General features: G+C 36.4%; 8 protein-coding genes and 1 long non-coding RNA gene across 15 annotated transcripts; 5 read left to right on the top strand and 4 right to left on the bottom strand.

The window, feature by feature from the left end:
* Nucleotides 1-12189: 12189 nt before the first annotated feature.
* On the bottom strand, nucleotides 12190-43779 carry LOC109113421 (protein FAM110B-like). 2 transcript variants are annotated; one of them, XM_042772520.1, is made up of 3 exons: nucleotides 43627-43779; nucleotides 21522-21616; nucleotides 12190-13858 (listed from the first exon to the last, which is right to left on the bottom strand). In XM_042772520.1, the coding sequence occupies exon 3, from the start codon at nucleotides 13530-13532 to the stop codon at nucleotides 12339-12341; it is 1194 nt and encodes a 397-aa protein (XP_042628454.1). In that variant the 5' UTR covers nucleotides 13533-13858; nucleotides 21522-21616; nucleotides 43627-43779; the 3' UTR covers nucleotides 12190-12338. The 2 variants fall into 2 exon arrangements, with proteins under 2 accessions (XP_042628454.1, XP_042628444.1); XM_042772510.1 differs by having other exon boundaries at nucleotides 21526-21616.
* Nucleotides 43780-52494: 8715 nt separating this feature from the next.
* Nucleotides 52495-55806, bottom strand: LOC109081104 (selenoprotein F-like). 2 transcript variants are annotated; one of them, XM_042772499.1, is made up of 6 exons: nucleotides 55659-55806; nucleotides 54107-54274; nucleotides 53724-53787; nucleotides 53445-53494; nucleotides 52640-52816; nucleotides 52495-52564 (listed from the first exon to the last, which is right to left on the bottom strand). In XM_042772499.1, the coding sequence occupies exons 1-5, from the start codon at nucleotides 55704-55706 to the stop codon at nucleotides 52685-52687; spliced, it is 462 nt and encodes a 153-aa protein (XP_042628433.1). In that variant the 5' UTR covers nucleotides 55707-55806; the 3' UTR covers nucleotides 52495-52564; nucleotides 52640-52684. The 2 variants fall into 2 exon arrangements, with proteins under 2 accessions (XP_042628433.1, XP_042628423.1); XM_042772489.1 differs by lacking the exon at nucleotides 52495-52564 and having other exon boundaries at nucleotides 52571-52816.
* Nucleotides 55807-56271: 465 nt separating this feature from the next.
* On the top strand, nucleotides 56272-71431 carry LOC109051817 (heparan sulfate 2-O-sulfotransferase 1-like). The gene is made up of 7 exons (XM_042772481.1): nucleotides 56272-56683; nucleotides 67815-68047; nucleotides 68369-68454; nucleotides 68911-69049; nucleotides 69776-69873; nucleotides 69958-70115; nucleotides 70196-71431. The coding sequence occupies exons 1-7, from the start codon at nucleotides 56560-56562 to the stop codon at nucleotides 70420-70422; spliced, it is 1065 nt and encodes a 354-aa protein (XP_042628415.1). The 5' UTR covers nucleotides 56272-56559; the 3' UTR covers nucleotides 70423-71431.
* Nucleotides 71432-75855: 4424 nt separating this feature from the next.
* On the top strand, nucleotides 75856-78140 carry LOC109051813 (LIM domain transcription factor LMO4-like). Of its 2 annotated transcripts, XM_019069297.2 has the most exons (4): nucleotides 75856-76131; nucleotides 76333-76585; nucleotides 77108-77204; nucleotides 77347-78140. In XM_019069297.2, the coding sequence occupies exons 2-4, from the start codon at nucleotides 76350-76352 to the stop codon at nucleotides 77509-77511; spliced, it is 498 nt and encodes a 165-aa protein (XP_018924842.1). In that variant the 5' UTR covers nucleotides 75856-76131; nucleotides 76333-76349; the 3' UTR covers nucleotides 77512-78140. The 2 variants fall into 2 exon arrangements, with proteins under 2 accessions (XP_018924842.1, XP_018924841.1); XM_019069296.2 differs by lacking the exon at nucleotides 75856-76131 and having other exon boundaries at nucleotides 76317-76585.
* A 1520-nt stretch (nucleotides 78141-79660) lies between these two features.
* Nucleotides 79661-97646, top strand: LOC109079298 (serine/threonine-protein kinase N2-like). Its single transcript, XM_042772449.1, has 22 exons — nucleotides 79661-80067; nucleotides 82233-82524; nucleotides 85820-85974; nucleotides 87376-87505; nucleotides 87593-87738; nucleotides 89070-89298; nucleotides 89558-89740; nucleotides 89847-89956; nucleotides 90094-90237; nucleotides 90472-90547; nucleotides 92626-92785; nucleotides 92894-93011; nucleotides 93260-93396; nucleotides 93479-93563; nucleotides 94579-94670; nucleotides 94755-94931; nucleotides 95025-95087; nucleotides 95176-95252; nucleotides 95328-95470; nucleotides 96101-96208; nucleotides 96288-96368; nucleotides 96480-97646. Exons 1-22 carry the CDS (start codon nucleotides 80047-80049, stop codon nucleotides 96681-96683), a joined length of 2931 nt encoding a protein of 976 aa, XP_042628383.1. The 5' UTR covers nucleotides 79661-80046; the 3' UTR covers nucleotides 96684-97646.
* Nucleotides 97647-98340: 694 nt separating this feature from the next.
* On the bottom strand, nucleotides 98341-103908 carry LOC109051811 (transcription initiation factor IIB). Its single transcript, XM_042772458.1, has 7 exons — nucleotides 103815-103908; nucleotides 102849-102955; nucleotides 101940-102073; nucleotides 101676-101822; nucleotides 100999-101128; nucleotides 99253-99534; nucleotides 98341-99005 (listed from the first exon to the last, which is right to left on the bottom strand). Exons 1-7 carry the CDS (start codon nucleotides 103829-103831, stop codon nucleotides 98872-98874), a joined length of 951 nt encoding a protein of 316 aa, XP_042628392.1. The 5' UTR covers nucleotides 103832-103908; the 3' UTR covers nucleotides 98341-98871.
* Nucleotides 103909-105234: 1326 nt separating this feature from the next.
* Nucleotides 105235-109840, top strand: LOC109051810 (volume-regulated anion channel subunit LRRC8D-like). Its single transcript, XM_042772443.1, has 2 exons — nucleotides 105235-105699; nucleotides 106912-109840. The coding sequence occupies exon 2, from the start codon at nucleotides 106914-106916 to the stop codon at nucleotides 109386-109388; it is 2475 nt and encodes an 824-aa protein (XP_042628377.1). The 5' UTR covers nucleotides 105235-105699; nucleotides 106912-106913; the 3' UTR covers nucleotides 109389-109840.
* A 2654-nt stretch (nucleotides 109841-112494) lies between these two features.
* Nucleotides 112495-127550, bottom strand: LOC109051808 (zinc finger protein 644-like). 2 transcript variants are annotated; one of them, XM_042772426.1, is made up of 6 exons: nucleotides 127395-127550; nucleotides 120551-123203; nucleotides 118120-118653; nucleotides 114894-115019; nucleotides 114129-114231; nucleotides 112495-113478 (listed from the first exon to the last, which is right to left on the bottom strand). In XM_042772426.1, exons 2-6 carry the CDS (start codon nucleotides 123177-123179, stop codon nucleotides 113283-113285), a joined length of 3588 nt encoding a protein of 1195 aa, XP_042628360.1. In that variant the 5' UTR covers nucleotides 123180-123203; nucleotides 127395-127550; the 3' UTR covers nucleotides 112495-113282. The 2 variants fall into 2 exon arrangements, with proteins under 2 accessions (XP_042628360.1, XP_042628368.1); XM_042772434.1 differs by having other exon boundaries at nucleotides 118120-118650.
* A 3164-nt stretch (nucleotides 127551-130714) lies between these two features.
* LOC109056371 lies at nucleotides 130715-133547 on the top strand. Of its 3 annotated transcripts, none has more exons than XR_006161303.1 (3): nucleotides 130715-130875; nucleotides 131004-131121; nucleotides 133489-133547. It is a non-coding gene; the product is annotated as an uncharacterized LOC109056371 (long non-coding RNA). The 3 variants fall into 3 exon arrangements; XR_006161301.1 differs by lacking the exon at nucleotides 133489-133547 and adding an exon at nucleotides 131545-133443; XR_006161302.1 differs by lacking the exon at nucleotides 133489-133547 and adding an exon at nucleotides 131515-133443.
* Nucleotides 133548-137883: the final 4336 nt, after the last annotated feature.

The following is a 137883-nucleotide window of genomic DNA, read 5'->3' as shown; positions in this document are numbered from 1 at the left end:
GTGTTTGAATCTCTGAAATGAGTTAACTCCTTTGATAAGGTCCAGATGAAGGCCATGTTCATCAACTTTAATAATTAACACCGTGGCCAGGCATTCATTTGACCTTGAAACTACAGATAAAACAAACAAATCTGCAGCAATCAAATCATTCTATGCTATAACCTCAAAAGCCTCTTTCTACTTAGTTTATTCACCTCACAAACAGTTACAAAATGTTTGAAAAGTGAAATGTAGCATTATATGGACATACCAATAAAAAGTGTGAGGGGATTCACATATAGCATAAAGGTATTCATAAAGTTTTATGGCTGCTGTAACTTTTCATGTGCATTCAAAGAATAATTTTAACTTAAAACAACTTTGTATAGTCTTTTTTAAACAGTTGCTTTTACTCCAAATCTGAAGAATTGGAAATACCATATTTGATTAAGTTTGTGTTGCTGAAATAGTAAAAGTACTCTAACTCTTGGTTGGGAAACTGAGCAGAGACTCCAGACCTCAACTAGTTGTGTTGTATAAGGGAGTGTTAAAAAGCCCCTTGTTTAACCAATTAGGTGACTATTTCTGTCACCTGATGGAGTTTGGGTTCCTTGCCACTGTTGGCTCGCTTAGTTGGGATTTAAATGGCACTTAATAATAAGTAATATTATCAATTTGACTGCACTGACACTATCAGATTAGAACAAAACTTGCACTGAATTGAGATGAATAAGACTCTACTGCTTTATAGCCAAATTGAGTTTTTTTTTCTCACAACATTATGAATTTTGCAACATCAACACTGTTACTGAACTGAACTGAATCAACATCGAACTCCTTAATTGATTCTGTGCTGAAACGATCTGCTTGTAATGAACTATAAAAATAAACACTTGAAGTGAATGTGAATGTTACAAGTGAATGAAGTCTACTGTACGTCTATCCACATCCACAACTGACTTAAAACTAGCACTGGAATCACATTGATGAAAATAATACATCAGAGACATATTTTGAATTTGTGTAGAAAATCACATTCCACTGGTTTAAACTTAAGTTGGTGCAAGCTGGTACAGGTCTTTGCTACTGCACATGTACTGTCAGCTTTCTCAAGTAATTATCCATATACTTGAAGTTACATGCAGAGTATGATCTGTAATTGTTCTGTATAGAACTATGGAATGTATAGGGCAATAATGTAAAATATATTTCTAAAGAGCAAAATATTTTTAGTATCATGCATAAACATAAGCATCACACATCTTTGCCACAATTAGCTACCATTGGTTGTCCTATAAAATGGTTGTGAGAATGTACCTATTGTTTGATGACCAATGGCCAGACTAATTCTGCATTGCATTCTACAGTCACTTTGAATGGATGACTTCCAGGGAAGGTTGTGAAATAAAAGGGAGCCTGGTTTTGAAGAATGGATAATGAGCTGCCAATCTGATATTGTAATATCATTAAAAAGTTTAAATGATTAGCATTTCTTGCACCTCCAAAAATAAACTAATTTATTATTTAGAATTGATCAAACATTTACAAAATGAAACTTATATGCTGTGCATTGTTGTCTCTGCATGTACAATTATGCATTTAGCAGATCCTTTTATCCGAAGTGACTTAAATTGCATTCAAGCAGTACATTTTTTCTCAATTTGTGCAATTCTAGGGAATCAAACCTATGAGCTTGCTATTGCTAGCATAATTTTCTACTGTTTGAGCTATACAGGAAGGCTATGCTCTACTGCAAGCATTTAACTAGTCCTTCAACTTTACTTGAATATCAATATTAATTTTGATAATAGCATATGTTGGATAATTATACATAAAAGTACTAAGGCATTTTTGTCTGTCAGCATCCACAAATGCACTATGACCCTAACAGTGCCATAAAAGGAAAACATCATGAGATTAAAGCAAAACTATAACTAACCTTGCAGGTGGACTGGTAGTGTAGAGATAAAAGAACAACTGTTTACTGCAGCCTATTAAAATACTCCCCCGAAATCAGCCAAAAGATACTTCCAACATCAACACTCTTAGAGTCCTTCATGCTAACATGTCAGCAAACCAGACATTTTTTGGCAGCCCAGGGAGTTGGAGGCCTGTACATTTTGCAAAGTCCATTTTTAACCCCAAAACCATAGCCACATTAATTTAGGGCTGCACTATTATGGCAAAAATCATTGTCACTATTACTTTGGTCAGTATTGAAATTACTATTATTTAACACAATTCGGGGCAAAGTTATTTAACACAATTCGGAGCAAAGTGTTTTTGACTGCATATAAAAAAACCTTAAGCCTTTTTGACTGTATAGCCACACACCGGAAGCCCATCAAAACTTTGCTTGTCCGTATTTCACTCCGTCTCATAGTCTGTGGCCACGTGCACAGAAAGACTGCTAATGCAAACTTAACCTCAAAAACAATTATCCTTACCAGTATGGACCACGTGATGTGTAGCTGTTTAAGATCAGTTTGCATTTTAGTGCACTCTGTGAAATGCTAGTCTACATCAGTGACATTGAAGCATTGGTTTTTCCTGGCCAGTGTTGGACAGTATGTTGAATTCATGATCCAGTAAACACGCCAGGCTACTGTTATCTGTTTGAACTACGAAATGAGGCAAATACCCCGACGTCTTCAAAAAATACTCAACTTCAAAGCTCAAAATGTAGAGGTTCCTTGTCCTTCTGATTTCTTGTCCTATTCTGACAATATACAAACATGCCAAGAATTTTGGTGTTTTACATGCCAGCAATTATGGAATGTATTTTTCTTTTGAAAGTTTTCTTGACTCATCTGTGGGTTGAATCAAGCTTAAACATGAGAGATAATAACTCAAATGACTGACATTTGCAATCAGTGCAGCAGTTGCTTAGACTCAGTCATTCAGATCCAGCAGTCTAACTTTCAAGTTATATTATCCTTTATTAATTTACTCCTGATGACACAATTTACTATAATCTTGAGCTGAAATCTAACTCCAGTCAGTGTGCAGATCAGAGGTAAATTGCATCTGTCAAGGTGCAGTTTTCTGATTTATTAAGCAGCAGCAGACGCTTCTAAGTGTACCATCATTTTCTCAGACATTCATGATAGAAATGTTTCTGATTTTACAATCCAACCATTGACAAGAAGATCATAAATGTATTTCTTGAGCTCTGAATAGAAGAGAATTAGAATAAAATTTTATTAAAAAAAAAAAAAAAAAAACATCATTTTATGCAATCAGCTTTATCAGCTTTGTTTTGCATTATTTTTATTGCTACCTATAGCAACAGTATTATCAGTCAACAGACTTAAGTGCATCTGTCACTTTAGGTCGAGGCTAGGCCCTAATAAACTGTGCATTCAGTATACATATTATGGATGTTACATGGTTTATACTGCATAGTTTCATGCTAACATCTTGCAGGACAACATTCAGCAGGACCGTCACTATAATGGTGGGAAGGATAGAAATTATTCTAAGAGATTTCGCAATAACTCTATTAGGTGTGCTGTAGAATCCAGTAGAATTCATTCAGTGTTTATGTAACTTCACTCATAACTAATCCACAGTTGTATGATGCAAAAGAAGGTGAAGAAAGCCAGAATCAGTTGAATTTGTTATACTTGTGGCACAGTGGGTAGCATGCTGCTCCTGAAGACCTAGGTTTGAGTTTTGTCTGTCTTGTTTCTCCTCTCTCCTTGTACTTGCATGTTTATTTATTTGACCTCTGCCTTATCTCAAAAAGGAAAGAAAGATAAGTTTATAAAACAAGCCATATTAATATAAAACAATGCAATTTATGACACAAGTCAGAAAAAAAATGAATTGAAGATGATCAAAGACTTATTTATGACTGAGTTTAGCTAACTTTAAAGGATAAATACTTTGCAAAAAAACTCAAAATAAAGCCAACATGCTGAATGAATTAACAATTTACTTATGAATTAAACGGTTCAAATTAATTTACTGTAATCATATATGTTATGTAATTAATCTAAAACAAATTAATATTATAAAACTAATAACACTGAATAACAAAATAAACCAATTATTCAAAGAAAACACACACAAAAAGAACAGTTTGCCATTACAGTAAACATCCATGAGTAACTTAAAAGCTACATGACATTTCTCACTAGCGAGGTAATAAGGGCACTGTTGTTGAAGCAGATGAACTTACAGTTTCGCTATTATTAGAGATGCTGCTGCAGAACACTGTTGAGAGACACACAGACTCAGAAAATTCACACATGCTTAATTATTCTCTCTCTCTCTCTAATAACTTAATAATTAGTCTGCTATCAACAGCTCAAGCCTCCGTTACTAGGTCTAAAATGACATTTTGGAATTAGCTACGGAGGTGTGGGATGAGATGCTAAGAAATGAATCCTACACACAAGAGCGTTTTAAGGATCAAAATCTGATGAATGTCTTAAAATACAACATCTGAACAATGTGGTAACCTTGAGGTGTGGTAACCTTAGTGTGAGCAGAATATTTGACGAGGGGCCATTGAATTATTAGAAGATAATGCACACCTGAATAATGCACTTCTGCGTTTTCATATATAAGAAAAAAAAAACAGTTTTGCTATATTGGCCATGTTGAAAACGGCTCTCAGGTCACTCACAAACTCAAACTAGAGCATGAACTATATGAACTTCACATAAAAAAGTGACCAGTCCTTTTACAGCCCTATATCAGTCCTGTTGACCTTTATAAATTAATTATTAAGGTGTCTGATGCATACTGCATTTTCCTTATTCTAATGTGACTCTGTGACAGTTTTCTACGCTCAAGTACTGTCGTATCATCATTACTGACGAGTCTTGTCCTATACTCACTTGGTTTTATGATATAGGAGTCTCTGAATTACTTCCTTTTCAGGGTAATTAGTTCTCAGACTCTCCTTAATCTGTCCACACAGTTTGCTGACTGTCATCCACCTATCCTTGTTGTATTTTCAAATACCCTGCCTTTCAAGAAAGCCAAGTCCCTCAGGAGAACACAAAGTCTGCTCTAGCACTCGATGAGCCCTCCAAGCTAAATGGATGAGATGTGTCAGTGTGTGCTGTTGTTGGAGCCTGATTTGCCTAATTTGGGAACAGTGTGCCATTTTATCAGCTCCTAGCAGAAAATTTTGAAGATAAACAAGAAAAAAATGTCTGTCAGCTAACTTTGAATGTTGGCTTGACAAAGCCTTAAAAAGAAAGGTTATTTAGACTGTGTGTACTACTAATACTTTGGAACTTTGCAAAGAGAGTTAAAGTTTGAAGGTTATAAGCATTGTGTATTGTGAATACCTCGGCCATATGAAGACATAAGCAAAGTTTGACAACATTTAGACATTGCTAGGAGGTTGCTAAGGTGATCTGAGTGGTTGCAAGGCAGTTGTTTAGGTGTTTGGATTGGTAGACAGACTCGTAGAATGAGTAGTTTGAAAGCTCTAGGAAATATTAGTACAATTTGATCCATAAGTCAGAGCTGTCTGTAGTCTGTGCTAACTTTGGTGGATGCAAAAATCTCTACGAGTCCGAAAATGGTCAGGGACTTTAAAAAAAAGACTAACACCAGTTTTTCATGTCAACATAATGATTACTGTATGATAAATGTCTTTGTCCCTGTAAGTCAGTGCAGGGGCGTTGCACAAGATACCGGGCCCTATGCATAGGCAGTCCTGATGGGCCCCCATGAAAATATCCAGGTAAAATAAAATAGGTTCCAGACTTTTCAAGGGCCCTCTCTTCCTTTGGGGCCCTGGTAATCAGTACTGGTTTTACCCCCAGTCCGACGCCCCTAGTCAGTGTGTGGCTAAACTACTTTTTTCAGTCATGAAATTGAGTCTAAACATACAACACTGGGGAGAAAAAAGTATGTCGGATTTACATGATCATGTACATCTGTTCCACGTTAATTAAATTCATAGAATTTGAATGAATGAAATGTACACAACATTGAACTAAACTGACTGGCTGGAGCTGGATACGTGACACTATTGTCTTTTTTTTTTTTTTTTTTTTTTTTTTTTTTAGTTTGCATCGATTATGCTATTTTACTATTAAATAGTTTGAGTAATACTTATTTGAAACAATCTGTATTGCATAAAGCACTATGAAAATAAAGGCGACTTAAATTTATTTGATTATACGGTTCCCTGACAGGATTAATTATTTCATCGTCATATATTTTTGTGACACATTACTAAATTATTTTCCTAGCTAACAAACTGTTAGCAAGCAATAGCATTTAAATATGAAATTAGCATGGTAAATATTAAAAGCTACTTGGGTAAAACAACAAAACATGTTTCCACCCTCAGCCTAAGAAAAAGCTCAGGTTTAATTGAAATGGTTCCAAATTCCAAACGATCATTGAACACCATCCCTCTTCTCTAATCTTGCTCAAAAACACATCAAATAATACTCAATTTCAACATGTTTAGTCTTCCTATTAAGTCCCCCTGCTGGGAACGAGTAGTGCTGTTTTAGTAGTGTCAGTAGCAAAAATACATTTTGAGTACATTACTGATTCACATTCATGGTCCTAATTTAATCCTGTAGATTGCAAGTTTTCAAAAGAATGCATAAACTGAAAGCAAAGAAATTAAGTTCAGAAGAGAAATGCAATTTTGTTGCACAGATCACAAATATTATCTAAATCTATGATTGAGTATTCCATGTTTTTTTTTTCCAATGTAGTTTAAAAACTCAAGTTGACAATATCAAAAATTGCAAATGTGAAAACCTTTGTCCTCTAACTTAAGACTTTATTGAAAGGCAGATAAAAGCAATACCACTTTCACTGTCATTAGTATATCTGGGCGATGCTGTTTATCTGCAGTATTATTAAGGCTAAAAGGCAGTGCTGTTATAGATATAGATATATTTTCGAAGTATTCAGTATTCTGTACACTGGAAGAAAAAAACTCACAAAACAATTACAGCAAGTAACGCATTTAACTGAACGTGAAATTTCAAAATAGTTTTTTTAGTAAAACATATACAGTGCATAGAATTCTTAACTAGCTTACTGCAGCATATTTGTCAAAACATGCCATATACAATAGAGCACACTAAGTATGCTGTATCCCACAATCCAATGCACTTCCATTTCCAACATGATAAATTAACCAGAATATCACATTTTCTTGAATTAAAAGTTCTAGCAGTCACACCACTTCCTGTATTAAAAAAATACTCTGATGAAGTCATGTGACTGCATTTATTATTGTATAATTCACTCTATTTTACATAGTAAGCAATGAACATATGCTGTATGTTTCCAGTAAACTAGTATTCCTTTTTGAACAGCCAAAACATCTACAGCATGTCTTTACATTAGGATCATCTCTGTGTGTGTGTGTGTGTGTGTGTGTGTGTGTGTGTGTGTGTGTGTCATAGTGTGTGTGTGTGTGTGTGTGTGTGTGTGTGTGTGTGTGTGTGTGTGTGTGTGTGTGTGTGTGTGTGCTGCCCTCTTGAGGCTCTGTGCATAGCTATAGATTTGAATGGACTGTTCACACTGTTGAACTGGTTTGGTATTTTATTCTAGTTTCAGAAGTGCACACATTTTAAAATATTAAGCACAGTATATAAATGTTGTTTAGAAATGTAAAATTAGATTATAAAAGTTTTTTCTCTCTCTCTCTGTCTATTCTTTGTAGGAAGCAGAAATCTCCACCAGGGGACAGTCTCTGTTTATCAATGTAGTTATTGTTCATGCTGATCTGGAATGAATTCTGCCATCTGACATTAAGCACCTAGAATTAACCACTACAGATTGTTTTTGAAATAATGTATTGAGTAACTTAAATTTCTTTGCACCACACATGCACTGTTTATAGTAAAATTAATCTGAATGTGAGGAACATATTTGAATATCACCATGGCTTACCGTCACTGGATAAGGAAACAGGGTTTCTGCTCCTCCTCTGGGGGCCAAAAGTTTGATACAGAACTGGGAACTGAAATGAAAGCTTTCTAGGTCAATTATAGTCCTGCGTGACTGACCATTCATCTTCAGTGCTGTGACCACAAACCTGCGTGTGCATTGTGTCCTTGAGATGGCAAATGCATGTGTATGTGAAACTGTTCAGCTTATACACATAAATTACTAGTAGATTTTATGAAATGTTTCTGTTCCACTGAAGGTAACTTAAAAAAAAAAAAAAAAAAAAAAAAATCAAAGGCTTTCTGATGGAACAAAGGCTTATACCAGCATACAGCTAGATATAACCAAGAAAAAAATTTAAATGTAATTTATTCCTGTGATGACAATGTGAAATTTTCAGCAGCCATCACTCCAGTCTTCAGTTTCACATGATCTTTCAGAATTCAGGGAACATTTATCATTATTATTAATGTTGTAAACAAATTGTGCTGCTTAACACTGAACAAACTGAACAAATAAAGTCACCCCAGATGAGATGGGTTACACATACTGTCCTTAACACACGGCCCAAGTAAAAGCTTTCTTTAATCTCAATTTCATATGCAGGCCCTACATGCATCAAACTAATACTGTAACAACATCTGTGTCATCTCAGTATAAAATACCCATTAAAGATATCCAGAAATGGAAAACACTTCAGATGATGGTTGTTGAACATATTTGAGAAGACAGTATTAGACCAATCTCCAATATATGTTAAAAAACATGCTTCTGTAAATCAAATTAATAAAATATACTTATTATACACTGACTTAAAAAGATATGAGAACCTACAATCAACCTACAACAATCAATCATTTAAAACTGATTAAAGCAACACTATGTAACTTTTTCTGTGTTCAGAATTTTCAAAATGTATATAATGAGCAAGTACATCATAAATTCATCTACCAAACCGCCTTTTTTGTCTTATCCCAAATCACTACGGTATATTTATAAGTGATTATTTTTAGACTATTGTAGCCTGTTCGGGTCGTCACCGCTGCGGAGTAACACAAACCTGCGTGAATCGCCATAGACTTAAACTTGCAGAAGTAGCTCCGGTTAGAATGTTCTTCCGCGGGATGCGTGCAGTTCTGTTTTACCAAAATGTACACGCCAAAATTTAGAAAGTGTTGCTTTAAGGCTCGTTTAAAGAAATCTGAATAAACATACAAAAATTATGGTAATAAATAGGAGTAGTAATTTTACATTTGGCACTAAAGATATTAGGAAAACATTCTAATGTCTTACAGTATCACATTCATTTCCAGCGTTCCTACCTAATAGTTGGGTTTTGGTCCTGCTATTTCTATGATCTTTGTGAAAATGTACTCATAAGACTGCATAAAGATCAATCAAATTATCATAACTACAATACCAAAACTATAATATATTATATTATATTATACAAAATAACATTAATATATAATATAATATAACATTATACAATAATATATTATATTATATTATATTATATTATATGCTTCAATAAAAAAAAAAAAAAAAACTAAACAAAAAAAAAAAACAACAAAAGAACTTAACACATGAGCATGCATTTTCATTTTTTAACCTACAATAATCAAGTAACTTCAAAAAAAAAATAATTTATATTAAAAATAACTTTTTTTAATTTTTGAAAGCTACATTCCAAATTCACGTGGTTTATAATTCCGAGGGGCATGTGCTTTTCATTACAATATTGATATAAGATGTAGAGTTAAAGGAATCTCTGGTTATTAATGCTGCAGCGTCACAGATGAAACACTAGCAATACAAACAGGGACAAAAAGGCCACATTCAGCCTATGACACCACATGATCACTGTGAGTCTCTGGCCTGAGAGAGCCGCTGAGTGGGAATCTGTGGTAAATGTCATGTTAGCTCACAGCTGTAAGCGCTGGGCTTAAACTGCTGCATTAGAAAAGCATGAGTCAAAGAGATGGAGAAACTTGCAGCCTTTGTGTTGCTGAGAGAGGCATGCAGGGGAAATGATGACAGCCAGTGAACCCCAACAACCATGTCGCAGCATCCCTCCAGTGGAGAGAGAGACGGCTCAAACATGGCTTGCTTTCATTGCCTAATCTTCTGCTCCGCTCCTGCCAGGGAAAGTGAGAAGCAGAGACAGAGAGAGAGAGAGAGAGAGAGAGAGAGAGAGAGAGAGAGAGAGAGAGAGAAAGGGTATTCATCAATGCCTCTTTTGTCAGGCATGCTGAATGGAAATTAATGAAGGTGTTCATAAGGGGGTCTGATGTTATTAGTGTAACTTCAGGAAACAAAATGGAAAATTCAATTTACCTCCTTATTTTTATAGTCTTGGTTTTGCCCGGGGTGCCATTTTGTTTCAATCCAGGTCCTGACAGGGAAAGTAAGGCATTTTTTGCCATCACAGATCAACAGTCTTATGTTTTCCTCACATGAACAGAAATTATTTTCATGTAATGCAAAGCCGGAGGGAGGATTTGCTAATCCAACATTACACGCTTTTTCTGGGGGGAAGGGGGGTAGCGAAGAGGGCGTGCATTGTGTAAATATTGTTTAACAGGCACTCAAATGCTATTACAAATCATTTTTAATTTCCCTATGTGGTTCCTAGGGTGGTCTTGGGCAAGAGATATCAAGAGAGTCCACAATATTCTGGTCACTAGATAAGCCACATGATTTGAGGTATCATTCATGTCCGTAGCACAAACAATTGACTAGTTAAGCAAAGTTTAATAAGCATGTAGTTACACTGAGGCTTGCCTTAGCAAGCACCACAAAGCCCAATTTAGTGTTTTCTATAGCATCAAGTTGAAGGTCTTTTTTCTAAAATGCAGAGAAAAGTGGGTGAAAACATAAGGTTTCACGTAAGTGTTCCAGATTTTGACCCGTAGATCCCTTGAACTCGTTGATGGGAGTGAGTTAGGTGCTCTAGGGAGTGAGGGGGCCTCTAGTGCAGTGGTCTGGCATTTCTAAACATTTGTGATGAATTAGATCATTTCCTCTTGCCCTGAGAAAGCAGGCAGCGCAAATGACTAAATTAAAGATACCTATCCTCCTGCGGACAGCCATGCTCTGCAAAGAGACAAGGGCTGCAATGAGAGAGCGAAATAGGGTTTCAAAACAGGGGACATCTTGCCTATGCGCAAATCGTGAGGAAATAAGACTTGACAGCTGTTTTCTCAGCGTCAGCAATGGAAGAATCACATGACTGGCCTTTGTGATTTTTCCACCACTATCTACCCACTGTGTGAGCTGGTTTAAAAATTACTCTATGACTGCTTAAAGGGAAAGTTTGTGGGAAAAAAAAAATTGTTTACTCATTGTTTACTCACCCTGATGTCGTTCCAAACCTGTTTGACTTCCTTTTTTCAGAGGAACACACAAAAAAAAATATTCTGATGTTTTTCCTTAAGAAAAAAAAACATCATATGTATGCATCAAATAAATATAATATACATTCAAACATTTGAAGTTGATGGCAAAAGTTGGCAAAATCAGCCATTTATTGAAATTAAAAAGAACTAAAAGTGAACAAACGTCTTGATGACATTTTTAAGTAACAGCTCAAACTTCTATATACCGAACATATACGTCATTGCAACAACAGTGTCATACAGAATCCCACATAGACAAAAAACAAAAAAGCCTTTAGCTCTGGGAACAAACAGACAAGGAGCTATGGAGAAACATGGCATACTCGTCATCACACAATGCTTTTCCGACAACTCTGAAAATTATATACATATTCTTACAGCATTTACACCTTTCGAAACAATAGTACCACAAAAATAATCAACCCGCCAAACAGGAACATTATGGATGACAGACAAAGTGAAAACAAACCACATGAAGCTGAATGGTGTCATGATACTGCTGGAACAATATGACCAGTGCAAGGCTGACCGAGAGAAGTCAGGCGGGTGAGATCTCGAGAACAGACTAAAACATGCTTCTGCTGCGTCTATTCACAGAGGTTTATGTACATACATATCGTATCCATCATAAGAACCAGTAAAAAAACTGACAGAAAGAGAGGATCAAAAGAAGTCTAAACACACTGCAGCTCTGCATTCATACCGATATGGCTTCCTGGCTCAGTGCGCCCAAGTGAAATAAGAAGCACCTGAAAGGTGCTGGCATCAAAACATCTGACAGACAGAGGCAGAAAGAACAAAAGAAAAAAGGAAATATGAGTTGTTCTCTGCACAGAGATGGCATTGACGCAACCATCTTTAAAGAGGCTTCTACATAAGCTGCTTTACCTTGAGGCCACAAAGAGGCCGAGTTTCTAAGGAATTCTGCAGATTCAGAAGACAGCAAACACTGAATGCAAAAAGTGACTAAAAAGCGCCGTCAACTCAAAATGCTTTCCCATGTAATCTTTCGAGATTTCAAAGACAAAAAAAAGCAGGTATCAAGTCCACACCAAGCTGGGGTTCCCTCTTTTAGACATGGGAGACTTTCTGAGAGTCCCGTGCCTGCTTGATGCTGTAGAGCCACTTAATGACCCGGGCATTCCGTTCAACGGCAGAAATTCCATAGGGAACACGCTCCCCAGCATCGTCTTCTTCATCGGTCAGGTCATCGTTGCTATGCCGTGACTGCTCACAGTCTGAGCTGATCATGCTGGCACTACGGAAGTTGAGCGACACAATGTCAGAGTTCGCTCGGGTGAAGCTTTCCACACCTACGCTCTCCAGCTCCTCTGGATCTAGCCCACAATAGTTGAAGAAGCGCTCCACGTCTGCACCAGCCCGAGCATAGCGGTCACTCAGGTCTGACTTGGAGCGATGAAGAGAGGGCCTGCGGGCCACAGAACTGCCCAACTCCAGCTCTGTAGCAGTGCTAGATAGTGTCTCTCTTTCAGAGGAGCAGGGAGCATTGTCACATGCAGCCAAGGCCTTGGCGCTAGGCTTGGGCGGCAGTGGTGGTGCGGAAGAGCTGCTGCTGCGGGCCGCTCTCAGTGGCTTCCCATTGCACATGCGCCGAATGTCTGAGGAGCTGAGGGAGGCGTGCAGTGGCGAACGCTCGCCATCAGCCTCGCACGACCTCTCCTCCAGCAGCCTGCGACTCAGGTTCAAGTTGCCTCCCTGTGGACTGTGTCGACCTTGCGTGGTAGGTGGTACCTTGAGCGAGTCAGCAAAGGAACGACATCCAGGTTCCAACAGCTCAGATGAGCGATGCGGCGCCCAGCTACGTGCCCCAACTTTGTGCGACGTCCCCTTGATGGGCCCCTCGGATGAGGAGGAGCTGTTCAAGATGTTCTTCAGGATCTCCAGGTTGAGATTCTCCCGTTTGGTGGTGGTTGCGCAGGTGTCCGACTTGGCATTATTGTTGGAGGCTTTCAAGCCACATCCCACACCGCCACTTCTCTTGACGGGAAGTGGGCAGACAGGGGGCTTGGCCAGTACCTGTGGCTTTATGGGTTCCTGCTTAGCGTTGATGACCTCCTGGCTCTTCACGTACTTAGCCTTGTCGGCCTCGAGCCGCTCCACGGCGCTCAACCTCTTTGGGTTGGGCTCGGTCTGCCGGCGGAAATAGTCAGGCCCCTTGTTGAGGATGCGGAGTGGGACAGCGGAGGCAAAGGCCCCACCCTGACCGGCGGGCTTGCTATCTGCCTGTAGAGTCTCGGTGGGCATCTCTGCTGGTCTCTCGGCGGCCGCCGTGGTGGATTCCGCAGTGGACTCTCGTCAAGGGGCAGCCTGGAGGCACGCACATCAAGCCAGATGACCGGACTATTAATCCTGTCTCCACTGGCTGTCAGCAGTGAGGCCTCATACTCACAGCTCATTAATTAGCCCCCACTTCCTCCACACAGCCAGACCCTGCACGGTGGAAAAAGAGAGCACTCAGATCCAGTTAGTGTCAGCACACCCGTCAGGCTCGGCCAGCTGGGAGGGAGCACTAGAGGATTGTGGGGAAAAGCCTTGTTGCTGCTCCTTTGTTCCTGGCCAAGGCTGAGAATCTGAAACACACAAGGACCAACCCTGTTAAGGGAGCAGGTGACATCACATTCCTAGCAACAACAGGAAGAGCTATGACTCTGGCGTGCTGTTGGCCGATGAAGCACTAAAAAACAACTAATAGAAACACATGCACACCTCAGTATCAGTGGAATTAATATAATTTAGGTGGTGGTGGTGGTGAGTGTAGGTGAGACAAACTTGTACTTTAATCTAGGAATATTTATGTAGGCTAGATCCTCATATTAAAATACTTATAACTAAAATTAAACTATCAGTTATACACATAAGAAAATACTTTATAAAAGAGAATTTGACTGTCATTCATCTGTATAAACATCCAATAAAAAAAAAAGAGAATTTGATTAGCTATCTTTCTTATTTATTTCTTATAATCATTTCATATCAAAATTATATTGATATATTCTCATATAAGTGAAAATAGGCTTATTATTCTCATGCAAATGCAAAGAAACATTGATTCAGCAAATTTTGTGTGAGTGTGCAAGTTTTCTTTTTGCAGCCAGAGAAATACAGACGTATGATCAGGGCTCATGTTCCTGCCAAAACCCAGAGGTTGTTTGCAGAGGGACAAAAAAAAACATTGAGGAGAGGAGGAAACACAAAATGGTGGAAAACTCTTCTGGTCTCATAAATAAAAGTAACTACAGAGGTTCTTGGACAAGAGTGTTGGTGCTGGCCACAATAGTTCTGGAAATTGCTATGACAAAGCATTTTATGGCACAACAGTCAGTTTGGGACAAACCTCTGATTCTATCTAAGGGCTGCAGAGATGAGAAAAAGAAATAAACATCAGCACAGCCTTTACTGAGGCAGCAAATATGAGGTCTCTCCTTTGTGCTCAGGCCCATCAGAAGCCTAAGGTATTTAGATCAAAAAGTTTACCCTTTCTTGCTTATATAGCTCGACTGTAAATGGTCTATTATTTAAAAAATCCAGTCATATTTTTTGTCAGGCCGTACAGAATGTTATAATGATGACAAGGTATAGCTAACGTCAAACCTGTGTGAAACATCATCTTACAATGAGACCAATATCTGAGGTATTACACTCAGTTCTTCCTCATTTTTGTACATCCCAACCTCAAGCCATTCAAATCCAGTGATTACAAGCTCACTAGGGATTTTATTGTTGTATAGCAATCAGCTCTGAAGAAAATTTAAATCACAAAAACCCCCATTAGCAAGTGAACCTCACTGGACCTGAAAGCATTCATTTTTTCCGCCCAAGCACTTAAAACATCCCGAGAGTCTCTTTTGGGATAGACAGAAGCTTTTCAAAGACTTAGAAATGTCAAAGGAGGAAGTATTAGACAAAATATTAGTATTAAAAAAATATTAAAAATAATAAAAGTATTAGGCTTTAAAAAGGACAATTCTGCTTAAGTTAAACTTCACAAATCACACTGAAGGTTACATGATTATAATGGAAGTCTAAGAGCAAAAATACAATATGTATATACTGTACATTCTGTATGCATTTTTGGAAAAATTAAGGCACATTTATATTTAGTGGCAATTGACAGCATGCCACAGATTAATAAAACTTAACTCGCGTTTAAGACAGAATATTGCAGGTGAACAAACACAAACACAGAAAAACACATACAAAAATAAAAATTCTACTAGAATATGCATGTGAATTATATGTGACAGTCAGAGAGTGATATCATAAACACACTGTAATCTAGTAATCTTAAGAAATTCTACTCTAAACTAACCCATTTTCCCATTTGCAGAACATTGGCAGGGCAAAAACAAGGATATACAGCAAATAATATACTTGGGATTTCACCTGGGACATAATATGAAAAGACTGTAATGAAAACTCTGTTTTCAGTTCTTTAATAACGCTTTCAACAATGACTGTTTATACATTTCAGCAAGGGGTCAGTGATTATGAGCCTAAACAGCATAATGGCAATGGGCCTTTCTCTTTAAACATAATTACAGAACACAGAGGAGTCTAAAACGCGGGTCATGCAGAGAGTAATAATTGTAACGATCTCCCTAAACGCCCCCACAGAGAAAAAAAAAAAAAACCCTGTCTCCTTTAATCCCCTGTGCTGAATGCTGTAGCCCCTTCCCCCAAAACAGAGTAAGTCCATCTGTGGGACTCCAGCCAACAGCCATCTCACATCATTTCATCTCCCTCCAAAGCCCTTCTGAATTATCAGAGCCAAAGACAATCCCCACAGCTTTCTCAACGCACCCGCTCACCCTTATCGTCCATGTAAGAATAACACTTTACCTCATCGCACCAAACCTGCGAGTTGGCCTGCTGAAATTAAACAGCGATTTGTAAAATGGATATTAGAATGACTTGCTCCAGGATCAGTAACTCATGCAGGCCTTCTTACATATGGAGACCTCTGTATGTGATCCTGTGCTTATGAGAAACATACCCCTCATGCGTATACTCCAGTGTGTACAAAGACCACAATGAGTTCTGTGGCTTTAAGTGATAAAGGCTTGACAATAAGGTTCAATTTGTTAACACTAGTTAAATGCATTAACTACACACATGAACATTTCATTACCATATATATATGTCAGAAAATTGCTTGTCATTTCATGAGGTTTTCACAATTTCCTATGTACAGCTAGCATACCATAAAGCACATAAACAAGTGCATTTCCCGTCTTAGGAATGTGCTCTCAGCTGTATTAGTGTTATACTGTATGATGACCATTTAAGCCATATTCCAGTGTGCCTCGGGTCATAAAATCACAGAAACACACACAGAAAATATGCCACATCAGCTGAGTCATTTGGCGATGTAGCAATACCGCCATTAAATCCAGCTTGTTGTCTGAGAGGCCAAACTTCTTTTCTTTTCTTTTTTTTCCTCCAAACACATGATGATCACGCGAACAGTTCTTAGGCAGTTTAAACAGAAACTGACAAAAAAAAAAAATGCTGCTTTGATGCCACATGACTTACAACAATATAAATGTCCACATTACTGTACGTTACTTCTAGATTCACACAGGTCTGTTGCGTTTATCAAGTCTGAGATGATATTAAGCACTAATGTCCCATTGGGTGTATCGTGTTACAAAGTCGTGTATAAAACAAAGAGAAGAGATTAGGTTTCAGCTAAAATCCTTTTATCACATTTGCCTAAAGGCTCGTCCTCTAGTAACATTTCTCTTGAGAGGAGAGCTACAGTATGATCCTGCTTCACAGCAAAACTGGTTTTTATTAAACCTGCTTTGCCTGTGGTGTCAAAACAAATGCATTTTTAATTAAAAATATATAATAAAAACACTACTGTGTAAAAGTCTTAGGCCACTAGTATTTTCACCAAAAAAATTTTTTTAAAGTTTTAAATTTAGTTATCTCTATCTTTCTAAATATCCCTTTTGCCATTCATTGTAATAATATTATATATATATATATATATATATATATATATATATATATATATATATATATTATAATATATATATATATATATATATATATATTATTTTTTTTTTTTTTTTTAATCCAGTGAGACATTTGTGTGCACAAGGAGTCTGACAGCAGCTGGTGCTCCTCACACATCTGATCTCACCATCATTTAGTCTGTATGGGATTACATGAAAACAGAAAAAAACTGAGACAGATTAAATCCAGAAGAACTGTGGCAAGGTCTTCAAGACGCTTCAAGAAACCTGCCTGTAAAGCTACCTGAAAAACTACATGCAAATGTACCTAGCTGTTGTAAACGCAAAGGGTGGTCACAACAAATGTTGATTTAATTTAGTTAATAAAAGTAAATTGATAAATAAAATATTACATTTATAAGATTATTTTTGAAAACATTCCAAATTTACAGCATTTGTACACAAATGCCTAAAACTTTTCACAGTACTGCAGATTTGCAGGTAGGTTTCTTCAAGCATCTTGGAGGCTTTGCAACAGTTCTTCTGGATTTAGCCTGTCTCCGTTTTTTTCTGAACCGATTGACCGGCCAGGGACCAGTTGTTTAAGTGAGAGAACATCTGTAATTTAGTCCAGATTAGGGGAATTGTAATGTTTAAAAAAAAGTAGATTTTTGTTTGTGTTTGCCTTCAAAATCGGCAAAAATCGGTATCGGCAGGTCACGCTTACAAAGAAAATCTGAAACTTGAATTGGCCAAGAAAATTGCTATCAGTGCAACTCTAGTTTTTTTTTTTTCCTCACGTCATCCCAGACATGATGAAGGGGATGACGGGGAGATCAGATCTCTGTGTGGAGCAATGGCTGTTGTCAGACTCCTTGTGCATACAAAAGTTTCACTGTATTATTACAATCAATGGTAAATGGGATGTTTGGAAAAATAAATTGATATTTCTGACTGACACACTACAGCAAAAGATAGAAATAACTGACGTAAAACCTTTTTTGGTGAAAATACTAATGGCCTAAGCCTTTTGCACAGTAGTGTATCTCAATTCTAAAAACAAACATGTACAAAATTATTTGTTAACATTATTTGTAAATAATACATATTATTGTTTAATTAATATTTTTACATGTAAAATAATATTGTATATAAAATAAAAACTTTTTTTTATAAATAATTATTGTTTATAAAAATATCTTAAGTATCCTTTTAAATATCCTTCTAAAAAATCTTAATCATTGTCATAAAAGCACATATGCAAAGGAAGTTGATTTGAGATTATCTGGAGAGCATCTTGACTGTAATGGAAGCAAGACATTTGGACCTGACTGTATATTTATGTGTTCGCAATAGTTTCATAAGATTACATCACAGCTAGCCATGATGGCACAGAGCTAGAAAGAACGAGCAGTAATATTGAGAGTGTCAGTGTGCTGATAAACTGCTATATAAGCAACAGATTCTAGTGTCCATCTGTTATCTGCTCACACCAGCAGCAGCAGCAGCAGCAGCAGCAGCAGCACGAGGCTGTGACATTAGAGCTGGTTGTGTGCTGTGTGCAGCGGGCTGGACTAGTGACTCATGGAGCCAGCAGATGAGCTCCGTCCCTCAGGGCAGAGCAGCTCATTGGCTCTTTCCTCCTGTCACTCATCCAGACATGGGACTAACCTCACAGCAGGTGTGTGCGTGAATGTGCCTGAGCCCTTGTTACATAATAATAAATAATATGATGTATAGAAGCTAAAGACCAGCACGGCACAACAGCTTGACTATAAGGACACATTATAGAGAAACAATCCAAATCCAATTGGACTTCTTTGTTCTCCGTGACAAGCAGGTGTCAGAAACTGACAGTTACACAATGCTTTGTGTACCAGGGAAACCGTGGTTAAGGGGAATTTCTGGTTTTCCATTCCATTTTTTACACATTGGTCTGAAGAGGCAAATCACACGAAAGAATTGGACTGAATTTTTGTGCCAAACATTCAATTTTGTCAGGCCTTTAGAGTCTACCATTCTGCAAAAACAAATATAAGCTTAAAGTGATACTCCACCCCAAAATGAACATTTTGTCATTAATCACTTTACCCCCATGTCGTTCCAAACCCATAAAAAGCTTTGTTCGTCTTCGGAACACAATTTAAGATATTTTGAATGAAAACCGGGAGGCTTGTGACTGTCATATAGACTGTCAAGTAAGTTACAGTGTCAAGTTCCAGAAAAGTATGAAAAGTATCATCAGAATAGTCCATCTGCCATCAGTGATTCAACCGTAACGTTATGAAGCGATGAGAATACTTTTTGTACGAGAGTAAAACAAAAATACTTTTCTGGACCTTGACCTTGAAAATTGTAATTTTGGGGTGGAGTATCCCTTTAAATTGAAAGGCCAGCGTTTAAAGAGCACAAGAAAAATACCAGACATCCCAAAAAACCCTAAAACTCAAAGACTGATGTTCGGAAGAAATGTCAATATGCATCACACATCAAGAGCCACAAATCAGTCTCTGGCATCACTTCCAGTTCACCATCACCATCAGACATTGCCTGTGCCAAAACATCCTGACTTGAAGACATATTTTTCTTAAACACTTTAATTTTATATGTGATGCTGGCACTGAAGGGCCCACAGCGTTTTCAAGGATATTTGTGCTCTGTGATAGAGGAAAGGCTCTGAAAATAAAGCCTAAGGTAAATAGCGAACCTATTAAAAGGCATCATTCTGACATCCAGACCACACACAGGATGTACTGTGCCTTGTCGGGGGACACCTGGCAGGCACAGGTAGAAACAGTGCATCTATTCTGAGGAGGTGCAGAATTTGGCCTTCTATGGCCCAAGTAAGACTGCAGGTGAGCTTTTCAAAGCACAAGCACGTTTGTCTGTATTCTTCAGAGAGCAACTTCGGTTTTTAGCACATTTAAATGTGCTCTCTTCCCTATGGGACACCCTCTAGGAATGCCCTTTAAACCACTTTCAAAGGTCATGCTAACAAAAAAAGCATTTGATGATTGGAAAGTGTTCATTTTGGACCCTGGCTACATGAATTCACATTAAGAAGAATAAAAGTTAAGTGGAATCTCTTTAGATTCAGTAACATGATTAAAATCATATAGTTGATATTTTTCTGATTAGAAACAAGCATCAACAAATATTCTGATTAGAAACAAACAGCAAGTTTTTAAAAAGCAGTGTACATACAAAAGCAGGGGTGTAAAAACAATCCGAAACATCCTGAGAGAATATAAATGTTCTAGCAAAGCTTAGTTGTTCAATACCTAACTGTGAGTTCATGAGAACAATGTTAATCTAGTTGGTGTAAACGGATCTTAGGGACATTAACCCAGACCGAGGTTCCTTTAGTGCCAAGCCATGACCCAGATTATCCTGTACTAAAGCTCATGGAACAAATCTCATCACTCATGACCTTACTCTTGCGCTCATCACTCCCAAAGCTTAGGGGCTTTGATCACTCTTAGAATAGTGAATAAATAATGACAATCACCATACACTTTGAGGAACCAACAGTAGACTCATCAATTAAAAAATGGATGGTGTCCTCAATGAACAAAACCTGAGCTCTCGTGAAGTTAATGCTTTATCCATCCTGGATACGGGTGATATAATCCCATTAGTGCTACTCGAGGAGCAATGAGAGGACAGCAGTGACGAAGAACTGAGGATGGCTTTAGTTGGCTAGTGATCCTGAAGCTGTGGATTGGATCACTTTACCGTCTCAGTCAGCATATATATTAACATGATTCAGGTCCTGAAACTAAGGTAGTGTGATTAAATGAGGAATGCATCCCAATCATAATGCGATTACATTTTAATGGCTTGTTACTGAGTCTGGAACACCTTGACTTCATCATTGCCTTTACCCAGATGACCGTACTGAGATCTGCACTTCTGAAGGGTTGGGAATGATCAAAGGGAATGTGTCGGCTTGTACACCCCATAAGCTTAAGCGGAAATGACATGGGAAAAACTTATTCTGCACTATAAGCTGCTCCCTCAAGTAACTCGTGTTTTTCTGTGAAGGAACATCTGCTAATGCACACAATAACAAACACAACACACTAAAAGGACTTAGGAAAGGAAAAAAGACTCTCTGCCCCCAGTACTGCGGATTCATATGAAATGTTCGTTGGTTTATAAACAGAGGGTTTGCTGTTGTTTTAAGTATTGTCTTTGCAGCTAGTACTCTGTAAGTTATAATGGATAAAAACAAAGTTAGTCAATTTTTTAGTAAAACAAAAAAAATACATACAAACCTGTGTGTGGCTCAGGTTTTAACAGGCTCCGAGCTGCTGTCTGAGCTGACCTTGTCCTCCAGCTGCTGCAGGTTATCAGTGGGGGTGATGCCTGGGCAAGACAAAACAGCAGGTAAGATGCTGCCATCACAAATCAAGGTAAACAGTGAATGTTTTTTTTAATTGTTTTATTACCATGATAAGAAAAAATGTTAGTTCATGCAAATAATAATGGTTTTTAAAGCTTTAAAGCTAAAGCTTTTATGCAAATAGGAATTCTAAGACATGAGGACTAGGAGTTTTCATTTTTTGATAGATATCAATAAACCCCACCCTCAAGACTGATTGACAGCTGACTGTGATTGGCATTGGAAATTCAAGTGCAAAGGGGATTGCGATTTCATTTGAATTTTGTGAGGGTTGGAGCAGGACGCGGAGAAAGTGAAATAGCAAATGAGTGATTTTCTATTGCTTTCCGAAATGACAGAATCATAACTTGTAAGACATTGGAAATGCAATTGAAAATGGACTTTGCGTTTCCATTGAAAATATGTCAGACATGTTACATAAACGGAAAAGAAAATGGAAACAATTTGCAATTGCAAATACAATGTGTAGTTCCTTTTGAATACAGTTCTATATTCACTGTGTTCATCAAGCTCAACTATTACCCAAATTATAAAAAAAGAACAAACTATTTTTTTTAATTATCATTTTAAAATTATTTTGTATTACATTTTAAATTGTTAATAGAAAATATTTAATTACCATTCAATATATTTCTAAATAATAATAAATAATTTTTAAATAATATAAAAATCTTACATATATTCACCTATACATAAAAAAATATACATATATAAAAAAAAATATCATTATATATATAATATTCATTAAATTTTAAATAGAAGTCATAGGTCATCAATTATTACAATATTTTCAAACTTATTGCCAGCATATTTTGGGATACAATGTTTTTTTACCTTAATTTTAAAGTTACACAAATCAAGCATCACATGTCCCTAAATTCTATAAACATTTGCAAAAATGCCAAACTACATACAGTAAAAACAACTGTGTGACCTCTTGAGGTTTTCAAATCAACAGTTTGTTGAAAATGAAAAAAGAGAAAGACAGAAAGATGCCCTTTTTTAACCTTATTCATTATTAATGTCTAGCATCTGTGGCATCATTTTTCAAAGATGACCAAAGTAGTGTATGTGGGGTTAAAGGGCATTTTAAATCTGGTAATGCTGAGCAGTGCAGCCTGCTGCTAGTATTAGCAGTGGAGAGTGAGTGAGGAGTGTTTGTGTGTTCCTTCCCTTATACTGTGCTAATGAATCATCATGACACTACAGAAAGCAGCAGATGTTGGAACTTCACAGGCTCACAGGGCTACAGTTTGTCATTTTATAGGGAAGTTCCTCCCGACAACACGGACATTTGTGTAATGAGAAAACCCCGGTTCAAACTCGCTGCTCAGGGCTCAGCAGCACTTTCATGAAGCATTAACCATATTATTACCTCATTCAGCATTGTGACCTAACAGCAAAACTCAAGATTTACAAATTCAGAATCACTTTATTAATGCTCCATTTTGTTTAGTTTTTCCACAAAATATTTTTTTTTCTCAGACTTATCAAGACACACAGGCATATTTATCATCATCCCTCCCTACAACATTCATCATAGGGCACAGTTCGTGTGATTAAAAAACTCACATTTACAGTCAGCTTATTCCTCCATACATTGCACGCACTTTGAGATATGACTATGAGACTTACAGATCCATCAACAGAATGCAAGGCATCTACTTTGAGAAGCTTACAGAAACAATTAAGTGGATGACCAATGGCTCTCTATATTTCCTGGGTGTGAGATGGAGGATTTGCCTCACTGGCACAGGTGCAGATGCATGATAGGGGTAGGTTTCTCACAGGATGTACTAGAATGCAAGATCTCTACTGGCAGTGTGCGAGAAGGTGCACCTGGTTTTGGTATGAGAAGACTCCTTGGTGATAAGCAAATATTTAGCAACCTTTATGTACTTTCTTACAACAAATATATAGGCCTACCTACTTATTTAAAATATTTATCTAAATAAATGTACTTTATTATTACGCAAACTGCAAATACTTGTTTATATATGCATTTACATTTAGTCATTTAGCAGACGCTTTTATCCAAAGTGACTTACAAATGAGGACAACAGAAGCAATCAAACCAACAAAAGAGCAATAATATATATAAATTAAATTAAATAAAATATATAAATAAAAACATATTTTAAACATGTTTTTATTATTTAAATGAGCAAATAAGTAAAATATTTATTTATATAAATTATTTAATACTTAAATTACATAATTATTATATTTAAATAATAATAATAATAATAATAATAATATAATAAAGTATTATTATTGCATGATATTAAAAATAATTCATATTACATGATTATTTTATATTGTAAAAAATAATGTATATGATTTATTATTCAATTAAATAATAACTATTATTTTTATTAAATTATTGTTATTAATTATTAAATAAAACAGAAAATAAATAAATATTTTTAAATATAATAATTTAGTTTATGTAAATATATACATTAGTAAAAGAGTAAATAAAGTAAATAAATAACAAGAAGAAAACAACTAAATCCAACAGTAGTCCTTTTGACACCATTAATGCATTCATGTAGGTTCTTTTTCAGTCAAGCATTCTAGGTTTAAGGGTGACCATGTTCAGAAACTTCTAATATAGCAGAACATAAATCCCGCTGAAAGCTGGTTGAGATACTACTCAAGCACAGAGACAGCCCTCGCTTTTCACGTGGACATTTGGCATTCCGTTCAGACAGCACTCCTAACAGAGCCAACCGCCGACTTTCACAGCTTCATTTATCTGTGAGCAAACACCAAAGCCTGCATTATCATTCCAAACGAGTCCTGAGCCATGAATCACAACAGCATGTGAGTCAGTTCCCAAATCTACAGCCAACAGTGTCAACTTCACTTACCACAACACACTTATTCCACTTCAGCATGATACTAAAGAACAACACAGAACGAAATGGTGTGAAATAAGAACACAGATCTAACAAACGATCATAGTAACATCCCTGAAACAGTCTGTAGACATCAGTGAAGCCAAAACTCTAGACATCAAACATCAGCCAGATGCGAGAATACCATTATACTGCTGAATGCAAGTGCTATTTATGTTCAGTGTGTCTCTTTCATGCACACACATAAACTCAAACTCTTCACCTTGGATGTTATTTATCTTTGATGGCACTCCCATCATGCCGTTCTGCCACCAGCAGCAGAACCAGCACGCATCTCTCAAAGCTCCAGTTTTAATGAGTGAACAAGCTACAGCAGGGAGAATTTACATCAGTGGCTGTTAACTGTTTTGTTTTTTGGTGTTAGATGATTTTATTTTGGACATCATATGGCAACCCAAAACAGTGTTGTTTAACAAATATGTAGACCCAACGGTACAAAATTATTAATATCATGAGCTTCAGTAAAGAAAACAACAGCAACAACAACAATAATAACAATCATTTTTGTTTTGAAATCTTACATTTTAGTGGTTTCTTGCTCTCGGGAGTCAATCATTCATGGTTTGAGGGTAATGGCATGTCGCATTTATGCTGACCAAGGAATATGCTGAAAAATACATTAGTTTGTTTGAATGCACAGCTTTTTTCATCTACAACATAATATATGGTGAACAGTTTCTCCATCCTTTATAAGCCAATAAACCCATTTAATTTGCTATCAGATAATTATGAATGGTTATATGGTTAGTTGTAATAAAAAAAAACAAAAAACAAATATATATATATATAATATATATATATATATATATATATATATATATATATATATATATATATATATTAATATTATAATTACATTTAAAAAAAATTCTCTGCATATTGTCCTCTTAAAAATATATGGTCATCTTAATAAAAACATTTTTTTTAAATAAAATACAAAAATTAACATTTATTAATATTTGATCGCTGTTGTCCATATCTGGGCTTGCCACAGAGGAGATGCATGGCTGGATTTTCACGTGTTTAAGGTAAATTTGCCTTTATGTTTTAGATTTCTAATACATTGGTCCGTATGCATTTCGATAGTTTGATTCTTGTTTACTTGACTCATTATACATTAACGTTCACCTTAATCACATAACCTCTTTAAAGTTAACTTGTGTGCAGTCACAGTGAGTGATATTTCAGCGAAAATGTTTTCAATAGTTTAGAGATTCACAAAGCACTGTTTTTCATGTAAAAACCTGAGCACGACTGGAAATGACTGGAAATTATTATGATATGTTTTAACTGCTAGCTAGCTAATGTTACTAACATAAAACAATTGCATGTAGAATAAGGTTAGTTTCTGTTATTTCAAAGACTTGACTGACGTAATACAGTGAATTCAGAGTAACAACATTGTAGTAATATCATCTTTTCTTTTGCTCAAACGTTCTGTAATTTGTTGTTTATAAAGCAAAGTCTTATGAACATTTGTTTCTACCAACAGGAAAGCTTTGGATACACTGCAGAATAGGCCAGAATGTAAGTTGAGGACTATACAGAACAGGGGTCAGCAAACTCGGTCCCTGGGGGCCAGTGTCCTGCAGAGTTTAGCTCCAATCCAAATCAAACACCTGAACCAGCTAATCAAGGTCTTACTATGTGTACTTGAAACTTCCAGGCAGGTGTGTTGAGGCACACTGGAGGTCGAGTACTGGGGTCGAAACTGTGTATGGTGCAACAAATGCAGTTCATGTAATGGAGATTGAATTGTATTAAAGAACAGTAGCCACTTGAAGTTGCATTCAGTCATACTTTATTTTTTATAGTTTCAGTAAACTAAATATTACCATTCTATACCTGTGGAGGTATGCATGTTATGTTGATTAATGTCACTGTTAACATTTTTTTTTACTGAATGCACCTTGAAAAACTTGTGTCCATACTTTAGCAGGTCATGTGAATGTGACTGATTCACTTTCATTTCTGTTGGGAAAAAAAAAAACTGTTTAATTGTATTTTAGTGGTTTGATTTGTGATAAAGGTATAGACATGAGGTTCTCAACTCTGGCGCTCTAGATCCATGTTCCTGCAGAGTTTACAGCATAATGTTAGAGCTAAACTCTGCAGGAAAGTGGGAACCCCTGGTATAGACACAATTAATATAGTTTATCTGGTTATATTAATCAAAAAGAAATTAGCAATGTTTACATAATCATAGGGAGTAATAGCTATTCATAAAACTAAGTAAATGGAAATCTCGAACAAAGAATATATAATAAAATCTACTTATTTACTTCATTAAATAGTAAGTTAATTTATAGTTAGTAATTTTAATAGTAAGATTTGCTTATTATTTTGATAAATGCAAGATAAATGCAAAGCATTATTATAAATTAATAAACTTTATTAATTACTTTAAATAAACAACTTCTAAATTAATTAAATATAATTAAGTAATATTTACTTAAGAGTTCAATTAAATTTACTTTTTATGAATGTTAAGTTCAGTAGATTTTACTTGATAATAGCAAGTTTAAGCAAATTTACTTTAAATATATTAGTGCAAATTGTTACAAGGATTTTTTCAAATAAATCTTAAAAGTTATTTTTTCAGTGTATAGCGAAACATAAAAGGAACCACTTCAACAGTCCATAAGGAAACCATCCCTGCTTCTCTTGGGACATCTGACGGTTGGGGAAACAAACTTTAAGAGGCTCTCTTTAACTCAAGTTCTCCTACAGGAAAGCAGGACAGTCCCAAACCACTAAAGGAACATTCCCCATCGCCACACACCAAGGTTTATTTTGAGGAAACAGGCCCCAGTGGGGCCAAACAGGTTGGAGGTGTGGTGGCTTTTGCACAGGCCCTTTTGTTTACCAACAAGTGTGGGAGAGGCTGGCCTCCTTTAAGGGGGAGATGAATAGGTTTGTTAGTATGTTAAAAGCGTTAAAGAGCGTCTCTTCACTAAAACATCCTTACACAGCAGTTCTGCTTTGAGAAAGAGCCCAAGCTAGGGGCCGGCACCCACCAACAGCTTAATGAGAGCTCGTAAAGAGAGGGAGGCAACACATATACGTACACACACTTCTGGCACACAAAGCCAGAATCCCGCTTTCTGCCATAAATAACAGTGTCAAGGTCCAGAAAAGGTATGAAAGTCATCGTCAGAGTACTCCATCTGCCAAAGAAATTGTTGAACCGTTTTCTTCGCTTACAAAAAGTATTTTACTTTTCAAATTAAAAGTTGACTTTTAAAATTTATTTTGGTTATTATTGTGAAAACTCAGGAATGCACAAAATATTCGGAATTAATAATAAGGAAGGTAAAAAGTTGAAAATAATTACTAAGATGTATACACTCCTTTTACATGTATTCACTGTGTATGGAAAATATATTAACGTTACTATATGCACTAGTGTTAAAAGTTTGTGGTCATGACATTTTTTTTAGAGGAATTAATACTTTATTTAGCAAGGGTGCAGTAAATTGATCAAAAGTGACAGTAGACATTTACATTTGTTACAAAAGTTTTCTATTTCAAATAAATGCTGTTCTTTTGAACTTTCCTAAACTTTACTAAAGAATCCTGAAAAAAATCATACACTGGTTATACACTGAAGACTGGAGTAATGATGCTGAAAATTCAGCTTTATCATCACAGGAATAAATTACATTATAAATTATATTACAATAGAAAACAGCTATTTGAAGTTATTTTTGTAATAAAATTTCACAGTATAACTATATTTACTGTATTTTTGATCAAGTAAATGCAGCCTAAGAGACTTAGGAAAACAAGATAAAAGATCATAATGACCCCAAAACCACAATCATATTTTGCGCAGCTTGTCAGTGAACAACGGCTCTGTGTAGTAAATGCTGTTCCACATGAAAGCACGCACATGTAGAGATTTACTGCTCATCACAAAACCGACATAACACAATATAAACAAAAAAAAAAACAACACCATAATTATCATGCACCAAAAACACTTGTATTTATTTGTGCTGTTGCTTGTAGTTTGATTCTTTTAGCTTGTAGCTTGTAGCTTGTTCTTTATTTTTAATTTTATTTGACCGTAGACCTTTTTCCCCTGAACATACGAACCGAACCGTGACCCTAAAACCATGAACCAAACCAAACCGTGATCTGAACCGTTACACAAATTGTGACAAGCATGGTATAATTTGCTATTTATTTGTTATTATTTCAATACACTTTTTTTTTTATAAATAACTATAATTAACCATTTTATAATTAGCATATAATTTATAATGATTAATTGTTTTAATATGATTCCTTTTGAATAATAATAATTGGATTATAATCTTCTAATAATTTATTGGAAGTGTCAGTTTTGTTATCCATACAAAAGATGAAATATAATATAGACACAAAATATAAAATATTTTATAGGCAGTTCAGGATAGTACTTGGTATTGGATTAAAAAGAAAATTGGTCACATCAAAAAAAAAAAAAAGAATGATAAAAAAGTGGTAAAGGAGAGAGGGAGAGAGCAAGAGTAATGGATGTTATCACACACCTTCCATCAGCAGTATGGGCCACACAACTCATGGTGCTGGATTACAACTAGCCAGTCGTGACATCAGCCGTGTGTGTGATACCAGGAGAGAGAAACACACACACACACACACACACACACACATACTCATCTGCCCACTGCCACCCACTCCTCTCTAATCTAATTACAGCCCCTCAACCAGCTGCTTGTGTAGGCACACAGCAGCGGCAGGACGGAGGCCGGTACAGAGTATCAGCTATATTAAATTTTCATAAACTAAATCTTTCGGAGACAACCAGATTCTGCTGTTCTTTTAATAAGTGGACCAGCTGGACAAAGGCACTGTGGATTCAGACCTCACCCAGTCTATTCACTAAAACCACAGTCATCATCATAACCTTACCTTCAAAATGCCTTAACACACACACACAAAAAAAATAGAGCATTCAGCACAACACCACACCACATTTTTCGAACACAGCTGAGCAAACCCTTGTCATGGCAAACATACTGAATTCTCAGCTCTGTCCAATTAAAAACCATGGCAGGATAAGCAAAGAACTGCAGTGTCAGATATTCCTCTTCCATGGCATCATGGAGCACCTTCAGACCAGGTTACACCATCAGCAACTATACCGCTAAGTCACTATTAGCAATGGCCCTGAGTAATAATAAATAATAATAATAAAATTTATTTAGCATAGCGCCTTTAAAAGAGTACTTTCTCAAAATGCTTTACAACACAAGCAAACACAACAATCCAAAGTAATACACAAAAATACAGAATAACAATCAGTTAAAAGCAAGACGAAAATATAAAGTTTTAAGACGAGATTTAAAAATGTTCGAGTTTGCTTCCCTGATGTCAGCCAGTAGAGAATTCCACAATTTGGGGGCATAAGATGAAAATGCCAGATCACCCCCAGAATGGAACGACTAAAAGACCACTCTCAGAAGATCGCAAATTGCGACTAGGTGTATAGTTAATTTAAATCTCAGCCAAGTACTGAGGAGCCAGACCATGCAGTGCCTTGTATGTTAACATGAGAACTTTAAAATCAATCTGGAATCTAACCGGGCGGGAGCCAATGCAACAATTCAATCAGACATCTCTAAGATGCTGCTGTATTGAACATGGCACCTGATGACTAATTTAGTATTTTTTGTTCCCTGTCATTTTGCTTTATTTGGTGTTTGATTCATCGCGGGTTCCCTCTTACGTCTTACTCTGGGGTTCCCTTATTGGTATTTAAGCACATGCGCACTCTTCAAAAACGGCACTTTTACAGGACACGCAAAAATACATCGATTAAAATGCATTTATATTAGATAGAATGGAATATATAGATTAAACCTAAATAAAACAACAATTCAAAACAACACATATGTCATAATAAATCCCATATGTCTTACTAACAAGAAACTATGCTTCTAACCACAGGTTGAGGGCTGTAGTTCCAACCACGTAAGTTTGCGATGCTGTTTGCGAATGTTCGTTTGCGAACGATGGTTTTGGGAAACACCGAATCGTTGAACCATGTTGGTAACTTGTTACCATAGTTGGCTAATGATGCTTTTAGGAAACGCACCTCTGGTTTGGAACTACATGAGGGTAAGCAAAATGTCAAATATTATTTTTGGGTGAACTTTCCCTTCAAAACTGTTTAATTATGACACGCATAACCTCCATCAGCAGCTTTGTTACTGCAAGTCACCAGCAGTCACTGTTTCTGGCATTTTTGGTTGCCCTGGTAGCAAAACTGCATGTTGACTCTGACCTTTTTATTCTTCTAAAAATGAACATTCTGGAGGGATTGGTTGTAATGGTTGTAAATAAATCACACCAGTTTATAAAGCATCATACAAAGACTCTGACAGCTGTTTTTTAGCCAGTGAGAAGACTTTGAGATGCTCTTTTCCTGACCGTCATTTCGCACTGTTTTGATAACATGTCTTAAGAGGGTGGGATTTTGGAGAAAGGGGGGTCTAATTCAGTCCTAGGAGGTCTGTAATAGGATAAAGGTATCCTTGGGTCACTCAAGGACGTCAGTCTTTGAGGGGCTCAACCCCTTGCAGTTAAGCCTGAGCAGATGTGGCTCAGAGGAATAATTCATGCCTTGAGTGCAAGAAGTATGAGTTTTAATCTTGTGTGACTGATAATTAAAACAAGAAAAATACAGAAATTTCATCTATTTATGAACAGATTTTGTTGAAATATTTACAATTTATATGCTGTTTGGAAAAACTGTCAGAGCACACAGCAACTTTTAAATTGGTGTCAGTGGAAAAAAATATATTTTTTGGGTCCAGATGGTGTAGCTACAGTATCTACCAGCATGGGCTAACTCTTCCATGCTAGTAGCCAGCCAAACTTCTTCAAAATTCTTTGGCCAAGTCTGGTGTAGGTTAGCAAAACAGTTAACATTGCTTGCAGCTCCTTTAAATGAGTCTTTTGACTAAGTTGTGCTAATTGTGAATTCATCATGTGACATTACTGCTGCATAGTATACATGTTAAAGAGGACATATAAACCTCTCTGAAGCTACAACTTCTGTTCAGAATGGAGAACTGTGAATCATAAAGGCATGTTCATCGATTAGTACTAGCCTATTTAGCTACATGCAACAAAACACAACTCAAATGGGTACATTTTCCAACACGAGAGCTGAACAACAAGTATAATTTGGTTGTGACTGCATGGACCCGTAGATGTTTTTCAGCAAGGGGAAGGTTGACTCACAAAAAAGGGCCACTGTGAGTCAGAGCTCTTAATCCCTCCATAAGCGCAATTTCACCTTTTTCCAAGTTGTGCTTCTTTAACACTGTGGGAACATGCTGAGAGAGTACAGCCAGCTTTTGTACATGGGAATTTAATTTCCACAGAGAAAGAACATCCAGCTTGTTGCTGATCTGTGTGATGTTGTTTCAAAGTTTCCGCTACATAACGGCACATACATCATTTAGGAAATTAGCGAAAGTCAATTTTACTCAGCCATATTCATGTGCGGTTTTGAAACACATTTGCAGAGGTTGGAATTCCAATCAAAATGTTCAAGAGCATTCACAAGACAAATGCATTAAGACTCGTGACTGTCTCATGAACTGCTTGTCCTACAACAAGTGGGTCAATGACAAATCAGACTGTCTAAGATAAAAGAAAAATCTAATATGCACTACCATTCAAATGTTTAAGGTCGATAAGATTTATAATAAAAAAAATAATAATAAAAAGTTTTTATGCTCTTATGCTGAACAAGGCTGCATTTATTTGATCAAAAATACTTTAAAACAGTAATCTTGTGAAATGTTATCACAATTTAAAATAACAGTTTTCTATTTTAATAGATTTTAAAATGTCATTCATACCTATGTTGTCAGAGTTTTCTGCATCATTACTCCAGTCTTCAGTGTATAGCCAGTATATGTTTTTCAGGATAGTGAAAAGTTCAAAAGAACAGCATTTATTTGAAATTGAAAACTTTTGTAACAAATTTCAATGTCTACTGTCACTTTTGATCAATTTACTGCACCCTTGCTAAATAGTATTAATTCCTCTAAAAAGACCAAAAACTTTTAACACTAGTGCATACTGTATATAGTAACATTAATATATTTTCCATACACCATGAATACATGTAAAAGGAGTGTATACATCTTAGTAATTATTTTAAACTTTTCACCTTTCTTATTATTAATTCCGAATGTTTTGAGCATTCCTAAATTTTCCCAATAATAAATAAAATAAATTGTAAAAGTTAAAATAAACTTTGAACAAAGTAGATATGTATTTAAGTCACTGCACGTATGAACTGCACTTTAATATATTTTTTAAGATTTTTTTAACTAATAATAGATCTGGACAAAAGAAAAATGAGTGTCATTGACCCTAGCAACAATTTACATCAGGCAATCTGAAAAGATATTCATCACCCCAACCAGAAGTTGTTAATTAAATCCAAGAAAGCCCCTATACATCATTAAAGGACTTGGCATTTCATCATTTGGGTCTGACCAATGCTAAATTCCTCTCGCTTGCTGAGGTGATTTATTGAAACAGCTCTAGATCAGAATAATCCTCTCATGATCATTTATAAAGAGATTAATTCTGGCAGTCATCCATCCAGACAGACAATAATACAGGTATCTCTGCTGCCCACTCCTGAATCACAAAAGCCCAAATCAATCTTTAATATTTATTAAGGATGAACTACAAAACGACAAAGAGAAGCTTGCTCAAACAATTGTTTGCCATTTAAAAACACCAAATAAATTAAAATTACGGCATTAGGAACTTGACGTTCATTTGTAATAATACAATATACACTAAATAATGCTGAATATGCCAAAGCATCAAAAACCTTGAAAAAAAAACAGCACAAGATACTCACGTGATGAAAATTCCTTTGAAATCCACACAGAAATGACACATTTCCAAAGTTGGCGTGCAAGGAAACACAGGATCACAGTACACATCTTTCGACATATTTCATTGCCGGGTTTAGTCCCGTAACGGTGGCAGAGGAATGATAGTGTCCTGCAAACTAAACAAAATCTTACAACCGACTGGATACACCGATAGCAGGTAGCCCTCAACCTCTATTAGTCTAATACAGTCTGACTGCCTTCCTTAATCACAGGTCAACATTGAACTTCTTACCCTCTTTCCTAATCTTCAATTTAAAAAACATGTTAATGATAACAAAGACTTTATGCACAAGTCCAATATGTTGCTGCGAGACCATGTATACAGGTCAAGTATTGGCCCACAGAGACGTAGGCTAATTACAGTTCAGAAGCAGTGCTTATAGCAATAAAGAGTTGAGAAACGTCTTAATCGCATCAGTGGAGATTGTAGGCCAGATTTCAATGGGATTACAGTGTCATCGCCGCTCTCGCTGCCCACAGAAAGCTCCGTAAAAAAACAGGGACACTTTTAAATGTCCTTGAGCCTGTAATGACAGATGTGCAATGAGAGGAAAGATACGCTAACATCAGGTTGAGATGAAGCGTTAATCAATTTCATCTCAGGATTTATGATATTATATAATGCCATGAAATTTGGTAAAGAAAAATTTTGGCATCAAAGACAGTGATTCTCATGCAACAACTAGTGAGTCACTGAAAGCCTTGCCGAAAACTGTGAGAATTTGGCCATATTGTGACCGAAAACAATATTGTAAGGTTTTTATGTGTGAAACAAAATCAAGGCAGACTGACTCCCTGGAGGCCTTTATAATGTTCTCAGGTCAGATCAAATGTTCCCACAAGAATATTAAAACTTAAAATCACAAACAAATTGCCAGTGTCGCTTTCAATTAGAATTAGAGTTACTTTAATTCAATTTTTACTATAAAGCAGCTCTTCAGTTTGTTCATGTGGGTGACTGACCTCAACGGACTGAACAGAAGAAATGAACCGCAGAAGATTTCCATGTCAAAGAAGGCGGAGCCCCAGAGCACACCTACCTATTCCGTAATCACCGCGGACCAATGGTCGTTGAAAGGCTTTAGTGACCAGAGTAAACTTTTGCTTGAATTTCTTATTTTATTTTTGCTCAAATTTTCTTCAAAGTATATCAGACCCTTTATAAATAATGTCTTAATAAAACACAAAAAGCTTTGTTTAAAGGGATAGTTCATGCAAAAATGAAATTTCTATCATCATTTACTCTCCTTGTTGTTGCTCACACTCTGCTTCATTTACTCTGCATTAATCACAATTTACTAAACTGTGCTAAATTAGCCCTACCAAACATTCATTTAATGATCTCCTTTTAAGTTCTTCACAAGACAGAAAGTCATATGGGTTTAAAAAAATAAGAGGGGGAAGAATTGATGACAATTTTTATTTGGCAGGACATTTTCTTGAAGGGCTGGGGATATAATATATAATTATCTCAATACAAAAAATAATACAAGTTAAAGGAAAGTAACCAACATTAAAGAAAAACAAACATTTATGTGTGTGCACAGGCTACATATCTGCATTTCTGCCAATACTGTGCCACAAGAGAGAACTGGCATTTGGATCGTGTTAATGCACTGCCACTTGAACCGACCCTGGGGGTTAAGCACAATTTTACTCTGGCCAGGACTGACTGAGACTGAGTGATTTATACGTCTGCACAACCTCCAGGGTGCATTAACTGGGCACACCATCATGTATTTGTCGCTAGATGCCCAGCGAGTGAGCTAGTAATATAACAGTCTAACCCCATCACATAACAGCCCATTGCATGAGGGTCATTCGCACATTTCATATAATGTAAAGCAGCTGTTAGCAGCTAGCTGACGTGACCATTGCAGAAAGAGAAATAATGCCAAAACATAGCACAAACAGTGCCAAGTAAATAAGCACATGAAATGAGATGACAGCAGAGACTAATTCATCTCTTCTCTAGTCTAGCACACTCTGGACGACGTGAAATAGGTTAGTGTTTGAGTGTCAGGCTTGGCCCTCAGCCAATGCTCCCAACTACTCACCGATCCGCTTTTTTTGTTGTTTATTCCTTTATTGGTGATCTCTGTAAAGGCAGTCATATGAACACAAGCTGGCAGATGATGTAAACTGCAGACATTTTATTCATTCTGCTAGTCATGCTGCACTAATAAGTGAGTGATGGGGAGAATCTTTCATTTTGGGTTGAAGCCTTGGGAATTTAAGTAATCCTAAAATGGCGGGAGATTGTGCTTCTCTCACACATGTAAGGCTAATTCTATTGTTTGTGTTGAAAATGTTCGAAATGATACTGGAGACTGAAATAGGAAAGAGAATGGGAAATAATATGACAAAAATATCCTCACAAGATCAAATGCCTTTTCTTCACATGGAGTGAGTTCACATAGGTGGATGAGTCTCAGGAATTGCTTGGATCTTAACATGAACAGCCCCATGGCATGTTTAACTGTAATTGATGCTGCGTTCCAGGCAGGTTTTGAGCCCGTAAGTCACGACTTCAAGCCACAACTCACGACTTTGTAGCGTTCCAGGCAAGTCACGCCAAACTGCCAGAGCGCAAGGAATTGGAGCTAGATTATTAATTTTATTGCAACGTTATATTGTCCTAAAGTCTATTTCTACCGTGTACGACTTGCATAAACACCGCATCCGTAGGCAATATTATCCGTAGGGGCTGTCATTGTTGTTTTGTGGGCTATGTGACGTCAGAGCTCGGAACTGGGAGTACATCGATCTAGTACGAGTTCACGGGTGGGAAGTCACGGGTTTGACTGCCGTTCCAGTGCACTTTCACGGGTAAAAGGTTGGAAAAACACAGGTTACGGGTTGCCTGGAACGCGGCATAAGAGCCCCTTCCCTAAATAGAGTGGTGGAACTATGATGTCACTTTGTAGGCAAAAACCCGGAAGCAAGTTAGCATTTAAGCACTTCCGGTTCCATCATCCCAGAGTCAATGGTTTTTTTGAATGGGATTTTGGTTAAATCCCTAAAATAATGTCATAGTTTCACACAAGCTCAAGATACTTTCACATTTTATTCTGCAACATAAAACACACCAGTTACACCCGACTCGTGATTTTTTGACAATGTTACGTTTCTTTAAGAAGACGGTTGCTAACAAGTTGCTAAATGGTACTACAGGCGCTGTGCCGCTATCGGAGACATATAACGTCATCATATCGAACAGTAATCAACTTACAGCATTTTCCAGTCATAGTATAATTTGTAATACAATTAATTATAGAATAACCAATTAATAGTTTCCCGCATTTTATATTGTTGTTCGACAACGTTTTTTTGTTTTGCCCTGAAATGCAACAAGTCTTTGTGGTGAAAGTGATACTTTAACGATGCATAGTGCTTAAAGCCACGTTAAAATTAAATGTTTACGGCCACATGAAGCTGTTAGAAAGCATATGAGGATTTTCTAGAAGCAAGGATAAAATAACATTTTGTATAACTTACCCACCCTAACAAAGTTGAAATGTGGTACTTTATTCACTAAAATAAGTTTAATCTTACCATATCCAAAAACTCACTCACTCTGCTGTTATTTAATAAATTAAATGCACTAGAATTTTATTGAATATTACATGCAGACACGTTTTTAAATAAAATATTAATATTAATCAAGGATTTATTGACTTTTAATGCACCTTATTTTGAAATGTGCAGAAATACGTGCTTTCAAATGTCCTTTAGTTATGATTATTTCATAATTCACTATACTATTTACTATTAATGTCTTATTTAAGTTTTAGTTTGGCTCTAGTTTTGCATTTATTCCAGTTTATATTAAAAGGTTCATGTAGCATGGTTTAAAATTCACACACAGAGTAAATCCTTCTCACTGTACACGTTATAGATTATCTTGATGGACAAAACTTGTAAGTTTTATGAACTATGATTGAACACAGAGCTTATTTTTTGCGATAATCCAAAAGCCTATGGAAAAATCCTATAGGCTTTTGGTCGAGGGAACCAGTGCGATGCGAACAGCCGAGCCGCATACAAAGTGACGTCATAGTACCCCCACTCTATATGAACACCAATCACAGGTCCACACATGCTTTTCATCCTGTCCAGAGGATTTGGGTCACATTTTAATCCTGCAGTCAGACATGCCTCATAAAGTTCAGCAGTTAATTACTTTAATTCGACATTAATACTTATGATACTTTTATAATACACTCTGCTTATTTACATAATACACATTAAACTGTATTGCAATGAATTAAACATTCATATTTTACTATTGATTCATTTATGAAACATTTATGAGTGCTTCTCCGACTACAGACATTTAAATGTCCCATGGGGTTGATTTCTATTAAAACTAAGAGATTTCAACATTTTTCTGTTATATAAAGGTCAAAATATCTAGGAAACATTTTACCCAGTCTTTATTGATTTCTGCTACATTTCGAATGCAAATGTATTTATTTTTGGTTTGTTTGCTTTTGCACTTGTGTCATTTTTTGCTTGAGTTATTTAGCCATTTTTGAAGTTCAACAACCCTCAACAACTATTTTAGCCCAAAAGGTTTTTATCAATAAAATGCAAGAACTTACCAATGTTACTAAAGTTAAAACAAATAAAACAAATAAAATGAAAAAAAAGAAAAGAAAACAAAGAAAAAAATAAACAAAATCAAAAAAACAATTCAAGGTCCATTTCACATGAATATTAATATCACTGATTATTTGTTATTAAATATAATTTCCAATCAAGCTACTATTTTGTAAAATTATACAAAAAATGTGGAAATGAATCTGAATCATACAAAATTCTACATATTCTTATTCTTTACATATAAATATTCTTTGGACACTGTTGGCTAACTTGGATGGCTATTTAACTTGAGTTTGAAAAGTATGTTTTAAGAGAATTTTTGTCCTTTAAGTTCTTAAAGACCAAACATGCTCATAGCTGAAGAAACACCCTTATACAGTATGTGATTGTCATATATTAGAAAGAATTCCAATATGTAAGCAACTGCTGTGAAATGAGTTATGAGGGAAGCTTTTACAGGCAAAATATTTAAAGGTGTGAATGGCAATATAAACATTCATAAAACTGATTATTGAGAACATAACAGTGACAGCTATTCCCTGCTCTGCATCCATATCCATCACCTCTTAGCCGGTAAAAGCAGGATATTATAATTCTGCCTCAAATAAAGATCATCACCCATGGATAAACCGATTGAACGATTTCTAATAATCCTCCGGAAGTGGGAGAAGGAATGTGACCTGGCACCCAGCATCAGTTCCCATCTGCTGTGGAGCACCTCCATAGGGCTGCTTTCATCAACACCTTCTGTTGAGCTGTTCACACTCACAGCAGTGTGGCCTTAATCCTTCATCAGCTGACCCAACGTTGGGCCACTTTAACTGCACAAATATTACTCAGGAGCCTGTAAACAAGATGCAATTGCATTTCCCTATGATATGAGTCGACAAGCCCTGAGCTGGAATAAGTGCTGAAAGATTCAATAAAGGCCTGATCTGCTGTGCTTACGCAAGGATTTTATTTGTCGATGCTTTCTGTAAAATCAAAGCAATATTTAGTAACAGGCCCTGTAAAATGTCTGCAGCAGTTATGTAAGAACAGGGCCTCTAACTCTATGAGCCCAAAACAAGACATTAAAAAAAGCAATAAAACCATAATGGTTTGAGGTTGTAGCCACATAATTGGGTTACATGACGAGCACAATAAGAGTGGACCAATAGCCAGATGCCCCAAAATCAGGGACTGGGATCATATTATGTTCATTGAACATATATTCACATTTTTATGCCTATAGAACTACCGATGTCACACTGGCACTAAATTTGATATTTTCTACATTGCTACTTTAATTAGCATGCTAGCAGTTGGTTGTGATTTTACTGTTAGACAGTAAAACCCAGTGTTCCTGTAGTTCAAACACTGGGAGCACTGGGATAGAACACCAAGGACATGGGTTCAATTTTCAGGGAATGCCTGCTTTATGTCTAACATCATGTATGTTACTTAAAATAAAATGTAAAATTTATGGCAGTTAAGTTGATAATGGGGAAGTCGTGACCTAGTGCTTAAAGAGTTTGACTCCTAACCCTAAGGTTGTGGGTTTGAGTCTCGGGCCGGCAATCACTCACTCACTCACTCATAATATTATTAAGTCAAATACAAAGTTGACCTGACCGGATCAGCAGAAAAAAAAAAAAAAACATTATTATTGTGCCCTGTAGACTTCAGAATGTGTACAGTGTTTGTACGCGGACAAAAGAGCGGTGGTTCTGCAGACAGGACACCTGCACTCATCAGCATCATATCAAGCTTGACAGCTTTGCATTTTCTGTTGTGACTAACACGCCACCTACTCTGAGGACCTTTTAAAGCAGACCAGTGGCACACGTCCTGAACAGAAAGGGGAGTATGGCAGCTATGTATATACCCACGTGCATGTACTCAGACACAAACACACGCCACATTACAAAAGCCTGCTGGGGGTCAGGCTATGCAGCTGCGGCTCCTATTGATGTGAAGATTCAGACAGATGGGCCTAAACCGCCCCAGGAGAATAAACAATATAAAGGCAACATGAAACCACAATAACGCAACCCAGGAACAAAAGTGTTTCATCATAACCACTAATAACTACTTGGTCAGAAGGCATCCAAACTGAAATCAGTCAAGCTACTGACCATGTTAAATCAATATTAATTGATCTTTATTATAAAATCTCACAGAACAATGGCTTTTACACCAAAACTCTGTCACATTTTGTGTGATTAACTGTAATAAATAAATCAAATAAATCCAAGGTTTAAGCTTAGGGCCAACTGCAGCGAAAGCACAAACACCTCCATTTCAAACTAGATCCATCAACAGCACTTGGTTGTTCGACATTATACTTGTAGCAAAGTAAAAGCTTCTTAAAATGAAAACACACAGATACTTGAAAAATGCAAATACTTTAAAAATACTTTGTAACTATCCAATACTGCATATAAGAACAAATGAGTTGTACACAAACTTGCTTGAAATTACTCAAAATCCACACACACACAAAAAAAACTGTTCTACCTCTGATAGACTGACAGCACGTTTGCAAAATAGATCAGTGTTGAATGCAGACCAATGACGTCTTATTTTTAATGATATGAAAATAAAACAAGCAATATATTGACTCTTTGCAATGTCTACTTAGAATCGTTGAATTCTCTTAATTTGGGGGATTTTTCCTAAAGCAAATAATAATATACAGGTGCACAATCAACAGATTTATTGTAATTAATCAATTGGTATATCATGCAATATCAAAAAACTACAGTCAGCCATAATTATTAGATATTTCTAAAACTTAATCAAATGTTAGTGGTACCTAGCTGAAAGTTTGAATATTTTTACCATAACTCATTCACCTTCTTTTATTACGTTCTTCCATGATATGAAATATATGAAGTCTAATCTGAGACACTCATTATTATGTTTTGAGACATGACCACATGGGTATGTCCTGTCCGCTTCCCTCCCATCTTCTGCTCTTTAGATTAACATCATAACAGGGGTCTTCTTCATGGATGTGGCTCAGAGTATTCAAGATTTTACTCTTTACAGGAGTTTCAGCAGATTTGACATAAGGCTGAATTTCTGTAAAAGTGATAAAATTGTTAAAGCTGTCTCAGCATATTAATCTGATCAAGCATTTTAAAACATAATATATATACAAGGCATGTAAGGAAATGCATGATAGACACAAATGAACTAGGCTACATGAAGGGAGAAAAGAACCGTCTAAAAGAAAACCCGGTTGAATTCAGCCTCAGATTTCGCAAGGGTTTAAAAGGCTGATATACCTACTGGATTTAATTACTCTCATGATTTATCCTGTGATTCACTGCTTGTACTGTGAGATGATGGAAAATGCTCAGGACTTTCCACATGTCAACAACAAAACTCACCCTGAATGACCCACTGGATCATCCGCTTATGACCCAATCACAGCTGGCTCGACCATGTAATGCAGGGTGCCAATATGATGTCAAAATCTGACCACTCCGCTGACGTTTTTTAAGACAAAGTGGAGACTGTACTCCGGTTCTTTATTTCCTCAAAACCTGAGAGCAGTGGTAACTGCATTTTCATCTGTTACCTCTAAATGCAGTTCATTTCCGCATCTCTGCTGAAGTCATCATGACATTCCTCATATAATCATGGCTTTACAATCCCAAGACACTGTTCCAACTCTGCTCTTTTCATTCCACATCCCTTCTTACACCACCGAAGAAGACAGAGCACTACATTCCTGTTGTGTTATTACCATCTTCTGTAAGTTTGATGCAATGTATCTTGTAACCAAAATGCAAAATGGGCAAACGGACTAATTAAACGTATAAAGTTAATCAAAAATGAATCTTACATTACCTAAACCAGCTGTTTTGATTCAAAACCTAGCTTTTGGCGACCCAACTCACTAATCTAAATTGTTTAACGTATAGCCGAAAAGTAACAAAAATGTCTTTAAACCAAACATGAAAAATAAAAATGACATGTCAAACAATCCAAAAAACACAAATTACATACATTTGTACAAAAAAAAAAACAAAAAATACGCATTCAAAAATGCTTTAAAGTTGCGATCATGTAATGATCCCTTAATTTGTTTTGTGACAATTTGAGTCACAATACAAAAATGTAGGCGCAGACTTGGTTCCATTTATTGGTTGTTGATTGGATAAGCTAACATTTCATTTTAAGAAAAGACTAAAAAACAGGTGAGTCTAAGAAAAGACAAAAAAAATGGACTAAATGATTGGAGAAGTCGTTTCATCGGACGATTGGAATACAACATTTTGATAAAAAATATATGGTATGTGTGTGTGTATATATATATATATATATATATATATATATATATATATATATATATATATATATATATATAAATGAAACATATGCTCAATAAAATGTACTTAAAAATAGATGCATGATACACAATATATGGTTAGATGTGTTTTTTTTTTTTTTTCTGCATTTAACATTGTTTCCCTGCTATCCATAACCTGTGACCAACCAGTTGAGTTTAAACTTACCATTTTTATTGAGGGAACCAACAATGATTGCATTTAAAAGTGACGGTTAGTTCCTTGTGCTTAGAACAGCCATTAGTCTGTGGTTGTTCAAACTGAATGGCCTAACATAGTGAGATTTTGGCTAATGACTAATGCTTGAAACAAGAATTTTGAGATGCGAGCTCTAACTTTGTATGACCCTCCCCTTAAGCAGCTATCCTAATCCAAACAGACAGCATACTCCAATCAAACAGCCTTTAAATCTGGTTTGAGCAGCTGTATTTTATACAAGCACTTTTTATAAACACAACAGGTCAGGCAGTACCACAATGACAGGCCCCCTGCCAAATCTCGGATGTCTGGATGACTTAAGCTGTCATTCTGGCTCATCTGATACCCTTCAAACCTCTATTTGAAGCTTAGAAAGACATAAGCAACATCTAAACAGTATAAAATTTAAGAGACAAGCATATGGAGAGAGTCGAAAGAAGTAGGCATGTGTGAGTCTATGTGCTTGGCATGCTGGAACTTCATTAGTAAAGGTCCTGATAGACAATCAATTACAAGAAGCCAGACTCATGCATCTACATTATCAGACAGCTACAACAGACAAAACAAACTCATATGTGGAGGGGAAAAAAGCCTGCTGTTACTTGAAGCGCATTTATTGTCTGTCTGCTCTGTAATCCATGCGGTTTCAAGACAACAGCAACATTTACACCTTTTGCTGCAAAATGCAATTACGGAGAAGAATATACTGCAAACACCAGCTACACTGAGCAACTTACTCTTCATATATGCTGCTAATACATCAAAATAGCTGAAGATAAACGCAGGGGTGCAAATCACATGCAACATGTCATTGGCAGCGTTAACGTCCACGGAATGTGGATGTCTGCAGTTGAACAATAGGTGAAGGATGCTAGACTGTTATTGAATGGGCTGTAATGAGCTCTAAACAGACACTGACGCGTCCTAAATACAGCGTTAAATAAAATGACATTTACAACAAAGAACTTACCTTTATGATCTGAGCGTAAACACTTCAAATGAATGAGGATGCTGCGGTATATTTCCGTGCTCATTCGTTGTAGACTGGAGCTGAAAACCTCGCGTTGGGCAGCACCTACCAGCTTATTGAATCCCACTGCATCATGAGCCTTAGATCCAGAATAGACCGTTGTGCGAAAGAGGGGGAATCGGTCAAACAGACTGTATCATTTCCTCTTAATAGTAGTAGTTGATGTTCATTTTCACAGTAGCTATAGAAAAGAATACAATGTAAAATAATAAACAGATTAAATATTCAAAATGTGCCCTCTTTGTACAATGACTTTTCGGTTCTAAATGAACAGTTCACCCCCGTTTTCAATATACCTCGGTCCAATTTTCTTAAAGGGGCCGCTACGTTTACAACGCACAGCTGATGATTTGTGGTCCGTTACATGAAATGTCAAATATAAAAAATGCACTTGACCTCTGGGTAAAATTATTAATGTTAAACACACTGATTCTTTTAGACGGGTGTTTCCGTTGTTTTTCTACTGTATTTTAATATTTTACGAAAGCTAAAAAGAAAAAAAACTGTATGAGACTGATGTATTCAGTCGATATTTGCTTAAACCTCAATGCTTATACATTAATTTAGATATAATTAACTTACGCATTAATTGCCATATTATTATTATTATTATTATTATTATTATTATTATTATTATTATTATTATTATTATTTGGAAAAGGACCATACAATATTAAACATAACCCTTTTGTTTTGTTTTGTTTTGTTTTGTTTTGTCTCTGTGTCTGACAAAAACCTTATAAGACACATTGGAAGATAAATCAATTGCATAAATCATGTCACCTATAAAGTACTAAAATATTTGTTCAGTGGTCTGAATAATTCAGCTTGCTTAAAGAGCATCTTTTTTAATCATACTTCTAAACAAAAACAAAAAATCACTAAGAATAAAAAGGGGGATGGGATCTGTAAAAATGTAGCAGAAACCATAATGTTGTAATATAACATTTGCTGCTATTTCTCCTGACACATGCTTTTACTAGCTAATTTGAAGAACTACACAAAGTCTTTGAAACTGTGGTTATATGAAAAAATACTCTAGTAATTTATAGTAAATACTATAATGTTTTTGAAATACTATAGTACTATAGTATAGTAAAGCACTTGAATTAATTTGTTGTGGTAATTCTATTGCTGTGGTAATATAACAACTATAGTAATATAAACAGATTACTTTACCCAATACCCAATAAGTTTTCTACATCTATAGGGTATATTATACTACAATACACTACAGTTTCCTGTAAAGTATACTACCGTATTTACTACAGTTTATCAGTTCATTATAGTTAATACTACAGTATGATGTAGTATTCATAGATAGCTACATTATTACCTGAAGCTCCACGGCGGCTAATGTCAAAATCATAATTGCAAAATGCAAGATTTAATGTTAAACATTTTCCAAAGGGTTAGCAGTTAAGAGATATTAGTGATATTTTACTCTGAAAGGGGGACTGTTAGGGGTTTCACTTCACAGACCTTCCTGTTGCCAAGCAACAGCTAAACTGAGCTGAAGCTTGGAATTCTTGTTGTCAGGCAGAGGCAGACTCAACATCATTTTACATCCCTAAACTCAAGACATATCAACAATTGTTGCACATTTAAGAAAACTGAGTTCAACACATAAAGAGTGAAATCCTCTTGCTGTATTTACGTTCAAATTTTTATATATAAGAAATAATGTTTTTAATTAAACCATGAAATATTCACCTCATCTCAAAGGTGCCACTGATTCACTTGCCATATATTTTTGTCATTATACACAATAAATTTACCTGATACTGCGTGTTACAAAAGAAATTGTATGTGCTCCTAAAATTTACACCAGAGCTGATATGGAATGATGATGCAAAATTTATTATATCACACTTTACTCACTTACTATTTTCTTTCTTTATCAGGCTTTGAGTCATGAATATGCTCATTGTAAAAGCTGAGTGAGGCATTAGCATATGCTCTCCGTATGTGAGTTTGTTGTTCCAAGAGAACTACATGCTGCGCTGAAGGAGCCGCCAGACATTGTGTTGACACTGAGAGAGATTACGAGTGACATTTCAGCCTCTAGTCCCATGAGGCAAAGCCCTAGCTGACCCACTCTTGAACCAGCCGCCAGTACCATTACACATGCTTGATTCCAAGCTCCTGAAATGCAATGTGATTTTTTAAATTAAGCTGATTTAGTCCAACACATTATCAGTTTATTGCCATGTTTACACTGTAAAGGCACAGAAACTCCATCGGAAGTGGCAAATATATACCAGGAAAAGGCACATTTACAATGTAATGGATAAATATATAGATATAAATAAATGAACCACATATATCACATATATGAACCTACGAGTACTGAGTGTTACAAAAGACTTACTCTGGTGTAAATATAGCTTTTGAAAAAGTAAAGAAATCATATACAGTATATATATGATTTAATCCAAGAATGATCCAATTATAAGCCATACATACAAGGCAATTTATATGATTATTAAGATAAGCTACACATTAGTTTGAAGTGCATGCTCTACAGTCATGCTCATGTGATTTAAATCCATGGAAAATGTATTCATGCAAGAAGGTCTGAGTGGCAAATCCGCTGGAAAACCGCAAAAGTGGAAAAGTGTAGTTTCTCACTGAGTCATGCACTTGGAGAATATAACAATATTTTCATCCATAAAGAGCCGTGTTCTCCTTTACTTCATTTTTATTCCACCTTCTGGGCCACAAGTTGTGGTGAAGCTGCAGTGAAGCTCAGAATAAATCAGTGATCTCAGAGCTCTGTTCAAAACAGAATGACTGGTTTGATTCTCCACACCAGTGTGCTTCTGTGTATCCCTGGAGTACTTTGAATAAAGTCGGTAAAATGTGCCATTTTGGTCTAAGAAAAAAAAACTCTTAAAATATGATACAGCTTAACTGTTTATATGCAGTGCTAAATGAAATGCTTCAAGACACATTTGCTACCTCAATACTGAACAATCAATATCAATAATGAGTTTGGGATTCATTTAAATGTCTAATGGATAAAGCTTGGTGGATCTTCAGCATTTGCTGAATCAACTGCAGGTTCCCTTTTCAACAGGCAGCATCTGCAACCAATCCAAAACACTATGTAGGTCAAGTTCCCACCACCCTTCATAAAAACTGGTTGAGCACTGGCACATCCACAAAATCTCTTGCTTTCATTACACAAAGGGATTTCAGCTAGATCTCAGTGTCGAACCGTTCCCACAAATGGAACCAAACAAATAGGACCTCAAATCTGAGACCAAGAAATAACAAGAAATAAATGTGCATGAGGTCATGATCAGGAAAGAAAGGAAAGCATAGCAAGACCTGAATTGAACTATAAGAGTGGATTGGGATAAACGAGAGGGTTCTAGAAACAGAAAGCCTCATCTGCTTTGTTTCATTCCACATTCCTCATAAAAGCAGCCTCGCTGATCATATGATACCGACTTGCCCTCATGCAGGAAAGAAGCGTCTACTGAAACAGCAGCCTAGCCAGAAGGCTGAAACGCTCCAATAAAATACAGAGATGGACAGAGAAACAGGAATAGTGAGGGATGAAAGAGTCAGAATTTCTTATTCAGCAATACTGAGTACAAAAAAGCTTTTATCCCATGCATCTGCATCACTTAAACGGACACTGGCAGACACAAGCAAGGCTTTGTCAGGAAAAACTTTTGGCAAAAATAAGAATCAGTGCACACAGTCAGCCCCACTTGATGTTTTGAACAAAGGTCGTCTTCGGGTTATGCTCACAGCACAGTGTAGAGAGGTCAAAGGGGTGTTGGTATTTTGCCAATATCATTTGGAGCGACTTGGTGCTCTTGTGTAGATTAATCCTACAATATGTCCCTCTGAGAGAAACCCCCCTCTCAGTGTTGGCTGTATTGTGCTTATTCCACATGACTGGGACAAAAGTGCAATGAGCAGTTGGGGTAGAAAGAGCTCTGTTTATATGAAAGTTCCATTCAGTGTAAATAAGCACAAACATTTTCCGGGAATGATAATAAACGGGGTTATTTATGTACAATGTTTTTGAAAGAAGTCTCTTATGCTCACCAAGGCTGCATTTATTTGATCAAAATAAAATGACATTTATTCCAGTGATGGCAAATTTTTAGCAGTCACTACGTCAGTGTCACATGACCCTCTAGAAATCATTCTAATATGCTGCTCAAGAAACATTTCTTATTGTTATCAGTGTTGAACAGCTACTTAATATTTTTGTGAAAATCTTACTGACCCCAAACTTTTGAAGGGTGCTGTATCCACCTTTTTTAATGTAAGAGCGGGCATTTGTAACTTGAATGTGCTACACTTCTGGTGTTTTTCACTTCCAGTTATTGTCCAAAAAAAAAAAAAAAAAAACAAGTCTGTTATGCTGCTTGAGACTGCAAAGTTGTATTTCTTATCATATTATTGAAATGAATTATGATAATCTGGTTTGTAGTGCGCTTGCTTACCACACTTTGTTATTCTTAGTTATTTAAGTTATTGGTCAAATGAATCAGATGTCTGCCACATTCAGAGGAAATATCAATAATAACCAACCAACTGCATATTATTTCGACTAAACATAGTGGATAAGATAATTATTTGAGTTTAAATTATCTTACCTGCATTTTGTTAAAAAATTTCTGCTAAGAAAAAAAGTAATCCATTACAACACACCTGGCCTACCAAAAAGACAAGCAATAAAACTACAGTAATATTAATACTGAAGTGCACTTTCAGTACAATGGATAACGGAGATGGCACCAGTTGTGTTTGTATAGTAAAATCTATCAGTACAAATGCCATGACTGACCAATCAGAATCGAGTATTCCAAAGTGGGCATAATAAATTATTGTTCGCAACAAAAACGACTGTAGATAGATTACGATGATTTAAATATTTCCATGAATTCCCCACTAAATGTTCTCTGAATGTTCACAGAAAGATCATCATCTACGAGTATGTGTGCTTGCATATGTTATTGTTTTGCATGAAAGGGGGATAGATAATAATGTAATGGAAGAAATGTGCTGTGATGTTTCAAGAGCAGCAGTAACTGCAGGCAGAGCGCATATGGAATTCATCAGAGTCAAGGAGCGTCTACAGTCCTGTGTTTGGCAAGGGATCTGCCACAACTACTGCCCCTGGACCCCGGGAGGGCTTGTATGATTTTACTCAACCTGAGAGAAAAGAAAAAAAACCTTGAAAACAAGTACAGTTTTCCCATGCACAATGATAATTCGTCACAGACAGCATTGTTTTGTGTATGCTTTTGGAGCAACTTTCGTAACATCATTTACATACCGTCTATGACTTTCAGTGTTTGGAAGGTTTTGTTTGTTGGACTTGATAATGTTAAAGGAGACATATCATGAAAATCAGAATTTTTCCGTGTTCAAGTGTTATAATCGGGTCCCCAGTGCATCTACAAACCCAGAAAAAGTGAAAAAGGACAACCCATTTACTTTGTTTCGGTAAGCCTTTCTCTGCAAGCATGTGAAAAAACGAGCTGCTCAGATTTCGCTTCCCTAGTGACGTAGGAAGGGGATCATATAATTATATTACAGGCCCGGCTCCACAGGGGGTGGGGGGGCTCAGGGTGGGCCTGGCCCACCCAATCAGAAGCTTGGTCCACCCTGGCCCCACTCTACATAACAGCCAATCACAAAATTGGTGCGATATTAAATTGAGCTCCATATATTTTCTTTTTTCTTTTCTTACCGCCCACTCCCACAACTAACGTGCTAATGTTGTATATAATTTTCTATTCATTTCATTGAAATCGCTTTTGAATGAGTGTTTGCTGTTCACTTTAGATTTTGCGATCATGCGCCCTCTGTGTAAAGGGAGCAGATCTTACGAGGATAAGATATTTGTCAATGAGCTCAGGATCTGTTGACAGCAAATCCTCTCTCCTTACTCTTGACCCGTGATCAGTCAAATCTGACTCCTGTAGTTTGTGTTGGATGCAGGGTTATCAAGTAAGGGGCGTAACATTTCCGTTAGACATTTGAGGCATTCAGCCAATCACAACGCACTGGATAGCTGGCCAATCAGAGCACACCTTGCTTTTCAGAATGATGAGCTTTGTAAAAAGGCGGGACATAGAGGAGCAAGAAACATGTACATTATGTGGAAAATAATGTGTTTTTTGCACCGTAAACCACATAAACACATTGCATTACACGGAATACACAAAATAATGTTCTTTTGAGCAACGTCATATGACCCTTTTAATACTTACATGCCATGTGACAGCCGCTTCCTGTGTGCGTGCTTTGGATGTGTGTGCTCAGAAAACCGTATATCAGAAGTTCAAACTGATATGGCTTTAAAACGCATGATTTCAGCACGATATACATGATAATCAAAACCAAAAAGATGTTTTTGGCAGAGTATTTGAGGCCCAAGCTGTAAAGGCACAGCCCTATTCTGGAAAAGGTGGCGGGGAGCAGCAGCTCATTTGCATTTAAAGACGCATGCAAGAAAACAGCTGTTTCTGCTTCCACTCAAAATAGGCATTTTCAACGGTATAATAAATTATCTCTGGGGTATTTCACAAACACATTCTGAAGACACCTGAGACTTATATTACATTTTATAAAAAGGGGCATAATAGGTGCCTTTTAAAGCGATAGTTCGCCCATAAATTAAAATTTGATGTTTTCATTTCCTGAAGCTAAAAATCTTCATTTGTGTACAATATACAGCTGGCATGGACATGTAAAGCAATGCAGGTGGGAAAAAGGAAAAAATGATCAGCAAGCTCTCGCTGTCAGTTACATTCCACAAGGGTGTGCTATTAAACTGTGAACTGTGATGTCGAATTCTTTTTGAATGTCAGATTTAGGACTTTGATTTAAAGCAAAGAAGTTCCATTCTGGAAATGGATGAATGGCACAGCAATTTTTTCCAAGACCAGACTATCAAAATGTGCTTGTCTTTTCAATGCTAACTGATGACTATAGCTATTGGAGCCAATTATAAAAGAATGACTCTAAACACATTGTGTAAATCTGTGAAGAGCATGATGTGCCAGACATGTGGCATGAATCAGTGATTCAGAGCTATCTGCTGCCAGCAGAAATCTGCAGACTATACAAATTTACATTAAATATTTATAAGAACTGTACACTACTGTTCATAAGTTTGGGGCCAGTGTTTTTTTTTTAATTAATAATTAATTAATTTTTATTACTATTATTATTCAGCAAGGATGCATTAAATTGATCAAAATATCAAAAGTAACAGTGAATACATTTATTTGGTCCCACTTTATATTAAGTGGCCTTAACTACTATGTACTTACATTTAAATCAATCATTGGTACAATGCACTTGTGTACATACATGTTTTTATATTGTACTTATATTTTAAAAATATCTGCATGTAATAACACCTGTAGTTAATTTCTGTAATTTCATTTATAATTACACTGTTGACCCCAGCAATACAATATGAAAATACCATCAAACCTGTCCCTCCCCAACCTTACCCGTTTCCCACCTCACTAGCAGCAAAAGTGTTTTGCAATACAATATGAACAAAATAAGTACATTGTACTTATTTTTTGATGTAAGTACATAGTAGTTAAGGCCACTTAATATAAATCATCTATTTCAATTAAATGCTGTTCTTTGAGCTTTCTATTCACCACAGAATCCTACAAAATGTGTCATGGTTGACAATAATAATAAGTGTTTCTTGAGCAGCAAATTAGCATATTAGAATGATTTCTGAAGGATCAAGTGACACTGAAGACTGGAGTAATGATGCTGAAAATTCAGCTTTGTCATCACAGGAATAAATTACATATTAATATATATATTTTTTTATATAAAAAATAATGTTTAACCATATCCTCTGTGCAAGAGACTCCTTTCAAGAACACTCATACAAAACATATAGTTTTGTGATAAAACGAATTATTCTGATATTAAAACAAATGTATTCACTGTAAAAAAACAAACAAATGTTTGATATTTACTATTACTATTACAAAAATTACTATTTATTATTTTAACTATAATTATTTAGATTATATTGGTTTCTTGTTTAGACACTATATTTGAAACTCATCCAACAATTGGTCCACAGTGAGTACAACCAAAATGTCTGCTGACATCTAGTGGTGAAAATATAACTATCACAGATCATATGTGCTGCTCAAAATGCTTGTAAACTCGAAGCAAGAAACCTGTGTTGAAAGTTTGCCATAAATAATTATGACAATGAACTCTTATATTGTAATAAAATTTAGTCCGCTAACAGTTTGGTATTTATTAGTGCAGATTAGAAATCAAATATATGCCAAAACACCTCCCACAATGGCCTGAAATGGGAGAAGAGGAAATAAACAGACAAGGTTTAAGTATTAAATCTATTATTATTATTATTTTTTTGTCATGAACAGTCATATCACTTTACATATGAAATGCTATAAGAAAAAAAAGTCACACAAAAAAATTAATATGAAAAACAGTTTTATTTGTCTGTGCGCTAATGAAATTGAGGTTCAATTCATTTATTTAACCATTTAAATGAAGAGATTGCACCTTCTCATACTGGAGTAGAGCTCGAAGGTTCCCACCATAACAACATGCTCAGAGAGTTACACAGGGTCTTCAGGCCTCACATTCCAGGGACTGGTTTACTGTCAGGCCTTCACTAATGTGCAAATCCACATAAACATGTGCTTCTGAGGAGTCCCCACAAGCTTTACCAAACCAGCATATTCAACAGGCTTCACTCAGACACAAGATGTATAAAACCACACAACATAAAAAATACAAAAAAATACACAACAAAAAAAACAAAAAAAAAAACAGTATGTCCTGATCACTTAAACTCAAACCACAAACTGATGTGTGTACTTTCAGAGCCCCTCACCCCCCCCCGCCAAAAAATTATGTTTTTAATGTCCATTATTAAGCACAAAAATTAATTGTGGTCCTTTGATTCAGTTGAAAATCGGACTTCAAATATGAAACTGTGAGTCTAAATTCGTTCTAACTTCTCACTAAGAAATTCTTCAACGCTGTCTGTATTCCACTTGAGGATGCTGAGCTCCTCCGCAATGTTCCCGTTATCGTCCAGCAGCTTTAGCACAGGGTCTGAGCCTCTCACATACTGGAATGAATGCAAAAAGAACATCTAGAATTAACCAGAGCTTAAACCAAGTATACAAGCAATACAATCTTTCTAGACTTATATTAATATTTTGTACAAAATAATTGTATTTTATATACACATACACTACCGTTCAAATGTTTGTGATTGGTGAGATTTCTTTTCTTTAAAGCCAAAATACTTTTAAAAATTTAATATTGTGAAATATTATAACAATTTACAATTATTACAAATCAAATGTATTTTATTTAAATATATTTTAAAATGTCATTTCTGTGCTGGCAAAGCTGAATTTTCAGCATCATTACTCCAGTCTTCAGTGTCACATGATCCATCAGAAACCATTCTTCTACTCTTTATTGACATTTCTTTGATTACTCTTAATTCAATTAACAGCATATTTGAGAATTTGTTAATCTTAACTGTCACTTTTGATTGATTTAATGTATCCTTATAATAAGTAAAAATTTCTTTAAAAAAAATGCTTATTACATTTATAAAAAAAAAAAAAAAAAAAAAAAAAAAATACATACTTTCGAACAGTAGTGTATGTCCATGCCCATGCTTATTACCTTTATTTTTTTTTTTTTACTATTAACTATTACCAATTTTATTTTATTTTTTTTACCTTGATCTGAAGACCCCTGAACATCTTTGGCTTGTCACTCCTGACAAAAGCTGAAGGGAAATATAGTCACAAAAATTTCGTAACATGAGAGCAAAAGTAAACACTCTAGTAGTCTGTTCCACACAACAACAGCTGCTACAAGAAAAACACCCTTTGAAGCATTTCAAATTAACATGGTTTGTTTTGCTACATTTCTATGCCATTTTTGTACAATCATCAAGCAGCACAAAAATTATTAAGTATAAATTAGTCATATTTGAGAGCAAATTTTCAACCTACCTTGGACTTGAGGGAACCTCCCCAATTTTCATCCACAGACCTCAAGGATGGCTCCTGGATAGAGCTGTCAAAAAAAAAAAAAGAAAGGTAAAAAGTCAAATATGCATTAATATGGGTACAAACAGATTTTCACACTGGCAAAGCTAATAAATAAATATACTGGTCTTTGTAATAATGATTTTATTAAAATTAAGTGATATGACACCAAATAATAAACACTCTGGTCTCTGGCTTGTATCTAAATATTTGTGCTTTGACAAAAATCTTTACGCATTTTTCATTGTTTGGTGTGTAAAACTGCAGAAAAGCTTCATTAAAGCTCCAGCGCTCCATGTTCACTGTAAGACAATGACCTTGTGATTTGGCTCAGAAGCTGAACTCACCTTCCTTGACTCCAGCTGAGCCTCCTCTTGGCAGCACTGCCTGCAGGGCAGGTCTAACTGGCCCAGGCTGAACTGACCCAGGAGATCACAGGAGCTGCACAGGAGATTGCTGGAGAAGCCCATCTCCCTGCAGGCCTCAGAGGAGAGCTCCGCTCCATAAGACGCCAGCTAAGTCAAGATTTAAACCACATTTTACACATGAAACAAGCAGTAGATGCAATTCTCTAAGCACTTACACCAGTTGAGATTTAAGTCAACATCTCAAACTTATTATAAATTCTCAGCTGGTTTCTGAGAGCATCTTTGATTGATGACCCTCAAAGGCAACGTCAAAGAACAAGGCAAACTGAGGGTAGAGCACAGGTGCAGGGATTCGCAAGCTTTGGCTACACAGCTATGATAACAAGACTATTCAGTTTATAGCTAGTGGTTGACACATCTCGCCTCCTCGTTTCAAACAATATAATTGAATAAATAAATAAACAAACAGTATAGTTGATACATTTCCGTTTAAGAATAAACAATCATTTAAATATTTTTTTTATTATTTTGGAATAAAGGAGATATTAAAATTTTAGACAACAGTTATAATATATAAAACAAAATTAAAGTAAATTAAAACCATAAAAAACTGTTGAAATAAAATAAACCTTAACTGAAATAAAAATAAAATATTGGAGAAAATAAATTCAGCTAGTTGCCAAGGCAACATTATTTTAACTTGATGAATGAATATATATATATATAACAAATTTAAAAACTTAAAAAAAAAAAAACTAAAATTAAAAAAGGCTAAAATTAAAACGGAAACTACAAAAACAAAAACGTTGCACAACATAAAAAATTAAAACTATAATAACATTACATAACTATATCTCTATGATACTAAAATAACACTGTTTGAGACTTTATAATTGAATTGCAATGACTTAAGAATTGTTTGGACCTGGAATCTGATTGAATTTCATATTTATACCCCATAATATGGTCCTTTCTAAGTTTAATCAAGCCCTTACAGTATGGAACTTCTATAGGGAATTCTTTTCCTCTCCACACAAGAGACAGGAACAGCACTTCGTGAATTTGCTTCCTTGTTGCGAGCACTATCAGCTACTCTCGGAAAATCCAAAAAAAAACTTGTGTTACTCGTGTAAAGATAAAGGAAAATATATTTTCAATAACTGTAATGTTTATTTTAAAAGTTACGTATATCTAACGTTACAAGTTCATTAATTGCAGGTAATCTAGCTAACAGTTTTAGAACTTAATCATTACGGAACACATGAAAAACACTGTCTCAAATTTTTTGCAGTAGGTGCACAGTTAGTTAATGTCACGGTTAGAAATTAAATCTGCGATATTATATAGATTTGCTATACATTATTTACACTATCAACCGGATGAGCCACGTCATTAGCTAACATTAGCGAGCCGGCTAACCAGCGCCTTGAACGTAAATAGTCCATATTTTACATAAGCATGTGGATTACTTGTCATTGTTGAGTGTCTTCTTTCAAAGATGAAATTGTACAGATATTGTTTCTTCACCTACCGTCTGTAATAACGGCAGTAACCAAAGCAGGTACACCTCTCCCGCCATGAATGACTATCTTCTACTCGCTCTTCCACTCAGCAGGAAGTGCGTCACAACACACACATCGGGCTTATTAATAAAAGTCTTACCATAACCAAAGAACTATTTGAAAAAAAAAAAAATCGTTTTAACCTTTGATTTAAAGAAAGATCAGACTGTTTTAACAATTGGCAACAAAGAGATTTAACAATAACAGGCAGTCTTTTTAACTAAACTCAAGAAGTGTCTAGACTTGTCATGCATTCATCATCATCACTTCAAAAGTACAATGGTTCAGGAATTGTTTAGAATTTTTTTTTTTTACCCTTTAGTATTGTTCTTTCTAAATATTATCAACAAGACTTTATGGCATGGAAATTCTGTTATGTGTCATTGCAGAACTGGAAACAAGGTGATTTTATGTGATCTTTTGCTTAATTGTATGCAATAACAATTTTTGAAAATGGTAGAAAATATTTGGACATGGTCACTGACGGTAAATATGATGATGTGGTGGTGTCAGAACAGTGAATGCAGAGCAGTCGTATTTGAGTGAAGTGAGATTCTTCAGTCAGCTGATCCACGAATGCGCATGCGCACTGACACAACGTGCCTCACTCCCAGGACTGAACAACAACTGAGCGTCCACTCCAGCTGCTCCTCAAGTGAAGGATAGTCTGAGCTGTTCGGATTCAATAAGCATACAACATTTTATGCGGAACTGTTTTTGTTATAAGTGTCCGTTGTAGTGTAGTTTGCTGTGTGTGTGTTTATATTGGACTCTGGGAATCATGAAATAGCAGTCCTGCTCGTTGCATCCATGAACTGAGTGTCATAAAGTTCTCGGTCACGCCATGTCCTCTCTGTGCTGGATTTTTTGATGGGGTTTTTAAGGTTAAAGATGCCGCCGAAGTTTCAGCTCCTGGCTCTGTTGGCCTTCGCCATTGCGATGATCTTTTTGGAAAACAAAATTCAGAGGCTCGAGGAGTCACGGGGGAAGCTGGGTAAGATTTTCCTTTCCAATAAAGTATCTCGAAATCATTTGTAGACTAGAAATCAGCAGCAGTCTGATTTGCTTCAATTTGTCAACATTTTCATGGTGTGATTTGTTTCCTCAGTACTATTTTAAGGGAGTTAATGAGCACTGGTGTGTGTGTGTTTGGACTACATGGTCCATCATGTCTCAGGCAGCAGCTGCATTTTCATTCAAGCAAGACCCAGTATCAGTTTTGACTCAACTAGTTGTGCAATGAATATTTTCCTTCGTCAGTATTCAAGCATGTATCTGTTGCACTATGAAGCTACTGCATCAGACATGCCGCTCACTTATGCTCGAGTCTGCAGGGACAAAATAAGATGAAGAATTGAGGAACAACTGAAGAAATAACAGCTTGTTTACCAAGCATTATTTTGGATTAATCTATTCAACATGTTTGGTAACATTCTCCAGCTTACTGCTCGTTTATTTTGTTTTCCATTAATATTGTTCAATACTGTTAGATATAAAACCATATCATTATATATTTATAATAACTACTGACCAATAAATATAAAAATAACTTAAGTGAACGAATAAATTGAAATTACAGGATGTTTTCAAACTGATTTTCACCTCCATCAACTAAATTGTTACCACAGTCAAAAAATCTTACAGTTTTGACAAAATCGCCATGAACGCATATTAAATCCATTTAGCCATAAAGTTATTAGTTTTTTCCTTCCTTATGCTGTTTCTAGTTATTAACAGGACATGCTTAGAACTTGGGGAATTATCTAAAAATCTGGGTCGGTATGATTTTCACATGTAGACTAAACTAATAATTTGACTTTCAGTTAACTCATAAAACTGATGTACTATTCATATCTTGAGGTATAATAAAGATTTATGCAACAATTTTTAACCCTGACAAAATTCAGTGTCACAGAGTATTTACTAATGTTCACAACCATTTAAAATGTTGGGGCTCAAATGACCTTTATTGAATAAGGATGCTTTAAATTAATCAAAAGGTGTTTATAATGTTACAAAAGATTTCTATTTCAAATAAATGCTGTTCTTTTGAACTTTGTTCATCAAAAAATCCTGAAAAAAAATCAGTTTTCACAAAAATATTAAGCAGCACAGCTGTTTTCAGCACTGTTAATAATAAAAAAAAATGTTTCTTGAGCAGCAAATCAATGATTTCTGAAGGATCATGTGACACTGAAGACTGGAGTAATGATGCTGAAAATTCAGCTTTGATCACAGGGATAAATTACATTTTAAAATGTATTAAAATAAAAAAGCTATGTTGAATTGTAATAGTATTATTGATAGTAATCGACATATGATTTAACATTGAGAAGTTTAAGAACTGGGTGATATTCTGATAAAAATTATCCACTGTTTGAGATTTAGCTATTTTGTATAATAATATTTAAATGTATATCCTTCATATTTAGATTAGGATCTGTGAATAAGCACGAACGGAGGATGATAATATGATGATAAATTACTGTAGTTCAGAAAGACATTGGGAAAAACCCACAATTGTGTCTTAATTTTATTTTAAAGCACAACCGTGGAGACAAATAAGACAATAATACCTAATAACCCTGACCATCAGCGTGAACTGGGATTTTATAAGTGTATAATGGGAATAAAAATCTTGCAATGCTGAAACAATATATCTTTGCATATATTTTGAATGTTTTTGTTTACTAAAACAGCTGTTATTAAATCTGATCTACAGCAAATATTATTATTATTGTGCTTAAGTGCATACTTAAGCAATAAATGTTCATATCACTTCTCTGCTGTATATTTTTATTTATACTTTTATATGTAGGCTATTTATGCATAAATTAAATAGTTTGTTTTGTGGCACGATCCTCGAAACAGGAATCACTGTAAAATAGAACTATATGCTTTACTGAATATCCCTTTTAGATTTTTAGTGGTTATAGTCACTACTTAGCCTCATAAATAAAATTAATTAAAAAAAATTATCACAATGAAGGTCTCTTTTACTCACCTTCTTAAAAGTCCTCACGTAGCCTACCTACAGTGGGTACGGAAAGTATTCAGACCCCCTTAAATTTTTCACTCTTTGTTATATTGCAGCCATTTGCTAAAATCATTTAAGTTAATTTTTCCTCATCAATGTACACACAGCACCCCATATTGACAGAAAAACACAGAATTGTTGACATTTTTGCACATTTATTAAAAAAGAAAAACCTGAAATATCACATGGTCCTAAGTATTCAGACCCTTTGCTCAGTATTTAGTAGAAGCACCCTTTTGATCTAAAACAGCCATGAGACTTTTTGGGAAAGATGCAACAAGTTTTTCACACCTGGATTTGGGGATCCTCTGCCATTCCTCCTTGCAGATCCTCTCCAGTTCTGTCAGGTTGGATGGTAAACGTTGGTGGACAGCCATTTTCAGGTCTCTCCAGAGATGCTCAATTGGGTTTAAGTCAGGGCTCTGGCTGGGCCATTCAAGAACAGTCACTGAGTTCTTGTGAAGCCACTCCTTCATTATTTTAGCTGTGTGCTTAGGGTCATTGTCTTGTTGAAAGGTGAACCTTCAGCCTTGTCTGAGGTCCTGAGCACTCTGGAGAAGGTTTTCGTCCAGGATATCCCTGTACTTGGCCGCATTCATCTTTCCCTCGACTGCAACCAGTCGTCCTGTCCCTGCAGCTGAAAAACACCCCCACAGCATGACGCTGCCACCACCATGCTTCACTGTTGGGACTGTATTGGACAGGTGATGAGCAGTGCCTGGTTTTCTCCACACATACCACTTAAAATTAAGGCCAAAAAGTTCTATCTTGGCTCTCATCAGACATTTCTCTGTTTTTTAGCAAACTCCATGCGGGCTTCATGTGTCCTTCACTTATCATACACTTACTATAGGCTTCCATCGGGCCACTCTGCCATAAAGCCCCGACTGGTGGAGGGCTGCAGTGATGGTTGACTTTCTACAACTTTCTCCCATCTCCCAACTGCATCTCTGGAGCTCAGCCACAGTGATCTTTGGGTTCTTCTTTACCTTTCTCACCAAGGCTCTTCTCCCCTGATAGCTCAGTTTGGCCGGACGGCAAGCTCTAGGAAGGGTTCTGGTCGTCCCAAACGTCTTCCATTTAAGGATTATGGAGGCCATTGTGCTCTTAGGATCCTTAAGTGGAGCAGAATTTTTTTTTGTAACCTTGGCCAGATCTGTCCCTTGCCACAATTCTGTCTCTGAGCTCTTCAGGCAGTTCCTTTGACCTCATGATTCTCATTTGCTCTGACATGCACTGTGAGCTGTAAGGTCTTATATAGACAGGTGTGTGGCTTTCTTAATCAAGTCCAATCAGTATAATCAAACACAGCTGGACTCAAATGAAGGTGTAGAACCAACTCAAGGATGATCAGAAGAAATGGACAGCACCTGAGTTAAATATATGAGTGTCACAGCAAAGGGTCTGAATACTTAGGACCATGTGATATTTCAGTTTTTTCTTTTTTATAAATCTGCAAAATTGTCAAACAATTCTGTGTTTTTCTGTCAATATGGGGTGCTGTGTGTACATTAATGAGGGGGAAAAAAATAACTTAAATTATTTTAGCAAATGGCTGCAATATAACAAAGAGTGAAAAATTTAAGGGGGTCTGAATACTTTCCGTACCCACTGTATATTGCACAGAAGAACAAGAGGTGCCGTCACCAAGCATTTATTTGTAAACAATAACTTCATCTAACTAAAATGACCATGGTTATTAAACAGATAATAAGATACGATTGTAGAATTAACACATAATATTTCTGTAATATGGCCAAATCAGTTACATAATCCAACACAAAGAAATGCGCAAGCTCATTCTTCAAGCGTCTACACCAATAAGATTTGCTTTTTTATAAACCAGTGGAATTGGGGGTGGGCCTGTCACCCTGCCCCAATGTGTGGGCCCACCCCATCGTCCAGCCTGCACCCTGGGGCTTTTCGGGACGTCTGGCTATCGATTTTGCGAGCCTTGATAACATTCAACCCTTTTGCATGTCTGTCTGTGAAAGTAAAAGGTTTTCCGCTTGTTACATCGAATCTATTGAAATAAAGAAAATCAGTTAATTTAAACATCTGTGAAGTACATGTGTCAGCAGGGCTTTTGTATTTTGGTTGAGTGCTGTGGTCCCAAACACAGGCCACATGTTTAACAAGTTGTGACACGTCAAAACCACATGCCTTGAGTGATCAGATATGGGCTATTTCAGGTCCAATACAGGCTATTCTGAATGCTCCACCGTTTGGACTGTAACTCATCATATCTGTTTGTCAACATTCTTTCCATTAAAAATTGGCAAGCTGCTGTTGTTTGGGTTAGCTGGTTCCCATCATCCACCCTGAGTTACTCACATCACGTCTATGAATAGCTGCACAACTGCAGAGGAATATGAGACCTGTTAGCAGGCGGAAAGGTGAGAGGAAGGTTTTCCATCTTGTTAGACCTGGAGAAAGCTATCAGTCTCAGCACTGCATAAATTGATGATGTTTCTGAACCTGTCATCTTGTTTGAGAACAAATGGAGTCTTTAGCACATACCTAGTGTAAACTGTTTGATTAATTTGACTCAATATTTCAACAGTGTTTTTACTGAGTATATTTTGTGTCACATTTTGAAGTGTTGATTGTTGATTTATTATTGTTCCATTTGCTCTAATGATGGCATTTGACATGTACTTTCACGGTTCATGAGCATCGGAAAGTTATTTGATATCTAACCTGATAGTAATTTGTATCCATTTGCTAATAGAAGTTCTGGGATTCCCTTTTTGAACATGTTTCAGATTGTACTGTTAGCCCTGATGGGACTGTGAAAAAAGCAAAACCTATGTGTTATGGCTTGTAGGGTTGTTTGGTGTTAATTCGTTTGCCATTTTTACACAATATAGGCTAATCTTTACTGTTTAAATTGTGTTCATTGAACAGTTTTGAATGTATAGTATGTGATTGGGAACATCTTCATTTTGTTATTATGCCAGCTCAGCATAATGATGTCTGTCAGCCCTCGGAAATGAATGTTGGCATCATCTATCGGCCCAACCCTTATGTCTTGGCACCGACACATTGACTACTGTGCAGTTTTAGATCCAAAATAGCTGTGTTTATGATGCTTAAAGACTTTGAAAGCTTTGTTGATTGTTGAAGCTTTCATTCAAAAGTTGCTGGTAAGAAGCCGTCTCTTAAGGCTGCATTTATTACAGTATTTTAATACAGTGAAAACAGTCAAATTGAAATATTATTACAGTGTAACTGTAAACACTTTTTTTTTTTTTACAATTTTAACTGGAAAATAGTTTAATATTTTAAAATGTTTTAACATTTTTATAATTTATTTTGTTTTTGTGAAAACTGTAAATCAATTGCTATTTTGTGGTCTACAACATAAAAGAAAGCCATTATAACATGTATATGAAAAATGTAGAAACATTGGACACAAATATGGGGCGCCATTGTGCAGCAGCAAGCATCACAACAAAAAAGGAGCCTCATGGTTGATCTAGGTAAATGTGTGCAAATGTATATAGAGCCCCATTCTTATATTTAGCCTGGGGCCCCCAAATCACTAAATCCACCCCTGCATACTAATCTTACATATCAACAGCAAATCTCACACAAACAACAATTCTTAGTGTCAGTTGGTATGTCCTGTTGTGTGTAACCAGATGGTACATAACCTGGGGCAGATTATGAGCTTAATGTTTTACTGACTGTTTATTAAAACTTCAGAGCCCCCCTGAATACCGGAGGCGTACAGCTGCTTGGCCTCTTTGTACACAGGACATACTACAGGTCTGTTTTTCTTTTGTACTTGAGGCACTGCACTACTCCATTTCTCTTACTCAGCCTTAGTCCTTCTGCCAAGGCTGTAAATGTCCTTGTGTTATGATAATGCAACTTCTGGAGCTAACAAGCTTGAACATAAAATGACCCCACAGTGACCTCCATGTAGAGTCTCTCAGAGGCAAACATTACTGAAAGAATGCATTTGTTCTATCTAAGGAAAGACTGTAACCTGATTTGAATCATTGAAAAGACATCAGTCAGAGTATAACTTGTCAGGTTTGGCAGCTGGCTGCAATAAATCCTCTGCTCCTCCTGAGCAGCTTGTAGATATTAAATTTAATATCTACACTTGTAGATATAAAATTTCATTTCCTCATCTTATTATGTTTGGCCTTTACTGGTGTAGCGTATCAGACCCGAACCAGACAAATTAAAGATTCGATCGTGAGCATGGTTGAAACTTGAGGAGCCGAATTCCACAGAAAGGCAACAGTATGTTGTAAATCAACTCCTAGCACCACAGTCTGAAGCAAGATAACCAACCAACTCTTTCAGAGAACAGCTTTCAACATTAACACCATTAGAACAATTATTGACAATTTCAATTCAGAGAAAAGATTGTCAAATTTGGGGAGAGGGATCGAGATTGCTGGTCAAAGAGATGCACAGCCTGACCATCACGTGTAAACTCATGAAAGTAAACAAGATCGCTGGATTGACCCCCCCCCCCCCACCACCTAGCAGAACCAGACTGAAATTCCTAAGGGGACCTTTTAACCTCTGGTTTCCACAGAACATCCTTATGTCAAAGAAAAGCAGAGAAACTGTCTTGTACAGATGAACACAAAAAGACTTCTAAAGGAATATCAGTCCATTGCTTAACTCCCTATCATTTATGAAACCCACACATTTGACTATCATGTTTCTAATCACTTATTGTCTATGTCTTTTTAATTAACTATTGAATAGCTTAAGTATTCATATTCATGTTTAGTATGTGTGTGTTCGAATCTTCTTGCTTGAAACGTTTCTGACCATCAGTTATTTGTCAAATGTATCATATTCTTATCATAGGAATCATGTCCAAAATTATACTCTGCAAGAGCGGGAAAATTCAAGACAACATTTGAGGTGTGGCCAAAAGGCCAGTTTAAATACTCAGGACACCATCAAATTTAGCTTTTAGCCTGCTTTTAGCTTTTGCTTGTAGTTTTAGCTTTTAGCCATGCTTTTAGTCATCACTTTTAGCGTTCTTCGAGCGCCGTTCTAGCGTGTTTCGGCCTGCACACCTGCTGCTGCTTAGCCACGATGAGAAGAAACACCACCTAGTCTCGTCAAACTTTACTTCTATTCTTTTACTTAAGTTTCTTTTCTTTTCCGTTTGAGAGTTTCGTGTTCTGAGTTAAGTTTTGCAACGCCGTGTCTCCGAGTCTGACCTCGAGTGCCCGTCTGAAACTTCAGCCAGCCCACAACTCTGCATCGTCAGCCAACGCCCAACCACGGGCTCCCCAAGACGTCACTTCAACGACTACTGAACTTCCAGCCAATCAGCAACCTCGGGAAACCCCCTTTTCAAGACAACAAAGGGAACCCCTTTTACATAGGCAACGCAAGTAACTTACCTCCAGACTAAGCTGAACTGGTGTATCTAATATAATTTTAACCTCATTGAGGAACTCAATGCGAGGGTTAATTAAGTGATTGATGGCTGTTCATGTCTATGCAATTTCACGTATTGCTGTAAACTTGGGATTTCACATTTTCATTCTCTTAAACCCATCCTTATCTAACTTTCTATCTTCCTGCAACTTGTGTGAATGTGTGAGTGCGTGTGCTTATGTGTTAGATTAGTTTATATGTATAAGATTCATCTAATAAAGCCTTATTCATATTGGAAAGAGAAGTATCTTGTGTTTTGTGCTTACAAGTTAATGTCTTAAACTGCCGATCTTGTTACTGTGCTAGTTAATAGTGTTTTCATTATACTTTGGATATTAATATCCATTGCAGATTTGATGTTATACCGCTCGTTCAGTGAATCGCTGGCCGTCTCAGTGATCAGCCGTGAAACATTGATTCTGTTCAAATTCCCTTTAAAATCTTAAATGATTCCCTTTGAGCTAAATTGACCTGTTTCCCTTACACTGGAACAATACACTCAACTTTACTATTAACATTCTTTATTTTTATAGTTTGAAAAAGTTTAATAATAAATAAGACAATTAGATGATATTTGAATAAAATAATAATACATATTATCCCATTAGCCTATATTATCTATTATCCAGATTCTTTGTATATTGTTAGAGTTGTAATTGTGTATTTATCTTTATGTATGTTCATTAATAATAATTTTAAAAAATCCTAAAAAAAAGGCTCTCTAAACACCTTCTTTCCGTGAGCCTACACTGCTCTGATTAGTCAGATGGCCCAGTCTGTTGTGATTAGTCTACCGCATACAGCATGTGTTGGAAATGATTGCCATAGTTCCATATTTTGAATGCTCGATAGAAAATATAAACATCTATTATTTATCATACTTACAGGTTGTGATTCAGTGGAGCCAACTGGTCCAAATAAACTGGGAACTGAGCCATCTTAAAAGAGCAAGCGTTTTGAGGATCCTGCATTGAACTCTCCAAGATTAGAGAAGCATTTGTCAGTAAAATGACACGTTTGAAGGAGGGTCAAGTTGATCGTGGCTGGCCAATGTAGGCCCTGTCCCAAACCACACCCTAAACCCTCGCGCTCTTCTTCTGAGTCCACACTTTCATGGTGTAATGCTGCTTCGACTGTCAGATAGAAGTCTGCTGCGGAGTTCGCTTTAGTGCAGGCTTGGCAGAAGTGTGTATCGAGGGCGCATAGTGGCCGCAAAGAGGGCGCTGGCAAGCATCCTTCTGAAAGTTTAAATGATGAATGGGACACCCTACCATCTTGTAGACTTAACAGACACGTGTATGCGGCGGCCATTGTGTCAGCAAGACCACAAATGCACATGAAGTGTGCCATTTGGGACAGAGTCATAGAACATAGGTGGGCATTAGGGTTGGGGCGATAGATGATGCCATCGTCCATCGCCGATGGCTGATAGACATCACAATGTTGCGCTGGCAAGTCCATGAATGAATGTTCCGAAGTGAGGTAAACTTCAACAGATCTTCAACAGTAGGCAGCAGTGAACACTGTGTAGGGACCATGTCAATGGGAACACCGTTCAAGCACAGAGCTCACTTCTAACGAGCTGATTATCTGAATCAGGTGTGTTAACACCTGGCGCCACACCGCATCAGCTAAAGACTGTCTACACTGGACACAACAAAGGGACCGTTGAAAATCATTTGAAATTTGTGTCAGCACATCATAAATAAAATGCGGCATCAGTTTACTGTCAGGGATTTGTGGTGTCACGCCATGCCACGCCGCATCCAGTGTAGACAGCATCACTGATTATAACGAGTGCTACTGACTGATCTACACTCACCTAAAGGATTATTAGGAACACCTGTTCAATTTCAACCAATCACATGGCAGTTGCTTCAATGCATTTAGGGGTGTGGTCCTGGTCAAGACAATCTCCTGAACTCCAAACTGAATGTCAGAATGGGAAAGAAAAGTGATTTAAAGCAATTTTGAGCGTGGCATGGTTGTTGGTGCCAGACGGGCCGGTTTCTGAGTATTTCACAATCTGCTCAGTTACTGGGATTTTCACACACAACCATTTCTAGGGTTTACAAAGAATGGTATGAAAAGGGAAAAACATCCAGTATGCAGCAGTCCTGTGGGCGAAAATGCCTTGTTGATGCTAGAGGTCAGAGGAGAATGGGCCGACTGATTCAAGCTGATAGAAAGAGCAACTTTGACTGAAATAATCATCGTTACAACCGAGGTATGCAGCAAAGCATTTGTGAAGCCACACAACATGCACAGCCTTGAGGCGGATGGGCTACAACAGCAGAAGACCCCACCGGGTACCACTCATCTCCACTACAAATAGAAAAAAAGGGGCTACAATTTGCATGAGCTCACCAAAATTGGACAGTTGAAGACTGGAAAAATGTTGCCTCGTCTGATGAGTCTCGATTTCTGTTGAGACATTCAGATGGTAGAGTCAGAATTTGGCGTAAACAGAATGAGAACATGGATCCATCATGCCTTGTACTAACACTGTGCAGGCTGGTGGTGGTGGTGTGGTTCGAATGGTGTGGGGGGATGTTTTCTTGGCACACTTTAGACCCCTTAGTGCCAATTGGGCATCGTTTAAATGCCATGGCCTACCTGAGCATTGTTTCTGACCATGTCCATCCCTTCATGACCACCATGTACCCATCCTCTGATGGCTATTTCCAGCAGGATAATGCACCATGTCACAAAGCTCGAATCATTTCAAATTGGTTTCTTGAACATGACAATGAGTTCACTGTACTAAAATGGCCCCCACAGTCACCAGATCTCAACCCAATAGAGCATCTTTGGGATGTGGTGGAACGGGAGAACTTCGTGCCCTGGATGTGCATCCCACAAATCTCCATCAACTGCAAGATGCTATCCTATCAATATGGGTTAATATTTCTAAACAATGCTTTCAGCACCTTGTTGAATCAATGCCACGTAGAATTAAGGCAGTTCTGAAGGCGAAAGGGGGTCAAACACAGTATTAGTATGGTGTTCCTAATAATCCTTTAGGTGAGTGTATATATAATGAATTAATATTATAGATCAGTGGTACTATAGTATTTTGTCGTGCCTCGCCACTCGCATCCGGTGTAAACATGGTGTTAGGAATCGTTAGTTGTTTTCCCTTATAAGGATTCACGCTTCGGGCACACCTCCCCCCATCCCCCCACATGTGGAGGCGGTAAATGACAACAACGCATGCACCATATTTCAGGTGGTATGGCAAGTGTAAACGCATGAATCGGATATGGGTCACAATTGAAAGAACGTGTAAACGGACAGCCAAAAAAATTGGATATAGGCAACAAATCAGAATTGGGCATCAAGACCTGCAGTGTAAACGAGGCCTTAATGTAGCTGTCACGGAAGTGGGATTCGAATTAGTAATGACTCGTCTTAAAGCCTTTTAGCGCCGGGTCACTGAGCCCACATGCTCAAAATTATGTAATTGCAATGTGTAGTGCTAAAATCTAATAAAAGACATTTTCCTTTAAGAGATAATTATTCATCCAGTATTCTTTGCAGTTTTGCTCCCTCAACATACAGTACTTTTAGTATTCCTTTATGATTCTGGTATATGGCAGTTTATTTTAATTTTTGAAATGTATTTTGCATTAATGTCTCCTCATCTTCTCCTCCTCCATTGCAGAACGAGTCATTGCCAGACATGAGGTACGAGAGATTGAGCAACGGCACATTCAAGAGGGAGCGAAGGTGGCCCTGGTCGAGGAAGATGATCTGGTGGTCATCTACAACCGAGTGCCCAAAACAGCCAGTACCTCCTTCACCAACATCGCCTATGACCTGTGCAACAAGAACCACTATCATGTGCTGCACATCAATACCACCAAAAACAATCCCGTCATGTCTCTTCAGGATCAGGTCAGTTTTGTATCACTTGTGCATGTCCACTGTTAGTGCTTCCCACTTACAGCCATCCAAACAACAGATTATCATGCCGGACAGATCCAAATGTTTACATTTACTGAAATGAACCGAACAGCCTCTAAATGCCACAAAGCATTTCCTTAATAGTGCACTGCAGCAGATGCTATAGTATGGTGGCTTTATATTATCCTGAGGCTTTAGGGGACTCATTTCTATCATTAAACTCTAAAAAGGTTGATTGTTTTTTTCAGAGCAAATCCTAAAGTGATTTATTTATTGTATTTTTTAATTATTATTTATTTATTCATTTTTCAGGTACGGTTTGTAAAGAATGTGACGTTATGGAAGGAGATGAAGCCTGCGTTCTACCATGGACATGTTTCCTTTCTGGACTTCACCAAGTATGTGTCATATGCTCCTGTCATTTTGCTCTGTTTCAGTCTGTTGTGGTCAATGTGTTTTGCCTGAGTAATGCTGTGTAGAGTGGTATCAGGTTTTGCATTCAGTGCCAACATGATTGAAAGATGATTTGCCAACATTCTGCATAACTAGAATCCTACATTAGCCACTTGTTCATTCATATTCATTGAAAGGATGTTGTTTTACATTCCCAACAACCCTAAAAGCAGTTTGATGCTGCTGACTCCTGGTGGCTATGAAAGGAATTGCAGCAAGCCTCTCACAGTTCATTTTAAACAATTCAATCATATTGTTAGTTTCCAGTTTTGTGTATCTTCCCATACCTTACCTACATGCATAAAGCAACTATTTAATTATGCCTAAATGCCCAAAATATGTGTTAGACCTACTATACTAATACATTACTAATTACAGTTCCATTCCCATTACATTATCAGATTTGGAGTGAAGAAAAAGCCTATTTACATAAATGTTATCCGGGACCCTATTGAGCGTTTGGTGTCTTACTACTATTTCCTGCGCTTTGGTGATGACTACAGACCAGGCCTGCGACGCAGAAAGCAAGGGGACAAAAAGGTGAGTCTGGTGGGTCAAGTGTTCGATGAAGTTGTTTCGTCTACTTTTATCCTATTTTTAATTTTTATGAATTTCACAACTATAAGGTACCTAGGTTTAAGTTCACAAAATAAATGTATTGTGTTAGTAAAAATTATTACAAAATAATAATAATATTAGAAAAAAATATATTTTAAATTTAAATATTATTAATATTGTAATATTATTTTGTAAAATGTATTATATAAAATTATTTTTTTACATATATTATTATGTAAAAAGTACAAATACAATTTAAAGTAATATTCTTAAATAATAAAATTATAAATTATTATTATTATTATTATAAATGATGATTAAAAAATCCCCAGATGTTTTATTAAAAGTTGTGCTATTAACATCCTGAATACTAGCCTTGTTTAATTAACTCTTATATTAATAAATAGAATGTGTTTTTATTCAGAGACTGATGTGTGAAAAAAAAACAAAAGAATGTACTTTAGGAATTTTGTCTTGTATTAATCTTAAATGTTTATATAGTTGTTTTTTTGTTTTGTTTTGTTTTGTTTTGTTCTGGCCATGAAGATGACATGACGTTACAAAAATAAAAAATAGTAATAAAACACTATTACTATAACCACAAAATGATCTTCTTTGCAGTTAAAAGAAAGCTTCACTTTTTTCCTTTCACACACACTGAACCCAGAACATGTAAACTGTCATCTCAAAGATCTGTGTGTGTTTCAGACGTTTGATGATTGTGTAGCTGCTGGAGGATCTGACTGTGCTCCAGAGAAACTGTGGCTTCAGATTCCCTTCTTCTGTGGTCATTACTTTGAGTGCTGGTAGGCTGTTCAGTGTCTTTTGGAGTAATTCAGATCTACCACTTTTAGGACTCTTGGTACATTTTCTCAATCCCCTTTTCATAGGAACATTGGCAGCAAATGGGCTTTGGAGCAAGCCAAATACAACCTGGTGAATGAATATATGTTAGTTGGAGTGACGGAGGAGTTGGAAGACTTTGTTATGATGTTGGAGGCAGCTCTCCCTCGCTTTTTTAAGGGAGCCACAGAGCTCTTTCGGACAGGTATGACCACAGAGAGAAAGTCTTTACAAGTCTATTAGATGATGAATATTGTTGTTAAATGTTTGTGTCTGTTTCTAAAGGGAAGAAATCGCATCTAAGGAAAACGAGCGAGAAGAAGCCGCCCACAAAAGAGTCCATAGCCAGACTGCAGCAGTCAGACATCTGGAAAATGGAGAATGAGTTTTATGAGTTTGCACTAGAGCAGTTCCAGTACGTTCGGGCTCACGCGGTGAGAGAAAAAGATGGGGAACTGTACGTACTGGCACAGAACTTTTTCTATGAGAAAATCTACCCAAAGACTACCTGAGACTCAGCGGTGCTCCATAACACTGTACGCTGTCAGAAACACTGGAGGGAGGACGCAATGCATTCTGCCTGACTGCTCTCCATCTGGATGAGTGCATTCAGAGCAACTGAAACTAGTCCATGCCACAAGGAAGAGTCTTGGGGCCAAATAGCTGTCAAGAGCTTTATCCCCCCAATACATATAATCTCAAAGAAGGCTTAAAAGCTCTCTAATGAGCTTTACAAGTGACTGAGGTCTTGCTCGTGTCATTATTCAAGACAAGCTTTCTCCCATAGGGATTTCATACAGGTGCTGCCACATTTCAGAACGTTTTATTGTACTTATTTAATGCATTAATGGTTATTGTTTTTTTGTTTTTTTGACTGATTGATGCTGTTTTTGGAGTTTTTACATCTTATTTTAAAGAGTAAAAAGAGTACTGATGACTACTAAACATTCTCGAAGCTCTTTATCAAGCTGAAAGAATTTAGTAATTTTTTCCAATTTAGAAAATAAAATGAGGAATGTGTTTAAAAATGTTGAAAGTGTTGAAATCATATGTCTTGTCCTTGAAATACCAGAATTTTTTTTTTTGTTGAAAAAAATGATCCACATTTGCTGTTTGCTATTTTTAAAACAACCCTTTGCCTGGGGTTCAGTCCTGCATTTTTTTCAGCAATTGCAGATAATATATTTTTTATCTACAAATATATGTAAGTACTGGTCATTACAGTTACAGTTGGACCAAAACATTCATATATGGGAGGATAAAGAATTGAAGATAAAATGTTTATCTGCATGTGGATCATTGTACTATTACTGGTTCTTGGTAAACGGCAATTCTTTTGTTTTAATTTGCTTTTATGTATTTTATAACTGTATTTTTTTGATTGTTTGTTTGATTTTTTTACGTAGTTCAAACATACTTTTTTCTTTCAAGCTTCTCATGGCAACATACCATTAGTCTGCAGCTTTGATTTAGAGATCCTGGACTTTAAATGTGTTCATTGAAAGAAAGACCCTGAATTCATCGAGACTGTGCCTTTTTTCCTAAAACACAGAGCTGTTATTATAGCCAGTGTAAATATGACTTGACATCTCAGCATATGAATTGATGAGGAATTGTTTTACAATTTGAAATGGGTACAGTTGCATCGGTGGTCATTATTAATATCAATGTGGAAATTGGCAACCATCATATGAAATTGTTTGCCTTGTTGATGGTACAACAAGAGTGGAACTAATGAATTTTGAAAATGGAAATTTGCATCCTGAGTACATTTTACAATTCCAGTGTTTATGTACATCTTTACTAAACACACATTTGTGTGTGAAATGGGTGCTGGATCGCACTTGGCCCTAAAATCTCCAAGACACAATGAGCAGAACATGTAAAAAAAAAAAAAAATTGTTCTAAGTTCTCTTAGATATTTTTAGAGTATCAAAACCAATATGTACTGTATTTGAAATGCTAGATTAACCTGTACATATAAAATAATAATATGTATTGGTTTTAATATCTTTTATTCCACAGTACCATCGTGAGCCTGTATTTGTTATTTGATTTTTTTTTTTTTTTTTTTTTTTTTTTTAATTTAATAATACAACATTAACAAAACATCTCTTACTGCTTCCGTCTCATAAAAATATTTAAAACAGATTTTTGTAAAAAAAAACCACAAAAAAAATATCTCTACTAAAAAAATTTTTATTCATTTATTCAAACAAATTATCAATGTAATTTTGATAAAATATCTCGGACTGTTTCTGTCTGCTAAAAATAGTTTTATTTATTTATTCAAACAAAGGAGAAACTAAATTATATGGAGGCTTTTATTTAATATTCTTCACCTTTTTTGTTACTGACAACACAAATGAAACATTAAACAGACAGTTCAAAAGTTTGGGATCAGTAAGAATTTTTCATGTTTATAAAAGAAGTCTCTTATGCTCACCAAGGCTGTGTTTATTTGATCAAAAAAATACAGTAAAAGCAGCAATATCATGAAAAATTATTACAATTAAAAACGACTGGTTTCTATTTTTAAATATTTTCAAATGTAATTTATTCCTGTGATAGTAAAGCTGAATTTTCAGCAGTCACTACTCCAGATCCTTCAGAAATCATTCCAATATGCTGATTTACTGCTGAAGAAACATTTATTACTATTATCCATGTTGAAAACATCTTCGTGAAAATACAGCATTGATTTGAAAACTTTGTCTTTACTGTCCTTTTTGACCAATTCAAGGCATCATTCCTGAAGAAAAGTATTAACTTTAAAAATATATATTACTGACTCCCAAATTTTGAATGATGGTCCATGTATGTCTTTTCATAGAGCAAAAAAAAAAAAACATGTAGGCTAACAAAGTTCGGGGAAGAAGGAGGCGGGAACCGTCGAACATTTCAACATAAAACTTTATCAAATAAACGAACACAATGCAAAAGTAAAAAAAACTACATAAAACTCGAAACAAGTGAGTGGCGCAGGTGTAGCTCCTCATCGTTTACTCCACCGGCCTCGCTCCGCCCCCACGGCTCTCGGCCCCGCCCCACTCGTCTCACACCACAAACCTCTTTGATTTAATATAACTGGGTGGAACCCATTGGTCTACCCTCTCCTCTTCTACAGAAGCGCTCACCATTGACATTATAGAAATACACAAGATGTGCTGAAGCTGTGCTGTGCACTGCTGCAATATTCATGTTATCTCATCAGAGCACATACATTTAATAAACAGAGCTTCTGATATGCTTTCGAGTCTATCTCTGTGGAAATGTAATCAGCAGCACAATTAAAGCATTATTGAGTCATTCTTTCAATGGCCTGGCCTAGATAATAGTGTAAATAATTAATTTTTCTATTAACTCATTGTTGTCTCTTCAGCTTGTCTCTCTCAGCACACTGGGAACAGATACCAGGCTGCCTTTCAGAGATATAATTTTTCTAATTAGCACTCGAATGAAGGGCTGTCTGTAGCCTCTGATGGTCATTGTCGGGGGGTTTACCTCCCCCTGGTTAGATCATGATGGGTGATTGAGCTGTCACAGCAACAAATAAAGGGCCTTTCAAACAATCCCTTTCTGTGTTTGATCGACAGTCAGGCTTCCCTTCATTTTTAATGAACATCATAATTGTTGGCTATCGTCAGTGGGGAGAGGATACATTAATTAGGGGGGAACTGTTTCGTTAAAATAACCAGCTAAAGTAATTCGGTAGATTTGTTTGGAAATGTCCTTCTAATTGCCAGAACAGAAATGCACATCATTGTCGAATGTTTCACAGATTCAGTTATAGAGCAATGGGACATCAGCCCTTTCCGGCTCTAAATAATGAGGCCTCTGTCTCACGCTTTCCATCTGATGTTTATCTAACTGTATGTGCTCAGACAGCTCACGCTCTTTGTTAATGTGACTCCTGTGCTTTACCTGAAACATCATAACATGCCACTGCTCAGTAAACAATTAAAGTAATGAAGCTGTGGAGAAAATGACTTATTTTCCATTACGCCCCCCCGCTTCCCACCACACAAATTTCAAACTTTGCACTCCGCCATTAGATCAACGACTGTGACCTCATTACATAAACATAATGATCCAGGAGATGGGGGGTTGCTGGTCTCGTTTACAGGAAATCTAGACTGGCAAAACCAACAATAGGGGCTGAAAAAAGTAATAGCTCATGCAGAACATAGTTAGTCTGGTTTCATACACATTCATATGTGTCCAAATGTCTCTTTTTAATATTACTACATCCCTTAATGTTGGATAAATAGGCTAGGGTTAATGGGAGTATAAGTGTGTAAAAACTGTAAAAAAAAAAAAAAGTGTGTAAAAATAAAATAAGTAAAAATGTCACAGTAAAACTCTGTTAACTGATTAACTGTATGTTTTCATATAAGGTGAAAACTGTAAATGGTTTAATATTACATTATACATATTTTGCAATTAAAAATGTAATTCAATTACTATGAATTACGGTATAATTTATGTTAACAAAAAGGTGTGTGTGTGTGGGGGTATCAGTTTATATTCAAAATGAATTTTGTTTCTTATATCAGTAATGTGTATTAGCGTGTTTTGCATCACATTTTTTGTTATTTATTTAATATGATGGTTATGATTTGTGTGTATGATCCTGTGCATGTTTATTTACTAGTACTGTTTTATAGATTGATTTACAGCTCTGATTTACCACGTGACTTTCTATTTTACCTGTTTTTGTTTTTTTTTCTTTTATGGTGGTTATCAGTACATTTTAAGGTAAAAAGCAGATTTTGGTATATTAACATTACATCATATCACTAATATTCAGGCACCAATATTCTATAATATCTGAAACATTTTCGAATACTTTTGATGGTGAATTTCTGGCAACCAGAAAGGTCAGAGCTAATGTTTGTTTGTTTTAATGTCAATTTAAACAGGATTTATTTATTTATTTATTTTTTAATAGTGGTGTTATGTATTTTTTCTCATACAACAATGTGACAGTGATGAACTCAGAAATGGGGGAGAACAGGATCCAAATGCAGATCAACTAAAGAGAATTCCAAAACAATGTCAAGAACAAAAACAGAGAACACCAACTAAACTAATCTAAAAAGTCCAAAACCAGACACCCAACGGGGAATGTGTGACAAACAGAGTGCAACTACAGATATTAGCAGCCTCAAAATCAAACCAAACATGGAGTTAGAAGGTTTTAGTTCCTCAAAGCAAACAGCACACTATATTGCCTATTAACACTAAGCCACCCTTACAGCTTCGTCATGTCATCAGAGACTAATTTTCTGCATTGAATAGTGACATAATACACCATAATGAGTGACAGAAGCCGGCAAACACAACCCTCTCCCCCTCTTTTCTCTCTCTCAGCTCCTACATCTCTGTAATCTAGAGTGTGCAGGTTTGAATTAAGATCAATTGACAAGATAAAACAGTTTTCACTGGTTCCCATGACTACCACTTTTCACCCAAACTGCTTTGATTATGTTTAATCCGATGGTAATCATGGCTAAATGACAGACAGATGATAAGAAAGGCAGGATCCTTTTCTCACGGATGATTTTCTATGGCCACCCAATCAGACAGCTGTCAAGGTTTCTTTTCATAGTGATCTGGCCATGACGCTGTGTGTGTGCTGTAATTAGGTCTTTAATATGGATGATTAAGGCCCCATTGTAAATGACTCCGAATGAGAAAATGTGAGGCAGTTCTTCTAAACTTCTTCAAGTCACTTTGACAAATCAATTTCTGCCAGCTAATTTTGTGATTTACAATTAAAATTTAAATAGTACATTAAATATAGTGGAATGCCAGGGCAAGTTACGAATGCGCCATGTTGAAAGCATCAATAATGTAGCATCTAACCCCTGCATCTGCTGGGCTGCTTCAGCGAGGGACCACAATTTAAGTGAGTGGTGATTGGCTGAAGCGCGCCTGACGTCACCTCACGGATGTTTAAAGGGGATAGAAGTCCGGTAATAGAGCAACGTAACAAGCGCCGTTAATTTACAACGCTCAGACCTTATGAGGATATGTAAGCGAGAGGTCATTTAAATATAGGTAAATTAAGTTATATCCGAGTTTATGACCTCTCGTTATTTTTTTGCCTAAAGACAAGATATGGACCGGCGTCTGCGTCTCTCCGAGCTGACGGACTGAACGCGTTCATCTGTTCTGTATTGATGAGTCTGTAAAATCATCTGGAAGCTGTGAAGCAGGTGAGTGCGCATACTTGTGTCAAACAAGCATAAGTGTGTGAACTTGTTTACTTTGATAAAATTGTTTATCTGTCAGTTTCATACAGATAGAGGCCCACTGGTCAAATTAATTTATTGCCTACTTACAAACTAATTGAATACAGTTTGTGTTTGTTGTCCAGTTAGTAACATGTTCAGCTGTTGACATGCATTCTATTCTAGGTAGTGACCCATTTATTATGGTGAACACTGCTTGTAATACACAAGCACCTCATGTCAGAATGGGGGCCCTGGCATGGAAGCGGTGCGTTGGATGTGGATGCAAGATTTCAGACCGCTTCCTGCTGTTTGCTCTGGATGGATACTGGCACTGCCACTGTCTCAAGTGCTCCTGCTGTCAAGCCCAGCTGGCAGAAATCGGCTCATCGTGTTTCACAAAGCGTGGCTTGATCCTCTGCAAAAGTGACTATATAAGGTCAGACTACAGGAACTGTTTTGTTATTGTCATCCTCTATGATATACTATCATTCACACCCTGAGCTACAAATTTTCTAGACAAATAAGAGAAATGATATCCTACATCTAATAAGTCTAGCAAAGAAAATATGGGATTTGACTTAAAAAAAAATAAAAATGTCATTTACGCACCCTCATGTTGTTCCAAGCCTGTTTGACTCTCTTTTTTTTCTGTGAAAAACATATTTTGAAGAATGTTGGGATCTAAACACTTTCAGTTCCAATTGACTTCCATTGTATGGAAAAAAAATGTAAGTCATTGGGAACGGGAACTTTTTTTTTATCATCATTCTTCAAAATATCTTTTGTGTCCAGCAAAAGAAAGAAATGCATACAGGTAAGAAACAACATGAGGGTGATTAAGATGACAGAATTTCATTTTTGGGTGAATTATCCCATTAAATGGGGAAAAAGTATAGGCAAAAGTTCAAATAGGCTTGCTTATTAAAAGATATATTTGTGGTTATGATGTTCACTACAGATTGTTTGGTCACAGCGGAGCCTGCAGGGCTTGCAGTAAGTCCATCCCAGCAAATGAAATGGTTATGCGAGCACAGGGCAATGTTTTCCATGTCAAGGTAATTTACTCCATTTAAATGCAGTTAATTAAAAATGATCTACTCCTTGTCTGTAGGTTGATATGCTGAAGTATGTTTTGGGGGAGACAGGGTGCCTTGTAATATGTTTTCCTCACAATCATTCCTTTCTTTACTCTTGTAGTGTTTTGTGTGCTCCATCTGCCATAACCAGCTAGTACCTGGTGACCGTTTTCACTACACAAATGGAAAACTGTACTGTGAGCAGGACAGACCGTCAGCTTCTGCGCACAGATGCGACCACTTGGATTCACTCAGGGAGCAAAACATATCTGAACAGAAGTCCTGAGCTCATCATTTTTTTGCTGAGCTCTGACAAAGAGACACTAATGGAGCACCTAGTTTCATATTCAAGACCTCATAACCCAGTAGCTGCTTTGTCAGCTACAGACTATTTTATGAAGGTCTAATATTGTGGAAATTCAACATATATGGTAATATCTGGCAGTTTAAATGAGGTTAACCATTGGAGCTGAAAAGCAATATCGGCGAGCATCCTTGCGTATCATAATCAATTATGAATTGGTTTTGCACGGAATGACCTTTCTTATATGTTGTGGACCTGCAATTTAGTTGTGGTGTCTGTTAGTTTTGAAATAGTGCTGTGTGAGAAAACACCACCTTCCTCTGGTGTGTGTAAGACATTTATCTTTTGGTTACGGGACGGCTATTCTTCCTGGTCTGCAATTACAGTATCACTGCTATTAACCTGTCCATAAATCAGTTCTGGTAGCATCCAGAGAGTCCATGTTCTCTGTATCCTTTGAAGCAGACCTCCAGATGATCTCTTAGAGAGCATAATGTTTTTTTTTAATTCTAAAACATTCTGAGCTCGCTATAAAGGACCGATCTTTAAAATGTGTTGTGTGTGAAGTAATATTTGCTTTATTCAGAATAATTAAAAATCTTTAAAAACCCAAGAAAGGATCTCTTCACTGATTTTGAGCTATGCTTTCAGTTGTGATGCTTTCTAAATAATGTTGTCAGACACAGAATTTATGGAGAACACCACCCTCTGTTGGCTGAAGGTAATTCTGTCAATTCCAATATTAACCCTTTATATAAGCCTTTGTTAAAAAAAAAATTAGCTTTTTTTTTCTTGTTTAGTAAATGCATCTCTCATCATGATATGAAGCTATGTGCAGAAATATTCTGTTGCTTTATGAATTTAGAAAAACAAATACTCAGAGGGAACATTATATAAAACATTTTATAATTGTTTATAAATTAAATAATAAAATACATTATTAAAGTGTCATGCTGAATGTCATATGTTTAAGGCCATTCCATCATGTCCTAATCTCTGATTATTGTAATGTGGGTATTTTATTCTAACTGATTAATATACCTCCTGTCTATGCTTTGCCTTCTTCACCAGTCTGACTTTTAGTCCATGTTTCTGATGAAAAATATTGATTCATTAACCATTTGTCCTTTATATGAGTTGTAAAGTAAAATACATTGGGAGCTGTTATAAAATATTTCACTATATAATAAGTGGTGCTGCCTTTGCGGAGTAAATCTAAATTAATTGACCTGAAAACAATAAATAAATAAATAAAACTCACACTGAAATGAATGTGGTCCTGCACCTATAGATGAATAATGAATTAGTTGCTTCTACAGAATGTCCCTATAGAATAATAATACAGAATGCTATTTATGATTCTATAAAATAAATCACAAAGAAATGAGTTGCACTGCTGTAACAGCATAGCATCCCTATAGAAGTCAATATAAAATATAAGCGCTCCTGCTCTTATAGAATCACAAAATGACTGTTGTATTATTTCTATATAAATCCTTATATATTAAGTAATACTGGTGCTATAGAATAAGCTGCAATAAAAACTAAATGTGTTGTTATACTCCTACAGAATAAATCACAATAGAATGAGTGCTGTGTTATGTGGAATAACACTATATTTGAAGACCCCACCTAATTATTTTGTGATTGAACTGTACATGCTTGAATAAAATTGATCGTTATTGAAGAAGACAAATGTTAAAACAAATATATTTGCATCTTGCTTTTTTGATTCTTTTTAAATGTTAGCATTTTAATCGACATTATTTTAATACAATTAAAACGATTTTTAAGTCATCCTGTGACTGAGGCCAAGTTAAGAACTACTGTACAAGAGTTCTTTCCTCCTATACTAGTTAAAGTTATATCCTTTAATAGTTCACAACAAAAGAAGTTGTGATTCCCTATAAAAATATAGAATGTGTTACTGCAAATAAACTACATCGGGACAGAAATAATTTTTCTTCTGCAGAAACTTCTACATATGAAGTCCGTACATCATAAATCATTACAGTGCTACTGCTGTAAAATAAGCCCCAATGCAATATAATTCTGCTAATCGCAGTACAAAAACTTTTGTTTTAACAGAATAAAGTACTTCTAAAGTAAGTCCAAACAGAATTCGTGGTCCTGCTGCTGTAGAATCAGTTTTGCCTGTGTGTTTGTGAAGCTGTTATTGATCACATGATCGAGGGTGGACTGGCCGTGGCTGAACTGGGTGCGGGAACAGAAACTTGCACTTGGGTCGTTCTGTCACCCGCCTCCCCTTGTTCCGCTCTGCGTTCACCCCAAAAGCGCGGATCTCCGCTCCGAGCCCGGGTCTAAACCCTTGCGTTTACAACAAACCGACAGGCGACAGCTCAACAATGGGACCCCCTCCGTATCCCGGCAATGCTATGGATCGTACCCCAAATAAAGCGATTTTTGCTTGAGACGGAAACATAACAGGCTTTTTTTTGGGAGTGACTCACCTCCCCTTCCCCAGAGTTTGATTCAAAAAAAGAGTTCACAACCAAGATGGCCGCCGATCCCATGCAGGTAGGAAAAGTTTTTTATTTCATACTGTATAGATGTAAAGAATCTTAAAGTATGCTTTAAAAACCTAGTATGCGCCATATGCGCAGCTCTCTCGCGCACTTTCAAACCACTACTTTTTCTTCCTTCGGGACGAGCTGCTCCCTCTGCCGAAGAGCTCATGACACGGGAACACGGGGAATGGGATCCGAAAAACACTTATGACAGAAGTTTAGAGGTTGTGTTGTTCTCGTACAGTCATAGTAGCGTCCCCAGATAAAATGTTATGTAGATTTTATTGCATGTTGCCTTTGGAAACACGGAGTTGTGATGGATTGTACACACTGGCTGTGTCTCAAAACCTAGTGAGCTGCCTACATAGACAGCAAAACTAGTTGAAGAAACGAAAACAGATTTAAATGAAGTTAATGGACAGTAGTTATCTAAGTCCAGTGCCTCTACCATATGACCACATTATCCATACAGTGAGATGTGGGAAGTTTAGAGTGAAGTTCTGTTCTGTTGGTTTATGCTGGCATTTTTCTACAAATGATTTTGTAGTTATTTGGTTGGGGCTTGTCTTTTTGCTTCAGTCTTGTTTATAACTCTTTGAAAGTAGTTATCAAGATAATCTGAAGGTGTTTACAGTCTAAACTTGTCCTTTAATAACTGGAGTGTTTTGTTAGTTAATATGAATTACAAACTAAACTATATATAAACTATTCCGGTAAAATCATTATTTTTGTACTGTTTACCTGCCTTTGAGATGCCTTAAACATCAAGATGTAATTCAGTAACTGCAATGAGCTGTCAGCTATTATAACTCGACTTTATTAAAGTGCATTATTGTGAAAAGGGACTTCTAGATAGCCTTTCTTTCGTACTACAATAGTTGTTTGAGTCCAAACCTGGTCACTTTTAATGTTGTTCACAAACAGACATGATCACAACGTTTCTGAGTATTTGTAAAGTCAGTTGTCTGGTGTGCAAAAAAAATGCTCTAGCTGTTAGATGTCATTTTGCCAGCGCATTCAAATTACAACCAGGAATCTGTTGTGTTTTTCTCCGTTTTTGTAACTGGAAATTACACTGTTTTTACTGAAACATGTTTTGTCAGTATTTCTCCCCATAACTGATAAGTCCAAGAGTATTATAGAAAGTGGAAGAGACACTGCTGCATAATTTGGTTTTATGCGGTGAGTGGGAGGTCTGGAGACACAATTCTTGGTTAAAGTGCTCTTCGGGACTCTTTCAGGCATATGAAGGGAGATTTTAACCCTCATCAGTTTGAGTATTAATGAGCAAAACACATTGTCCCGCAGGCTGTGCTGGTTTAATATTGATCTTGTGTGTGTCCTGAGCGTAGCAGCACAAGTGAGGAAGAGATAAGGTGCAACTGGCTTTTTCCTCTCATTACCTAAAATGTAGGACAGTTGCTTTTCCATGACCTTCAGTTGACCCATGGGTCAGTGCTGTACATGCAAGCACAGTGTCAAAACATACATACCAGTTATTTTTTATTTCTTTTATTTCTTTCTGCAGACAGTGAGAAGTCATGGGTGAAGGATATAAACAAGAGGGTCACCAAAGCTAAAATTTCAGAACATTTACTCCAGTTCAGCTTTATATTTTGAATTAAGGATAGCGACCATTATGGAATCAGATGTATTTTACCTTTTAACTGTGGATGGTTGTTGAACCTCACTTCCTCCCTCTTTTAGACCTGAATGAGCACATTCTGCTGAATGTTTTTCAGCCCTTTGTTTTTAAGCTTTATTTATGGCTGCACTTTCCCCTGGAGGAAGATTAGAGGAGCCGTGTCAGTTCTCTTACATGTTGTCAGTGAGCTCATGAAGAGCTGGGCTAAGCAGGATTTGGCTCACCCACTCAGACCAGTTATCCTCCCTGCTGATGTCAGTGATACTGTGTTTCTTTATGTGTATGTGTACCTCTGTGTGTTTTCGTTCATGCTTAGTGGTTAGTGTGCAGGGTGCACTGGGAGATGTGAATGCAATATATCATGACTCATGTTCCTGCAGGAGACAATTATGCCTTAAGAGGGAATTTCCTTCAGGTGTTTACTTGGAAAAAAAATTTTCTAAAGAAATTTTATATAAAAGGTGAAGAATATTGACATCAGAATATGGTAATATGTTTTGTGATTACTGTAAAATGTTTATTTTGTACAGGCTCACATGGTTTCGGACCAGCTGGGCCTGGGGCACAACCTTGACCTGTCTGATACCATGGTGCAGCAGAAGCTAGACGAAATCAAGGAGCAGATCAAGAGGGAGATCCGCAAAGAGCTGAAGATCAAAGAGGGGGTGGAGAACCTTAGAAAGGTCACCACGGAAAAAAAGAGACTGGCATATGTTGATAATATGCTCAAGAAGTCCAACAAGAAGTTAGAGGAGCTTCATCAAGAGCTGCAGGAGCTCAACGCTCATATTGTGGTGAAGGATCCAGAGGATCTTCTCTTAGGTATGAGCAAAGCTTTCAGCAGTAAACTTTATGTGTATAAATATAGCCATCTGTATTTATACACACACACACAACCATTCAAAACTTTGAGGTCAGGATGAAGATATATTTTTTAAAGAAACTTATACTTTTATTCAAGAAGGATGCATGAAGTGGCAATAAATATATTTATAATGTAACAAAACTAAAGCTGTTCTTTTGAATTTTATAATATATTCAAATAGTAAGCAGTCATTTAAGATGGTTATTAATATTTCACAATATTTAACTCTTTGATAAATAAAAACAAAAAATCCAATACAGCTTTCTCGGTTATATACATCCAGTACAGTTTTCTCATTATGAAAGCACTACGTCTTGCAAACCTCAAACTGTAAAAGTCCAGTACAGTTTTCTCATTATCAAAGCACTACGTCTTGCAGGGCTCCATATATTTTAGCTTCTTCTTTGAATAAAAAGAATATTTTTTTAATGGACAGAAACAGGATTTTTTATTTAATGTTAAACATTTCACCCATTCTTACTGATCCTGACAAAACTTTACAAGTCATTTTCACAGTTTCCAGTGGGTCATTCTCAAAGTTGAGCCCTACTATTTTTATATGACGTGCTTCTCCACAGTGTCCACAAATCACTTTTTGATTGTTTGGAACATAAATAGTCTTTAAATGTGAGATATGTGAGTCCAGACAGTAAGCGGTAGCAGGTCATCTAAACTGAATAGTTACAGAGCAACCTCCTCTAGACTACAATGTTTAGTTGTGAGCATATCTGCCAGAAGCATGATCAGATCTTTCACCCTACTAACCACATCCTTATACGGGACAAGATGTAGCCTGGCATGGAAACCTTATCTGATGAGAAAGGGCTTTTGTTTGGTGACTCAGTGCAAGAGGAATGTCGCCGCGTGTCACACCTCTGTGTTGACCTCCTCAGTCTGTGTCTGCTAAGCAGAAATCAGCAGATGCCACAGGAAGACAACAGCGCTCCAGTGCCAGTGCCTCGCTGGTGATGTCATAGTTGCTCAGCACTTGTTGGGAGTCAGGACGGTGGAAAAATAAATAGTTAGTCCAGTGTGGTATACCCGGGTCAAGCTTCTGAATTTGCTTTATCATACCTCAATCCATTGCACAGACACATCTATTTGCTTTTGTGTACGGCAAATAAGTACAAAATAAATAGTCCAGTGTGGTATAGGGCTTTGATCAAATTATAAGCATCTCTGAAGTCTCAAAGTCTGTAATAGGTTAGTAATACCTGCTGTGTGGGTGCGTTATTCCTTACCCTGCGGACTCTGTTTATAATAAGAGGCATCTGTATTTATGCCTTGCATAATGATGTGACTCAGGAGTCTCCAGGTGCTTAACAAAAGACGATTGTTCCTCATTACCATGTGCTTCCACACTAAGGTGCTTTGTGAAGATTTATTTATCACAGACGATCTCCTCGGTTCCGCTCTGAACCTCAACATCCTACTGGAGGTTTTGAGTAGGCTAAATCGTCACGTAGAGAGGTGTTTATACTCTGTCTGTGTTGTCTAAAAATCAACACATTTTTTGGAGATATTTTATAATTTGAGTTTGGTGTTATTTGAATCTCATTGATGGTGCATATTGTTTGAGGCTGACTGTAACGCGTATATATAGAGCCACATATATGGCTAGTTGATATAAACAATAATCGAGATTAAAAATTCAAAATCTCAATATTTTCAGGCATTTGATGATATAAAATATATAAACTGCTGCTTTAAATGTTTTGAAAGAAGTCTCTCCATTGTCTCCAAGCATTTATTTAATAAGAAACAAAACAGTAATATTGTGAAATATTATTACAATTCAAAATAACTGCTTTCTATTTTAATATTATATTATATAAGTGTAATTTATTCCTGTGTAAAGCTGAATTTTCGGAAGCCATTATTACTCAAGTCTTCAATGATACTTGATCCTTCAGAAATCATTCTACTATGTTGATGTGGAGCTCAAAAAACATTTCTTCTTGTTATAATTTTTAAAAATGGTTATGCTGCTTAAAATTTTATGGAGACAAGGATTTTTGAGTATTCTTTGTAACATTGTCTTCACTATCACTTCCGATCAATTTAATACATGAATCAAAAATAATTTATTTTAAAAAACTGACCCAATAATTTTTTTTCTTCAGTCAGAGGTTTGGTGATTTTTAACAACCTGCCATTGCTGCCAATGTTAAAACACAGTAAAAATGTAGTTTAAAAAAAAGGCTTTACCAAATGCAGTTCTTTCTTTTTTATGCACCAATAGCAATATTGATTAATGTGTTTTATTTTTCAATTTATTTCGCCTTTTCTTACATGGGACCAAGCTGATTTAACAGAAAAGTGGTTCACCTAAAAGAATTGACCTTACCAACTGTATTGCCATTATTGCTGTTGAAGTTTAAATCAAAGATGCTACCAAAGCATGACAGCATATTTTTCTATATTACCCAGCTCTGCTTTCACATAAAGTGACTTTGTGAGAGCTGATGTTTTTGTTTGTTATTAGCAGAAGTCTAACAGGTTTCATTTATGTGTCGAGGTGGGGGAGTTTTTACTTGTCTGGACATGATAAGTACTGATGTGCTTCATTGAAATAATTTCAGTTTTCATAGTTCTTCATCAAAGCAACCCCTAAACATTCCAGGAAAACTGCAAAACGTACAGAATTAACCAGTCACCCTCATAAGAGTGCTCGCACCATGTGGCCAGCTTTCTGAATGTTGCTGCACCAAAACCACAACCACAAAAAAAGTTTTCAAATGATTCCAAAGCATGAATATTTTTACTTGCATTAGTGCAGCTTCTAATCTTGACTCTTAATGTTACTCAAAGGTCAAACAAAGAGTCAGGTACTCTTGTTGCAACATCCTTCCTGATTTGTATGGTTTAGCCAAAAATCTGGAAGTGGCTACAGAACACTGCAACAACTTAATTTCTGTTGCTCTCAGACTACTCAACTCTCTCTTCTGACCCAAATAAATTATCATTATTCAGTTGGTCCTTTCTGGTGCTGGTGTTGTGAAGTAGTTAAATAGTTATGAGCTTTCAACCAAACAGCATTGGAGTCCATTGACTTTGTATTGATAAGAAACACTTAGACATTTCTCAACATATCTTCTTTTAAGTCATACAGATTCGAATGACATGAGGATAAATAAATGAGACAGACTTTTCGTTTTTGGGAGAACTATCCTCTTAACCCTAGATTGTTCCAGGAAGTCTGTCCTTGGGATCTCTTTAGATCCTACTAACTTTCTGCCATTTCTTTCCCAGAGTGCCCTCTTACGCTGAACAGCCCTAAAAGTGAAGCACGAACATGCACTATCAGCAGCAGACTAGCAGCCCTGAAAAAACAGAATGACATTGAATTAAAGGTGAAACAGGGGGCTGAGAACATGATCCAGATGTATTCAAATGGCTCCTCAAAGGTAATGTACCATTTGGTTTTATTTAATGACTATTTTTACTTAAAGGGTTACTCCACCACAGAATGAAAATTTTGTCATTAATCACTTACCCCCATGACGTTCCAAACCTGTAAAAGCTTCGTTTGTCTTTGGAACACAATTTAAGATATTTTGGATGAAAACCGGTAGGCTTGAGACTGTCCCATAGACTGCCAATAAGTAACACTGTCAAGATCCAGGAAAGTATGAAAAGCATCGTCAGAATACTCCATCTGCCATCAGTGATTCAACAGTAACGTTATGAAGCGACGAGAATACTTTTTGTACACGAAGAAAACAAAAACAACAACTATATTCAATTCCTCTCCACATCAGCGTAGCGCCATTTTGGCAAATTTACAAGCCTCCCGGTTTTCATCCAAAATATCTTAAAATTGTGTTCTGAAGATAAATTAAGCCTTTACGGGTTTGAAACGACATGGGGGGAAGTGATTAATGACAAAATTTTCATTTTGCGGTGGAGTATCCCTTTAAGGCTTTTTTTTTTCTTTCTTTCTTTTAACCAGTGATGTAGAATCCAGTATTCTGTTGTTTACGAAGCACATGAGAGAACAACATATAACAATCTTGGCCCAGAATCTGCATACACTACCAGTCAAAAGTTTGGAGGCTGTACTTATTTGATTAAAAATATAATAAAAACAGTAATATTGTAAAATAATATTGTAATTTAAATTAACTTTTTTTTTTTCCATTTCACTAGATTTTAAAATGTCATTTATTCCTGTGATGGCAAAGCAAATGAATGAACAGTATCAAAATAGAAATCTTTTGGAATATTATAAATAACTTTACTATCACTTTTAATCAATTTATTGCATCCTTGCTGAAAGAAAGTATTCACATCCTTAAAAAAATCTTACTGACAGCAAACTTTTAAATAATAGTGTATGTGTATACAGACATAGAATATGCCTAAATTCACTTGGATAGAACACAGGTCCCAGAACTACTGCTTTACTTCTGTGAGTACAGCTACTGCAACTTCCCTGAGAGGTTTGGCCATAGGAGTGGCACTGGTGATGAGCTTATCCCCTCTGGCTACACACACACACACACACACACACACAGTGCAGCCCTATGGGAAATTAGCAAGGGCTGATGTCAACCAGGAAATGACTTGTAAATGAAAACCTTTCCTTCTCACACACTCTCAGCACGGTAACAGTCCCTGGCTTATGAGCAGCTTGCACAAAAGTGCTACCAGTGTTAAAATATTACATAAATTAATTAATTTAACATAAAAAAAAAAAAATTAAAAGGCTAATGAATTTAGCAGTAAGAGAATTTCCTGTCACCACATAAAATCTGTATTTGTTTTTGCATGACTTGACTTTTATGACACTGTTGTTGACCTTGCAGGACAGAAAACTGCTTGAAACAGCACAGCAGATGCTCCAAGACAGCAAAACCAAGATCGAGTTCATCCGAATGCAGATCCTCAAAGCCAGCCAAACCAGCGAGCTCAGCTTCGACGACAATGATGTCATTGGTAACACTCAAACATAGTTCCGCCAGCGTTAGCATTCACAGTTCAACAAACACAAAACTAAAATATATTTGTGGTGTTGTGGTGCAGCCAAACCCATCATCAGTCCACTGGACCTGCGGGTGGAGGAACTCTGCCATCACACACGGATAGAGTACGCTGTGGCCGAGGGGGCCAAGAATGTCATGAAGCTGTTGGGCTCTGGTAAACTGGCTGAGAAGAGGGCTCACTCAGAGGTATTTTCAACTGTATCATTGTCATCTTCACCTTCTGAACTGACCTTGTTGACCTTTAGCACTATTTTTAAGTTTAAACATGTCCATAGCTTTCACCTTTTGGCCCTTGCAGTCATGGAAAACAAGGTGGCCTGAAAGACCACCAGCAGTGTACGAGCTTGACATAGAAAAGAATAAAATAAAGTAATATATATATAATTTTTCATTGATTATTTATTAATTGTTTAATTTATTAAGTTTCTGGGTCCAAGCCTCTACTCCATTTCATTTGAGAATATTATCTCAACAGTCATTTATGAGCACTTTATATTTATAGCAAACATTTAACATATCAGGCTCAACAACCGAATGGAACATTGCTGTGTGCAAAGAGCTGCATGAAAAGTCTTTGTTTTAATTCCATGTAAAAATAAAAAATAGCATACAGGTTTTGGAACAACATGTGGATAAGTTACCATCCACAAAACACTGCATGTTTTTAAGGCTTAACTTCTTTACGACTCAAAAAAAAAAAAAAAAAGCTAAACATGTCTTATATCGTTTGAAAGCTGAGATTCTTGTGATTCGAATGATGCATTTTAGGATACAATCAACACAGCAGGTACAATCATTGTCTTTGTCAGACCGCCAACAAAGCTTCATGCTGTGATCCCATTGTGTTCTAGTAGCTCCCAGCTATAGTCATCTGCAGGTGTCTGATTACAAAAAAAAAAAAAAAAATGTTTTTTGTTTTTTTCTTAGTCTGTATAAAGTTCTATTACTTAATACTAGTTAGACTTACAATGATCTTGAGGTTTGTTCTGTTAAGGAACAAACCTCAGAGTGTCACGTTTTCACAAAACCATGCATATGTTCCAAATGGTTCAAAAACAGCATGCAATTTACTTTGGGTATGCCAAATACATAGGCAAATATTACAAGAATGCTGAGGGGTTAATAATGACAAAGGTCATTATTGGTGAACTATTCTGTTTCAGTTTATCATCTACAAGGTGAAGGTGCGGCCACATTACCGAAATTTCAGCAAATATTTGCTTGCAGAAAAGGTCCATAGTCTATTATAAGTAGTGTAGTGATGTATGAAGCACAACTTATATAGAAGTTACTTTCAAACCAAGCAGCTTTCTGTTCATCAATGCAGCGAATTTGCATGATCAGCTTGAGTATAATCAAAATCTGTGCTCTGAAACTCCCAGTTGTGCGGATTTCTGTTGCTAAGACTGGATTTCGCCCACAAAAATTTGACGAGCAACAGTAAATGTGACCGCACCTTTAGGTTTATATCTATGAATCTGCCATTAATTAATCTGCTGTAATTCTGTGAAATCCAGGCCCAAGCCAGATTTAATGAGTCCAGTCAGAAGCTGGATTTGTTGAAGTATTCACTGGAGCAGAGACTCAATGAGCTTCCGAAGAACCACCCCAAGAGCAGTCTGATCATGGAGGAGTTATCGCTCATGTCCTCTCCGGCCCTCAGTCCCCGTCAGAGCTTCATATCCACACAGAACCACAACAGCACTGTTAAAAACCAGTACAGCACCAAACCAGCTGCGCTCACAGGTGACCAGCACGTATTACCTTCAGATTTACCTCAATATGTTATTTAAGTGTTATATGAAGCTGTAAACTGGGGTTAGTAAGATTTAAAATAGAAATTAACATTAAGCAAGAACACATTAAATTATATTACTGTATTTTTCAAATAAATACAGGCTATGTGAGCATAAGAGGCTTCTTTCAAAAACATTAAAAAATCATACTGACCCCAAACTTTTAAATGGCAGCATATTTTAATAGTGATTGTTATTGACTAAAACAGGCAGATTAGAGGTTCGTCTCATGGGATGTCAGGACCTGTTAGACAGTGTTCCTGGCCGGTCTAAAGCCACGTCGGTGCCACTGCCCGGTTGGAGTCCCAGTGAAACACGCTCCTCTTTCATGAGCCGTGGGAGCCGCAGAGGAACCAGCGTTCGGAATCTCTCCAAAAATGATGACTTGTCCAGTTGAGTAGTTCTTAGTGCTTATATTCAAGTGGCTTTTCACAAGCCTTTCGTTAGACCGGTCAAGGAGCTTAATATGTGTATGTGTCTCTGTTTGTTTGTCTCCAGATGAGATAAGTGCTGTCCTGAAGCTTGACAACACTGTCGTTGGTCAGACCAGTTGGAAACCTGTCAGTAATCAGTCATGGGACCAGAAGTTTACATTAGAGCTAGACCGGGTAAACTCACTGTACATGACGTTTGTTTACACATAAAATGTTATTTACACATACTGATGTTAAGTTACACATAAAACATTCATAACGCTTCTGTTGTCTTGTTTCTGTATGCTTTGGCAAATGTTTGTTTACCACAGTCTCGTGAGCTGGAGATCTCGGTGTACTGGAGAGATTGGCGGTCCCTTTGTGCGGTGAAATTCCTGCGACTGGAGGACTTCCTGGACAACCAGCGGCACGGAATGTGCCTTTACCTTGAGCCACAAGGGACTCTGTTTGCAGAGGTACCTTTACGATATTGTCTCTCAGCGATCAATAATTTTCTCACAAAGAGGCCTCTGATAAGCCGCCCGGAGCTCTGTGAGAAAATCAAAGAGGAATTCCTCACGCTTCGTGGGCCCTGAAACCCCCGGGCAGGTTTTCCCACCTTTGCTTTTCTAAAGAAACTGAGCCTAGTAGATCTGAAGTGGAATTTGATTAGTTTTCAGAGCTTGATCTGAAATCTATTTTTGTTACAGGTTACCTTTTTTAATCCAGTCATTGAGCGAAGAACCAAACTCCAAAGGCAGAAAAAGATCTTCTCAAAGCAACAAGGTGAGGGTAATTTCTTTATGTTTAAAATTATGACTTTAAAATGGTCATATTAGGGTTTCTTGAACAAAACAACTGTTCAAAAATAGCTTTGTAGAACCATTTGCTAGACCTGTAGACTTTTTTTTGGTGGTGCAAATTCAAGGTTTGTATTTGAACACCAAAATTGCACGTAGTGTGTGCAGTATGCAGATTGTCTGTATGTATAGAATAACCAGATGACCTGCTGCATTTGCCAAAAAGAGTAGTATGCAACAGAGCTTTAATGTGCTGCTTACTGTATCCCACAGTGCAATACACTCAATGTTTTATTTCCAGTGTGAGGGATGAACCTAAAGTAATATCAGTCACAATTTTCTTTATTATTTGACTGGATTTCCAAAAGTTAAAACATACACAGAATTTGGTTAAATATGCAAAATAACTTCTTTCTTACAAGATGATAATAACTGGGTTTCAAAAGTTTGTTTGTTTTTTTTCCCAGAAAAAAAGTCTCTTATGCTCACCACAGTATTTGTTTGATCAAAAACTGAAAATACTGTGAAATATAAATATTGATTAACTTAAAATACATTACAATTAAAACATTGTATTGTAATATATTTTAAAATGTAATTTATTCCTGTGATGCAAAGCTGAATTTTCATTAGCTGTGACTCCAGTCTTCAGTGTCACATGATCCTTCAGAAATCACATGAAATCAGTTATTATTATTATTATCACATTTGAAAACTTTTGTGCTGCTTTATATTTATGTGGAAACCGTAATATTTAATAATGTAAAACTAAATGATTTTTTGATGAATAGTGTAGGAGCCTAAATGCAGTTAGCTGATACATAATTTTAATTTATGCGTTAAATAGTAATTTACATGATTCATTTTTGTGGAGGAAATTGCTTTTACAGTATTTACAGGTTTATGCAAATATTTACAGTAATGGAAGGAGTTAATTGTGTCATTTTCTAAAATGTGTATGGATAATTTAGAGTGCATATGACATTGGATATACTTTGGAAATAGAGGACTGTAATTTTTTATCTTTAATTGCATGTACCTTTAATTGCTTGGGAGACTCTGACGAAAAAAAAAAAAAAAAAAAAAAAAAGATGGCTTCTTTGTGGAACGGTCAGGCAAGCATGAAGTGGAGCCACACAGTTTTTTGACCTTCTTTTCTCCCTCTCTCTTTTTCTTTTGTCGGTAATTAATCATTGTTATTTTATGTAATATTCCTGTGCTGATGTTTTTTGATGCTAACTGAGTAAACGGATACGTTATTCTTTTGTCGTGGTTCTGTGGATTTATTGATGTGGATTCTGACGAAGGGAGTGGACAAAGTGTCAAGCTAGGGCTTCATTCAGTGGAAACCTACAAATAGAATACTCAAAATAACAGCATTTATTTGATTTAGAAATCTTTTTAACATTATAAATATCTTTACTGTCACTTTTGATCTATTTAATGCATCATTGCTGAATTAAAGTATTAATATTAAATCTTACTGATCCCAAACTTTTGAACGGTAGTGTATGCTGTTTTATTAAGTTTACTAGATAACTAGTATTCTTTCATAAACATAGCTACAGGTTTGCGTTTCTGTCTAATACTGGGAAGACTGTTTATTTTTTAAAATGTATTTTTTTGTGATGTCACAAAATCTTAAATTTCATAGCAAGCTGGGGAGAAAGCTACAGTATGTTTACATAGAAATTCAAACTGTTTATTTCAAATAGAAAATGTTGATTTTTAAGAGCAGTTTTTATAATTAAATATTAAAACCGTCACAAAAAGGCGAAAGATTTCCAACTATGTATGGGCCAATTATAAATAAAATCCCTTTTCATAATACAGGCATACTGCTTGTAATAAAGCAAAACCGTGATTTATTCCCACCTGTCAACAAACCTGGGCTTCAGTCCCAAACCTGCACCTGCACCTTCTGAAAGCTTTCCTTTATGAAACACCATTTGGTTTAGTTTGTTATTGTCATTGTAGCTTCTTGTTTATATTACCCTGATCTCTAAGTAAGGAGATTTATAGGGGTCTGATAAATGTGTTTCTTCTCGTCTCCCATGTCTGCAGGGAAACCTTTCCTGCGGGCCCCTCAGATGAGCATCGGTACCTGGGGCCGGCTGGCAAGGAGGGCCATTCCCTCTCCCAATAACTCATTTAGTCCTCAAGTGGCAGTGCTGGCAGCTGAGACGCTACACAGCAGTCACCCAGGAACCCCTGCTCTGAGGAGGTACAGTATGAACATACAATACAATGAACACATTACTTTGTTAAACTAGTCATTTTTTGTCAAGGCAGTGCTTTCACATGTCTGTTGGTGTTTGTCTGCCCTCTCTAGTGACCCAATAGTGACAAAACTGGACTTTGACAAAGATGCTACACCAAAGCATTTCTCTCCTGTTAGTATAAGAGAAGTCCTGCCTGAGGACAAGATCCCCAACAAAGAGCAAAAACGGGTAACATCGCACACTATAATGAGATAAGCTGCCCAGGCATCTGCACTGATGTCTTCTGTTTCCTTGAAAGCACAGTTAAAGACTTCTTTAAACATGTAATTCATGTTTAGTCTCTCATCTGCCCCCTTGCACTTGAAAGGAAAAGGAAATGCCTTCGCCGTTACCTTTATTAACATAAAGATAACCGTTATCCAGTGTCATCTTGTATAAACAGCGGCAGCTGAAAGGCTTTTTTTTTTCTTCTGCAGGACACTTTGACCTCATTTGACTACCGAAATGACAGGAATAGCATCATTGTTCAGTCTGACCTTGAAAAAACAGAGGAACATGAGACTCAGCCATCAGCGTTACAGCTCATAACTGTCCAAAACAACACAGAAATAAGGTGAACCATTTATAGTTTTTATGTTATTCTTGTACTAGCAAATTTACACAACTTGACTACTAAATGACTTCTGTTGTTGTAGGGATGAAGAAGAGGAAGAACAGTTTCATTTCAGTCTTAAAGACTTTAAATGTGTTGCAGTGTTAGGCCGTGGACATTTTGGAAAGGTATGAGGCTATTTATGGTTACAGTTTCCTTCCCCCCCACCCACCCTTTTAGCTAAGGCAATTATTTATTATTGGATATTTAGGTAACACTTTACAATAAGGTCCCATTAGTTCATATTAGCTAATACAATAAAAACCATGAACAACACATGTGTTACATCATTTATTGATCTTTGTTAATGTTAGTTAATAAAAATACAACTGTTCATTGTTAGTTCATGGTTGCGTGTGTCCATTAAATAATATTAACAGCTACAACTTTGGATTTTAGTAATGTAGTAGTTTAACATTAACTATGATTAATAAATGCTTTAGAAGGATTTTTCATTGTTAGTTTATGGTAACTAATTTAGTTAACTAATATTAACAAATGGAACCTTATTGTAAAATGTTACTGATATTTATTATGGTTGTTTTTGTGCTGAACATTTTCTTTCTGTTTACGTTAAGACAACCTTTGACATCATCTTATTCTCATTTAAAATTCACCTTTGAAAACACAAATAATTTAACTACAAATAATCTCAAAATAACCATGCCTTAATGTATCTGTAGCATTTAAAATTATTTTTGAATTTTAGTGTTTTATTTAATTTGGACAAATTTATATGTAATATGTATTTTATATAATATATCCTGTATAAAAAAAAATTATATTATGTTTATTTAATATAGATCATTTATGGTTTATTGTCCATTACATGAACATTTTGTTAGCATCTGACATTCCTACTTTTTTGCTGTTAATTTTTTTAGTAAGTGATCAGACTTGTCAGATTTATTTTCAGTGACAGATCATACAGCTGGCAAAAAAGCTATATATTTACATCTGAGGGAGAGATGATATATCTCTTTGGCAAGATATTGTAGAGACTTGAAGGTGGTCTTGTATGACAAGTTGCCCTAACAGCCATATAGCACTACATATACCTTGACAAATACCCAAAATAGTGACCATAAACACTCACAGAATCTAAATGTCATTACATGTGTGTCACCTAACCTTTTCTTTCAGGTGTTATTAGCGGAATACAGTATTACAGGTGAAATGTTTGCCATCAAGGCCCTTAAGAAGGGAGATATTGTTGCCCGTGATGAGGTTGAAAGGTACATTTTCTTCTCTGTTTTATATATGATCATTTGTGAGCAACACTTATCAACTACTAGCGGTCTTATTTTCTGTTTTCCCAGTTTGATGTGTGAGAAGAGGATATTTGAGACAGTGAACAGCGTGCGGCACCCATTCCTCGTCAATCTTTTTGCATGTTTCCAGACCAAGGAGCATGTGTGTTTTGTGATGGAGTACGCGGCGGGAGGAGACCTCATGATGCACATTCATGCCGATGTGTTTTCAGAGCCGCGGGCCACGTGAGTGTCACAACACTCATGCTTTTTAGATGACTGTAATCGAGCCTTTATCGGCATTGCAATAGCAGGTTCTGTTGTTCTTGATTGTTGCAGGTTTTATGCAGCTTGTGTTGTCCTGGGGTTACAGTTTTTACACGAGCACGAGATCGTATACAGGTAGAAGAAAAATGGTGGTGCTCTGTACATAACTCTTGAAATTTTGCCATGTTATGTTAATTTGAGTATTAATAAATGAATTCTCTAGAGATCTGAAGTTGGATAACTTACTGCTTGACACAGAGGGATTCGTCAAGATTGCAGATTTTGGTCTTTGTAAAGAAGGTACGGATATGTTTGTTGGTGTGTTGTCCACTGTACAAGCACCAGAGGCAAATGTTCTACCTGTTTGTGTGTTAGGAATGGGTTACCAGGACAGGACGAGCACTTTCTGTGGCACTCCAGAATTTCTGGCTCCTGAGGTGTTAACTGAAACGTCCTACACGCGTGCGGTGGACTGGTGGGGGCTCGGCGTGCTCATCTTTGAGATGCTTGTCGGGGAGGTCAGACCTCATCCACTTCACTTTATTCTTCATCATCTCTTTAAATAAACTGCTGTTTAAAAGTTTGGGGTCTGTATGTTTTTATTTTTATTTTATTTATTTATTTTAAGTCTCTTATGCTCACCAAGGCTAATTTTTTTAAATTAAAAATACAGTAAAAAGTCAAATATTTTGGCCGTTTAAAATAAAAGTTTTTTTTATTTTGATACATTTGAAAATGTAATTTATTCCTGTGATGGCAAAGCTGAATTTTCAGCAGGCATTACTCCAGTCTTCAGTGTCACATGATCACATGATCCTTCAGAAATCAGTCTAATACGGTGATTTGCTGCCCAATAAATCATTATCAATGTTGAAAACAGTTAATATTTTTGTGGAAACCGTGATACACTTTTTCTCAGGATTATTTGATCATTTGATGCATTTATTTGAGATAGAAATGAACTGTAAATGTCTTTACTGTCCATTTAGATGGATGAATAAAAAAATTAATCTTACTTGACCTCAAACTTTTAAGTGTATCTGGACAAGAAGATAATCATATTCATATTAAAGCAAATGTATTAAATGTGAAGGTGCCAGTATTTCTGTAACTGTTTTTTGGTACTAAGTGAATTAATGTTTCCAAAGTCTCCCTTTCCCGGTGATGATGAAGAAGAGGTTTTTGACAGCATTGTAAATGACGAAGTCCGCTACCCAAGATTCCTCTCAACAGAGGCCATCTCCATTATGAGAAGGGTTGGTACCAAGAGCAGCTTTACCAGGTGTTGACACTAATATCAATCTTGGTATTAAAATCTTTTTCTTTTGCACACAGTTATTAAGAAGGAATCCCGAGCGCCGACTTGGAGCTGGTGAACGTGACGCAGAGGATGTGAAGAAACATCTGTTCTTCAGAGTGAGTTCCAAACAATCTGGCTACATATCTCCAGTCATCCCAAGCATTGTATTTTCCCCTCTCTCTTTCTCCGAATATAAATATTATCTGTACCTGATTTTTTTTTTCCAGAATATTGACTGGGATGGACTATTAGCAAAGAAAGTAAAGCCACCATTTGTACCCGTAATCCAGAGTTCCAGTGATGTTAGTAATTTTGACGATGAATTTACCTCAGAGGCGCCGGTGCTCACACCACCCAGAGAGCCCCGGCCCTTGACCCAGGACGAGCAGGACCTGTTTGCAGACTTTGACTATATTGCAGACTGGTGTTAGCCATGTGTTGACATCCCTCCCTCTCCACACACACACACACACACACACACACACAAGACAGAAAATGTGAATCAGATCATTTGCAAATGTCCTTTTTTTGTTGTTGTCAGTGTTATTTTAGGACTACCACATCCCCTTTTCCGTATTAACATGATAAAGAAACTTTTCTTTCTTTAAAAAAAAAACAAAAAAACAATGGAGTATTGTATTACCAGCATGTTCAGGTTCGATATAATTATTCCATTTCTTCAGGGCCTGAGCACTGATCATGAAAACATTTTCAGGTTTCAACTGTGCTGACAACTTACCGCAGCTCGTGACGTGAACCATGTGATCAGGTGCTTCACTTGCACCCCCTAGTGCTGAGGAAGTCAATAGGCCACATCCACATTCATCTTGCCCACAGAATTTCATCACTTACCATGAGAATGATGAGCCTTGATTTTCATATTTTTGTATTTGAAGCATTTCCAGTGCGACTGGTTAAAAAGTCTGTCAGCTGTTAATTATGTGGAAGTGTTTTAAAGCCATAGACCGGTGATACATTGTACCTCATCCAATGAATGTATAGTTTACCACCATTACCAAAACGTCTAGCCATTTTTATGTAATGGAGTCTTTACTCTTCCCTACAGTACAGTATTAATGCATTATGATCCTAGTTTCAACGAAATTGCAAATATGAACTACCAGTTACAACTCTGGTCATATACATGTCAGTGCTTTAAAATAGAAAATGCATTTACTTCCATTCAGTAAGTTATTTTTCTATTAAGTTTCAGGATAGGATCATGTTTTGTTTTGTTTTTGTTACCAGACTTAAGCTGTCAGTGGATTTACGCTACAGGTCAAAAGTTTGGGGTCAGTAGGATTTTTTTTACATTTATTTATTTTTTAAATAAAGTGCTGAAAATTCAGCTTTGACATCACAGAAATAAGTTACAATTTAAAATATATTCAAGTAGTAAACAGTAATTTAAAATGTTAATAATATTGCAGTGTTTTACTGTATTTTTGTTCAAATAAATGCAGCCTTGGTGAGAAAATTTTACCAACCTCGAACTTTTGAACAGTAGTGTGTATGTGTGACAGGCAATCACATTACCTCATTACCTAGTTGTTCCCTACTGAACTTCCTCCATTTCATGTTTTTCCATATGTGGTCATGAGACATGACAGACTGGAATCTATGCTAGACACCAAATATCAAAATTAATATACTAATAACTGGTCTAGATGTTCAAAACTAGGCCTGAAGCTTTATGTGTAATAAGCAATTCAAGTAGAGGGGTAGATGCCAGTTTAAGGTCTTGTGTATTATAAAGACTACACTACATAAACACTATCAAGCTGGAATCACTAATTTTTGACTAAAATATCCATGTTTTATATAAATTGTTGGAAAACAAAGGAATGTACAAAGGTTTTCTACCCACTACTACTACTCATACATCTGTGCATGATGCAGAAGAAAAGCTTCAAAGGTACAGTTGTGAAGCTTGACTTGACAATGGTGTAAATAACAGGGTTTCACTAAACTGTCAGCCATCATGAATCCAAAAATTAAATGTTTATTATGTAAGTTGTGAGTCTTTCTGCATTTTGTAGTCCTAATGATGTTGTATGGTTTATTGTCACTTCAAAAAAGATGCTCTGGTGTTTCATGAAATCTTTATAATAACTGAGAGCTGTGAGTACAGGAACAGAAACACACAAACAGAAACTTTCCGCTTCATACCATTCCCCTCGTGAATTAAAAAAGAGGGGGAAATAAAACCATTTGTGAGCTACACGCTTTCAAAGCTCAAGGTAAGCTGTTTTGGGGATTTCCAAGACATTCACCATGCTTTTCTGAAAAGCATTTATTAATTAAATTACTAAATATAATGCAAATAAGCTAACAAAATCATTTCCTACAAAAGAAAACGTTACAGTAAGAAATATGCCTAGTAGCAACCACCAAATTCTCACTTTGACATATGTACAATTTATATACACAAATGAAAGTACAGCCTGCGATCTGTGATTCATTTTGGAATGTGCCTTCTGTACTTTGTCGAATCCCTGCCGTCGTCTTTTCAAAAGGCTTGTGCCTTCACGAGGGAAGAGCAAACCGTGCCAATTTCAAAGCGAAAAGGGCAAAAATTCGAACAGTACAAAGAGCGGTGAGAGGGGGGCACATGGGTGTTCACAGCTGAGGCAGTTTATCCACTGGTGTGTCAAACTTGAAGTCTGGAGGAAAGAGATCGGCAGCGCGGGGATAAATGAGACGGTAGGACTGACGGATGGTGACGTCTGCCACTCCAGCAATGTCCCCAATCTCTGCACATGAAACAAATTCCATTAATCAAGGACACTCTTTTGTATGCGATTATCACAAAGACTGGATTACATATATGAAGACTCCAAATGCAAAAGCCTTGAGTTTCTTCTAAAATGAGCATGTTTATCAGACTCCTGTGGTTGGGTTCAATAATTTCACTTCATTGGCAATGAATAGGTCCTACATAAACATAGGAGCCTGATAAAAACACTTTTGCATTTGAAATCTTCATTTGTTTCCTCTTACCCTTCTGTGTCTTCTTCTCGGCAGACGCTTGAGAGGCCATGTAAATGGCTGCAGCTGCCACTGAGATCGGACTGCGCCCTGGAACCAAGTCTAGTTCGACGGCCTTCCTGGCGATGTAAGTGGCCGCCATCTGCACCTGTTTGGGCAAGCCCAAGTTGGAGCAGAAACGTGACATGAAGTCGCCGGTTGTAATGAGGTCCACGCTCGTCTCAAGAGCCTTCAGGATAAGCTTGAAGCAACGGCCAATCTCCTTCTTCGAGATCCGAGACACGGCACAGATTTCTGAGGCGGAGGGAGATAGAAATGATTAAACAAACAAACCTGTTGGAATATTGCTAGCTAAATATCTTCAGTTATAGAGTAATCTAGCATAATGCTAAAGGTAAAGCGTGACATTTCTGCATTACTAGCATCACCAAACTCAGTTACAAAACTGAGAGGTTTTCCAGAACATTCCCTCTGCCTTCCATTGGTCGCTCAAACAAATAAACTCACGCTACTGAGGACAAAAGTACCCACTTTTTCAGCAGCCTTTGTTCTGGAAGTATTTTTCCCATAGGGATTTTAGAAAACTCTTTTAAGAGTTATAAACCATGAACCAACCAGCTGAGATGATTTACAATATTACAAACTTTGATTTGAAGCAAAAACAAAACAAAAGGCATTTAAATCAAGTATTTAGTCAATGGTGAAATACAAAACTAAACTATTGATTTAAAGATGATTTTTTATATATATATATATATATATATATATATATATATATATATATATACACACACATAAACATAAATAAATACATAAATATACTAACTAAGATAAACGAGATAAAACTGATTTGGACAGCATCAAGAATAGAAAATAATTCAACAGGAAGCACTCCGGAATGTTTCTAACTAACGATTAATCACATCCAAAAGTTTTTTTTTACATAATATATATATGCGTGTATGCTGTGTATATTTATTATGTGTATATATAATTACAAACACATGCATGTATACATTTAAGAAAAATATGTTATGTTTATATATTAAATATATTTATATATAATATAAAATATAAGAATATAAATGTATATACATGTAAATATTTTCAAAATATATACTGTATGTGTGTGTATTTATATATACATAATAAATATACACAGTACACATACATATATTATGTAAACAAAAACTTTTATTTTGGATGCGATTAATCGCGATTAATCGTTTAACAGCACTTAAATAAATATATATATACTCATATATATATATATATATATATATATATATATATATATATATATATATATATATATATATATATATATGTGGAGAGAGAGATAGAGAATATATTTTACATGTATTGCAAAATCGAAATATAATACAAATATTTATGTAAAAGTGTTATTTTGGTGCAAATTTCTTACTGGAATCAAAGGTAATGCAGTTTTTCACCAGGTATTGCTCTGTTAAGCACAACTATTTCAAAAAAAAACAAAAAAAACAATGTGGTCTGATAGCTTTTTAAAAAAAAGCAAATACCATCGATTAACAATCTTACAGCAAGTCTGTTTTTAAGTTATTGTTAAAAATCAATACCTCCAACCAATTATGGAGAAAATTAGCAGGATTTTTAATTCCAGAACCCGACTGTTGCACTCTATGGGTTGAGCTGATGTTGACGGCAGACACAATCAATTCAGTACAATAATGTCTCTCAATCAACAATATCATAAAAAAAAGAACATGCAGTTTCAACCTTTAAATGTTCTCGGGACGCCCTCCTGTCTGCAAGCTATGTAAAGGCAGGCCGAAGCGATCGCATCATTACTTCTGCCTTTCAGACTCTTTTGTTCGTAAACCTGTTTGAACAAGTTGTTTGTTCGGTCCTGTAAAAGAGAAAGAGAAGTTTACTGAGGGGATGGAGGTGCTTCCCAAGTGAGGTTGGAAATATTAGTCAATGGATGACCAAGGGCAGTCGTAATGTCAAATGTAGGTAGTCGATGTGAAACATGACAGAAACCCTGATCTATAAAACATAAATCTATATATAGAGATCAGTGAGCAGAAACCATCTGTCGTGAATAGAAATGAATGATTATGCATGCTGTATTTGATGTATGAAGAAGCTAATAGAAAAATGTAAAGTTAATAACTCATGGTTTTCTTTATGAAAATTAAGTATTTTTGTTCAAAATTGTGTATAAAGCATATGACTGAAATGAATAATTTTCTTAATTCAGTAGTAGTTTTTTGGCTTTATTGTTCACAATATAATTTTCTGGTTTTGTTTAGGCTACCTCTGTCATCTTTCTGACCTGAATGTGTGACGAAATACAGAATGCCCGACTTTCCCAGGTGCACTTGAAAGCAGCATAATTACATTGCATTATTACGGTACCATCTAATTCAATAACAGTAGGCTGAGACACTCACAATGATGTTTCTGGGGAGGTTGATCCGGTCGGCCATGGTGGTGATCTCTTTGAAGGCATTCAACATGGCTCGATCAGAGCTGCTCATGGTTCTCCGATTCTGGTACTTGGAATTTCCGAACTCATCAAAGCTTGCTGCACCTGTTCCCTGAAATATCAGATGGAAAATATATATATATAAAAAAAGAAATCATGATGAGAACATACAATTATGCTCCAAACCTTCCAAATGCAAAGTCATTAAATAGGCAGACAAGTTCCTTACTTTGCTGATCATGGTGGTGAGGTCTCCTCCATTGAGGAGAGGATTCTGAGCGTCACCAACACGAGACGGGTCGTTGGTTGCTTTCTCATTAGTGAACGTTCTCCACTCTGACCCTACGTCAATTACACGGTCACCTGAGAAAGAAAGGAACCACAAGCTTATTGTCTTATTAAGCTAGTGATGAAAAATGTCCACTTAAAGCATGTTCACTTTCAGAATAAAAATTTCCTGATAATTTACTCACCCCCATGTCATCCAAGATGTTCATGTCTTTCTGTCTTCAGTCGAAAAGAAATTAAGGTTTTTTGAGGAAAACATTACAGGATTTTTCAATGCAGCTTCAAAGGGCTCTACACGATCTCAGCCGAGGAATAAGGGTCTTATCTAGCGAAACGATCAGTAATTTTCTTTAAAAAAAAAAAAAGACAAATTTATATACTTTTTAACCACAAATGTATGTCTTGCACTAGCTCCGTGATGTGCATCCGCAGATTCATCTGACATTGTTGTTTTACTTTTTTTTTTTTGTAAAGGGCATTTGACTTTCTTTGCGCATTCATTTTTCACACATGACCTTTCCAATGTGATTACATAACGTGTGAAGTCAAGCTAGTGCAAGACAAGCATTTGTGTTTAAAAAAATATATAAATTTGTATTTTTTTTAAGAAAATGAGAGATCGTTTTCATAGGTAAGACCCTCATTCCTCAGCTGGGATCGTGTCTCCATTATATGGAGAAAAATCCTGGAATGTTTTCATCAAAAATCTAAATTTCTTTGTGACTGAAGAAAGAAAGGCATTAACATCTTGGATCATGACATGGGGGCGAGTAAATTAGCAGAAATTTTTTTCTTAAAGTTGACTAATCCTTTAAAGCACTAATATTCAGAAGCAGGTGGAGACTCATACCTACTACAAGGCCACATTCAGGACAGATCATGTCTCCTGCCCTGTAGTCCTCCACCAGTATTGCATCGGGGTGATTGGGGCATTGCACCTTGGGAAGGGAGTCTCCACTAAAACACACAAAATTCCAGAGGTAAGGAAAAATCCACATGAACTCTTGAACTCTACTGACATTAGAAAACAACAGTTTGTCTGTGGATTGGGATACAGTAAACACTACAAGATGATGTTAAACAAACCAGTACAAACATTCGGATAAAGCAGGGGCATATATTAGATTTTTTTTTTTCATTGGATACAGATTAATTAGAGATGGTTGTATTTGCATCATTTTATAAATTTGTGGTATATATATATATATATTTAATTAAAAAATAAAATATTGAAGAATCTGTCTTTGCCCTGAGCTACACAATAAAAATCACATGTCTCAACATGTCAACAGTGGACCAAAGGGTGGCTTGGACTGTTACGGCAGATGACTGCTACTAAACACTGATGTTATAGCCACAACAACGCAGACATGACTCGGATAAATAAAGAAGATATTTATTAGATAAATAATCATTGGGAATCACTTCCTGAGAGTTTTGAAGCGCCCATCTGGTTAGCGATGCGCGTGCAGTTAGCGCTTTTAGCTCTGTTGTGACTGCTCTTTGGTTTGGTTTTGACAGGCATCTCAACCTTCCACGCAGTTGAAACAACTCATCTGACTGCAAGTATTTTAAAAATTATTAGCAGCAATGAGCTCTCATTTAGTCTTATTTCATAAGATGCGAACGGATAGCCAACATGCGCTAGCAGAAACTGACAGTGTATTCACTATCCAAGATCTCCTTCATACGCACGACAACAAACTGCGACTAAAAGATTATAGAGGCCCACACTGGTTAGATTAAAGTGCCATCTATGCCATGCGTTTACAGATCGAGATCAGAGACACACAAGACCAGCAGAAATGTAACTAACCGGCTCGTTGACGCCATACCGTTACCGTCTGTTGTCCACGGCAGTGACTCACAATGGACGCCCGCTACCCATATTAATAGGTTTTCTAGGTCACGTGTACAGGACGGCGACGGAAAGCCACACGGGCCAAACTTACTAATTTATGATTCGACTTATTCATGTTTAATACATGCGAAGAGGTTTATGCGTTTAAATACATGCGCGTTGTTTTCTTGCCACATTTTAAACGTTCAATTTGTTATATTTTCACACGATGTAGGCTCTTTTTCTGACATTCCAGGAATTAAGGTGTTTTGTTCATAACTGTTTTCACATCTGATTTGCTGTGTTCTTTATAATAAAATTATTACTATTAAAAGAAGGTTTAATAGAAGTTGTAACAGCCCAACTTCGATGTTAGAGCCAGTCCTAGCACAAAATGCATCTAATTGTGTAGTTTGTTTGAGCTCAAATGTGAAACAGTAGGCTACTGAATAAATGGCTGCTATGAAACATACTACAGGTCCAGTATTACACGTGGCTTTAATTTGACTACAATGGAAAATGCACGTGATTTGCAGTCTCATTTTAAAACTATTTGTCTCTACTTGTTTTTTTTTTTTTGTTTTTTTAATTCCGCTGTTTACTGACAAGGCTTTCGAAGTTACAACAATCATGCTCTGTTTGGAAATTATATACCATCCCTAAATTCTTTAATCATTTGTGCTTAGTAATGCAGATGTCTCATACAAAGTTATTATTGGTTTAATTCCACTTGTAATGCCCTCAAAAACCAAGGGTTGGGCCTTTTTATAATCGTGCTATGGCGAGAACACTCATATCTCTCTTAAGGGATCACCTCTTCCCTTCTAATGAAACTCAAGAGCAATAAAGAAGCAAATAAACAGGTCATCTTATCTATTTTTATGGCAGCTGCATGTGTAAAATAAAGTGTGTTAAACTTGCATAAACTGTAAAAATGTGTAGATCATTTGGGCTTCTGTAATTTAGGGAAATAAGTATGCTTATATCATGATTTTTTTTTTAAACGAATAATTAAAAGCATTCGAAACACCGATGGGAAAAAAAATAAATGACAGAAGAAGAAGAAGAACAATGCACGTGTTTATGATTCAGTCAAACAGCAAAGGAAAATCTATGTTCCTCTTACAAACTAGCTGAAACTTGACAAAAAAAAAAAAAAAAAACATTTGGGGTGGGTTGGTTTTAGTTACCAAAACATTTCCTGCGCATTGTGCCAGCCAAACATTGCTCCACCATTTAAGCATCTGGGTCCTAGTTTCCTCATAATAAAAGGAAGAGGGAAAGAAAGTAGAAGAAAGAGTGCACAGGGTTAGTCTTAATAGTTATGACTGTCAGAACTGCCTCATAGACTCCACCTTTAATAATAATAATAATAATAATAATAATAATAATAATAATAATAATAATAATAATAATAAACTTAATCTAAAACACTGCTTTGTGTACAGGGAGCGTCTGCAGCTCTAAAAGACTTTTTGCTGATAATTCACCTTTATCCAGTGCGTTCATAAACGCTACGCTGTCAACGTCCAATGAGATAGGCAGCTGACGAACGGAACGGAACAGCTCCGTCATCTTGACTGCTGTGCTGAACTACAAGTCGGAGCAGGTCGGGCGAAGAAACGCATATTTTATACCTCTCGCCGCACTCAGACTTCCCTGGACAGCGTGTACAGTGGTGGACGGACACTACATTACTCTGCTGAAAGAAGATTGTTTAGTGGAGTTTAGGCATTCGACTTTTGTAGTCCGTTTCCTGCTCAACTACAACTTTTGACAAATTTAGCGTCTAAAGCAATATGACAATCAAGATAACGAGAGCGCGCACTCTTCCATCTCAGTGAAAAACGGCATAGAGACAGTAAGTGAACCGCTGTACTGTTTTTATCTGGGTCTTTGAGACTTATTTCTTCATACTATATAGAAATACATTATTCCCTTGGGTTGCAGGTTATGTGAGTTCAGCAGTTTAGCGTTTCAGATATTTCTATTTTAAGACAATGTTTCATTAGCCTACTAATATCCGTTTCAGAACAACCTAGAAACGTTTTTAATTTAAATTTACAGGGTCATCGACTAAATGCTGTGAGCATTTACATTCTGAAGTTATTTAAAAAAGTTTACTGATAATAATTTCATTACAATTTTATTTTATTTTATTCAGTTGGCATTGTGTTGTCTTGACATTACAAGGTATTTCTTAAGAGAATTTAAATACTGACATACGGTACAATAAAACAGTTTTCTGTATTTTTACGATCGCCCCCTACTGACAAATATAACAAAATGTGAATTGAAGTGATGGAGGATGCTTAAACTGGTTCTGGAAGGTTCACTGTATATAGAAGTCAAAGTAAAGACACATACACTATCTAAACACTATCTTTGTGGAATGACGAAGCTATGCAATCACCTCAGAGTTAGAATTGTGGGCTTCTTAGCTTATATATTTCTAAATTCCCAGAAATGGTTAACAAAGACAACTCTAATGATTAACAGCTGCCATGTGTTTCCAGACTCTATTTCTCACGCACCACTTCGAGAAAATAGCAGGCATCAAATAAAGCAGTGCTCGGACTGTGTGCATGCCACTAGGAGTTTAAAAACAGAATTAGGCTATTAATATGACATTGGCGGCCAAATTTTTTTTAACCTAGAATCAGGAATCATATCTGAATTGAATGGACATGTGTTTCTCATGCCACACGAACATGTAAGACATCACAGTGAAGTGCCATTTCAAACATGACACGCTCTTGAGATGTTTCGGACATTTCATTTTGTAACTTGAAGCCACATGTGGCTAGCAGGCATTTGTCGAATCATGCACAGTCAGTACATGCACTCTGTGTGGTTTAACTCACTCACTTATGTATACATTTGTACTGTAAGTCAGAAAGAATCTGACAAAATGTAAATCTGCTCAATCAAATATAGTATTTGTTTATTTTATTTTGGAATAAACACCTAAGACTTTCAAATATGTACACCAATAACATCTCTAAATGTTGATACATGTAATAGACTCTGTGCACATCTTCAAATGCACTGACTGCACTACTCTTTATTACAGGGATGTTTAGTCTAACTGAAGTTGCCTCCCTTAATGACATCCAGCCGAACTACCGTATTCTGAAACCATGGTGGGACGTGTTCATGGATTATATTGGGGTAATAATGTTGATGTTAGCCATCTTTTCGGGGACTATGCAGTTGTCCAAAGACCAAGTGGCATGTCTTCCCATTCTTGAGGAAAGCACAAACCCTGAGGAAGCACAAAATCGACCAGAATGTTCCACATCAGTTCTGGGCACTGCACCCCCAACAACCAGAGACCTTCCTGACAGCACTGCACACAAACTTATTAACACTCAACCTACCCCCTTAACAGGAGAAGATATGTGGTCGCAACCTCAACCGAGAGGACGAAAAACAAATCTGGACTTTCAGCAGTATGTTTTTGTCAACCAAATGTGCTACCATGAGGCCCTACCATGGTACAACAAATACTTCCCTTACCTTGCCCTCATACACACCATAATGCTGATGGTAAGCAGCAATTTCTGGTTCAAGTACCCAAAGACCAGCTCAAAGATTGAACACTTTGTTTCCATTTTGGGGCGGTGCTTTGAATCACCATGGACAACCAAAGCTTTGTCTGAAACTGCTTGTGAAGATTCTGAGGAAAAGCAGAGGTTCACAGGTGGTGTGGTTTTCCAGAAACACGTATCCTCGGAGGACAGCAGTCAGTCACCTTTGATGGATACTCCAACGGTGCAGTTTCCAACCGAAAAGCTTATTGCAGAAGCTCCTAGCCTGACCACTTTAGACAAAAAAGATGGAGAACAAGCCAAGGCTCTTTTTGAGAAAGTGCGCAAATTTCGAGCCCATGTAGAAGACAGTGACTTCATCTATAAACTCTACGTGGCTCAGACGGCTATAAAAGCACTAAAAATCATTTTGATCTTGAGCTATACATCAGCATTTGCCTCAGAGATCAGTTTCTCCCATACATGCCGAACTGAAATCAAAAGTTTGACTGGGTATGATCTGTTCTGTTGCACACACAACATGGCATTCATGTTGAGGAAACTTGTTTTCACTTTCATGGCTCTGATATGTCTCTATGGACTGTTGTGTTTGTATACGCTCTACTGGCTCTTTAGGAGGCCTCTTAAGGAGTACTCTTTTGAAAAAGTCAGAGAGGAAAGTAGCTTTAGTGATATTCCTGATGTCAAAAATGACTTTGCGTTTCTTCTACACATGGTCGACCAATACGACCAGTTGTACTCCAAACGATTCGGCGTATTTCTATCTGAGGTTAGTGAGAACAAACTACGAGAAATAAGCCTTAACCACGAGTGGACGTTCGAAAAACTACGTCAGCATGTGACATCCAATGCTCAAGATGAACAAGAACTTCACCTCTTTATGCTGTCGGGACTCCCTAATGCTGTATTCGACCTCACCGATCTGGAAGTCCTCAAGTTAGAGCTTATTCCTGAGGTCAGGATTTCAGCCAAAGTTTCTCAGATGACCAACCTACGGGAACTACATCTATATCACTGCCCCGCTAAAGTCGAACAAACTGCTTTCACTTTTCTCCGCGACCATCTGCGATGCCTACACATTAAGTTTACAGATGTTGCAGAAATCCCACCATGGATTTATCTGTTGAGGAGCCTCAAGGAATTGAACCTGATTGGGAACTTGAGCTCTGAACACAACAAGATGATAGGTTTGGAGTCACTGAGAGATCTGAGACACTTGAGGACGTTGTACCTCAAAAGCAATCTCAACAAAATACCAACTAATCTAACAGAACTCTCGCCGCATCTCACCAGACTGATGATACACAATGATGGGACTAAGTTACTGGTATTGAACAGCCTCAAGAAGATAACCAGCCTGGTTGATTTGGAGCTCCAGAACTGTGATTTGGAGAGGATCCCCCATGCCATCTTTAGCTTGGCTAACTTGCAAGAACTGGATTTGAAGAATAATAATATCCGGACCATTGAGGAGATTATCAGCTTTCAGCACCTGAGAAGATTGATGTGCCTCAAGTTGTGGCACAACAAGATCACTTCCATTCCACCATCAATAGGCCTAGTAAAGAGTCTGGAGTCCCTCGTTATGTGTCACAATAAATTGGAGACTCTTCCTCCAGCTCTGTTTCATCTGCCCAAGCTGAGGTACATTGACCTCAGCCACAATTGTATCTCAAGTATACCAGTGGAGGTTGGATTCCTTCACAATCTTCAACATTTCGCAATCACAGAGAACAAGGTAGAAGTTTTGCCTAATCAGCTGTTTAAATGTTCCAAACTAAAGGTTTTATGTGTGGGTCATAACAGCATCACTTCCGTCCCAGAGGCGATTGGGCAGTTAGTTCAGCTGTCTCATCTTGAGCTCAAAGGGAACTGCTTAGATTGCCTGCCATTCCAGCTTGGCCAGTGTCGCCATCTTCGGAAAAACCTTCTCTTCGTGGAGGATCATCTTTTCGACACACTGCCTCTTGAGGTCAAGGAAGGTATCAGTAGTGACTAATGGACTGATGGACATTTCAGTTCTGTGGGCATCTGCAGAAATTTCTACAGGCCTGTCATCAACAATATGGTGTGTAAATAGGCCTCAAACACAGGAAGCAAAAACACACGTGTTGCAAAATACATCAGGAACATTGCAAACAACAGGTTTGTGTTTGCTTCTGTTTGCCTGTTAGAAGATATATAGTTTAAATTATGTTCTGTTATACATTTACATATGTATATTGTGTTATTTACATTTTTGTTGTCATATTTAATATGCAGGCTGATGCATAAAAATGAAAGTTCTGTCATTATTTACTTGACGTTCCAAACCTGACTTTACTACTGTGGAACACAAAAGATATTTGGAAGGTTTTTTTTTTTGTTTTTTTTTCCATTAATGGGCTCCAAAACAACATCCGACCCCACTTATTGAATGGACAGAAAACACTGAGATATTATTCTAAATATCTTCTTTTATGTTCCTTCTTATGTCATACAGGTTTGGAATAGACCAATAATCAATATATCGCACAGTATATGTACATAACCACAATAATCTTTGTTGATGCAATATATTTCTCATTATATTTACATAAAAATGAATGTCACCATACTTTTTGCATTCCACTTGCGCCTGTGTCTTTTGCAGCTTCTCGTACATAATGTGGTGTAGTTGGTGCTAGTTCAAATGTAACAAATGCATTTTTTCAGAGCAAGCCGTTTTACATAGGGTCATTTTCCTTTAATCCTTTATGCATCGATTTGAGAAAGGGGAAAAAAAATAACTATACCCCCCCCCACTTCCGAACCGCTCTCTGAGGGACGGTTTACTTTAGCCACATTCATCCCACAGACAGCCATCTGAGATCAGCTCGATTTGAGAAAGGGGAAATGATTTAACGAGATAAAAAAAAAAAGATTTTTATCATTATAGGGTGGTTGTGAAATAAGTGTATTTTAACGTTTTGAATTAGACAGCCTTTGGCACACTTACGCTGGTAACTCATCAGTGGACTTTCCTCTTCAATATAGGCTATATATTTCTCATTCTCACTAATTCAAGTTTGTATATAATAATCCCGTCTGCAGTTTTTGTTCAGACCAATGCGAAAATCCACCCACATAACCCCGTTTTAAAATCTCTTTTCTTAAAAAAAAATGGCTTAAAGGCTCACTTGTGAGGTTTATCATTTTATAATTTATTTTGTTTTTGTGAAACTGTAAATCAGTTGCTATTTTGTGGTCTACAGCTTGAAAAAAAGCCATAATAACATGTATATGAAAAATGTAGAAACATTGGACACAACTGTGGGGCACCATTGTGCAGCAGCAAGCATCACAACAAAAAAGAAACCTCAAGGCTGATCTAGGTAAATGTGTGCAAATAAAAATAGGGCCCGATTCCTATATTTTGCCTGGGCCCCCAAATCATTAAATCCACCCCTGACACTGCCAACACACATTTCAGTTCAAACAACTTGCAAAAGTGCATGTAGCATCCGATGACCCCTTTAAGAATGAAAAGTTTGTCATTTGAAAGTGTGTAGGCCTTCTTGCATTATTATGCTGTTATATTATGATTATATATTCAGTGGCATAAAACGGTCTTAAAATAACAATATCGTTTATCACATTTATTTCTGGGGCAATATATCAAAAAACAAAAAGTTGTTATCGTGACAGGCCTAGTTTGGAATGACACGAGTGAGTAAATAATGACAGAATGACCATTTGTAGTTGAACTATTCCTTTAAGTATTGAAAGGTCAGTAGTTTGTTTTTAAAAGGGTCTATCAACACCAGTTTTAAGTGAGGTTAAACTCATAACTCTTTAGTTATGAAAACAATTCCAACTTAGAATACATTTGATGTTTTCACACATTTATTTCATTAGATTTGTACTTTGAGTTTATGAGCAGCACTTCTCAATAATTTATACTCTCCAAAAGACATGCTCTGACATGATGAAATATGTGATGAAAGATGATGAAAGTTCACATTTTCTCTTAAGCAACAACAGCAATATTGCAGCATGTTCTTGAGTCTGAGAATGTGTTTTTGCATTTCTTTTGTAAAGAGAGAAACTTGACTTTTTTTTTTTTTTTTTTGCTGTATTGCGCTGATAAGAGGCCTATCAAGGACTAAGAACTGCCAGAAGGGGCAGTCCTAGAAGTAGCCACACACTGGTGAAAGAACATCTAGAACTAGAAGGGCAGTTGCCCTTAACATTTCTCTGTTGTGTAATTATTAATGTCTTATTTTATCTGTTCTCTGATTGTTATTAAATGTTGTGTCTGAACAAGATTTGGATATATGTTACAATGTTTTGAAAGCACAACAGTACAATGTTTTTAAAAAGCTATTAGATTAACTTTCAGTTTTAGCACTAAGGGCTAATATTACAAAGAAAAATACCTGCAAAAATCACAAATTAAATGAATTTAAGTAAAGAGATTGTGGCTTCTGTTTTTTTGTACTCTAACTGATTTGGGCTTGGCAATTCAGACATGCATATTTTACTTTACTTCAGTAGATTCAAGGGCTTTACATACTACACTTCTGAATACATACATGTTTTTACTCATTTGCTTTCTAATTTTAAACATGTTGGTTTATAGACGATTGGCCCACCCCCTTCCAGTTGGGTTTGCTGTTGTTCCCCATTTCTTTCTTATTGTTTAAAGTAAAAAATTTACCTAAGATACTGAGGTCTACAGTTCAATAGTCTGCCAGTGTTTGTGAGTGGAGGTAGCATATAGTTGTTTTTACACATTTATATTACCCACAAACCCAGCAAGACCTAACTGATCAGGATCTCCCATTACGTTTACCAGTTTCTTTCACATGACTGTAGGTCTGCCTAAATTTGTGTGTGCAGATTTGTAACTTATCCATGTTATAAGAATAGAAGACTACTAGGAATTGTTATTTGAAGCTACATACCATGTTGAAACTAGCACTTAATATAGTTCACAGTTTAGTAGCATATACAAAGTTACAAACAGCAAATATTCAGGTGTATGTGTGGAAAATGACTGCTACTCTTGCAATATGTAAATTATGTAGCACAAACTGATAATATGAACACATTTACAAACAAATTGTTACATTCATAGCTTAAGCTGAAGACGACAAATACACTTTATTCTGAACAGCAAAATTCTTTATAGTGATTTACATTTTTTTTTCACATAAATTACCTAAAAAGGTTTATACACACAAAATATTTGAACCGTAAAAAAATGGTTTACACAAATAACAGTTAATGGGTTTTTTTGTTTGTTTTTTTGCACACGTGGCAAACTTACAGATTTAAGATAAAATCAAAACGGTGATAAAAACCAAAATGTTACAGGAAACGGTGTAAACAGAGAATTATGACATGCATACTCTGACCTTTTAATATCAATAGAATGGGTTGTTTCACATAATGACTGATGTGTTTGCATGAGTCAAACTTCTGAAGTTAATGTGTAGACTTAAATTTATACATATATGCATCATATGTGCACCTTCTAAAATCTATGGATGGGACAAAAAAAAAATCACGTTGGTTCTCAAATAAAAATGGGTTGTTATAAAATCCACATACAGAATCATTTCAGTTTTTGTAGAGCATAAATCTGCATTGACAGATTAAACTCAATGTGAGAAGCATCTGAGGTAAAGGTTGTCTTTTGGTGGTGGGTTTCACTGAAATCTCAACATATTCACCCACCATTCGTACGTTCTTTGACCATATACAATACCAGCACAATGTAACAATATCTAAAAAGCGGTCTGTGACTAGAATGGATCCTCACTAAGAGTAAAAAACAGAAGTCCTTACTGATGGCAATATAAAATTTAAATGGGAACCAAACAATTTACATACAAGTGATATTCAAAGGACAAATAGTGTGTTCTTAGGCTCATGAGGATGTTTGCATCACTGAAGGTTGTGCCTGTGGTACTGTGATGGTGTTGGGGCAAAAATCCTTGGGGAAGGTGACTTCCACCATCCCTGCCCCTGTGTGCGGTACAGCGGTATTCATGATGTGCCTCTGTAAATGTTTTATCCAGTCCTCCTGCACTGACAAAGGGCCTTGGAAGACTAGATCACAAAACCTGCACATGGAAACAATTACACATTAGATTACAAAGATCCACACAAAACTATTTTTATTAAAAAGTAAATATGTAATATACATTTAATTAAGTTTATTTTAAATACACACACACACACATATGGGTCAAAGATGAAACATATAATTTCACTATCTGCATCAAATTAAATTTACAAAAGTGATTTTATATACTGTACATAGAAAGCATATTAAATGGAAGTAAATTGTCTGCTTTAATGTTTCAAATTATGTTCCATCGCCATTCAGTGTAACAGATTTTTGTAAAAATGAAACATACTTATTCTGACCGGTGATTGTTTTAAGTTGTATTAGTTGTATTTTAAATTATGAGACTACTTGCTGACAAGTGGGTAAAACCTAGTTATTTGAAGAAAAATGGCAAAGATGGGTTTAATTAATTAGTATTTTGGGGGCTGCACAGTGATCCTTAAATAGTCTTTTAAATAGTCTAATGATTCTTGTTCTAAAAGTGTGACAAGTTTTTTTGTTATGTGAACTATTGTTACACTGAACTTTTTAGTGGGTGTCTACTGTAAATAATGTTAAAAATGATAGTCATTATTTTCTGTTCAGAAAAAATTAAACCGGACATATTCTAATGTACATAAACATTTGTAGCATAGAGGTTACCTGCAAGTGAGTCTATAGATTTCTTCTGGTGTGTGCAGCAGTGGGTACATTTTCTTCTTTGACCCAGACCTTGATCTTTGCTTTCTCTGTTTACAGTCAAAAGCTGCAATAATAAACAATGTATTTATTAGAAACTATACAAACAAAATAAGGGCATTTTAAAAAGCACACAATAGGTTCTCACCTATGATAAAACTGAAGTCTTCTTACATGTTTAACAAATATGTTAAAGCACCTAATCCATATGTTACATTAAAATAACTTTTAATCCAAAGGTTTCACACCTTTCATGAGTAATGTAAATGTTATTAACCTTGTGGTGGCCGACTGGTAGCCATATTGAGATCACATGACCAGCCGAATAACACTCACAGTAACCCTCTATTATTCGACAACTGATTGTGAATAACTTAAATAAAATGATATGATAACAATGCTTCTACAATGCCATCATGCAGCAACCATAATCTGAAAAACCATCAGGTTTTTATGTTAAGAGTAAATGTCTGCTACCAAAAGCACCTGAATCAGATTATCAAAAACAATTATATATTTTTTAAGTTACTTTTTCAGTTACTTCCGTGTTACTTGTTATGGGAAACTGGCACAGTCAAAGCAAAGTTTAGTAGGGGAGTGAGCATGTGACATGCATTCTGCAGTAGATGGTAGATCAAAGTAGATGGTGAGGTGCAGCACCCTTCATAAACAGGAAGTCAAATGTAAGGACAACAATGCATTAACAAAGGAGAAAAGAAAGATACATACTAGTTCCGTCCAGAAGAGCTTTTTTCTTTCTATGTGCATATGCCCTCAAATGATTGGAGAGACTAACACCACTGTGGAATGTGGTATTACAGTGCACGCACACTTTTCTATTGAGTTCACTTTTTTCTGTAAAAGAAACACAATATATAAAATTAAACACTTACAGTTATTATAAATACTGTAATACATGTCAATGTACTCAATGTTCAATTCATTAAAGTACAGGCCTCACATTAAAGGATTATTTAGCAGTAGCAATCAGCCTATATTTGGAGATATATATTTGATTCATATTATTATATTTATATAAAATTTTAATGTATGGTAAATAGACAAATCTGTGTTAGTGAGCACTTCTGCTTTGCCGAGATAATCCATGCACCTCACAGGTGTGGCATATCAAGATGCTGATTAGACAGCATGATTATTGCACAGGTGTGCCTTAGGCTGGCCACAATAAAAGGCCACTCTAAAATGTGCAGTTTTACTGTATTGGGGGGTCCAGGGGGGTCCGAAAACCAGTCAGTATCTGGTGTGACCACCTTTTGCCTCACACAGTGCAACACATTTCCTTCGCATAGAGTTGATCAGATTAATGATTGTGGCCTGTGGAATGCTGGTCCACTCCTCTTCAATGGCTGTGCGAAGTTGCTGGATATTGGCAGGAACTGGAACACACTGTCATATACGCCGAACCAGAGCATCCCAAACATGCTCAATGGGTGACAAGAACTGGGATGTTTTCAGCTTCCAGGAATTGTGTTCAGATCTTTGCAACATGGGGCTGTGCATTATCATGCTGCAACATGAGGTGATGGTCGTGGATGAATTGCACAACAATTGGCCTCAGGTTCTCGTCATGGTATCTCTGTACATTCAAAATGCCATCAATAAAATGCACCTGTGTTCGTTGTCCATAACATACACCTGCCCATACCATAACCCCACTGCCACCATGGGCCACTCGATCCACAACGTTGACATCAGCAAACCGCTCACCCACACCACGCCATATACAATCTTGGAGGTGAAGATGCTGGATGTGGAGGTCCTGGGCTGGTGTGGTTACACGTGGCCTGCGGTTGTGAGGCCAGTTGGATGTACTGCCAAATTCACTGAAACGCCTTTGGAAACGGCTTATGGAAGAGAAATGAACATTCAGTTCACAGGCAACAGCTCTGGTGGACATTCCTGCAGTCAGCATGCCAATTGCATGCTCCCTCAAAACTTGTGACATCTGTGGCATTGTGCTGTGTGATAAAACTGCACATTTTAGAGTGGCCTTTTATTGTGGCCAGTCTAAGGCACACCTGTGCAATAATCATCCTGTCTAATCAGCATCTTGATATGCCACACCTGTGAGGTGCATGGATTATCTTGGCAAAGGAGAAGTGCTCACTAACACAGATTTAGACAGATTTGTGAACAATATTTGAGGGAAATAGGCCTTTTGTATACATAGAAAAAGTCTTAGATCTTTGAGTTCAGCTCATAAAAAATGGGGGCAAAAAAAAAAAAAGTGTTGCATTTATAATTTTGTTTAGTGTATATAACGCAGACTTAATTTTATGGCTATGGACCCTTTTCACAGACGATTATGACACGATTAAAATCGTAACTATTGTTTTTATATAAAAATATGTAGTTATAGTTATTGTACATTTATAAGATTATACTTTGTGTTAAATTACAACACTGCACAAGGGTGTTTAGAATACAATGGTTAATGATGTGAGGGCTGCACGAAAGGCAAAAATCATCATCACGATTATTTTGGTCAATGTTGTAATCACGATTATTTAACACGATTATGAGTGGGCCACATGACCAAAACTTTATATGAGTGATTAATTTAAAGATAGCAATACATATCAAATGTACATTCTCTGTAAATAAGGTCGCAATGACAACTACATTTTAGATACCAGCAAGATTTCACAATTCTCAATACCACAGCAGAATACTAGGGTAACTTATATAAGAAAATAAAATCCTCAAAAAATACTGAAAAATAAATAAACAGTCAGTAATATAATTAAAACAAAAAGCAAAAGTCAAATACAATAGAAAAAAAAGATACAAAAAGTGCTGTTTATGCAAGTCTAATGTATTCAGCTAACAGCCTACTACAGAAATTGAATACTCGAATGTAAAATAAAACACCATAGTCTTCACTTTAAGAATTAAACTTCCTTTGTTTCTTATTAAAGCTTCCAAAGTCCTTCAGTCAAGAGCAGTGAGTGATTTTCTCTGTCTTTTGTTGTTTGATTAATATTAAGCACACAGTCAACAGCAGGAAGCTGTGACTTTAATAACCTCAAGAACCCAACTTACCCAAATAAATTTCATTCTCAACAGTTTACATTTACTTCTGACATAACTGATGAGGTTTTATATGAATAATAACCAAGCAACGCATTTTGACACATTTTTGCATGTATTTGACCATTTAAGCACACACCTTAAGCTAAAGGTTCAGTGTCCGTGTTCTGTACCGTGTCAGAGCACAAGTTCTCTTTCTCGCTTTTAAAAACACTAATAAATCAAATAAATCAAGCATGTCTCATTTTACACGATTTTACAGACTTGTACATGAAGTTTGAGCTCTTAAGTAGGAGCGAAACCACACTGCTGACAGTGGCGGAATGGGCCATAATAATTGTTAACTCGATTATTGCATTTTCATAATCATTGGAAGCCAAAATCAAAACGATTTCGATTAACTGCACAGCTCTAGAGGAAATCATATTAAATTTGATCTTTCTCTCTTCTGACTATCATAAGCTATCTCTCTATATTTTCTTCTGTTTTGGACAATCATGGAAACACTATTGTGGATTTTTTTTTCTTTTGCTATTTGAACAAATGTGAATAAAATTTGCTGTAGTCTCCCATTAATCTCTATAAAATTTCACCCAACTATGATGACTTTTGCTTCTGAGAAACCCAAAAATGTGAAAAGGGTCCATAGTCAAAATAAAAGTTCTATGGTTACATTTGAAATAGTTATAGCTTTAGAAGGTTTATTAATCTTTTCATGTTGTTTAAAGAGATAGTTCCCCTCAAAATAATAATTCTGTCATTATTAACTCCCTCGTGTCAGAAAATGCATGCTTGTTCTTTTTTTTTCATTTGTTAAAGCATATGGGCTTGGTCAAACATGAGAGTGAGCAAATAGTTACAGAATTTTTATTTTGCATGAACTGTCCCTTCAATGAAACATTACCTGCTAGTGAATTTGGCACAGCTTTGAAAGGTTGTATCTCCATATCACAGTCTTTGCCTGGAGATAAAAGGAGAGACTTCCTGGCAGTGTAGGATGAGTGCTTTGCTTTGGTCTCTTCATGGGCTCTTCTCTTCTTCAAAATTCCAATCAGATCACTTGGTGGTGAGCCTTTATTAATGTCTATCCTTTTCTTTTCCTCCTTATCATCTTTCTCCCGTTTGACAGTAGATGCAAAGGTTAAACCGTTACTCAACCTAAAAGGATGGAAAGTATTGGTGGCGCGACACTTCTTCTCAAGAACCTGTAGCTTCATCTGAAACTGTTTCTTGTCACGCATCAATTCTTTCAATATGATCACAGGAGATTTAGACGAGGTGGAAGAAGGTTTGCCCAGGCGCTTCAGGTGGCCTCGTACATGGTTGGACAGCCCAGTCCTTGTGTCAAACCATTCCCTACAGAGAGGACAGATAAGCTCTGTCTGTTGGCAGTCAGTTTTCAGCTGTGCTGGATGATCAGTCTGGGATGTACCCACTTCTGTTGGGATCAGAAGGTAACAGGGAAGCCATATGTAATCAGCTTCATTTACAACAGATATTTATAGCTTAGAAGCCAATTAAATTTGTCCAAACTAAAACTAAAAATGTCTACACTAACCAGCCTGCATTTAGCTAACTTGCAACACACTGGTTGTGTGGGAATTTTAAACTACTACTTTAAAGGTGTCTTTAAAAACCCACATTGTACACCTATCAGCGATGCTCCAACAAACACCTTTCCTGACTATAAACAAATCAAGTATATCTGGCCACCATGTGAGCGCCTGGAATGAAAAACAGCTCAGAAAAGTGAAACATCAGCAATGGCACATTGCTCTTCTCAGTGAATCTCCAATCTTTCCATTTTACAGCTTATACTTTAAAATTTTACTTTAATGCCTTTTCAATTACAAGTGATTATATTCATTAAAGGAACATTCCACTTTTTTTGAAAATAGGCTCATTTTCCAGCTCCCCTGGAGTTAAACAGTTGAGTTTTACCGTTTTCGAATCCATTCAGCCAATCTCCGGACCTGGAGATTGGCTGAATGATTGGCTGATTGGCTGACTTTTACCTTAGCTTAGCATAGATCATTAAATCTGATTAGACTGTTAGCATCTCGCTCAAAAATGACCAAAGAGTTTCTATATTTTTCCTATTTAAAACTTGACTCTTCTGTAGTTACACGGTGTACTAAGAACGACAGAAAATGAAAAGTTGTGATTTTCTAGGCCGATATGGTTAGGAACTATACTCTCATTCTGGCGTAATAATCAAGGAACTTTGCTGTCGTACGATGGGTGCAGCAGGTATAATTATATTACGCAGCGCCTGAAAATAGGCTTATTGGAAGTTACCTAGCTGGGACTATTTTCAGGCGGTCTTAGTACACAATGTAACTACAGAAGAGTCAAGTTTTACATAGGAAAAATATAGAAACTCTTCGGTCATTTTTGAGCGAGATGCTAACGGTCTAATCAGATTCAATGATCTAAGCTAAGTTAAGCTAAAAGATCAACACACCATATCAATAGATCATAAAAATGTAAATTAAAACTGTAAAATAAAAAATTGAATACACAATAATGTCTGGAAGATGAGTATGTCCAATTTAAGTGTTTCACACCATTCATGAGGTTGGCATTACTGTTCTAAATGTGGTGTGGATGGTGTGCACATTTATACACTGATTTTTGTAAAGTTGTAATTGATAAAATACACAATCAATTTCCTGCAAATTGAATGGACTCTATATAAAGAGTATGAAAAAAACATTGCAGAAAATTCCCTTGTCATAGCACCGCTTTCTGGCCAATTATCAGAAAATTAAGTCCACTGCATCTTGTAGACATCCTGTGCATATACACAAAATATCATGATTATCATCCATTCACAAAAAACGGTATATATCTTCACTATGTTTTGACATCTTCACCAAGTTTTGATACGTTTGGACTTTTAGAAAAAATACAGACCAATCAGTAACTTTGAAACAAACCTGAAATAAGTATTGCTTAATGATGTGGCATTTCTAAACTTAGTAGCACTTGTAAATAAATTCTGCAACTGGTATAAGCCTAATAACTAAATATTCTAGGGACGCACTAAATTTGGTCGATAATGATAAGCCAATAATTACTGGCAAGTTATGGTCGATAACTGGAAAACCAGCTGCTAAATCAAACATCTAGTCTACAATCAAGCTTTATCTGAACTGTGCATTTTTCTTCCCAATTGTTTTGCAATTGTTTTTTTAAACCAGAAAAAAGGAAAGTCTCATAATTAAAGTTTTTTTCTGCATAACTACCTAATCTTAATTGATTTTATTAACAAATTAATTTGAAAACCTCTATATAGATGCAAGAAAGTATATCAAATATAAGAGAAGCATCACCTGTTTTGACTTGTGGCAGTGTTCTTCGTCGAACTGGAGGTACTTTGTCAAGAGAAGTCACCTTAGCTGCAGATGCAGCTTTCCGTGCTTTGAGGCCCACTCTGTGCAAATGTCCTCTTATATGATTAGAGAGGCTAATTCCTGACTCAAATACAGCAGGACAGTACGGACAAGCCTTCAGATCTGTCTCAACGTCTGAGCTCGGTTCATGCTTTACAGCTGTGATCTGTTCTGAGATTTCTTCATCCTTGCATTCATTTTTGACAGGAAACATCCTTGGGGAACTGTGATTTTTCTCAAAGTGACTAGTTGAGGCACCAAGACTTGCCTTTGCAGGTGAAGTCTGTTTTTTTACAAAACGTGCATTAGCATTCTCATTACTTTCACATTCTTCAAGTCCAAGATTATCATAAGAATCACACATAAAGTGACCGTTGTTAATTTCTTTACTCCTCTTGGATGTTTCAGGTTTCTTAAAGTTTTGTCGACATTTGGGGAAATCTAAAAGAATATCTTGACCCTGCATATTGTGGAATGGAGAAGACATTTTCCTTTTGGAAGGTGACTTCTTCAACTTTTGCTTTTCCAAACTTAAATGAGTGTAGCTGGTGTTTCCAACATCTTCTGAACAAGTGATGTTTTCATCAGACTTAGAAGTTCTTTTAGTGTTCCCTTCTTTAGAATGAGCCAATCTTTTCAGATACTTTAAGGGGGACGAACTAGCTCCTGTTCCAGAGAATGTGGTCTCGCAACTGAGGGAATCATCAAGACACTCTGTTGTACTGCTTCCATCAGGCTCCTGATGAGTGTTGCATTCTGAGGCACTCTGGTCACTGTGTTTCTTCCTGGATAAAAGTGTGTGAATTGATTTGTCAAGTTTTGATTGGCTTTGGACACCTTTATTCATCCACACTTTCTTCTTCCGCACAAGACCGCACTTCTCATTGGATGACAAGCTTTTGTTTTTGTCTGGTGCCCGGAGCTTTAACGACAGTTTTGGTGACCTTGCTGTTGGTTTTGCACATAATTTAAGAACTTTGCAAAAAGAGAACGGCTGTTCAGTTGGAGATGGCTCTTCATCACTATTGTCAAGGGAATGTGAGGATGCCCGTTCTTCATTAAACTGCGGTTGACATGAAGCCTCAACATGATTTCCAGTGATTCTTTTAGTTTTTCTTTGAAAAGAATGGGAGAAGGAAATTGGACATGCTGATTTATTGACTTTACGCTCCTGAAATCCATCTGATTTCCAAACAGTAAGCTCAGCACCACTGACGCCATGTTTATGAAGCAAATGGCGTCTCAGTTCAACTTCATTCATTTCGACAAAATCACACTTATTACAACTATAGTACCGCTTGTCCTTCTCATGGGTCTTAGCGTGTTGCACAAAGGTGTTCGGACAGTTTGTTCCAAAGGTGCACTGTGGGCACTGCAACTTTGCATCTTTTCCTTCATCTTTAATTTGTTGCAACTCATTTATTTCTTTCGTAATTTTCTGTTGCTTGTCCTGGTGAACAGTTATGTGACTTAACAGTGAACTCTGATCATGGTAACACTGTCCACATTCCTTACATATGAATGGCTTTGAACTAGTTGTGTCTGTATTACATGTAATTTGTCTGTGTTTTGGAGATTTCTCTTGAAAACCACTGTTACGTGGAAAAAATGTAGGTTCCTCTACAGAACATGAGTCTGATGGCAAAGTTTCTGTAATCAATCCCATCTTTTGAGTCTTGCTAATAGGCTTTTTTGCTGGTTTGGCAAATAGGTTTTTGACTGCCTCAGCAGCTCCATTAAAATACTTGGTACGTTTTACAATGGGTGACTGTAATTTGGATGGTTTCCTTGGGGAACGTGTCTTCTTAACAGGATTGCATTCTATCCGGCTTCCTTCACCTAGGTGATCTTTTTTTGAATCAAAATTCAGCTCAGAGTAGATGTCCTCTGAAGGATCGACTTTTAACACCAGTTTTTCTTTACGTTTTCTTCTTTTATGGCCGAGTGGTGAAGGAACTCTTCTTTTGTGGTTGATGGGTGAAGGAACAGGGGACATTTTTCCCTCCATTTCAAGACCATTATCATCATCCCACAGGAACTTCATAAATTCTCTTTGGGGATTCCAGCTAAGGTCATTCCCATCATCATAATTATCTAATGAATGTTCTGGAGATTCTGTATCAAAGCCCCATATTCCCCTATTCTCCACATCCTCCGCTGTCAATGTTTGCCTGATTGTTATTTCCCCCTCTTTTCTGAGTGGATCGGGTCCTTCAAAGTGGACGTTGGTTGTGACAGAATTCTGAGCGTGTAATGATTTGGGAAGGAATCCTGGTACATTTTTTGAAATATCCAACAAGATTTCATCTGAGATATGGGGTGAGGTGGATCCATTGACGTAAGCAGCCTTGGCTGGTCCATCTGAGCAGATGGAGTCCATAAAACCAACACTGGTCAGGAGGTCTCCTTGGTCACTGAGTAGTGCCATGGTTTCTTGAGGACAATGCATTGACGGTCCTGATGTAGTTCCTTCTGCACAGAATGCCTCGCTGTTCATAAGGTCCTGAGAGTTCCTTGACATTGAGGTATCATTTTCCTCTACTTTGGCACTCTCCCTCAAACCAGACATTCCTAGAAGGCCTCAGGACCGTTTCTGGGGACAAAAAATGACATGAGCATGCATATAAATATATAATTGAATTAATGTTAAGGTAGAGACATTAAACATTAAATTACCCTGTAGCAAATATAGGCACAGTTGGATCCATAGCATGGATCCATAGCATGCCCTTCTTATACAGTTTATTTTAGGATTTAAGTCCTAAGGATTTAGTCCCTTGCAGTATCTTACCACAATTTTTTTTTTTAATTTCTGTAAAATTCTACTTAAAACTATTAAAATACATCTTACAGTCAAGTGTAGACAATATGGCAGAAGACAATGCTGCCATTGTAGGGCTGGGAGATAAATCATAAGACCTCAATGTAACAGGTTGTAAACAGTGTCACGTAACGTCACATTTACATCATATTTGGTGACCGTAAACTAATTAGTCAGATAGAAAAATAAACTGTAGAGAGGGGTATTTTGCTAAATATATGCACCATATAACATATTCATTATAATTTTTTACTGTTCTTATGTTTATGTTTGAATAAATCCATCATTTTTTGACAGCCACCATTTAATTTTTTATATTTAAAAAATACGAACTGAAGTAGAAATATTATTATGCAATTGTAACTAATATTTTAAAAACTTCATTGTGTAATTTTAACAGTTGTATGCTATAGCTTATATATCCGTCAGTTTTAACCTTCAATATTATAATAATGTAGTACCAAATTATATTTTACAGCATTAGTTGAGACATTTTTTTTTCCTTGCGAAAATTTGGCAAGTACTGTACCTGTTATATATCCAAAATAATCGATATTGAATCGAATTAAATCAAATTGGTAATCTAATCTAATTGAATGCTTGTGAATGAGAATCAAATCGAATCGTGAAATTTGTGTAAAAATCCAGCCCTAATGCAAACATGTCGTTGACGTGAAAGTTTTTTACTGTGATTGAAGAAGACACTAAGTTTGCTATTTGTGAAACTTGTAAGGCTAAAATAAACCACGGGGGAACCGCTTGCCATTAATGCTCAAGTAGCATTTTGCCTATACATATGCTGGCAACATTTATTACCCACTTACTGCACTATTATTATTTGGAAGAGTACTGTACACTTCAGTTGTTCATTCATAGGATCTTTTGACTTTTGCAAGACAAGTAAAAAAGAGAAAAATTTCAATTCATAAAGTTGTTTTGTTTTATAAAGCAACTCCTTTTCATTTAATTGTTATTTCTACTTCCTTCCCATCACAGAGCATTTTTATTTTTTGAGAGTTGTTTAAGTGAGCAAAGATCCTGTAACTTGAGAAATTGTAATGTTTAATAATTTCTTTTATTATGAAAATAAAATTTTGCTTTGAAGAAAAAAATTTTTTTTTGTTTTTTGTTTGTATATGCTGTCAATTATAGTTCTTAGAAAGAAAATCAGAATCGGCAAAAATCGGTATCGGCAGAATCGGCCAAGAAAATTGAAATCGGTGCATCTCTAATTACGGCTTAACAAAGGACTAGTTACCATAAAAAGAGTCAACAGATTTCAGTATTTTAAATCAGCCCTCATTTATCACCGCCGAAATCTAGAATTTATAGGAATTGTGTACTTTATTTAAACTACAATGCAAAATTGTTGTATTAGTCCGAAATATGTAGTTTAAGAAATTTCTATCATAGATATAACTTCTGGTAACATTACATTATCTAACTATATTAAAAAGGGTACATTCTGTCAAAATGGTGGCAGCTTCAAACAACATTATTGAAATGTAACAGTAACGGTAAGATGTAGTTATTTTCATTTTTTTTTTCTGTATTTTTTTTTATGTCTGCATATTATTGTGGCAAGTTGCAAAGTTACTGTTAACCATGTAAACCTGCTTTGTCCAAATATATACCCCTAATAATAAACCAATAGAAAAAAAACGTTGAATTAGTAGAAAAATAATGCACACCTGAGGTGGTAATGCACACACCTCAGGTGTGCATTATTTTTCTAACAATTCAATGGCCCGGAGTCAATTATTCCACTTATGCTACGGTTACCACACCTCAAGACATCGATCAGATGATATATTTAAAGGGATTCGTCCAGTTTTTGTATTTAAATCGCTATAGTGAATAGGATTATTTCTTCCGCATCTCATTCAACGCCTCTTCTCTTAGTTCCAAAACGTAATTTTAATGCTGGTAATGGAGACTTAAGCAGTTGATAGCATTCTAATGAAGTTATAGAAAGAGAGTGAGAGAGACAGAGACACACAGAGAAAGAGAAAGAAAGAGAGAGAGAGCTTGTGTGAATTAGGCTAACGTTACCTCTGTGCGTCCCTCAACAGTGTTCTGCAGCAGCGTTTCTAAACAGCGCTGCTATTACCTCGCTAGTGAGAAATGTCATGTGTATTTACTTTCAGAAAATCATCTGTCATGTTGTTGTTTTCGTTAGTCCTGTGTGCTGTATGGGTACTGTATGCTAATTTCCATTATTACAGTTAACTATGCGAAGTGATATGGAACTGTAATGCGGTCAAGAGAGCTGCCTGGAACTACGTTCGCCCTGCGTTTCCCTGAAAATAACTGCACACCCCAGAACGTTCGTCAGCCAATCAGAGTCAAGCATTCAACGGCCCCGTAGTAAAATTCAATTTAAATATCTCCTACACTTTATGGACTTAATATCACATGCCATGGGTATTAAAGATGTTTTTGCCATTCACATTTGTACATACAATGGTTGTTTATCTACCTGATGAACAGTAAAATGTTCCCCACTTTATGCAATAAAATGTGCAATAACCTTATGTTTATCTGTTACCACCTCCATCCTAGTACATCCCTGCATCTCACTCTATTCTATTCCATTCTATCATCTATAGCACAACTGTTTATACAATTTGTTTTTTTTTCAATATTTGTCTATTTCTGTCTCTCTCTCTCTCTCTATATATATATATATATATATATACACAAAAAAAAGTTCCTTGTATGCGTAATAAAAACTTAATAAAGGAATAAATTAATAAAAAAATAAAAGTTCCTTGTATGCGTAATAAAAACTTAATAAAGGAATAAATTGATAAAAAATGTATAAAGCTCTTTCTGATTCTGATTTATGGGTATTATTTATACTCCATTGTAAATGATAATTTAATGTTTTAACTGTAATTTATATTTTTGTGTTATTATAATATAAGTGAACCACCAGTTTACTACAAAACACTATTATAAAAAAAAAAAAATTATAATGTGGCTAATCATGACAGCTCATTACTACTGCTGGTTAACAACTTCAATGCATGCTACATTCGACAGCTGATTAACAATGTTATTAAAATTTAAAGCAAGTTTCAACATTAATGAGTGTGTGTGTGTGTGTGTGTGTGTGTGTGTGTGTGTGTGTGTGTGTGTGTGTGTGTGTGTGTGTGTGTGTGTGTGTGTGTGTAAGCACCCCTACTGGTCGGACTTGAATGCTTACAGAAGTGAAAGTGGAAATTACACAAAACTAGACAGTGTTTAATCTAATAATTCTATAATAACACTAGAGATGCATTATACATTACACCTGATACTAAGCAGAAACAGGGATAACACCTACAGGCACTACAATGTGCATAAATATACAGGAAGGAATTCAGATTGTTTATGTGCATTATGACACACCATACAAAAATAAATAAATACATAAAACAGCTGTCATTATTGTACAATGGATCACCAACAGATAGCAGGAGAAATGTCTTCTCGTCATATGACAATGATATATAAATCACATGCTCTGAGAAAAGTACCTGTAGTCAAACATTTATGTCTGGATGTATAAACAACACGTTTAAATGCATAAACAGTTGTCATGATATTATTGTTGTTGCGCTCCAAGTTCTTAAAATTCATATTATATCTTTGTGGATCTAGTTCAGAATTATTGGTTCACAAAACATTATAACATGCATTCAACCTGCGACAAATGTAAGCACAAACAATTTTTTTTTTAACAATTCAGAGTGACAGTACAGATCAAGATTTACGTCCATTAATTAATAACTTGAAATATATTACTGACATCTTTCTGGCATTGCTGCTACTACACACTATGAGAGTGTGCTAGCAAGGTAGCAATCAAGCCCCATTATGTTCAACATCAAGCTTAAAACCACTTGCCCCTAGCAGAATACTGGGGCCACTTTGATGGTTTCACCCTTTAATGTTGTTGGCAAATGCATTTTAGCCTACCTTTCTGCAGCTGCGAACGTGGACAATAACACTGAAGTGAAATCATTTCATTTTTGCTCGTTCAAGATTTCCATCTATTGCGAAGCCGCCATATTTGCTCGATGGTCCACAGACAAAGACATTGCTCTTCATCGAGGGGGACTCCATAAACTTGATAAAATGTATTAAAAAATAATGTTAATATTGTGATTGCCCAACGGCAACTACTTATTTGTGTTACAATCTTACACGACATAAACATGTTGGATACGTTAAATCAGAAGAAAATCAATTATTTGTACGAGACATGTAAACACTGCCCCCCAAACAAAAAGTGGACTATTCCAAATAGGTGGCAAGTAGAAGTACTGACGGTAAAGTGAACAGACGAGCAGAAGCCGAAAGAATGGCAAAAGCACTCTCAACCAGTAATTGAGAGCAAAATAACGTTCGTAGCTCGGTATACCACAGCGAAACGTTTTGTGTTAAGTCATGAATGCATATATACATCAGATTTGAACTGGGGAAACACAACAAATTCATTTAAAGGTGTTTTCCCCCCCAAAAATACGTCGTCAGGCAGCTAACAGTATCATACTAATGAATGTAAATGCGTTGTATTTATGAACTTAATTATATTATTACTTTCTGTTCTTTAAACCCTCGATATATTATATGCAGAGCCATGCAAAGTGCGTGTCAGTAGATGTGTTTTCTGTAATAACATGACTTGTGTTTGATGTCTTGATCACAGCGCGCGGGTTCGCGTGCCGCCCTCGAAAGAGCGCCGGTTACAGAGTACTCCTCACAAATGCTGTTTTGTTAGATAAAACTTACGTATATGTAATATTTTTAGACTTTTAATAGTCACTTTACTATTTTTGTTCACAAAGAGAGTGTACCAAGAGACATTCCACCGGTACCGTGCGCGCTCAGTTAATTATTTTACCTCAGAGAAACAATAAACGTTAAATAACTTGACTTACTTCAGTAGGTTGTAATGCCGTTCTGAAATATTCGGTGTCTGAGATTTTCGGTGACGCTGGGCGGAGCCTACATGAATATTCATGAGTTTCTGTTTCGCGTTAAAGCGACTCTGATAATATTAGTACGTTTTCACCGGATCACAAAAACTGTTCAACAAGGTAGGTTAATTACGTTTCAGCTTCGAACGAAGATAAGCAAATGTTGAATATAATTGTTCGTTTGTGCACAAAATGTTATTGTTTGCTGTTTTAAATGTTTACTCAACGATTACAGCCACTGATGCCAGAAGCAGCCTATCGTTAGAATACGCTACAAGTAAATTTGCCAGCAGCTGTTAAATATTTTCTCATATTCCTCTGTTTTGCTATTAAAAGTATGTCATTTGATAAGTATGTCGTTTGAAGTTGTGTAGCATATGGTGGCACAAACTTGCTCACTGTATTGTAAGACTGTAAGGTGAGAAATGAAAAACGATATAAAGACTCTTATGTAGTAACAACTATTTAACTTTTTTTTTTCTCCTTAAAAAAGGTGTCACATGGAAGTGCATGACAGCCTACAGTTCATGTGGAGAAGCTGTTTGTTTGTAATTAATATATCTGTTACAAATCAGCAGAGTTTGATACTTGCACTTCTGCCTGTTGTTTTTTTTTCCTAGCATACAGAAGCTCTTCTAATGGGGGAGAATTATATTTTTTGTCAAGTTATATATGAGTCCACTATTGCACACATACATAAAGACATGCGTAAACGTTCTCAGAATTAACTTTAGCTTTTTTATCTGATGCAGGGGATGGTGGATGTGTACTTTATCAGTGTAATAGTTAAACAAATCATATGCAAAATAAAAAAAACTTGTATAGCCTACTATTTGATACAAATGTTGTATTATTTAACCAGTTTTAAAGTTTTACTATATTTTGTTCCTGAAATCCACACTTTTGAAATCAAGATAATCAGAGGTAATCAAACCAAGCACAACCTAATAAAACATGTTTCATGGATAAAGGGTTTTGTAAAAAAGATCATGTTGGTGGATATTCAACTAATATTAAAAACATGTGGGTCATTCTTGAATGGCTTATTCTGCAGTGGTATAAACAATATGATCCCATTGATTTGGAAGCATGTTTCTTCTCCCAACATTTAGACTGATTTCATTGAGTTTGTTCATGGTGTATAAATTTCTGTTTGCCATTTCTTGTTCATATAGGAATTTACTTTAATAATGTATTTAATAATTTACTTACAACAGAAATCATATAACATGTGCTTGCTTATGTTGATCAGTAGGCCTATCCCTGAACACATATACAAGTTGTTACATCCTTGAGTAGAGCTTTCACCTGTTTTTTTTTTTTTTTTTTTTTTTTTTTTCAAAACATGACCATGTATTTTATATTTATACAGGTGTGTAGTAAATGTCATTTATGTAATGCCTTCACCACATCGGTTAATAAAACTTTTAACACCGAATCAGTTGAAGTCTTTATTCAGCAAAAGCAATCTACTTTTATCTTTGAAATGAAAATATACAAATTACTGTTTTGATTTAGCCATTTTCTATTAAACTACAAAACATTTTTAATTGTTATAAGTTTGTAGAAAATAAGCAAAAAATTGTTAAAAGTACTGCAAGGTTGTGGATTTCAAAACTTGACCAATACACATTTGAGTCAAAATGATTTTCAAGTGCACCACAATGCAGTATATGATTAAATACAAAAATAAAGTGTATAAAGACATTTGTACATTTTTGTTTAACTATATAGTGCATTTTATCTACTAAATGTATATTTTTTTTAGACAAATAAATAAATAAATACAGAGATTAAGAATGTTTATATTCCAGTTCATGTGTGCATTAAAAAAAAAACATTCATCTTTCGCTTTGTTATTAAAAACATTTTTCTGAATGATTGAGCAAACGATTAGGAATGACACAGAATAATCATCATACATTTTATTATGGCACAACAGATACATTTTGGAACAGTTATTAAACGACACATTTTAAGGACTCTTATTTATGTAAAATAAGAATATTATAAAAATGCTTAATTGTTGTAGGCTTATTTGGAGCATAGCCTACCTCAGGTAAATCATTACGACAATCACAATCTTTAAATTATTTTGCATATTAACAATAGTAATAAAAACAACAATACACTAAGCATAATGTCATTCTACGCTAAAACATACCTTTTTGAAAATCGTTTATGTTTCATTGACAACGTACTAATATTTTCAGAGTCGCTTTAACGCGAAACAGGAAACTCATGAATATTCACGACGGGACTTTTCGATGGAGGGAGCTGGAGGAAAAGTTGCGGACTGGAGTGTGAGTTTAACGTTAAATAACTTGACTTACCTCAGTAGGTTGTAATGCCCAATAACAGCTTCATATCTTAATGTTCTGTATCACAGTTGTATATTTAGGATGTCGGTGACAGTCAGAAGAAGGCGTTTCGTCAGTGGATAACATGTTTTATGACGAGCCAATAATTCATAAAGTGTGAGTATGCCTTTACACATGATGCCAGATCCGCGACACGCCAGATATCTAAGAATGAATAAATACATGTGGAGAAACTGATGATTTTTTTTTTTAACATAATTTTTATTGTCTCTGTGACTGTGTAGGAAACCATAATGTCAGGGACAGGGCTCCTGGATATTTGATGCCCCACTCCACCCTCATTATCACAAATACCTGCAACACAAGACATCCAGGGAGAGGCAGCTCACCTTTTCTTACAAAGTGAGTTTGATTGTTCAATCCTGTTTCGATTTAGGCTAAAATTAAGGTTTTATGTTAGGAGTAGTTGCAACATGTTTTAAGTTAGGTTGACAAAGCTTTTAAAATGAAGGTGTGTGTGTGTTTTGGGGGTGGGTGGGTGTATATACAGTGGAGATTACAATTAGAGAACAACCTGTAATTTCCTACATTTCAAGGTCACTGCTTGGTCCTATTCTAAGTTATCCTTACAGGAGTAGAACACATTTTTCATAAATTGATTGTATTCTGAATCACGGTATAATTTTTTTTTTAAATGAAATAGAGCCTAAGAAAAAGAACTCTGATCAAAATTAGAGAACACTTTCAGATATGCTGATTTCCTTAATTATATGACAAACCCTATTTAAATGGCAGCATTCCTCCAATTTTCACTGATATTGCAAGATGGCGAGCCGCTCTAAGATGACTGAAGCCCTGAGACAAGAGGTTGCCCAGATGAAGGCCAAAGGGATGACCCTTTCAGCCACTGCAAGAGAAGCTGGTCGTTCCAAATCTGTGATTTCTCGAATCCTGCAGGTTTACAATGACACTAAAGGCCCTGGTATAATTCAAGCGAAATCGAAGAATGAACTGATGTGACATCATTTTGACCAAAATCCGGCCAGAACGAAGTTCGTTTTGTAAGTTTGAAACGGCTTGCCAAAGCAAACTTTCCGGAAAAGTACGCACCAGCTGCAAAACACCTTCGTACTACAATTGGTCCATGACGATTACGTCATAGGAGGTGTGCTCTGAGGCTCCTACTTCTTGCACCCGGTACTCTTCTATGGGTTAATTTCATCTGTCAAGTCCCTGGAGGTGAGATGTCGGGGGTAAAAACTGAACACAGTGGAGAGCTGCTTTATAGTAGTAAATTAAATTTTGCTTTTGATGAAATGAGACACTGACACTTTTTTTTATGTTTAATACTGCTGTTTGCATTTAAGCTATATATTGAATAAAGTGCCATGTTAATACACGTGACATGACTTCACGGGAGTGCTAATTTGCATAACTACATACCCATGTCGCTATGAACAGATGCTTTTTTTAAATGCTTGCTTTTCAATTTTTGTTGTGTTTATTTTGTTACTGAGAGGAATATGCACAGCACATATTTACGTATTCATTTAAACATCACTTTCATCAGAGTGGGCAGTATCGGGATGTTCGCTAACAGTATACTGCTGCTCACGTATTACAAACTTCATTTTACCCCTAAACGAAGAATGAAAAATAACTTTGTTTTGAGTATATCGGGGCCTTAATTCATTCAAGTCTCCCAAAAAGGCTGGTTGTCCAATTAAGACAAATACATAAGAAGACTGGAGTCTCAATGGGCAATCAGTTCAACACTGCAGCTGGAATTGGTTGCCAGTTCAGCGGTAAACAGGGTAAGGATCTGTCTCGGTATGTTTAAGAGAAGTCACACTGAAAGTGTACTCTGCAGTGACCAGGCCTTTCAGCAGAAAGAATCAATGGGTCAAGCTCACCTTTGCTAAAGAGCATGTTGTGTGGAGAGAGGAGAACCAATCCAAAGTTCACTTTAGTGACGAGAGCAAGTTTAATTTATTTGAGTCAGATGGGAAACATTATGTTCATCGTAAACAAGTCAGTGAAAACTGGAAGAGGAAGTGTCAAGGTTTAGGGGATGTTTTCTGCAGCAGGAGTTTGGCCTCTTATACAGACACATGGCAGTGAGTGAATGCAAATGTTTATCAGAGTTTCCTTCAGCAACATGCAGTTTATTCCCTGCAAGCATCTCCCAATTACTTGCAATTTTCATGCAAGACAACACTCCCAAAACTGTCCCACTGCAAAACAGGCAAAGCAGTTTCTTGAAGCTGAAAACATTGAAATAATGAAATGAGAGTCCTGATCTAAACCCTAGCTGTAAATCTCTGGGAAGTCCTTGGCTTCAAAGGTGGCTAAGAAACCCACTACAGTTACCGAAATATGGAAGAGAGTGGAAGAGAGTGGACCAAGATCACACCAGCACAGTGTGTAGTGGCAGCAGATGTGCTGAAGTCATTCAAAGCAAGGGCCTCTACTCTTCCTAATAATTTCTGACAGCTGTAACCCTCCAAAATTTTAGTTGAATCTTCTTTTGTGCTACAGTGGTTGCTGTTCTCTAATTTTGATCACTGTATTTTCCACAAAATAAAGGTTTTTGTTGAAATGCGTTGGATATATTTCTACATGTCAGTAGAACAGGGATTTCTCCACAGTTAATATTCCTTCAAATTTTGAGCTATAAAGATAAACAATATTTCAGAAAAAAATGTAGTATTTATAGATTGTATAAACGTGATATAAACATGATTTCTAGTCGTGTCTTTTTTTTGGAAGGCCACTCAGTGAAACAGCGTCACACACCGTGGCCTTGAGTGAGCAGAGGCCGGAGGCCTAAAGTGAACCATGGTCTAGAGTGAGCAGCAGTCTAGAGTGAGCAGAGGCGGGCGGCTTGAGAACGGTGCGGCAGGCGGATTCTACGAAGGGGCGTACCTTGGGCTTGCAGCAACCACATGTGACGACCCCGGGCTAGACGCCGCTTCATCCATGGTGAAAGCCGATTCAGCGATCCACAGTGCGATGTTGATGTATTTCCTCAGTGACCAGCACGGATCAGCTCCAGACATGACGAAGCGGATATCGTCCTCTTTTGGAAGGCCAAACAAAGTAGTTTCGCTTTTCACAGTGAAACACACAGTGTATATACAACACACAGAGTATATGTAACGCTTCCCACATAGTGACGTAGATATGTGGGGGTGTGTTAGATAAAGAATATCTCTTTGGATTTGAGACTTTAGTCTTTGCAACTTTACAGATCTTTATGCACCAAGAGCTTGCAACACTCCAGAGAGAAAGGAAAATTTGAAATCGCATCATATGACCCCTTTAACTAAGATTAATAAATGCTTTAGAAGTAGTTTTCATTGTCAGTTTACGTTAGCTAATAAATTATCTAATGTTAACTAATATCGCCTTATTGTAAGTTGTTACCAAGTTTGAAAATAAATAGCCTATTGAGTCTTCATTTATCAAGCATTTGGTGCTGTGATGAACACTATTGCGAATACAAAAATATTAATGGCTGTAAATTTAAACACTTTTCAGAAACAGAAAGTAGTGCAGCTGCTTTGTTTACGGGGTTACCAGGGTAATGGCTGGATTTCTTCTGTTCCCTCAGTGCCATCTGCTTTCAGAGCGTGAATGTGGTTGTTTACGTCAGAGTGTGCGATAAAAAAAAATCCCCCTGGGTGATGCTACCCCACCAACTACCAACAATGCATATAAAATGCCAAAAATAAAAAAATATTTTTTATTAAGTAAAATACTGCAACATGATAATACAAACAACAATAAAAAAATATGCAACCTAAAATCATGATGTTTGTGTTTATTTGTTGCTAGAGGTTTATATTGCATGAATTTACAAGAAGGGTGTTACGTTTTAATTTCTCATTTGTAAAGGTTACTCTCAGACATCAAAGAAATTTTTGCCTCCAGCACAAAAACCTATTCACAATACCATCGCAATTGTCCAAGGGCAGACTGTGAAATAACATGAGCTGGAGGAATCTGTTTTGTGGACCCATGAACCCTCTAGAGCAGGGCCGAATTCTGACAACAATACCAAACCAAGGGCCACTGACCTACACACACACACACACACACACACACACACACACATATATATAAATATAAATATAAATTATCATTATTATTACAATTATTATATTGTTGCTTTTGTTAAAATAATCAAAATATGGCCACACTATAAATATTGAGAATTTTCCCCCCAGTAGTATGTTTTATTAAAACAATTATGAAATCTTTTTTGTATTTAGATACAGAAGAATTTGCTTGTTGAATATTAAAAACAAATGAACAAACAAAAAAATCTGGATCTCCATGTCTGCAGGCTAATCAACTGTTCCTGCTCATCTCCAGACTGGATCTCTTCTCGCCACTTCCTCTACTTGCAGATTAAATTATTAGATCTGTCAGCATTAATATTTTTATGCTTAAATTTTTTGGGAGGATCAAACTGTAACACCGTGTGTCCCAACCAGACATGACACGACGCAATAAAAAGTATCTTGTTCATGTAGTTTTTGTCCTAACAACCCGCGACAGCAACACGTGACAATAAGCAACACGGAATTCTATTTTAGAAATGCTTTTTTATTTTCTGCGACTTTGCGGCAGGAAAAACATACAAAATATGACAGTGATAATCTCAGGTAATGATTATGTGCTTTATTCAATGTTAAAAGTGTCCAATGTGGGTTTGAATATTATTTTGCGTGACCTTTACAGCTTTATAGTGAAAGCCTCAGATCTTAAAAAAAAAATTAATCTAAAGCAAATTTACGCTAAAACTGTGAACTCACAGCGAACCAACATCCATAACAAAGATGGTATCACTCAATCACTGACAGTGGCGGCTCGTGGGTTTTAAAATAGAGGAGGCACACTAATTGCATTGGTCTGGGATCCCTGCCGTAAAGAAAACGACACTCATACAACAAGATAATATAATATCACTTACCTGCCCTATCACTTGAAGCAAACATCCATCCCTTCTTAAAAGTCTGTGTTAAAAGAGAGCTGCCTGTTGTGCTATTTAATTAAGCCGACTGCCTTAGCCTATATCCATCTTAGATGTGTTCTCCCTTTTTTTAATTTGTATACACTGTTTAAATGACAGCTTGGTAAATCTGTTGGCGATCAAATATTCAATATCAATACTAAACATACAGTTCAATTCAATTCAATTCAAGTTTATTTGTATAGCGCTTTTTACGATACAAATCATTACAAAGCAACTTTACAGAAAATTAAGTTTCTACAATATTTAGTAGTAGCTTATCAGTGGTGACTGTCAGTTCATGTGCATATGGCAGAAATGTTCAGAAAAATCAATAAAAGACGTAAACAAACAGACGATTAACACTATTAACAGCAATCATGCAATCAAACTTATAGCAAAAATGTGGTAGTTCTGTATGTTGTCTCTGGGTTAGCATCATCTGAGGTCCTCTGAGGGGCTGGCATCACCTCTTCTCAGGTGTTCTGGATCCAGACTGGAGCTTGTGTAAATCCTAGTTACCACGGGATGTAAATCCCGTGGCAAAGCAGAGAAACAAATAGAGACATAATTAGCGTAGCTGCTGTTCCAGCCAAGTAAAATTAATTAGTTTAACCCAAGCTAAAGAATAATAATGCACATTTGATCAGATATAACTGCAGTACAAAATTTATGAGATGCATTATTTGAATGCTTGGCCAAAGAGGTGTGTTTTTAATCTAGATTTAAACAGAGGAAGTGTGTCTGAACCCAGGTGCTTCTCAATAAATTAGAATGTCATGGAAAAGTTCATTTATTTCAGTAAATCAACTCAAATTGTGAAACTGGTGTATTAAATAAATTCAGTGCACACAGACTGAAGTAGTTTAAGTCTTTGGTTCTTTTAATTGTGATGCTTTTGGCTCACATTTAACAAAAACCCAACATCTCAACAAATTAGAATACTTTATAAGTATGAGGTGGTATGGAAGCCCAGGTTTCTTTGACAGTGGCCTTCAGCTCATCTCCATGTTTTGGTCTGTTGTTTCTCATTTTCCTCTTGACAATACCCCATAGATTCTTGATGGAGTTCAGGTCTGGTGAGTTTGCTGGCCAGTCAAGCACACCAACACCATGGTCATTTAACCAACTTTTGGTGCTTTTGGCAGTTTGGGCAGGTGTCAAATCCTGCTGGAAAATGAAATCAGCATCTTCAAAAAGCTGGTCAGCAGAAGGAAGCATGAAGTGCTCCACAAATCTTGGTAAACGGGTGCAGTGACTTTGGTTTTCAAAAAACACAATGGACCAACACCAGCAGATGACATTGCACCCCAAATCATCACAGACTGTGGGAACTGAACACTAGACTTCAAGCAACTTGGGCTATGAGCTTCCTCCAGACTCTAGGACCTTGGTTTCCAAATGAAATACAAAACTTGTTCTCATCTGAAAAGAGGACTTTGGACCACTGGGCAACAGTCCAGTTATTCTTCTCCTTAGCCCAGGTAAGACGCTTCAGGAGTGGCTTAACAAGAGGAATACGACAACTGTAGCCAAATTCCTTGACACGTCTGTGTGTGGTGGCTCTTGATGCCTTGACCTCAGCATCAGTTCATTCCTTGTGAAGTTCACTCAAATTCTTGAATCGATTTTGCTTGACAATCCTCATAAGGCTGCGGTTCTCTCCTTTGGTTGTGCATCTTTTTCTTCCACACTTTTTCCTTCCACTCAACTTTCTGTTAACCTGCTCGGATACAGCACTCTGTGAACAGCCAGCTTCTTTGGCAATGAATGTTTGTGGCTTACCCTCCTTGTGAAGGGTGTCAATGATTGTCTTCTGGACAACTGTCAGATCAGCAGTCTTCCCCATGATTGTGTAGCCTAGTGAACCAAACTGAGAGACAATTTTGAGGGCTCAGGAAAACTTTGCAGGTGTTTTGAGTTGATTAGCCGATTGGCATGTAACCATATTCTAATTTGTTGAGATGAGTGAATTTGTGGGTTTTTGATAAATGTGAGCCAAAATCATCACAATTAAAAGAACCAAAGAGTTTATTTAATACACAAGTTTCACAATTTGAGTTGAATTACTGAAATAAATGAACTTTTCCACGACATTCTAATTTATTGACATGCACCTGTATATACAGTATATATATATATATATA

The sequence above is a fragment of the Cyprinus carpio genome, chromosome A2 (genome assembly GCF_018340385.1).
Source record: "Cyprinus carpio isolate SPL01 chromosome A2, ASM1834038v1, whole genome shotgun sequence".
In the NCBI taxonomy this organism is placed as follows: domain Eukaryota; kingdom Metazoa; phylum Chordata; class Actinopteri; order Cypriniformes; family Cyprinidae; genus Cyprinus; species Cyprinus carpio.
This window is presented reverse-complemented; position numbering and strand designations above follow the sequence as displayed.

Bases quoted from the DNA above. Each gene is read 5' to 3' on its own strand.
- LOC109113421 (XM_042772520.1), bottom strand. From the start codon at position 13,532: ATGCCCACCGAGACTCTACAGGCAGATAGCAAGCCCGCCGGTCAGGGT.
- LOC109051817 (XM_042772481.1), top strand. From the start codon at position 56,560: ATGGGGTTTTTAAGGTTAAAGATGCCGCCGAAGTTTCAGCTCCTGGCT. The intron at 56,684-67,814 runs GTAAGATTTTCC...CCTCCATTGCAG, and splicing joins GGAGTCACGGGGGAAGCTGG to AACGAGTCATTGCCAGACAT. The intron at 68,048-68,368 runs GTCAGTTTTGTA...TTCATTTTTCAG, and splicing joins TCATGTCTCTTCAGGATCAG to GTACGGTTTGTAAAGAATGT.
- LOC109051813 (XM_019069296.2), top strand. From the start codon at position 76,317: ATGCATTCTATTCTAGGTAGTGACCCATTTATTATGGTGAACACTGCT. The intron at 76,586-77,107 runs GTCAGACTACAG...TGTTCACTACAG, and splicing joins TGCAAAAGTGACTATATAAG to ATTGTTTGGTCACAGCGGAG. The intron at 77,205-77,346 runs GTAATTTACTCC...TTACTCTTGTAG, and splicing joins GCAATGTTTTCCATGTCAAG to TGTTTTGTGTGCTCCATCTG.
- LOC109079298 (XM_042772449.1), top strand. From the start codon at position 80,047: ATGGCCGCCGATCCCATGCAG. The intron at 93,012-93,259 runs GTAACATCGCAC...TTTCTTCTGCAG, and splicing joins CCAACAAAGAGCAAAAACGG to GACACTTTGACCTCATTTGA. The intron at 93,397-93,478 runs GTGAACCATTTA...CTGTTGTTGTAG, and splicing joins CAAAACAACACAGAAATAAG to GGATGAAGAAGAGGAAGAAC.
- LOC109051811 (XM_042772458.1), bottom strand. The intron at 101,823-101,939 runs GTAAGGAACTTG...CTGATATTTCAG, and splicing joins TCACCACCATGATCAGCAAA to GGAACAGGTGCAGCAAGCTT. The intron at 99,535-100,998 runs GTTGAAACTGCA...CCTCCGCCTCAG, and splicing joins CGTCCCGAGAACATTTAAAG to AAATCTGTGCCGTGTCTCGG.
- LOC109051810 (XM_042772443.1), top strand. From the start codon at position 106,914: ATGTTTAGTCTAACTGAAGTTGCCTCCCTTAATGACATCCAGCCGAAC.
- LOC109051808 (XM_042772426.1), bottom strand. From the start codon at position 123,179: ATGTCTGGTTTGAGGGAGAGTGCCAAAGTAGAGGAAAATGATACCTCA. The intron at 115,020-118,119 runs GTAATGTTTCAT...TTTCTTTTACAG, and splicing joins TGTGCCAAATTCACTAGCAG to AAAAAAGTGAACTCAATAGA. The intron at 113,479-114,128 runs GTAACCTCTATG...TTCCATGTGCAG, and splicing joins ATCTATAGACTCACTTGCAG to GTTTTGTGATCTAGTCTTCC.